The sequence below is a fragment of the Carcharhinus amblyrhynchos genome, chromosome 26 (assembly GCF_965287045.1).
Source record: "Carcharhinus amblyrhynchos chromosome 26, sCarAmb.v2.hapA, whole genome shotgun sequence".
Lineage (NCBI taxonomy): Eukaryota > Metazoa > Chordata > Chondrichthyes > Carcharhiniformes > Carcharhinidae > Carcharhinus > Carcharhinus amblyrhynchos.
The window spans coordinates 10,801,418-10,931,968 of record NC_137349.1 but is presented as its reverse complement, the minus strand read 5'-3'; the positions used below and the strand labels follow the sequence as shown (position 1 = coordinate 10,931,968).

The 130,551-nt window shown below is 43.7% G+C and overlaps 1 protein-coding gene across 1 annotated transcript; it reads right to left on the bottom strand.

Moving 5' to 3' along the window:
* Positions 1-17,635: 17,635 nt before the first annotated feature.
* tmem161a (transmembrane protein 161A) lies at positions 17,636-60,553 on the bottom strand. The gene is made up of 12 exons (XM_080212791.1): positions 60,463-60,553; positions 58,069-58,172; positions 54,377-54,457; positions 47,007-47,104; positions 45,708-45,864; positions 41,406-41,557; positions 39,713-39,776; positions 38,433-38,576; positions 37,770-37,883; positions 26,373-26,547; positions 22,574-22,670; positions 17,636-21,860 (listed from the first exon to the last, which is right to left on the bottom strand). The coding sequence occupies exons 1-12, from the start codon at positions 60,463-60,465 to the stop codon at positions 21,589-21,591; spliced, it is 1,461 nt and encodes a 486-aa protein (XP_080068917.1). The 5' UTR covers positions 60,466-60,553; the 3' UTR covers positions 17,636-21,588.
* Positions 60,554-130,551: the final 69,998 nt, after the last annotated feature.

Sequence of the window (130,551 nt, the reverse complement as noted above, 5' to 3'; positions counted from 1 at the left end):
GTAGTGGATAGTGAAGAAAGTTATCTCCAATTGCAATGGGATCTCGATCCATTGGGCCAATGGGCTGACAAATGGCAGATGGAGTTTAATTTAGATAAATGCGAATTGAAACATTTTGGTAGATTGAACCAGGGCAGGACTTACTCAGTTAATGGTAGGGCACTGGGGAGAGTTACAGAACAGAGATCTAGGGGTACATGTGCATAGCTCCTTGAAAGTGGGATCACAGGTGGATAGCATGCTGAAGAAGGCATTCAGCATGCTTGGGTTTCATTGGTCTGAACATTGAATACAGGAGTTGGGACGTCTTGTTGAAGTTGTACAAGACATTGGTAAGGCCACACTTCGAGTACTGTGTACAGTTCTGGTCACCCTATTACACAAAGGATATTAAACTAGAAAGAGTGCAGAAAAGATTTACTAGGATGCTATTGGGACCTGATGATTTGAGTTATAAGGAGAGGCTGGATAGACTGGGACTCCTTTCTCGACAGCATAGAAGGCTGAGGGGGATCTTATAGAGGTCTATAAAATAATGAGGTGTATGGACCAGCTAGATAGTCAATATCTTTTCCCAAATGTAGGGGAGTCTAAAACTAGAGGGCATAGGTTTAAGGTGAGAGGAGAGAGATACAAAATTATCCAGACAAGCAATGTTTTCATAGAGGGTGGTGAGTGTCTGGAACAAGCTGTCAGAGGTAGTAATGGAGGCAGGTACAATTTTGTCTTTTAAAAAGTGTTTTGACAGTTACATGGATAAGATGGGTTTAGAGGGATATGGGCCAAATGCGCGCAATTGGGATTAGCTTAGGGTTTTTAAAGAAAAAGGGTGGCATGGACGGAAGGGCCTGTTTCCACGCTGTAAACCTCTGTGACTCTAAATACTTGATCATCTTTCCTGGAACTCCATATTGGAATCCTTCCAGCCAGATTCCTTCCCCTGCCATGGACTGGAAATGGATCTCATCAACGTCACAAATTGAAATCTATTCCATGGTGACATAAGTAAACTAACTTTCCTCATTCTTCTTGACCTGTCTACAGCCTTATACACAGTTGACCAAACCATCCTCCTCCAATGTATCTCAACTGTTATCTAATGTGTTGGGCTTATCTTACCACATTTCATTTAATATCTATCTAATTATAGCCAGAGTATCACTTGTAATGGCTTCTCTTCCCATTTTGATGTCTCAATAATTTCTCATCTATGCTTTCAACAACATCCAAAAGCACAGCCTTTGTTTTCGAATGTACATGACAATACTCAGCTCTATCTCATCACCATGCACCTCTCTCAACACTTTGACAGAGCCCTGTCCCTCACTATCTGTGTAATTCTGACCTCTTGAGCATGATTTTAAGTTTATTTATTAGTGTCACAAGTAAGGCTTGTATCAACACTGCAATAAAGTTACTGTGAAAATCCCCCAGTCGCCTCACCCCGGCACCTGTTCGCATGTACTGAGGGAGAATCTAGCACGGTCGATGCATCTAACCATGTATCAGATTGTGGGAGGAAACCAGTGCACATATGGGGAGAATGTGCAGACTCATACAGACCATGACCCAAGTGGGAATTGAACCCAGTCCTTTGTCTAAGCACTGTTGCCCTAAACACTCCTTCATTGACAGCCGTGCCTTCAGCTGCCTAGGCCTTAAGCTTTGGAATACCCTCTCTAAACAACCCCACCTTGCGGCACCCCTCTCCTCTCTGATGCTCCTTCCAACATTCAGCTTTGACTAAGCTTTGGTTCATCTGATCCTATGTGGCATGTTGTCATACTTTGTTTTATATATTAAAGGTACAAGATAAATGGAAGTTGTTGAGTGACCTTGCCATTGGTTTGTTGCTAACCAGGTGATAAAACTGCTGCTCATTGGTGACTTATTCATATGACTGACAAACTGTCTCATTTACCATTGCTCCGCTTGGTGTATGAGGGAAGTTTAAACAGACTGGGCCTTTTGTTCTCTGGAGTTTAGAAGAATGAGAGATGATCTAATTCAAAAGTGGAGAGTTTTTGCAGGGCGTTTCCCTGAACTGGGGAGATCTAGAACCTGGGAACAGCCATCCAAGACTGAGGTGGGGAGGAAATTCTTCACTTCGAGGGTGGTGAATCTTTGGAGTTCTCTCCCTCTGTGGGCTGCAGAAGCTCAATTGTTGAGTATGTTTGAAACTGAGATTGATAAATTCCTACATATTAAAAACTTTGAGAGAAAAGCATGCATGAAGATGGTTCAGGAGAACAGAATTGTGAGTGGCTTGATGGGCTGAATGGCCTACTCCCATTTCTTATGATTAAAATAAGGAATGAGAAGTGATACCTTCTAGATTACTAAAACAAAATTGCCTCCCAAAATTAATGGCCCCATTGGCTCCCCTCTCAGTTTAGAACAATTTTTTTCAACTTCTTACACCTAGATTATACAGACAAATTGTAGATAAGCAGGATATAAACATTGCGTATCGTTAATGATTGTAGCATTTTACATCTCTGTGCACTTCCTGCTGTCAAGTTTTTGTATCAACTTTTATTTCCATTATGAATTACAACATCTACGCTACAACAGACACTTACATAAATATGTCATACCAAGGTGGTGCTCTACCACTTCAGTATTCCTCAGGAGACTTATGTTGTCTCACCAGCCTGTGTTACTTCAACAATGCAAGTTCACAGTATCTGTATAATTGGAAACTGAGGACAGAATTACACTTGTATGCAATGACCCAAATATCTCCCACCCACAACATGTAAACTAGATTAATTATACCAGAAATATATTTTGGGGGAAGTATTGTTTTTGAATTATGTTACAAGCTTGGGTTTTAAATAAAACCCAAAGACCTGCCTAACTCACTTATTGCAAAGAATTTTGGTCAGTTCTCAGAAGAGCCACTGAGTGGCACCATTTTCACTCAAATAGAGCATACATTACAGAATTAGACTGGTCAGCCAATTAGTCTGTGGAGCATATAGACTGGCGCACAAAACTCCTTAAATCTCACCATACACCTCTACTTTTATTCCCTCCTGTATTTATCTAACTTGCCCCTAAATGTATTTACTGGACACTGTTCACTTCAACCACTCCCAATGATAGTGAGTTCCTCGGCCTTACCAGTCTCTTGGTAAAGAAGTTTCTCCTTAATTTCCTACTAGGGGGCGGTAGCCTTCTGTCTCAATGGTTGACGCTATGATGGTCAACTGTGTTACGTATCACCAGGTATAGTGTGGGAGCCCTGCACTGGCAGTCTCTGCCGCTTTTTCTGCAGAGGAGGCTAGTGTGCTGAGAAGGTGCCTGAATTGCTGGCCTCTGTTATCTCTGTTATTCCCAAACAACTGAGCTTTCCATTTCTGCTTGCCTCTTCCAAAACCCCTCTAGACAATCAGCCTCCAGAGGTCAAGGCCATCAACGACTGCCTCCCAATTCTCTATCAATGTCTGCCATCTTGACATCTCATTTTCAGGTGTTTTGTAGCGATGGTATGAACATCCAGCACAAAAGGCTTACATTAACACCTCAGTGAAGTTACTGTGAAAATCCTCTAGTCGCCACACTCTGATGCCTGTTCGGGTACACTGAGGGAGAATTTAGCATAACTAATGCGCCCTAACCAGCACGTCTTTCAGACTGTGGGAGTAAACCGGAGCACCCAGAGGAAACCCATGCAGACGTGGGGGGGAATGTGCTAACTCCACATAGACAGTGACCCAAGCTGGGAATTGAACCCGGGTCCTTGGTGCTGTGAGGCAGCAGTGCTAACCACTGTGCCACCAATGGAAGGGTATAACTGAGTGGTCAGTACAGAAAGCCTTTAGGTGTTTGCTGCCATCCATCTGGTAAACATAGCTGAACCAATGCAGACAGTGTTGGCTTAGCAGTGAGTATACACTGATGAAGTTAGCATGTCCACGACTGATATATTAGTGACTATTTTGTATTTGTGTCTCATTGTCCTGATCTCCACACGCATAAAAAATTCCTTCCATATATCCAACCAAAAGGCTTTTGGAATTTGATAGACGTCAATCAATCTTCTCTAGTCTGATAGGTATAACTTCTCAGACCTAGCATCATCCTAGTAAATCTCTATAGTAAGAGACTCTGGGTGTCCGCCATTGAATAAGTCAACTATTATTTCCAAGCAGAAAACTAAACAGAAACTAAGCACAGACAGCAGTGAAAATGCTCATACTCCTCCCATCTACCTCAGGTCAAGAAAGAACTGTAGGTTTAAAGCCCGTGCTCTCTGTTAAGTTGCGCATGCTCTTATCCTGTTGGATGAAAAGTACATGGTCTCCGAACTTGTCCCATCAAACGGGGTTCCCCACAGCAATCTCAATATGCTCTAACTGATGAGAGACAGAATCGGAAGGCGTAAGAGTCATTGAGGTTTACAGCAGAAATTTAAGTGGGACATGGTGGCACAGTGGTTAGCACTGCTGACTCACAGCACCAGGGACCCAGGTTCAATTCCAGCCTTGGGTCGCTGTCTCTGTGGAGTTTGCATATTCTCCCCGAGTCTGCGTGGGTTTCCTCCGGGTGTTCCAGATTCCTCCCACAGTCCAAAGATGTGTGGCTTAGCTGGATTGGCCATGCTAAATTGTCCCTTAGTGTCAGGGGGACTAGCTAGGGTAAATGCATGGGATTATGGGGAGAGGGCTTGGATGGGATTGTGATCCGTGCAGACTCGATGGCCTGAATGGCCTCCTTCTGCACTGTAGGATTCTATGATAACAGCATAGAAACAGGCCCTTCAGGGATAGGACATGCTATCAGACATGTGTGGCATCTGCAGTTCAGCTGTGGAATTGTCAGTGAGTGAGCTGCACCCACCAGATCGGTACCAGAAGGAGTCTTGCAGATTTCATGTGGCCAAAAGTACGCCCCTCACAGTGCTCTGAGGCTTCAAGAGAGACAAAAGCAGATAAATGACTGCAAACCAAATGCGTCAAATGATCAGAAAGCAGATGAACAACTTGGTTTTCCCTGCTTTACAAACACAACCTAGTTAGTGACTTAATGTGATTTGGCCAGTTAGCGGGGAACTTAACTACTGGGGCTCTCCTTTCCAACTGGCATTTAAACGTCTCCTCATTTAATCAGATTTGCTGGATTATGATGGTTTCTGCTGAGGGGAAACATCAGAGCGATCATGCTCCACACGCTTTTAGTGAGAAGCACAAATTGCCGTGGCAAATGTCACTCTTCAGTGGAGAATTTTTCTACTTTGGGTTGAGGTGTTTTGGGTTCATGTGCTGAGTTGTAATTAGGCTTTGGTGAGAATATCTGGAATCAGAACGTAACTCTTTTTTTCAGTTTTCCAGACAGTGTATATAATTCATTGTGTTATACCCCAAGGGATACTGTCTGGGATGTCTGTTAAACACGTCTGCTGCCACTACCCTCAGCCTACACCCTAGCAACCGTCGCTATGATGAAGGCCTAACTAGGCCCAAAAACAGATGTACCATTTAACCTTGGTATTGCAGGAAAGGCCTGGTATCCCAGCATTTCATTACAATGATGTTTTTAATGTGGAGGCCAGACAGAGACAACATATTCTTTAACCCTTTGAGTGCTGAATAGAGCATGTCTAGGGTTGCCAACCCTCCAGGGTTAACCTGGAGTCTATAGGAGTTAAAAATTAATCTCGTGGACACAGCTGTGAGCAAGCCCAAGGGAAAAATATTCTTTGAATATTTTTTGTTGACGAGCCATCAAAATATTGGAGATGAATAAAATGCCGTCTGATTGGGCTGGTAAGTTCAAGACACTTATCAAAATTTCCAGGAATACATCTGACCTGAGCTGGCACCCCTAAACGGGTTAATTACCAGCAACACAATGAAGGGGCAAGATCTTGATAGTATCAATCCAAAAAGTTGGCACAGATACACAAGGCTATTGAAAAGTGTTATGAGTGAATTTTATGGCTGGTAGAAACAACATCGATCTCTCAAGGTTTTAAAACTCTTTAATTCTGAGGAATGTATGTTAAAATGAACAATTTTAAACACAAAGCGGTCCATGTCAATTCCTTTTCTAAAAGATTGGATTTTAACAATATCAACAAAAGCCTCTATTTAAAAAGCACCTTTGAGTCAATAAAATGTCCCACAATTCATCACAGGAACTTAACAATTGAAATTTAACACTAAGCCACGCAAGGAGCTATTGGGTCAGATGACCAAAGCTTGATTGAAGAGGCTGGTTTTAAGAAGCATCTTGCAGGAAGAGAGAAGGTGGACACATTTAAGGGCCCAGGTAGGTAAAAACATGGTCACCTGCAGTGGTGATAAAAATCAGGAATGAGCAAGAGGACAGAATCAGAGGGTTGTTGAGTTGAAGGAGGTTACAGAGATAGGGAGGGAAGTTACGGAGATAGGGAATGAGGTTCAGAGATAGGGAGGTTACAGAGATAGGGAGGGAGATGACACAGATAGGGAAGGAGGTTATAGAGTCAGTGAGGAGGTGAGGCCATGGAGGGATTTGAAAGCAACAATGAGAATTTCAGAATTGAGGAGTTGCAGGATAGGAGCCAATATTTGCCAACAAGTGAGACTCTGGTTTGAGCTAGGACCATGGTCCTGTGAACACTTTAGGACAATTGGCTCCATGAAGGCACTACATAAATGCAAGTGAATATTGTCTTAAAGGGCTCCTGGTAAAAATTGTGGACGTTTTTTATATATTTGTTCATAGAATGTCGGTGTCTCAGGCGGGGCCAGCATTTATTGCCCATCCCTGAGGGCATTTTAAGAGCCAACCACATTGCTGTGCTCTGGAGTCATACGTAGGCCAGACCGGGTAAAGATGTTAGATTTCTTTCCCGAAAGGGCATTAGTGAACCAGATGGGTTTTTATGACAATCAACAATGGTTTCATGATCATCATTAGATACTTAGATTTTTATTGAATTCAAATTTCACCTTCTGCCATGGTGGAAATTTGAACCCAGGTACCCAGAATGTTACCTTGGGTTTCTGAATTACTAGTCCAGTGGCAATACCACTATGCCACTGCCTCCCCAATAACTGGCTGCATACAGGGACAAAAATGTTTTCAATCTTACTAAATGCAAAATGTAAATGTTGAAATATTGGTCAACATTGCTCATGGCTGTGAGAATGTAGTGGCAGCAGAAAAGTGAGCCCACGTTGAGGCATGAAATGTTGTCCTGTTAGGCACGCATCCATTATCTTCCAGCAAGACAGCTATTACCCATCTCTAGCTGCTTTTGAGAAGACAGTGGCAGACCTTTGTCTCGAACTGGGGCAGTCTGTGTGGTGAAGGTGCTTCCATAGTGTGAGGGAGAGAATTATACTAATGACAGACAAATGGCTGATGCATCTTGAAGTTGGGATGGTTCATGACTTGGAGGGGTGCTTGGACTGTTCCCATGCCCTTGTTCTAACTGGTGGAGGTTGTGAGGAGAGAGAAGTGGACATACTTAGGGAGGAATTTACGAGCTTCGGATCCAGGTAGGTAATGCCATGGCTGCCAATGCTGGGTCAAGAGGTCAGAATCAGAGGGTTGTTGGTTTGGAGGAGGTTGTAGAGGTAGGGAGGAGGGTAAGGCTGTTCAGCTGCTGCAGGAGATGGTAGCATTTGCTAAGGAACCTAACACAGTAGGTCTTGGCAACCCTGCCATAAAAACAGAAAATGCTTCAAATATTCTGCAGATTTGTAGAGAGAGATAGAGATTTTAAGTTAAAGTTATTTATTAATGTCATGAGTTAGGCTTACATTGACACTGCAATGAAGTTACTGTGAAAATCCCTTGTCGCTACACTCCAGTGCCTGTTTGGGTACACTGAGGGGGTATTTAGCACAGCCAATGCACCTAACCAGCACGTCTTTCGGACCGTGGGAGGAAACTGGAGTACCCAGAGAAAACCCCTGTGGACATGGGGAGGACGTGCAGACTCCACACAGACAGTGACCCAAGCCGGGAATTAAACCCAGGTGCTGTGAGGCAGCAGTGCTAACCAGCGAGCCGTGATAGGTAATGGGCTGGATTTTTGCTGCAAGAGGCAGCTAAGCAGAGCTTTAAAAATGGTGATTGTGATTCCGGGATTTCTGATTCCATTCCAGGATTCCCCATTTTTATAGGGATCTTTTAGGTGTTCAGGCTGTGAGCCCACACCCTTCCTAACCTGGCCAGCTCTATTGCAGGGATAAGCATGTCTCAATCCTCCACAATACTCATAGTGTTGGGCCAACTTTTCTACGAGTCATTGCTCACACCAGCTCAGAGGTGTCATGAACCACAGTCTGCATGAAGGAACCTTTTGAAAGGTAGGTTCAATTCCCTGTGCCTGGTGATGCTCCTCTTTCCACCCCTACAGGGCCCCTCACCCTCCCAACTGCTGTATTCCCCTATCCACCCCCATTGCTCCACATGCCCAACTATGGCATTTCCATGCCTTTTCACCCATTATAGAACCAATGAACACTATAGCGAAAATAGAATGTATAAAAAAAGTTTTAAAATAAGTTTTTTTAAGTTCATTCAAGGGATTTGGGCTTCATTGTCAAGGACAGCATTTATTGCCCATCCATAATTGAGAAGGTGATGAATTTCTTTCTTGAACTGCTGAAGTGGTGAAGGTACATCCACAGTGCTGTTAGGGAAGGAATTCCAGGATTTTGACCCAGCCACAGCGAAGGAACAGTGATATATTTCCAATTGAGTATGGCGAGTGACTTGGAGGAGAACTTCCAGGTGGTGGTTTTCCCTGAACACTTACTGCCCTTGTCCTTCTAGATGTTAAAGTTCACCAGTTTGGAAGGTGCTGTCGAAGGAGCCTTGGTAAGTTCCTGCAGTGCAGCTTGTAGATGGTACACACTGCTGCCACTGTGTGTTGACAGTGAAGGCTGTGAATGTTTGTGGATAGAGTGCTAATAAAGTGGGCTGCTTTGCCCTGGATGTTGTCAAATAATTTATTTATTAATGACATGGATTTGGGGTAGCACAGTGGCAGCGGTTAGCATTACTGCCTCACAGTGCCAGGGACCCGGGTTTGATTCTGGCCTCAGATGACTGTGTGTGTGGATTCTGCTTGTTTTCCCCTTGTCTGCATGGGTTTCCTTTGGGTGCTCCGGTTTCCTCCCATGATCCAAAGATGTCCAGTTTAGATGGATTGGCCATACTAAGTTGCCCCTTAGTGACCAAAGATGTGTAGAACATAGAACATAGAACACTACAGCACAAACAGGCCCTTCGGCCCACGAGTTGCGCCGATCACATCAACTCCTATCTATAACCCCCAATCCCATAAAACCCCATATACTCATCCAGAAGTCTTTTAAAAGACCCCAGCGAGTTCGCCTCCACCACCACTGACGGCAGCCGATTCCATTCACTCACCACCCTCTGAGTGAAAAACTTACCCCTAACATCACTTCTGTACTTTCCTCCCCGCACCTTAAACCTGTGTCCTCTCGTAGCGACCATTTCAACCCGGGGAAATAGCCTCTGAGAATCCACCCTATCTATTCCTCTCAACATTTTATAAACCTCTATCAGGTCGCCTCTCAACCTACGTCTCTCCAGGGAAAAGAGACCCAGTTCCCTCAACCTAACTTCATAAGGCATGCCTCCCAGTCCAGGCAACATCCTTGTAAATCTCCTCTGTACCCTTTCAATAGCTTCTACGTCTTTCCTATAGTGAGGCGACCAGAACTGCGCACAGTACTCCAAATGAGGCCTGACAAGGGTCTTATAAAGGTTCGAATAATTTTGGTAAGTGCACAGGGTTACAGGGATAGGGTCGGGGAGGTGGCCTGGGTAAGATACTCTGTCAGAGAGTTGGTGCAGCAGTGATGGGCTGAATGGCCTCCAGCTGCACTGTAAAGATTCTATGATTCTCAAGGGCAGTTAGACATGGGCAATAAATGCTGTTCTAGTTAGCAACATCACTGCCCATGAATTAAATTTTTAAAAATGATTTCTTACAGCTGTGTACAATGACACAGTCCACTATCGGAGTTAGTGAACTTGAGCTGAATTCGAGTGTTTCTGGCTACAAGCAACCAGAACAAGAGTGCTAAAAGGGTTAAATTATGAACAGTTGATGAACGCAGTTGAAGACAGTTGTTGATATATTCCCTTGCCTATCGATGACTGAAGGGTGGTATAATCGAAGTGTTTAAGGTGACTTAAGCAGCTCATAGGATAGAAATAGAGAAATTACTTCCAAGGGTGGGAGAGTCCAAAACAAAGGGGTGAAGGTCAAAATTAGAGATAGATGGTTTAGGTGTGATATCAGAAAGTACATCTCCAAATAAAGGGTAGAGGAATTCTGGACTGCCTCCCCAAGAAGTAATTGAGGTTAGGCGTCAATAGAAAATTTCAAAACTAAGGTTTTTGTTGGACAAGGGATAGGAAGGGATATTAAACCAAGGCAGGTTGATGATGTTAAGAGATAAAATTTGCAATGATCTAACTGAAAGGCAGAATAGACTCAAGGGGTTGAATGGCCTCCTCCTGTTTATATAAAATTGAAAAACTACAGCATTGTAAACACTGTAAAATAAATTAGCTCCTGCCCCTCTAATAACCTTCTCTTTCTCCCAATCAAATATGCAATAACAACACCAGTAATAATTTTATTATTTATTGTGAAAATCCTCTAGTCGCCACACTCTGGCGCCTGTTCGGGTACATTGAGGGAGAATTTAGCATGACTAATGCACCCAACCAACACGTCTTTCGGACTGTGGGTGGAAACCAGAGCATCCGGAGGAAACCAACGCAGACACGTGGAGAACATGTAGATTCCACACAGACAGTGACCCAGGCCAGGAATCAAATCCAGGTTCCTGGCACAGTGAGGTAGCAGTGCTAACCACTGTGCCACCATAATTTGAAAGCATTTGTCTGAAATTTGAGGCTGGCTTTAATGTTCTCAATGATCAATTAGATGAAGGAGTGTATCTCTACTATGGGTCCAAATTTCTGCTATGCTAAAATTCTTAAACCCATGGAAGAAGAAAGGAGCCACTGGGATAAATGTTCCTATTGGGAATCATCATGGGCAGGATGGACAATTTGATGGACCTTTGAGAGGTCCATTTACCTCAGGTGGGAATTTCTGGTCTCAGGGTGGGCACTACAGGAAAAGCCCGTCCAATGTCTTTCACAACCTTGGGACACCCTAAAGCACTTTACAAACAACAAATTATTTTGAAATGGAAATAACACGGCAGCACAGTAGTTAGCACTGCTGCCTCACACCGCCAGGGACCTGGATTCGATTCCCAGCTTGGATCACTGTCTGTGTGGAGTTTACACATTCTGTCCTTGTCTGTGTGGTTTCCTCTAGGTGCTCCAGTTCCCTCCCACACGCCAATGACATGCGGGTTAGGTGGATTTGCTATGCTAAATTGTCCCTTAGTAGCAGGGTCCCTTAGTACGGTAAATAAATAGGTTTATAGGGATGGGGTCTGGGTGGAATTGTAATTGGTGCAGACTTAGTTAACTGAATGGCCTCCTTCTGCACTGTAGGAATCTATGATTCTATGAACTGCAAGGGAAAGCTGAAGGCATGCTGTGCATGGCAAAATCTCACTGACTGCCCAAGTGATGATAATTGAATCATCTGTATTATGTTGATCGAGGGATAAATATTGGCCTGGTCAAGAAGAAACTCCAAATCCTTCTTTTAGTAATACCTGTGAGACCTCTGATACCCACCTGAGAGGGATGAAAACTCAATTAAACATCTCCTGCAAAGGAAAGGGACATTCAGGGAAAGCAGAATTTGTAGACCACTAGGGTTACTATTGGCCAAGGACCTCTCACCTTCCTTCATCAGTTCAATCCCATTCAATATGTAGTGATATACATGTTATAATATATGCATCATATACTTAATTATAAACAGGAATGAAGAAAGAATTTGAGGAAGTCATGAGTGAGCAGGGTTTATAGTCCATTGTTGACGCAAAGCTTTCTGCAAAACTACTTTGCACATTTGCCATCTGCCACTTCCTGAGTTCAGGAGACAAAATCCGTTCACAAAATCTGTGCAAATCACAAGTATTTGAGACCTCGGCCTAGTCTCACATTTACCAAAGAGCCTATCTTTCTCAGGCTTGGTGCTGCAGTGAAACTTTGAGATTCTAAGTTTCTCAGTTCAAAAATAAATAATGAATATTAAAACCTTGCCGACAGCCATTCGTTTGTGCCTGAGGAGAGTTTGCTCGTGACTGAAAGAGTTAAAATTGTCTGAAAATGTTGCCAGTAATCTAATTAATTTGCAAGAATAGTCGTCCCTCTGAGTGTGTGTGTGCAGCTAGACTATTGTGCAGCTCTAAATCAACATCTTGCGTTGAACAACACTCCTTTATAAATCATCACTGCACCCAGACACTCTCACGGTCCTCAGTCTCTAGACTGGCCATCACCACTCAATATTCTACACCACTTTCTTACGTCACAACCTGTTCATCATCCTGTCAACGCCAGCACCCAGCTGCTCAATGAAGGCAATGGGTGAGTTGGCAATCAAATCATAATGGGGAGATTTTTTTTATGTGGCTTTTTATTCTCCAATTTATCTAAGCTTAACCACTTCATGGCTACAGTTCCCCTTCACCCTGACATTGCCCCCCTCCAAAACAATTGTTTTACTGCTGCATTAATGCCAGTCAACACCACTTCATGTGTTCCTTACCACAAATGCCTGTCATCTCACAATTTTCTACCATTACCTCCTGATGGCCATAATCAAAACGGTCATCAAGAATGACATGTAACCTAAACAGCTTTAGTCACCACCACAGTTGGCATCATAGTCAATGTCCTCTCCCACTAGCCCCCACATCCTTCACCAATCCAATCAAGAATGGGGAGCGTTTGGGGTTAGAACAAAGAACAACACAGCACGGGAAACAGGCCCTTTGGCCCAACGAGCCCGCGCCGCCGTCCCACTGTCTCAGTGTTATTGGAGAGTTTACCTTATTTTAAGGAGGTCAGCTGAAGGCAACTTGTAAATACTGGAAGATAATTTAGCCAAACGTCATTCATTGAATCCCTACGGTGCAGAAGGAGGCTATTTGGTCTGTCGCGTCTACTCCCCGGCATCCCTATCCTCACCCCCATCCCTGTAACCCCACACATTTACCATAACTAATCCATCTAGCTTACACATCTTGGGACATTAAGGGGCAATTTACCCTTCCCAATCCACCTAACTTGCACATCGTTAGACTGTGGGAGGAAACTGGAGCACATGAAGGAAACCCATGCAGACATGGGGAGAATGTACAAACTTCACACAGTCGTTCAAGGCTGGAATTGAACCTGGATTCCTGGTGCTGTGAGGCAGCAGTGCTAACCATTGTGCCATCATGCCATCCATGCCCTTGAAGCAGAATCAATTTTTTTGGTTTTGAGATGTGGTAAGGCTCTGTGGCAAATACGGGACTGGAATCATATATGGTCAAAATAAAGGGGCTGATCTCTTTCCTTGAGAGTTGTCAGTGGATTATTAAGAACAATCCTTGTGTTCGGTTTGTAAATTCAACTTGCGGTGATTGAATTTGAATGTGATCCCTGTATCATTGATGAAGACGAACATCTCGCCAGGGCTATCCCCACACCCCCACTTCTTGCCTTCAGACAACCACACAACCTCAAACAGACCATTGTTCGCAGCAAACTACCCAGCCTTCAGGAGAACAGTGACCACAATTCCACACAACCCTGCCACAGCAACCTCTGCAAGACATGCTGGATCATCGACATGGATACCATCATCACACGTGAGAATACCATCCACCAGGTACATGGTAAATACTCTTGCAACTCGGCCAACATTGTCTACCTGATATGTTGCAAGAAAGGATGTCCCGAAGCATGGTACATTGGGGAGACCATGCAGACGCTACGACAACGGATGAATGAACATCGCTCGACAATCACCAGGCAAGACTGTTCCCTTCCTGTTGGCGAACACTTCAGTGGTCATGGGCATTCAGCCTCTGACCTTCGGGTAAGCATTCTCCAAGGCGGCCTTCACGACACACGACAGCGCAGAGTCGCTGAACAGAGACTGAGAGCCAAGTTCCGCACACATGAGGACGGTCTCAACAGGGATCTTGGGTTCATGTCGCACTATCTGTAACTTGCCTGGGTTTGCAAAACCTCACTTACTGTACTGTCTGGAGACAATACACATCTCTTTAACCTGTGATCAGTGCTCCTTCCACTCACATTGTCAGCCACTTCAGGTCTTGAACAGCAGGTTAGGTGTGAGGATTCGCATTCTAATCAGTAATCTCTAAACTGTCTGTGCTTTATATGCTCTGTCTGAGGCCAGAACTCTCCATTCACCTGACGAAGAGGGAAACCTCAAAAGCTTGTGAGTCTATTATCAAATAAATCGGTTGGACTAAAACCTGGTGTTGTCAGACTTTTTACTGAGTTCAGTACAACACCACTATACTGGCATCTGAGGGCAGGGATTTTGGGATTAAGGAGACAGCTTCCATTTTTCACCCCGTCAATTGCTAAACAAGCTCAGATCAACAAATATCAACCAGCATAATCTGCCTGTAGGTCTCTTTGGCTCAGTTCCACTGGACGCTTTGTCAATACATAGCAAACAACAGTAAGAGCGCATTGAATAGTGTGATGGGATGGGGAATATCTCAAAGATAGTCATAGGAAAATCATTTAAAAAATGCGCTTGCAATCTTGCTGCTGAGCAAAAATGTCATGGGTGCAGTAATACCTGTGTTTTGGATGAGATGCTAGCCACTTATTGAGGGGTGAACTTTCAGCTAGGATCCTGTGATTGGCTGCATCCTTTAGCCTACCACACTACCTCTTCAACTTTAACATATTAAAATGCACTCACCTGATGAAAGCTTGTGCTACCAAATAAATCTGTTGGACTTTAACCTGGTGGTGTGAGACTACTTACCATATTAAAATGTTCTGAGGTGCTCCACAGTCACTATCAAATAACGTCTGAAATCAAGGCGCCAATGTTATTAAAACAGATGACCAAAAACTTGGTTGAAGGAATTTTTAAGGAGCATCTTGAAGAAGAGAAGTACGGTACCAGAGAAGTCGAGGGAGAAAACATAGCATGGGGCCAAGGCAGCTGAAGGCACAACCACCAACAGTGGATTGCTAAAAATCTGAGATCTGAAATGCTGGGATTGGATGAGACCAGAGATTTCAGAGGGTTGGGAGATGGCAAGTAGCTGAGGAGGTGGAGAGACAAGACTTACGTTAGTGGTTATGGTCACAATTAATAATGTAGGCATTCCAATGCTAAGACTCAATGAACCTAAGTGATGAAATAATTATAGTTTTGCATAAATTACATGAAAATGTAATGGTTAAATTAAAAATCAGGAAATGAGCACCAAATGAAAGTATCCATCACTGTGCTAATGGCATAAGACCCTCAATATTTTGGTCAGATGACCCCAACATTTGAGTGTGTTGAAAAAGCAGCATATTGACTGTGAGGCAAAACTCTGAAGACACAGCACCAAGCTCAAGTAAATAGCTGGTGAGCAGATGAGTCCTTGAGGTGAGATTGCAGTGCAAAGCCCATCAGTTCCACGAGTGGTATAGTGTGTTGAAAAGACCAACACTGCGTTAGCTCAGCTAGAGTGACCAGAGCGTGGGCCGGATTGGTACCGAGCAAGGGAGAGTCAAATATAGAGAAAAAAATGTCATAAATATTGGGCCACAGAAGGTTGCACTTATAATGGGTAGCTTCAGGAACTGCTGAACAATAAACTGAATAGAAAGCAAAGACACCATTACTCAGTCGTGGGCTGCCACCATAATTTGTTCTCCCAAGCACAGCTTCAGAAAATTGCCCAAAAGTGGCTACAGCTACACACATCCCAGAAGCCATGGTCAGAATGTCCACAAAATTCCCAGGTTTGAATTGGGATGGGGCTGATCTACTATATGAATTCAGAATATTTATACAGCTCTGCCTAATAATTGGGAATGAAGGTGTACACAGGATGTTAACAAGATGAAAATAATCAGCATGGTCTCCTCACTTGGATTTTTAAAAATTAATTTGTAGGATATTTGCATCGCTATCCAAGCAAGCATTCATTTCCCATTCCTAATTACCTTTGAGAAGGTAGTGGTGAGCCACCTTCTTGAACTGCTGCAGTTTGTGTAGTACAGATACATGATATGGAGATGCTGGTGTTGGACTGGGGTAAACTCAGTATGAAGTCTCACAACACTAGGTTAAAGTCCAACAGCTTTATTTGGTAGCAAAAGCCATTGCAACTTGGCCAATGTTGTCTACCTGATACGCTGCAGCAAAGGATGTCCTGAGGCATGGTACACTGGGGAGACCTTACAGATGCTATGACAATGGATGAATGAACTCTGCTCAACAATCACCAAGCAAGATTATCCTCTTCCTGTTAGGGAATACTTCAGCAGTCACGGGCATTTGGCCTCTGATCTTTGGGTAAGCATTCTCCAAGGCGGCCTTCATGACACACCACAATGCAGAGTCACTGAGCAGAGACTTAATAGCCCAATTCCTCGCATGAGGATGGCCTCAACTGGGTCTTGGGTTCATGTCACACTATCTGTAACCCCCACGACTTGCCTGGGCTTGCAAAATCTAACTGTCCTGTCTAGAGACAATATACATCTCTTTAACCTGCGCTTAATGCTCTCTCCACTCACATTGTCTGTATCTTTAAGACTTGATTATCTGTAAACACTTGTATTCCAATCATTATTTTGTAAATTGAGTTTGTGTCTTTACATGCCCTCTTTGTGAACAGAACTCCCATTTACCTAACGAAGGAGCAGTGCTCCGAAAGCTAGTGGCTTTTGCTACCAAATACATCTGTTGGATTTTAACCTGCCGTTGTGACACTTCTTACTGTGTAGTACAGGTATTCCCTAGTGCTGTTGGGAAGTCCACTATTTTTACCCAGTGACAGTGAAAGAACAGTGATATAGCTCCAAGTCAGTATGGTTTGTGGTTGGTGGGGGAGCCTGCAGATGGTTGGTGCTCCCATGTATTTGCTTGTTGCTCTCACTGATACAGGTCATGTATTTGGAAACAGCCATTGATGGAGCATTGGTGAGTTGCTGCAATGCATCTTGTAGATGATACACATTGGTCCATTGTGCGTAATGGTGGAGCAAATAAATGTTGAAAGTGGTGGATAGGATCCCAATCAAGCAGGCTGATTTGTCCTGGATGGTGTCAAACATCTTGAGTGTTGTTGGAGCTGCATCCATTCAGGCAAATACTGAAGGAGGCTGCACTGTAAGAGGTGCTATCTTTTAACTGAGGCATCAAACCAAGACTCTCGCAAGTAGATGCAAAGGATCCAAGGATCCACTGTTTGAAGAATAACAGAGCAGTTCTCCCCAGAGTCCCGGGCAATACTTATCCCTCAACCCACATCACCAAAAATAGAATACTTAGCTATTATTACATTGCTATTTTTGAGTTGTTGCTGTTGGCTGTCATGCATCCTATAACAATGACTACACTTCAAGTTCTTCATTGGCTGTTCTGATGATGTGAAAGGCACTATAAAAATGCAAGTTCTTTTGTTACCTGCAAAACGTTTGTGTGCAAAAACAGAAGCCCAATAAGGACTTTAAAATATACTTTTTAATTCATCTCTGAAAATCTACACATATCATTCCACACCGTGCATGATTTCACTCCTGCATTAGCACAGACACAAAATCTGCTCTATATAATTTTTTAAATAATTAAAATGTGATCTCATTTTGTCATCCCACATCACTGGACGATACTGACTTATTTTAAGAGTTCTTCAGGCACGATTTTGATCTCTGGTAAGGCCTTGAACATGTCACATGTAGAGTACAGCCAGTAGTTGTTATTTTACAGTGAACGCATCACAGCACAAGCCCAATCTAATCCAGACCTGATATTGGCACACGTGAATTTTCTAACAGCCAACAGCAGATGGCAATCAGAAGCAGGAACTCTTATTTGGTCCCTCTCACGTCTTCCCTCTCCCATCAGAGTCAACAGCAATACTCTCACTGACCATCCTAGCTCAAATCAGTGCATAATAACACTTATTTTTAATGACAAAGATTTTAAAGATGAAATTTGATTTTAGGAAATAGAAAACAGGAGGGTTTCATATGTTTAATTCATAGCTGGTCAGGATGGACTGGCCCTTTAACGCGTACAGCTTTATAATTAAGTCATTTGAGTGAAATCAGACAGATCAGTGAATTGGGTGTCTCCTGGGAGTCTGCAGAGGCCTGTATCCCTAAAGCAGCATGTGCCCCAGACACAAATTAAAGGCTGGAGTCAGAGTCTTTTGCGCACAGGCTGGGAGAAACAAAAAAAAAGTGTCGTCAAGGGACTTAGATCAGATGGTTTACTGGGTTCTAACTGAAAGCAATTTACAGTTAGCTTCAATAAAAAGGGGCGTGAGAGGTGTGTGTTTTTACAATTACGGCAATTGCGTCTACTGTGCCCTTTAATTAGGGAGATGGGGTCATAGAGGGAAAGGGGATGGTAGTAAATAGGGGCTGACAGGGCAAAGAAATGGAGGGTGTGAAAAAGGATTGTGAGAGAGAGAGATGAGGAATGGGGAAGATGAGTGAAAGACACAGAGGAAGTGTCAAATTTAAATGGTCACTATTCCATTTTAATAAAGAAGCTTCGGTGCTAATGCAACAGAGCTCCCTTTTCTAAGGGTCTTATGCAAAATTAGTTTAGGTCATCTCAATTCAGATACAACATTGGAACAGTGTAAACTGACCTTTATCTAAACTCATGCTGTACCTGCCCTGGGTGTATTTGATGGGGAGAGTGTAGTGGGAGCTTTACTCTATCTAACCCCATGCTGTAACTGTTCTGGGAGTGTCTCATGGGGACTGTGTAGAGGGAGTTTTACTCTGTATCTAACCCCATGCTGTACCTGTCTTGGGAGCGTTTGATGGGGACAGAGTAGAGGAAGCTTTATTCTGTATCTAATCCCGTGCTGTACTTGCCCTGGACACTTAGGTTCCTGAAATAGGTCATTAATTGGTCTATCTTGCAGCATCATCATCCTTCACAACAGAGAATATATTAACCAATATGTAGTGAAGGAACTTACAAATTACACATTAATTTTCAACACAGGCCATTGTTCTGTAACATCTTGTGTAAACATTCATTAAATATTTTTGTCTTGTACTGTAAGATATTTCTTCCTCGTAGCTTAATTACATACAAACAGGTTCCCATACACATGGATTCATTTTTACAACATTAAAATCAGTCACTTGATCAGTATCTTGCACTGGCTTTGCCATGGCTATTATTTGCACTTGTTGAGGTCACCAGGAAGATGGCAGCTTCTGGCCTTGATCCTTGGATATGCAGGAGGTAACAACCCTATTCCTCACCCATTCCTGTGCCACACACAGTGAGAACCATTCTCTATCTCACTCATCATTCTTTGTAACATTCTGTATTAGGAAACCTCTGAATCATAAGGTAGTAGGTTCAAGTCCCATTCCATGAACTGGAGTACAAAATCTAGGCTGCCTCCTGTTTCAGTACTGAAGGAGTGCTGCCCTGTTGAAGGTACTGTTTTTCAGTTGAGACATTAAAAGTGAGGCTCCAATATCCTCTCAGGTGGACATTAAAGATCTCGTGGCATCATTTAGAGAGGAGCAATATTTATCCCTCAACCGACTTAGATTTTCTGGTCATTATCACATTGGGATCTTACTGTGTGCAAATTGGCTGCAGAAGTACTTCACTGATTGTAAAGCACTTTGGGATGCTCTGACCTTGTGGAGGGGGTTATAGAAATTATTGAAGCAGATACCCAGATCTTCTGCTAGCACTTACAGCTACATTTTCATCTGTTTTGGAAACAACTTGCTCACATTTAATGTCAAAGAGGTGATGGCTCAGTGGTATCATCACTGGACTAGTCCAGAGACCTAAGATAATGCCCTCAGGACTTGGTGGTGTTGCTGGTGGAATTTGAATTCAATATTGAAAAAATCTGGAATTATCAGTCTATCATGAAAGTATGGTTGATTGTTGTAAGAACCCATTTGGTTCACAGCTGTTTAAAATCTGATCTGGTCTACATGCGACTCCAGACATTGTGGTTGATTTTTAACTGCTCTCCTCTGAAATTGCCTAACAAGCCACTCAAGAGCAATTAGGGATGGACAATAAATGTTGGCCCTGCCAGCAACACCCTCATCCCATAAATTCATTTAAAAAAACAAAAGGGTTGCAATCTTTCCCATCCAGCCTCTACCACTTTCCATCTAGCCTGTGTTTCCCCAAATATCTTCACCAATGGAATAACTTTCTTGCAATCTCTGAGTGATGATAGAATTCCAATCATTTTTGATCCCCAAAAACTGAATGGGGCCTGAATTCAGCAGGGCTGCATGCCGTCAAGGAACTGTGGGATGGGGAGGACAAGAAGCCGCTGACCCTCAAGGGTACTGACCCCCTCCCAATCCCAAAATTATTTCAATCGGTTTGGATCACTGGTTCCTGTCAAAGCTCTGAAGTAGAGCCAAACATAGGAGCATAGTCTGGGGGGGAGTGAAGGAATTTCTTAAACTCGCAACTGATGATTTTAAAAAGACCAGATGGTGATGGACAAAATGTGGACAACCTCTGTTGCTGTTCAAGATTGGGTAGAATTCCATGGGTTCACCCCAAAAAGTACCTTTTCAAAGATGTGGAGTGAGGAGGGGTGGAAGGGTTTAAATACCTATGGCCCATTTGCAATTTAGATCATAGATAAATCTTAATTGGTTTGGAAACCTGGAAGATTTTGATCCTACCGTGAGCTGCTTCCCACCCTTCCCAGGAATTTCAGCCACTGTGTTAGTTCCCTTTTTTTATTAAATGTTTAAATATCATCTTTGACTTTCTACTCTGCAATAACACTACATGCAAGAAATTTGGGTACCAATCCTTTGAGGGTGAAAGGGTGAGGGGTGTATGGAAAGGGGTGTAGGGAAAGTCTACCAATTAAAGTGACTATCATTAGTGTTAAAATTAAAAACTCTACTGCCACTGAGAAAGAGAGCAAAGTCACAATGATTCAAGAACAAAGGATGCCAACAGTCTACCTCCTCCAGCTTTCCGTGTACGGTTTTACAGTAGGCTTTCTGATACTTCGCCACAAGCGCCGAGGCAGCAAATGTGTGGCAGGCTGTGGAGGCATCACACTCCAGCTTCGTCTTGTCCTATGGTGTCCGACTGGATAGAGATCAGGAGCAGCAAAGCCTGCCTGATATGTATTTGCTCCCTAGGCAAATAAAAGAGCAGCCAAGTTGGTTTGAGATGCAGAAGAGCCAGCCAGCAGTTGTGGAGTTAGTCCTGTGGGACAGAGCACCTTTAGGCAAAAAGTGGTGGCGATATTTTGGGGCGGGAATAGGGGCGGGACAGGGGATGGTGTGTGGAAGGAGTGGATTGAGAAAACGTACAAGGAAATTCTTTCTGACTCGTAATTATCTGCTGGTTCTCCAAGAGGCAGAAGAGAAGGCACTCCCCAGCTTGCTTTGTTCTCATGTCTGAGCCCCCCTTTCCTATGAGGCCATCAAGTACTGATGGAAGTAAAGGCCAAACAGGTTTGCTACCACTTGACAGGCAGCTAGCCACCAGGTCAGGAAGGAGAAGAGGCCCCGGTAAAAGAGAGGTGTGAAAGCACAACGGAGAGTGCTCAGGGTTGCTGTGATCTCAGAGACGGCTGCTTGATAATCGTCCTCTTCATTGGCAGCTGGATGGACGGAATGCTGATCAACATCTAGAGCTGGTGAAACTAGTGGCGGCTCTGGGTAAAAGCCCCAGGAGTAGTCACCTAAATACAATAAACACACAATGAGTTATAATTGACCCTACAGCATTTGGAGCAGGCCATTCGGCCCACCTGCCCATGCTGCCGTTTTGGCATTTAAGGAAGCTAGATAAATATACAAGGGAGAAAGCAATACAAAGATACACTGATGGGTTCAGATTATATAGAATGGGAGAAGGAAAATGACCCCCTTATTCCAATCCTGTCCTCTATCAGTTAGCCAATCCTCTATCCATACTAATATACAACTGCCAACACCGTGGGTTCTTATTTTATAAATAGCCTTCTAAACACTCTTTCCTACCCATATTATTTAGTCTCTAATAGGTATCCCCCAAGCGAGAGTGCCTGTGGAGAACTGTAAAACTCAGCAAACTTTTGAGGTCTCCAGAAGAAAAGGGACATCCTAAAATTAAAGTGAGAGGCTGCTTGAAGGTAAAGCATGTTTCCACAGAAGCCCAAGAGCAGTGAGAATCTGTAAACCCCCACCCCCCCAAAAATTGCTATTGAAGCTGGGAGTCAAACAAAACTGAGATTGACAAACATTTGTTAGGCAAGGATATCAAGGATATGGAACAATGATGGGTAAATGGAGTTGAAGTTACAGATCAATCAGAATCTAATTAAAACAGGGGAATGGAACTTGTTCTGAATGTAAAATAAATGACGGATAGAAACAGTTTCATAACTTATTCACTATTCATTCAATTGCTTACCTAACATTTTCAGCAGCAGAGTAGAGTGCAGGATAAGGATAACAGGGCCCAGGTACTGTACAGTGACCACACACAGATAGCAGAACACTCGAGAAACCTGCAGCAGGTGGCAAAAACATCCCATCAGTCACTAACAACTGAGCATCAACTCTTGCCTAAGATCAAGCATCAGATCAAACTCAAGATCAGGTGCAATGCCTTTTCGTGTCAGCTTGGGTCTTGTACCTTGCTCTTGTGGGGGCCGTAATTTGGATTCAATGTGAATCCAATCTGCTCTATGGATTGGCTTTGTAACTTTAAGAAAGGAATAAAACATTTAAAAAAAAAACAAGCTTCAATCTACTGATAGAAATGCCACTGTTTATAAATTACAAATCCCCTAAAAGCCATGCAGCATGACTTTAGACAGGAATCTCTCATTATGCGCATTGCAGACAACATGAGTAAAAATGTTTGGCAAAAGACTGCGACTAAAGTGCAACAGCAGGAAGTAAGATATCAACAGCAATTGTTGGAGATGGAAGATTCTAGTTTGTGTGGTATCTGGTCTGTTATTTGTAGGCAACAATTGCTGTGTCTTCCTGCATAAATTTGAGGCTAATTGTTTTTAAGCAGTTCCTGAGATCAGACTGATTTTCCTTTCTTCATACTCTTCAAAATTTAAAAGAAATTCTGACATCAAGTGTCGATTAGAAAGAATTTGAAATTTGAAATGAATGTTTTCTTCCAAAAATATATGACCATTGACAGCGGATGCAAATTCCATAATGGTCGCTAAATCTCACAAGAGGTGTGATTTGTGCCAGTGAGATTTCAGTTTGGCAACTTTTCCATTCCTCCTCCGATGACGCAATCATGTTCAAGCCCAGGAAGGGTGTGAGCCTGATTAGAATATTTTTTAAGATAGCATATTTTAAAATAAATTTGAATATAATTATAGGGCCAAATGCTCTCATCATATCTTCCCACCCAGCATGCCGGCACAAATCACTAAATATAACTCTCAGGTGGTGAGGACATGGCTGGGCAATACTCTGCCACTGCAATTCTTTAAAGATGGCAATCTCTTTAGAGCTGGCTTTGCCATCTCTATCAGGCCCTGAATGGTGCAAACTATGCCCCCAGATTTTCAGTGCACTAAGTGCCAGAAAATCTGGTCTGAAACTTGGCTGTGATTTTTTTCTTATTCGTTGTCGGGCATGGGCATCGCTGGCTGCCCTTGTTCAGAGGGCAGTTGAGAGTCAGCCACATTGCTGTTGCTCTGGAGTCACATGTAGGCCAGACCAGGTAAGGATGGCGGATTTCCTTTCCTAAAGAACATTAGTGAACCAGATGGGGTTTTATTCGACAACTGACAATGATTTCATGGTCATCAGTAGATTCTTCATTCCAGATTTTTTTAAAATTGAATTCAAATTCTACCATCTACCGTGGCGCGATTCGAACCCAGGTCCCCAGAACATTAGCTGAGTTTCTGGATTAATAGTCTAGATAATACTACTAGGCCATCGCCTCTCCTCATTGATTCTGCACTCATACGCGCTGGTGTTCAGTCACAGTTTGATGCTAACAAATTTTGGGAGAATTCCACCCATACATTTTCACCAGTTATATTAGTATCCAAACATATTTACAGGGGCGTACAGGACTAATTAGACCTCTTAATTAGGCGTTCTTAGGGAAAAGTACCGAAGGAAGGTGGCAGATATTCAAGGAATGTGTGTCTGGAGCTCTGAATGACAACGTTCCGATGAGACAAGGGGGTTTTGGTAGGTCGCGGGAACCGTGGTGCACAAAGGCTGTGTTGAACCTAGTCAGGAGGAAAGGGAAGGTGTATAAGAGGTTCAGGGAATTAGGAGCGGTTAAAGATCTTGAGGAGTATAAGGACTGTAGGAAGGAACTTAAAAGGGAAATTAGGAGAGCCAGAAGGGGTCATGAGAAGACCTTGGCGGGTAAGATTAAGGAGAATCCCAAGGCCTTCTATAAATATGTGAAAGGTAAAAGGATAAGAGAAGGGATAGGACCTATAAAAGGTGAGGGGGGAAAGGTTTGTGTGGAACCAGAAGAAATGGCAGAGGTGCTTAACGAGTACTTCGCCTCAGTATTCACAGTGGAAGCTGATCTGGGAGATTTTGTTATGGATTTGCAGCAGATGGAAAAGATTGAGTACGTGAATATTAAGGAGGAGGATGTGTTGGAACTTTTGAATTCTATCAAGGTAGATAAGTCGCCTGGACCAGATGGGATGTACCCCAGGATACTGTGGGCGGCGAGGGAAGAGATTGCAGAGCCCCTGGCGATGATCTTTGCGTCGTCAATGGAGACGGGAGAGGTTCCGGAGGATTGGAGGATTGCGGATGTAGTTCCTATTTTCAAGAAAGGGAACAGAGATAGCCCGGGAAATTACCGACCGGTGAGTCTGACCTCAGTAGTTGGCAAGCTGATGGAGAGGCTTCTGAGGGACAAGATTTACGAACATTTGGAGAGGTTTGACATGATCAGGAATAGTCAGCATGGATTTGTCAAGGGCAGGTCGTGCCTTACAAGCCTAGTTGAGTTCTTCGATAATGTGACTGAACACATTGACGAAGGAAGTGCCGTGGACGTAGTGTACATGGACTTCAGCAAGGCGTTTGATAAGGTCCCCCATGCAAGACTTCTTGAGAAGGTGAGAGGGCATGGGATCCAAGGGCCTTTGGCCTTGTGGATCCAGAATTGGCTTGCCTGCAGAAGGCAGAGAGTGGTTGTGGATGGGGCTTTTTCTGAATGGAGGTCAGTCACCAGCGGAGTGCCTCAAGGATCTGTTCTGGGACCCTTGTTGTTTGTCATTTTCATAAATGACCTGGATGAGGAAGTGGAGGGATGGGTAAGTAAGTTCGCTGATGACACTAAGGTCGGTGGTGTTGTGGATGGTCTGGAAGGATGGCAAAAGTTGCAGCAGGACATAGATAGGATGCAGGACTGGGCGGAGAAGTGGCAGATGGACTTCAACGCGGATAAATGTGTAGTCGTCCATTTTGGCAGAACCAACGGGATGAACGAGTACACTATTAAGGGCAGAAGTCTGAGTAGTGTTGAAGAGCAGAAGGATCTAGAGGTCCGGGTCCACAGGACTCTTAAATCGGCCTCGCAGGTGGAGGAGGTGGTCAAGAAGGCATATGGTGTACTGGCCTTCATTAATCGAGGGATTGAGTTTAGGAGTCGGGACGTAATGCTGCAACTTTATAAGACCCTTGTCAGGCCTCATTTAGAGTATTGTGCGCAGTTCTGGTCGCCTCACTATAGGAAAGATGTAGAAGTTATTGAGAGGGTACAGAGGAGATTTACAAGGATGTTGCCTGGACTGGGAGGCATGCCTTATGAAGTTAGGTTGAGGGAGCTGGGACTCTTTTCCCTGGAGAGACGAAGGTTGAGAGGCGACCTGATAGAAGTTTACAAAATGTTGAGAGGAATAGATAGGGTGGACTCTCAGAGGCTATTTCCCCGGGTTGAAATGGTTGCTACGAGAGGACACAGATTTAAGGTGCAAGGAGGGAAGTTCAGAAGTGATGTTAGGGGTAAGTTTTTCACTCAGAGGGTGGTGAGTGAATGGAATCGGCTGCCGTCAGTGGTGGTGGAGGCGAACTCGATGGGGTCTTTTAAAAGACTTCTGGATGAGTATATGGGGTTTAATGAGATTGAGGGTTATAGATAGGTCTGTAGGTTGGTAGGTGTTGATGTGATCGGCGCAACTCGTGGGCCGAAGGGCCTGTTTGTGCTGTAGTGTTCTATGTTCTTTCCCATAATGCCTCTGACATACCTTCCGCTGAATGTCAATCATCGGGATGCTTCCAGCCTGCTTCTTCATTTGCTCCACCCACTTTTCTGCCAGGTTCAGGTAGGCCTGCAGGTGGTAACGGGTCATGGCCAGGCGGAGCATGCAGAGGGCGATGATTATCCATAGGCGGACTGTGTTGTACATCGTGTCAGACATCCTTCAGAATCAAAGCAGCAAGGAAGTCCAAAAGTCAGAACTTTATATCAGTACTACATTATTAAGAGATTGATAGGTAGATAGAGAGACTATTTCCCGGGAAAAGAACATAAGAACATAAGAAATAGAAGCAGGAGTAGGCCATCTAGCCCTTCGAGCCTGCCCCGCCATTCAATAAGATCCTGGCTGATATGAAGTGGCTCAGTTCCACTTTCCCACTTTCTCCCCATAACCGTTAATTCCCTTGCCTACCAAAAACCTATCCACCTATGTCTTAAATATATTTAGCAAGGTAGCCTCTACCACATCAACGGGCAGAGAATTCCAGAGATTCACCATCCTTTGAGTGAAGAGGTTCCTCCTCAACTCCGTTCTAAACTGCCCCCCCCCTTATCTTGAGGCTGTGTCCTCCTGTCCCGCTGTCAGAACAAAGAACAAAGAACAACCCAGCACGGGAAACAGACCCTTCGGCCCAACAAGCCCGTGCCGCCATCTTAACAAAGCATTTTCCTACACCTACCTTGCCCTGTGTGTATGCTAATGGTACCCCTATTGTAACCAGATTCAGGGGAGAATAGTGTAGGGTCAATTTGGTACACCAATCAGCCTAAAAGCACATCTTTGGGGTGTGGGAGGAAACCAGAGCACTCGGAGGAAACCCATGCAACCACAGGGAGAATGCGCAAACTCCCGCAGACACCGGCCCAAATCCATGTATCTGCACAGCTGGCAGTGATAGTCACTGAGCTGTTGTGGTGCCCATCTGCTGGTCCAGGTTTAAGCACAACACGATGCGAAGTACTAGGCCACTCTCGAAACATCCAAGAGCAGCCCACGCACGACCCACCGTGTGCATGCCCCTCGTTTGACAACAAGGTGGACCGACACACCTGCGGATTAAAAGAGACAAAACATTAGCATGTAGTATTACATTTCCAGTATCGTCCCGAGGCTCTGACCCTTTCTAAAACTGTCGCCTATAACCCTCCATCCCTGTGTCACTCATGTGCCTATCTAAGTAAATCTTAAACAAGTCCAGTGTGCCTGCCTCCACCACCTTACTTGATAGCGCATTCCATACCCCCACGACCCTCTGTGTGAAAAACCTCCCTCTAGGATCCATATTATACTTCTCCCCCCTCACCCTTAGCTCGTGACCCCTTGTGATATTTGTTTCCAATCTAGGAAAAAGCCTGCCACTGTTGACTCTACCTATACCTTTCATTATTTTATACACCTCTATCAGATCTCCCCTTAATCTCCGTCTTTCTAGGGAGAAAAGCCCCAGTTTACTCAATCTTTCCTCATATCCCAGTCCTTCCATACCAGGCAGCATCCTGGTAAACCTCCTCTGCACTCTCTCCAGGGTCTCCACGTCCTTCTGGTAGTAAGGTGACCAGAACTGGACACAGTACTCCAAATGCGGCCTAACCAATGTTCTGTACAACTGAAGCATTAGACACCAGCTCTTATACTCTATACCTCTTCCTATAAAGGCTAGCATTCCATAAGCTTTCTTCGCAACCTTCTCCACTTGGGTTGCCACCTTCAGAGACTTGTGCACTTGCACTCCCAAGTCCCTCTGCATTTCTATACTCTTAATTGGTCTGCCTTTTATCATGTAACTCCTCCCTGCATTATTCCTTCCAAAATGCATCACCTCGCATTTGTCAGGATTAAATGCCATCTGCCATCTATCCGCCCAGCATACTAGCCTATCTATATCCTGCTGTGTCACCTGACAATCTTCCTCACTGTCCACCAATCCTGCCACCTTGGTGTCATCTGCAAATTTGCTGATCACACTACGTACACCCTCTTCCAAGTCGTTTATATATATTATGAAGAGAAGAGGTCCCAGTACTGAGCCCTGCGGCACACCACTGGTGACAGACTTCCAGCTTGAAAAGGACCCTTCCACTACTACTCTCTGTCTCCTGTTGCCTAGCTAGTTTGCAATCCCTCTAGATACCTGTCCCTGTACGCCATGTGCCTTAACCTTTTCTACCAGCCTACCGTGAGGGACTTTGTCAAACGCCTTACTGAAATCCATATAGATGGCATCAACGGCTCGCCCATCGTCAACCGTTTTTGTCACCTCCTCAAAAAATTCTACCAGATTGGTAAGGCAAGACCTCCCCTGAACAAAGCCATGTTGCGTATCCCTAATCAGATCGCAACGCTCCAAATACTTATATATCCTATCCCTAACCATTTTCTCCAACAATTTTCCTACCACCGATTTCAAACTCACCGGCCTATAATTACCAGGGTTATCCCTATTGCCCTTTTTAAACAGCGGTACCACATTAGCTATCCTCCAGTCCTCTGGGACCTCACCTGTGTCCAAAGAAGAGACAAAGATTTGCGTCAGAGGCCCAGCAATTTCATCTTTCACCTCCCTAAGCAGCCTGGGATAAATGCCATCAGGCCCCAGAGCTTTATCAGTTTTTATGCTACCTAAAAACCCTAACACTCCCTCCCTCGTAATGGATATCTCCTTCAACTGATCTACAGCTCCCTCCAAGACATCACAAGACACCAAGCCCCTCTCCTTCGTGAATATCGACACAAAGTATTCATTCAGGATCTCCCCCCTTCCCTCAGACTCAATGCACAGTTCCCCTCCTTTGTCCCTAAGAGGACCTATTTTCCCTCTAACCACCCTCTTGTTCCTAATGTGAGAGTAAAATGCGTTTGGATTTTCCTTAATCCTATCAGCCAAAGCCATTTCATGCCCCCTTTTCGCCCTTCTAACTCCCCTTTTGAGCTCCCTCCTGCTCTCTCTATATTCTTCCAGCGCTCTCTCCGTTCCCAGTTGTTTAGACCTAACATATGCCACTCTTTTCTTCCTGACCAAGTCCTCAATATCCCGTGTAATCCACGGCTCTCTAATCCTGCCTTTCCCATCCTTCCTCTTTACCGGCACACGTCTTTCCTGCAACATTATCAGTTTGCCCTTGAAAGCCTCCCACTTGCCAACCGTGGACTTGCCCGCTAACAACCCCTCCCAATCAGTGTCCTTCAGCTCCTTCCTAATCCGGCTATAGCTCGCCTTCCCCCAGTTCAGCACCCTCCCCTTCGGACGGCACTCATCCTTTTCCATTTTTATCCTAAAGTAGACAGACTTGTGGTCACTGTTAGCCACATGTTCGCCTACTTCAACCTCAACCACCTGCTCCTGCTCATTACCCAAAACTAAATCCAGTATAGCCCCCTCCCTAGTCGGGCTAGTTACGTACTGCTCCAAGGACCCTTCCAGCACACATTTTACAAATTCCTCCCCATCCCTATCCCCAGCTCTAGGCACCTTCCAATCCACTCCAGGAAGATTAAAGTCACCCACTACAACCACCCTATTCTTTCTGCACCTATCTAAAATGTCTCTACAAATGCCTTCCTCCACTGCCCCTGGGCTGTTGGGTGGCCTATAGTACACCCCCAGCATAGTAATCTCTCCCTTCCTATTCCTCAACTCCACCCACAGCGACTCAATCCCTAACTCCTCCATTTTGTCCTCCCTCTGCACTGCTGTGACGTGCTCCTTAACTAGCAACACCACTCCACCACCTCTCTTCAACCCTCCTCTGTCACACCTAAAACACTTATACCCAGGAATATTTAGCTGCCAGTCCTGCCCTCCCTTTAACCACGTCTCCGTCACTGCCACCACATCTAAATTCCTCACGAACATCAAGGCCCTAAGCTCATCCGTTTTACCCGTTACACTCCTCGCATTGAAACAGACGCAATCCAACCCTCCAGGCCCACTCGGATCCTCCTTTCCGGATAATTTTCCTTTCAACCAAATCTACCCTGTCACCCAACTTGCTCCCGATCCCAGTGCCTAATGAGCTATCAGTCTCATCCCCACCCCCCCTCCATATTAGTTTAAACCCTGCTGAAACACTCAAGGTAACCTCCCAGCTAAGATATTTGTCCCCCTCCCATTCAAATGTTCCCCATCCCTCCTATACAGGTGCCCTTCTCTCACAAATACCTCCCAGTGATTGACAAAAATAAAGCCCTCTACCTTGCACCAATCCCTCAGCCATGCATTCAGCTGCATGGTCTCATTACTCCTAGCCCTGCTGTTACTAGGCAGTAGTCCAGAGAATGCCACCCTGGAGGCCCTGCTCTTCAGCTTGGCCCCCAACTCCCTAAATTGCCTACGTACATCCTCCCTACTCTGCCTTCCTACGTCCTTTTCTCCTATGTGCGTAATTACTTCAGAGTGGGTCCCCTCACCCTTCAAAATTCCCTCTCTTCTTTCCGATACGTCCTGTACCCCTGCTTCAGGGAGGCAGACTACCATCCTGGAGTCATGCTTTTGCCCACAGAACCGCCTATCAATTCCTTTGACCCTCCCATCCCCCACCACAATCTCATTGCCAGCCCCCTTCCTTCCCTCTGAGTCATTCTGGCCCTCCTGACATACCTTCTGTACCCCTGTCGATGCCTTTTGGGGGGCCACTGGGGTAGTCTTTGGACCAGGACTATTCTTCTTCTTCTCCCTCCTAACAGTTACCCACCCGTCCTGTCCCCCAGGCCCTGGGACCTCCACTTGTCCATGGTTCATAGCCATTAACTCCTCATTCTCCCTAACCAGAAATGCATCCTCTAAACGCAGCTCTAGTTGTCTGACCCGGGCCCTCAAACGCTGCAGCTCTAAACACTTGACGCAGATGTGGGCCTTCGGGAGATGTGATGCCTCCAAGAACTCCCACATGTGGCACCTAACACAGCTAAAGCATCTCCCCATAGCCCCTGCCATGTCCTGACCTCCCTTGGAATTATATATACCGAAATGCAACACAGGAAAGATGAAACCAGCAACTCACCTTGCCTAAGCCTGCTCTCGCCTAAGCCCAGCGAGCCAAAGCCCTTATTGCTCTCACTCTGCTCCCACTCACTCCGCTGCCCGCTCCTGACGCTGCCCACTGTCTATTACTGCCTTCTTTTTATACCCCCCGCTCTCCCTTCCCCACTAGCCGCTCGCCTGACTTCCGCTACAGAAATAAAAAGTACTCACAGAAACCCCGCGAACTGGAAATGCAGTCAAAAGCTTTTAAAGTAAATCAAACACTCACCACAGCCACCAGGTACACTGTTCCAGAGAACAATATCCTTTCTGAGCGGGAAGAATCTCTCTACCCTATCCATCCCCTTCATCATCTTATACGTCTCTATAAGATCCTTCTAAACTTCAACGAGTACAAACCCAGTCTATTCAGCCTCTCCTCATAGTTCAACCCCCTCATCTCCGCTATCAGCCTAGTGAACTTCCTCTGCACTCCCTCCAAGGCCAAAATATCCTTGCGCAAGTGCGGCGACCAAAACTGCACACAGTACTCCAGCTGCGGCCTCACCAGTGCCCTGTACAGTTGCAGCAAGACCTCCCTGCTTTTATATTCAATCCCCCTCGCTATAAAGGCCAGCATCCCATTTGCCTTCCTGATCACCTGCTGCACCTGCAGGCTGGGTTTTTGCGACTCATGCACAAGGACCCTCAGGTCCCTCTGCGCCGTAGCATGCTGCAGCTTTTTGCCCTTTAAATAGTAGTCCCTCCTACTATTATTCGTGCCAAAGTGGATAACCTCACACTTGCTAACATTACTCCATCTGCCAGGTCCTCGCCCACTCGCTTAGCCTATCTAGATCCCCCTGCAGACTTTCCACACCCTCCGCACAATTTGATTTTCCACTTATCTTTGTGTCATCAGCAAATTTCGACACCCTACACTCAGCCCCCTCCTCCAAATCATCTATATAAATGGTAAATAGCTGAGGCCCCAGCACCGGTCCCTGGGGCACTCCACTAGTCACCAACCGCCAATCCGAATAGCACCCACTGATACCAACTCTCTGCCTCCTATTAGACAGCCAATCCTCTATCCACGCTAACACCTTACCCCCAACTCCATGACCCCTAACCTTCTGAAGCAACCTTTTGTGCGGCACCTTATCAAATACCTTCTGAAAATCGAGAAACACCACATCCACCGGTTTCCCTCTGTCTACCGCACTAGTCACATCCTCATAGAACTCCAATAAATTCGTCAGACACGACTTCCCCTTAACAAATCCATGCTGCGTCTGCTCTATCAAACAATTTTTCTCAAGGTGCCTCGCTATTTCTTCTTTGATGACGGATTCAAGCATTTTTCCCACAACAGACGTTAAACTAACCGGCCTATAATTCCCTGCCTTTTGCCTGTTACCCTTTTTAAACAGCAGCGTAACATTAGCCATTTTCCAATCTTCCGGCACTTCCCTGGAATCCAGTGAGGTTTGGAAAATAATCACCAAGCCATCTACTATCACCTCTGCCATTTCCTTCAGAACCCTGGGATGCATTCCATCTGGTCCTGGGGACTTGTCCACCATCAGTCCCGCTAGCCGATCAAGCACTACCTCTCTAGTGACTGTGATTGCATTCAGGCCCTCAACTCCTACCATCCTCCTATCTTTAATACACGGCAAACTATTTGCGTCCTCCTCCGTGAAGACCAAGGCAAAAAACTTATTTAAGGTCTCAGCCATTTCCTCATCCCCCGCCACTACATAAGAACATAAGAAATAGGAGCAGGAGTAGGCCATCTAGCCCTTCGAGCCTGCCCCGCCATTCAATAAGATCATGGCTGATCTGTCGTGGCTCAGTTCCACTTTCCCGCCCTCTCCCCATAACCCTTAATCCCCTCTCTTATCAAAAACCCATCAACCCGCATCTTAAAAATATTTAGCGAGGCAGCCTCCACCACTTCAACGGGCAGAGAATTCCACAGATTCACCACCCTTTGAGTGAAGAAGTTCCTCCTCAACTCCGTTCTAAACCGCCCCCCTTTTATCTTGAGGCTGTGCCCCCTAGTCCTACTGTCTTTTTTGAGCGGGAAGAGTCTCTCCACCTCTATCCTATCCATCCCATTCATCATCTTATACGTCTCAATGAGATCTCCCCTCATTCTTCTAAACTCTAACGAGTACAAGCCTAATCTATTCAGCCTCTCCTCATAGCTCAACCCCCTCAACTCCGGTATCAGCCTAGTAAACCTCCTCTGCACTCCCTCCAAGGCCAAAATATCTTTGCGCAGGTGCGGCGCCCAAAACTGCACACAGTACTCCAGCTGCGGCCTCACCAATGCCCTATACAGCTGCAGCAAGACCTCCCTACTTTTATATTCAATCCCCCTCGCTAGGAAGGCCAGCATCCCATTTGCCTTCCTGACCACCTGCTGCACCTGCAAGCTGGGTTTTTGCAACTCATGCACAAGGACCCCGAGGTCCCTCTGCACCGTCGCCTGCTGCAGTTTTTCGCCCCGTAAGTAATAGTCCTTCCTACCATTCTTCCTACCAAAGTGGACCACCTCACACTTGCCAACATTAAATTCCATTTGCCATTTCCTGGCCCATTCGCCCAGCCTATCTAGATCCTTCTGCAGACTCTCCACACCCTCTAAATCCCCCCTCTCATTCTCTAAGGGTCCAACATTCACCCTAGCCTGCCTCCTCCTCTTTATATATTTATAAAAACTCTTACTATCCTTTTTTATATTTAGTGCTAGTTTAGCTTCAGTATATCCTTCCTTTATCATCTTCTTCGTCAGTCTTCGTTGATTTTTAAACCTCTCCCAATCTTCTACTCGCCCACTACTTTTAGCCACTCTAAGCGCATCAGCTTTTAATATTCTCCTTTATCTCCTTCATTAACCATGGCTGATTATCCCTTCTCCTATGGTCCTTCTTTACCATCGGAATAAATTTCTGCTGAGCACCGAAAAGATCTCCTTAAAGATCCTCCACTGTTCCCCAGCAGTCCTACCGGCCAATCTACGCCCCCAATCTACATTTGCCAATTCCTCTCTCATCCTATCGTACTCCCCTCTGTTCAAACAGAGGACACAGGTCCGGGACCCTACTTTCTCGTCCTCCATCCGCATCAAAAACTCAACCATACAATGATCGCTCTTCCCAAGAGGATCCCTCACAACAAGGTCCCTAATTCTACCTGCTTCGTTACACAACACCAGATCTAAGATAGCTCGCTCCTTCATCGGTTCCATCACACACTGTTCAAGGAAACTATCCCGGCAGCATTCCAAGAATTCTTCCTCAAGCCCACCGCGTCCGACGTGGGTCAGCCAATCACTATGTAGACTGAAATCCCCCATAATTATCGCCGTTCCGTTTCTGCACGCCTCATTTATTTGCGTGTTTACAGCCCGCCCCACCTCCAAGTTATTATTTGGGGGCCTATAGACCACACCCACCAGTGTCTTCCTCCCCTTGCTGTTCCTTATCTCCACCCACAAGGATTCCACGTTCTGCTCTTTGGAGCCTATATCTTCCCTTACAACCACCCTGATACTATCCTTAATCAGCAGAGCTACCCCTCCCCCCTTTTCCTCCTGTCTATCCTTCCTAAACACTTGATACCCCTGGACATTCAGCTCACAGTCCCTGTCACCCTGCAACCATATTTCTGTAATGGCCACCAGATCATATCCATTTGTGCTGATCTGCGCCACCAGCTCATTCACTTTGTTCCGAATGCTTCGTGCATTCAGATAAAGTGTCTTTATTCCAGCCTTTATCTGGATCCTATTTAAAGGAACGCTGCCAACCTTTCTCATGCCCCCTACTCCCTTTATTATTGGGCCATCCTCGACCTCTTCCCGTACCTGTACCCTCTCTTTTACTTTAGACATTGTAATTTCTCCTACCCTCGCACCCTCCCCCCCCCCTAATTAGTTTAAAGCCCTATCTACATCCTAGTTATACGATTTGCCAGGACTCTGGTCCCAGCACGGTTCAGACCAAGACCATCCCATCTGAACAGGTCCCACCTGCCCCAATACTGGTGCCAATGCCCCATAAATTCAAACCCATTCTTCCCACACCAATCCCTGAGCCACCCATTCATCTCTTTAATCCTATCTACCCTACGCCCATCTGCACGCGGTTCAGGTAGTAATCCAGAGATAACCACCTTGTCAGTTCTGCTTTTTAACTTCATTCCCAGCTTCTCATACTCCCTCTGCAGATCCTTAGTCCCCAATTTGCCAATGTCATTGGCACCCACATGCACTAAAACCAGCGGATTCTCACCCTCCCACTCCAGGTTCCTCTGCAGCCCAGATGATGCATCCTGGACCCGAGCACCAGGCAGACAACACACCCTTCTGTGTTCTTTATCATTGTGACAAAGGACAGTGTCTATGCGCCTAACTACATTGAACCCAGTTACCACTACATTCCTCTTTACTTCTTCCTCTTTGTCCTGTGTCTGCATCACTGTACTGTGTGCAGTTTGCTCACCAACCTTACAGCCCTCGTCCTTGTCCACATTGGGAGCAAGAACCTCAAACCTGTTGTGCAGATTGAGAGGCTGAGGCCTTTGGGTACCCCCCTCCTTCCTCCCCACTCCCCCCTCCTTCCTTCCACCCTTCCTCCCCCCAGCAGCACCCTCTTGTTCCTGACCCTTAGAGTGAGCCAGTCTAGGGGGTGTAGATGTCTCTTGCACCCCATTATCTACAGGACACTCCCTCTCCCTGATGAGCCTCAGTGTCTGAAGCTCAGAGGCCAGCTCATCTACTTTGAGCTGGAGCTCCTCCAGCAACCAGCACTTACTGCAGACATGGTCACTGGGAAGGACCTCGGGGTCCACCAGCTCCCACATCATACAGAAACAGCACATCACATACCCCTCCATCACAGTCTCCCTCTGAACACAGTTAAGCAGTCAAACTTACCTGGCCCTTTTCTCCCAAGCCCTTTGATCCTAAGCCCTTACAGCTCACTCTGCTTCCCTCTCACTCCGCTGCCCGCTCTGACGCTGCCCTCTGTCTACAGCAGGCCTCCTTTTAAACTTTGCACGGTTAAAAAAATCCCTTCCCACAAAGCCCCGCGGCCCACTTCCACCGTAGTTTTTAAATCAGAAAAGGAGTCCAGAACGAGGGGGCAGAACCTTAAAATTAGAGTCAGTCCTTCTGGGGTAATGTCAGGAAGAACTTTGTCACACAATGAGTAGTGGAAACATGGAGCTCTCATTGAAACAATGAGGGATCAATTGAAAATTTCAAAGCTGGGATTGGTAGTGTTGGATAAGGGTAAAGTTTATTCATTAGTCACAAGTAGGCTTACATTAACACTGCAATGAAGCTACTGTGAAATTCCCTTAGTCGCCACAGTCTGACACCTGTTCAGGTCAATACACCTAACCAGCACGTCTTTCAGAATGTGGGAGGGAACCACAGTAACCAGAGGAAACCCAGGTAAACACAGGAGAACGTGCAAACTCCACACAGACAGTGACCCAGTGACGGGAATTGAACCCAGGGCTCTGGCGCTGTGAAGCCGCAGTGCTAATCACTGTGCTATTGTAAAGGTCATGGAACCAAAGTGTACAGATGGAGTTAAGAACAAATCAACTGTGATCTAATCGAACAGACTCAAGCGGCTGAATGGCCTCTGCTTGCTCCATAAATAAGACGGCAACAAAAAGTACAATTAACTTGGCGATTTTGCAGAAACAGTGAATAAGAAAATCTTAAATATTAAAATGAACTGAGTAAATCTTTGCAAACAGGATTCCAAGAGTGCAACATAATTCGAGAGAGACCCCATATACCTTGAGATTACTGTCCTTGAACATTTGTGATTTATCTAATACAAAAGGACACACTACAGATCATGTTCAGCGATGCTTCTCTGCCAACAAAGAACCTTGTTAAACGTATCAGAGAAAAAGCTCCAACATGGGACATCCACTCAGTTGCCAAAATGGCAGGAATGCCCTCAAATCTCCAGATATTGAAGATTAACTTTCAGGACATTAAGGTGAACGACACAGGAGAAAAACTGTAGGATACTAACACTCTTTAATTTTTTTTACTAGGGGAAAATAAGGTTGTATGATGGACAGACAGGATCAATCCTATTGGCAAAGCAGCATGTGGGGGAAGGGTGGCCCAAAGCAGAAGGTCATGTGCTGAAACCTCCAGAAATAAACCCAGCCAGAGTTGGAAACTCTGCATCACCTAGGTCAGCACTTCTACCTGGTGAAGCTTGTACCTCAGCTGAATTTACTCTCTTATTCCTTCCCCCGAGTCTAATGTCCCTGATCGGGAGCTCGTGCTGTTGTTCCATGAAGAAGTGGATACTTGTCAAAGGACAGAAAAACCCAAGATGGTACAATGAAGGTTGGAGGCATTGCTGGCTACTCACAGCTCCATCTTTTCTTTTCCAAGTGGAGTGTTCATCACAAAGTCTCTGGTAATTGGTTTCACCCACAGCAATAATATGATGACAGGTGACAAAAAGTTGGCGTACAATAGGATCCTGAGACAGAGGCAGGAAACAAAGAGCATAAGAGGAATATATTACTGCAACTATAACAGTATTGCATACAAATAAACCTGCCACCAGATGCATCACAAAGGCATCAAGGACTGACAAATGCCAAGCCAGAGGGAGATGATTTGGGAAGAGGCAGCCAAAACGTATGGATAAAGAATTAGGTCAATCGACAACAGCTTGTATTTATAAAGCACCTTTAATGTAGCAAAATATCCCACTGAGCTTCACAGCAGCATTATCAGCCAAAGTCTTTCCCATCCCCCTGAACAAGCTGACAGTGATCCCAACTTAACATTTTGTCGTATTAGGATGGGTTCAGTCAGCGACATCCATATCTCGTGAAAGAATTAAATAGAAGGTTATGAGTGTTGCCACAAAGTTGGTTTAGATTGAGAAAGATTGGAATAGAGCAGTAAAAAAAATGGACTTGATGGGCCCATTTCTTGCCCGCTCCTGTTCTCTCAGTGCCATGCCACAGCATTTGTTCTTTAAAGCACCATACCATTATTCAGCTCCAGTTGCATTACTTACTGTATCAGAGGTTTGTCTGCAGTCAGCATGAGAGCATCTAAGTGAGTCTGTGCCAATCGGAGACCCGGGAATGTTAAACATGCACCAATAAATGCAGAAAGTCCAACCAATGAGAGCTTGAAGATTAGTCTGGAGACCGAGTAGCTGAAACAGAAAGAAATGCACATCATCCTGTGTGGATACGTTACCAACACAAACAAATCTGATACGAGTTGGAATAGGGCGGGACAGAGACAACAGACTCCAAATGAATGCTTTTAATATGCAATTTCAGGCTCCAGGTCAACAACAAGCAAATGAGCCATCACAAACACCATAGGTCAAATGACCTCATTCCGTGCAGTACTGTTCTACGATTAAGCGACTGACATTCTTTTACTTAACAGGTTTTTTTTGTTCAGGGTGGAATGCTACCTGCTTTTCTCTGAGTAATGCCCTGGGATTACATCTACAGACAAACAGGGCCTGTCCTTTCAATCAAAGGACAGCAGTTTGGACAATGTGGTAATCCACTGGCACTGCATGGGAGTACCAACTAAACAGTTAGTTGCAAAAAAAAATTTAAAAATTTGCATTTATATAGCACCTTTCAGGATGTCCCAAAGTGCTTTACAGCCAATGAAGGTGTTTTAAAATGTAATCACTGCTGTTGTTTAGGAAATGTGATTGCCGGTTTTCATAGTGAGGTCCCACAATTCTCTTTCTTCCTGTAGCATCCATTTTATCTGAAAGTTGCTAATCATGGTTCAATAACGCCATGATATCACAATGGAAATCAAACAGAAGTAGTCTTATCAGAAGAACAGCATCTCCCCAGTGCAGCCCCAAGAACCAGATCAGCCTATACAGGGATTGAACCCCTACCATCGGCATTATCAAACACTACAACTTACCATCTGAGCTAACCCACCCTATCTTTCACAACTGACAATCTGATAATGACCAGATAATCTGCTTTAGTGATACGCAGAGTGATAAACATTGATCAGAATACCAGGTGAACTCCCCATCTCTTCTTCAATGTAGGGCCATGCAATCTTTCAAGTTCACTTGAGGGGCAGATGGGGCATCAGCTTGACGTCTCATCAGAAGAACAGCATCTCCACAGTGCAGCATTCCTCCAGAATTGCACTGGGACTCGCAGCTCAAGTCTCTGGAGGGTGACCTGAACCCACAACTTCATGACTGAGAGATGAACGCGCTACCCACTGAACGGAAAAGCTGCGTAGAAAGATCTGCAATGGCACAGTTCAATATTAAATAAAGGAAATAATACTCACGGCCAGATATCCATCCCATGTTGCTTTAAAAAGACTCTCACATTTTCATACAAGCTGGCAAAGCCTACAGAGGGGATGAAAGTTAGATAGAAATTGACAGTCTTTACAGAAACTTATTCATTGAGTCAGTCCTACTTTCCCAGTCTGTTGCCTCATCAGAGGCTTGATTTGATAAGTGCACTGTCCAGTGTGTTCGGATCAGGTCCCGGAGGCTGGGCTGACTTAGTTATTCCAGTCAAGGTGACAATACAGTGTCACTGGTGTTGAAAAAAGTGGTTAAAAAAAAAAGCCAGAGATTCTGTTCCTCACCTATCAAGTGTCAGATGGATGCAGGCACAAAGAGCATGGAGGATGACAGGGTTGGGTAGTGAGGTAGCTGACACAAAGTCTAGACTGGCCAAGTAGAGAAGAGTAACTGGCATCAATGGAACCACTGGATCAATGGTGTGATATTCTCCACGAGGTTCTTTGTGGGAGAAGGGGTGGACAACCTCAGTCAGTTTCTAGTGGAAACAAATGTTCAGCAGAAAACTGGCACAAGTTTCCAAACAGCAACAATATGGTGTAGGGCAATGGATTGCTTGTACAGGAAACAGCTCACAGAGACATACAGAAGAAAGATGGCGGGTTTCGCTCTTCAATGAGCTTTACTTAATTGTTGTTTAGCATTTTGGATGTGGGCAATGCTGGCAAAGTACCAACTATTGCCCCATCATCATTTCCTCAGCAGAACTGGCAAAGGCCTTCTAATTCATCGTGACTGCTTATGCAGGCTTGCTAGACCACTTCAGATGGCAATAAAAAATCATCCATAAGTATTAGCCTGGGTCACCAGCAGACCAAACTGGATTCCATTTGTCATAGAACATGAATGTCAACATAACTTGGCAGCTTTCACGATCATTTTTTCTGGTGCCAGATTTATTAAATCCTTCTTCATAATTTATCATAATAAGTTGTCTGACAACACCAGGTTAAAATCAACAGGTTTATTTGGCAGCATGACCTTTTGGAGCGCCGGTCCTTCATCAGGTGAGGCTCATGCTACCAAATAAACCTGTTGGACTTTAACCTGGTGTCGTGAGACTACTTATTGTGCCCACCTAGTCCAACACCGGCAACTCCACATCATAATTTATCATGGTCACATTTTAATTACAATCTTTAGAACAGCACCAAAACAAACGCTGGGAATTCTGCACAGAAGAACTCACCTCCTAACATCCATCATCTATGTTGCACAAATCAGGAGTGTGATGAAATACTTTCCACTTTTACGGAAGTTCTTTTAAAAGAAAAAAAATCTCAATGTGGGCATTGCAGGCCAGACTGGCATTTATTGCACATCCCAAATTGGCCCTCAAGAAGGTATTAGTGAACCATCTTCTTGAATTGCTGCAGTTTGTGTGGTGTTATTGCACCTACAGTATTGTTAGGAAGGGAATTTCAGGACATTAACGATGAAGGAACGACCAATATATGACCAAGCCACGCAACTTGGAGGGGAAACCACTGGATGATGCTGTTCCCATATGTTTGCTGGCCCTGCCCCTCAAGGTGGTGGGTTTGGGAGATGCTGTTTTGTGTTTGTTTTTGGAATTCGATGAGAAACTAACCACATGCCAATTTGGCTATCTAGTCATTACATTCTTTAGCTTGTGAAATATAAATGGAAAATTTTCAAGGAACTCACCTGGCTCAAGGCCAAACTCCAGATAATCCTCCCGCACGACCAGGACTAACATAGCGATGAGGACAAAGAGGAATGTGAAGGTCAGGCAGACAGAGCGCTCACCTCCTTCCTCTGTCTTGAAGTAATGAGTCATCAGAGAGAAGAGAACTTTACTGTGCAGATAGTGTCAAGGTGAATAAGTAGGGTTTGCTGAAGAATTGAATCAAAACAAAGGTCTATTTGTGGGTCACAGTGCCAGTTTAATACTGTGCTACTCATGACCATTTGTCATAGGCTTTGGCCCCAAGTTGGGAATGATTCCCATATCTTGCAATGGGAAGGCACCTGACCTGGGTCAGAATCCAAAATTCACACTCCAAGCTTCTTTTTTTAAATAAACATCAGGAATAGGAGAAAATCTTTCAGTCCCTCCAGCTTTATCAATTAGATCATAGCTAATCTGCACCTTAATTCACTTATCCTCCTTTGCTCCAAAGCATTACCCAACAAAAATTGATTGACGCCCATTTTGAAAATTTGAATTGGCCCACATCAGCTTTTATGGGATTAAAGTTTGAGATTTCCATTGAGCTGTGTGAGAAACAATCCTTCCTGATATTACCCCTGAATGGCCTGGCTCTAAATGACCCTCTTGTTCTGGACCCCTGCCATGAGAGAAAATAGCTTCTCTTTATCTACCCCTTAATCATACCTCAATTAAGTTCATCCTCCAACCTTCTAAACTTAAGGTGAACAAGCTAATATGCCCTCAAAATTTGATGCTCTATGCCCTGATAGAATCTGGTGAATCAGGTGAATTGTATTCTCTGATTAAAATCATTTACACAAGCAGAGGCTGCAACTTTGGAGACAATACTGATGCATTTGGATAGAATCCTAATTCCCGCAACATGCAGACCACTCACTTCTGGAGGTCGAATAAAAAAGAGGAAATTGACAGCCATGGATTGTTTGGGAGGACTCAGGGATGGTGGATAAGGCAAGGAAGTGAGCATCAAAATAGCTTTAGGCTTCAATAAGAGCATTGCAGAGCAATAGTACCAAGTACGGGGGTTATTCAAGATTCCATTTTATAGCATCTTCAGATGGCAAAACAGAAAGGGAGCATCACTTGGCTGGGTTTAGGACTTGCATGCCACCAACTGCTGCCCTTGCAAAATCAGAATGTTTACCTTATTCCCAATCAATCCCAGTTGCAACCTGCCAGCAGCAGGAATGCAGTGCAATTTGTCACAACCACCCAACAGCTGGGTATGCTGTTCCAACATGCGAATGAAGGGTGATAGTGGTTGGGAAGGGGACTGACAACACCAGGTTTAAGTCCAACCGATTTATTTGATAGTAAACTCACAAGCTTTCGAGGTTAAACTCTTTGTCAGGTGAACTCTTCTTCACCTGACGAAGAGTTTAACCTTGAAAGCTTGTGAGTTTACTATCAAATAAATCGGTTGGACTTAAACCTGGTGTTGGTCAGACTTCTTACAGTTTTACCCCAGTCCAACGCCGGCATCTCCACATCATGGGAAGGGAATGACAGGGGCTGACCCAGTAGGCTGTCCTTGTTGACTGCTCTTTTTACATAACAGCGGTCAGTTTGTTTATTCCCTACTGATTACTTGAGGAGGAAGATTAGCAGGGCTGTAAACACTTCAATTCATTACACAGACAGCTCCCTGCAGGGGACAATGTCATTAACTACTTTTACAGCTTGTCAGAGTCAATGGTTAACCAATAAAGTAAAACATTTCAACTGACTGAAAGGGCGGATAGTGACAGTCTCTCTCCTTGATGGAAAATGCAAATAAATTTTACAGACTTATCGGAAACCCACTGAAGGTATCTCTTCTATATAAAGAAAAACGAATCTTTTCACCTGCTCATCAATAACTTGCAACAATAACAAGACTAATGTTATGGTATTGTAAAGCAATAAACAGGCCTCTAAAGTGGAGAAATTGAGAGCCTAGTTTTTCTTTTAAATAAGTATCATAAAATCCCTGCAGTGCAGGAGGTCAATCAGCCCATCAAGTCTGCACGGACAACAATCACACCCAGGCCCTATTCCCGCACATCTATCCTGTTAATCCCTTTGACACTAGGGTCAATTTAGCATGGCCAATTAACCTAACCCGCACATCTCTGGATTGCGGGAGGAAAGTGGAGCATCTGGAGAAAACACACACGGTCATGGGGAGAATGTGCAAACTCCACACTGACAGTGACCCAAGGCCGGAATTGAACCTGGATCCCTGGCGTTGCAAGGCAACAGTGCCAACCACTGTGCCACCCGCTTGACATATTTATAGTATTTGTGCCACTGAAGTCAGGTTATGGTGGTCAAGGTTCACTCCACATCACATAATCTAAACTGACTTTCATTGCATGTCTAAGGATTGCTGGAAAGTCAGGTTTTTCCATTCATGGGATGTGGGCATTGGTGGCTAGGCCAGCATTTATTACCCATCCTTAATTACCCCTGAGAAAGTGGTGATGAGCTGACTTATTTAAATGCTGCTTTGTCATGGATGGTGTCAAGCTCAAGTGTTGTTGTAAAGTTATGCTCATCTAAGCAAATGTAGAACATTCCATCATAATCCTGACTTATGCCTTGTAGATGGTGGTGGAAAGGTTTTGGGGAGTCAGTTACTCACCACAAGATTCCCTGCCTCTAACCTATCTTTTAACCACAGTATGACTAGTCCAGTCTGCTTTTGGTAAATGCCAACCCCCAGAATGTTATAATGGTAATACCACTGGATGTCAAAGAGAGATAGTTTTTCTCTTGTTGGAAGCTTGGCATTTAAGTGGTGCGAATGTTACTCGCCACTTACCAGCCTGAGTCTGAATATTGCCCAGGTCTTGCTGCATATAGACATGGACTGCTTAACTATGGTGGAACCGAGAATGGTGCTCAACGTTGTGCACTCACCAGCAAACATCCCCACATCTGATGACGGAGGGAAAGTATCCAAAAAAGCATCCACCTCAAACCCTCCCCTCCATCCTATTCCTGTAACCCTGCACATTTATCATGGTTAATGCACCTAATTCACACATCATTTGGACTATTGGAGGAAACTGGAGCACCTGGAGGAAACCCACGCAGACACGAGGACAAACAAAGAACAGTACTGCACAGGAACAGGCCCTTTGGCCCTCCAAGCCTGCGCCGCTCATGCGCCCAACTAGACCATTTGTTTGTATCCCTCTATTCACAGTCTGTTCATGTGGCTATCTAGATAAGTCTTAAACGATCCCAGCGTGTCGGCCTCAACCACCTTGCCTGGCAGCGCATTCCAGGCCCCCACCACTCTCTGTGTAAAATATATCCCTTGACATCTGTGTTGAACCTTGCCCCCTTAACCTTGAACTTGTGACCCCTTGTGTTCATCACCTCCGAACTGGGAAAAAGCTTCCCACTGTTCACCCTATCTATGCCCTTCGCAATTTTGTACACCTCTACTAGGTCATCCCTCATCCTCCGTCTTTCCAGGGAGAACAACCCCAGTTTGCCCAATCTCTCCTCATAGCTAAGACCCTCTATACTAGGCAACATTCTGGTAAACCTTTTCTGTACTCTCTCCAAAACCTCCACGTCCTTCTGGTTGTGTGGCGACCAGAACTGGACGCAGTATTCCAAATGTAGCCTAACCAACGTTCTATATAGCTGCAACATCATATGCCAACTTTTATACTCCACGCCCCATCCAATAAGTACAAGCATGCCATATGCCTTCTTCACCACCCTCTCTGCCTGTGCTGCCATCTTTAGGGATCTGAGGACTTGCACACCCAGGACAACTACAAACTTCCATCTGTTCATCTTTATGGAATTTTGCTGTGCAATTGTCCCATATTTGTCTTTAAACTGTGAATAATTTCATTTAGGATTATCATTGGTTGCAAAGCAGTCTGATGTCCTGAGGTTATCACAGATGCTATATTATCATAAAATACACAAACAGATCATCTGTTTTAGTGATATTGGATGAGGGATAAAAATAGGCCAAGGACATCAGGGATAACTCCCCTGCTCTTCCTTGAAACAGTGTCACAGGTTTACAACCACCTGAGGCACAAGAGGCCTCAGTTTAATACCTCATCTGAAAGACAACAGTGCAACACTCCCTCAGTACTGTACTGGGAATGTCAGCTTGGATTCTGGGCCCTAGTCTGAGTTGGGGCTTAAATCCACGTCCTTCTGAATCATAACTGTGTGTGCAACCCCCTGTTCATGTTAATTTGTTTAATGCAAAGGGTTTTTGGTATACTGCAAGATCAGAGGAAGGGGCACAAGGATACATTCCAAAGGCTAACGTGAGCAGGCACCACAGCATGCCAACGTTCACTTCCCCACGTATGCTGAGCAGGCTGTAGTAGGCCTCTGTGAACATGTAAACCAGTGTCGCATACAAGACAAAATCCACCAGCCACTGATAGTCCAAGAAGTAGCGCAGGGCTAAACAAAGAGAAAAATAAAGGAAACAAGGTTAACTTGGGTACTATTTCATAAAGGCACCAAAATAATGCCATGTTTGGCCTGACCAGTCCATGTTGGCGTTTATTGCCCAGATGAGCTGTAACCCTAATTTCATGAGCTTATCATATTTCCGTAACCCTCTATCAAGCTTTTATTGCACCCATTTACCTCCAACTTATTTTTTCAATGTTACCTTCGGTTGTATTTGCTGGAGGTCAGAAGAATGAGGGTTGGAGGACGGGGGGGGGAGGTCTCACAGCAACCCATAAAATTCTAACAGGACTAGACAGGGTAGATGCAAGAAGGATGTTCCTGATGGTGGAGGTGCCCAGAACCAGGGGTCAGTCTGAAATTATAGAATAGACTGCTCAGGACAGAGATGAGGAGAAATTTCTTCACCAAGAGATTAGTCAGCCTATAGAATTCGCCCCCACAGGAAGTATTGAGGCTAAAGAAGCAGTTAGATATAGCACTTGGGGCAAAGGGGGTCAAAGGATATGAGGGAGAAAAGGCGAGATCAGACTGTTGAGTTGGATGATCAGCCATGATCATAAGCATTAGTTAAACAGGTTCTGGGGACCGAATGGCCTCCTCCTGCTCCTATTTTCTATGTTCCTATGTTTACATCCCCGGGTGATTATTAGACACTATTTAAGAGTGAGCCACATAAGGTGTAGTGAGGCGGAGAGGTTTAGGCAGAAAATTCCAGCGCTAGGACCCAGACGGAATGAAGAAAACGGGATTTTCAAGAGGCCAGAACTGAATGAGCACCAAGATCCTGGAGGATTGTAGGACTGGAGGAAGTTACAGAGATACAGGGAGGCAAGGCCACGGAGGGATTTGATATCAAGGATGAGATATCAAGGCATTGCTTGATCAGAAACTAATCTAGGTCAGCAAGCATATGGGCTTTAACCGGATTTGGTGTGAGCTAGGATACGAGCAACAGAGCATCAGCGGATATGGTATTAAAGGACAATCAATGTCTAAGGAACAACCATCAGCACCTTGAAGAGAGAAGTGCAGATGAACTATCACCTGTTTCACAATTAGTCCAATCTAAATCTCACAGCCAGGCTGAGCATCAACTGTTATAATGACTATCATCACATGTTCCTTACCAAAAGCATCAAGAGGAGTGATCGGCTTTGCTTCCAAGTGCAGGTTGATGTCCTTGGGCACCATCTCTGGTTTGGTCTCTGTGATACCATTTTGCTTCCTGCCAGCAAAAGACAAGAAAGTGAGCAGCAAAAATAATTACAATTAGCAACTGTCTCCGCACTTGGTCTCCAGCAACTTTGCAGGTACAACTACAGTTCGTAGCTCTGCTGATTCCATACTTCTTGATCTTTGTCTCAAATGGAAACTCTCACATTTCCTGTACCATAAAGCTGTCTCAAGAAATTTGGTGTCCTGTGTTTTATCCAAATATCCCACCATCTACTAACTCTCAGTCCAAATATGTCTGCTTTTACTTGTTCATGGGATCTGGGGTCACTAGCTAAGCCAGCATTTATTGCCAATGCCTAAATGCCTTTGAGAAAGTGGTGATGAGATGTCATTTTGAATTGCTGCAGTCTTTGTGTTGTGAGTACACTCACAGTGTTGTTAGGAAGGGTGTTCCAGGATTTTGACCCAGTACCAGTAAAGTGACAGTGATATAGTTCCAAGTCAGCATGGTGTGTGACTTGGAGGACAACTTGCAGATGGTGGTGTTCCCATGCAACTACTGCCCTTGTTCTTCTTGGTGGTAAAGTCATGGGTTTGGGAGGTGCTGCCTAAGGAGCCTTGGTGAGTTCCTGCAGTACATCTTGTAGATAGTATACACTGCCATGGTGCATCAGTGATGGAGTGGGTGAATGTCGGAGATGGTGGATGGGGTGCCAATCAAGTTGAGCTTCTTAAGTGTTGTTGGACCCACACTCGTCCAGGCAAGTGGAGAATATTTCATCACACTCCTGACTTGTACCTTGTGGACAGGCTTTGAAGGAGTCAGGATGCTAGTTACTTGCCGCAGAATTCCCAGCCTTTGACCTGCTCGCGCAGCCACAGACTTTCTATAAGAACATAATAGGAGCAGGAGTAGGCCAACTAGCCCTTCGAGCCTGCCCCGCCATTCAATAAGATCATGGCTGATCTGTCGTGGCTCAGTTCCACATTCCCGCCCTCTCCCCATAACCCTTAATCCCCCCTCTCATCAAAAACCCATCAACCCACGTCTTAAAAGTATTTAGCGAGGCAGCCTCCACCACTTCAACGGGCAGAGAATTCCAGAGATTCACCACCCTTTGAGTGAAGAAGTTCCTCTTCAACTCTGTTCTAAACCGCCCCCCCTTTATCTTGAGGCTATGCCCCCTAGTCCTACTATCCTTTCTCAGCAGGAAGAGTCTCTCCACCTCTATCCTATCCATCCCATTCATCATCTTATACGTCTCAATGAGATCTCCCCTCATTCTTCTAAACTCTAATGAGTACAAGCCTAATCTATTCAGCCTCTCCTCATAGCTCAACCCCCTCAACTCCGGAATCAGCCTAGTAAACCTCCTCTGCACTCCCTCCAAGGCTAAAATATCCTTGCGTAAGTACGGCGCCCAAAACTGCACACAGTACTCCAGCTGCGGCCTCACCAATGCCCTATACAGACTCAGCAAGACCTCCCTACTTTTATATTCAATCCCCCTCGCGATGAAAGCCAGCATCCCATTCGCCTTCCTGACCACCTGCTGCACCTGCAAGCTGGGTTTTTGCGACTCATGCACAAGGACCCCGAGGTCCCTCTGCACCGTCGCCTGCTGCAGTTTTTCTCCACGTAAGTAATAATCCTTCCTACCATTATTCCTACCAAAGTGGACCACCTCGCACTTACCAACATTAAATTCCATTTGCCATTTCCTGGCCCATTCGCCCAGCCTATCTAGATCCTTCTGTAGACTCTCCCCACCCTCCGCACAATTTGCCTTTCCACCAATTTTGGTGTCATCAGCAAATTTCGACACTCTACACTCGGTTCCCTCCTCCAGATCATCTATATAAATGGTAAATAGCTGAGGCCCCAGCATCGACCCCTGGGGCACTCCACTAGTCACCATCCGCCAATCCGAATAGCACCCATTGACCCCCACTCTCTGCCTCCTATTTGACAACCAGTCCTCTATCCACGCTAACACCCTACCCCCAACTCCATGCCCCCTGACCTTCTGTAATAACCTCTTGTGAGGTACCTTGTCAAACGCCTTCTGAAAATCCAGGAAGACCACATCCACCGGCTCTCCTCTATCCACCGCCCTAGACACATCCTCATAGAACTCCAGTAAATTTGTCAGACACAACTTCCCTTTAAGGAAACTGTGCTGCGTCTGCTCTATCAAGCAGTTCCCCTCAAGATGCCTCGCTATTTCCTCCTTGATGACGGATTCTAACATTTTACCTACAACAGACGTTAAACTAACAGGCCTATAATTCCCCGCCTTTTGCCTGGCACCCTTCTTAAACAACGGCGTAACATTAGCCGTTTTCCAATCTTCCGGCACTTCCCCGGAATCCAGCGACGTCTGGAAAATAACCACCAAGGCATCCACTATCACCTCCGCCATTTCTTTCAGGACCCTCGGATGCATTCCATCCGGTCCTGGGGACTTGTCCACAATCAGCCCCCTCCAGTCTGTCGAGCACCACCTCTCTAGTAACAGTAATGTCATCGAGACCCTCCAGTCCTACCACCTTTCCATCTCTAACATCCAGCAAATTATTCACGTCCTCCTCCGTGAAGACCGAAACAAAAAAGTTATTCAAGACCTCCGCCATATCCCCATCCCCTACCACTAAGTCCCCCTTCTCATCCTCTAAGGGACCAACGTTCACCCTAGCCAGCCTCTTCCTTTTTATATATAAAAACTCTTGCTGTCCTTTTTTATATTAAGCGCTAGCCCAGCTTCATAGTTTCTCCTACCCTCCTTTATCAACTTCTTTGTCAATCTTTGTTGACATTTATACCTCTCCCAATCCTCTTCTCGCCCACTACTCTTAGCTACTCTAAACGCCTCCGCTTTTAATTTAACACTTTCCTTCACCTCCTTCGTTATCCACGGCTTGTTACCTCTCCTCCTACGGTCCTTTTTGACCATCGGAATAAATTTCCGCTGAGCACCAATAAAGATCTCCTTAAAGATCCTCCACTGCTCCTCAGCAGACCTACCTTCCAACGCGCTCCCCCAGTCCACATTCGCCAATTCTTCTCTCATCCTACCGTACTCCCCTCTGTTCAAACAAAGGACGTGTGTCCGGGAACCCACTTTCTCCTCCTCCATCTGCACCAGAAACTCCACCATACAATGATCACTCTCCCCAAGAGGATCCTTCACCGCAAGTTCCCTAATTCTACCCGCCTCATTACATAGCACCAGATCCAAGATAGCTCGATCCCTCGTCGGCTCCAACACACACTGTTCGAGGAAACTATCCCGGCAGCATTCCAAGAACTCCTCCTCGAGCCCACCGCTTCCAACATGGGTCGACCAATCAATATGCAGATTGAAATCCCCCATAACTACGGCCGTCCCATTCCTGCACGCCGCACTTATTTGCGCGTTAACAGCCTGCCCCACCTCCAGATCATTATTGGGGGGCCTATAGACGACACCCACCAGCGTCTTCCTCCCTTTGCTGTTCCTAATCTCTACCCACGATTCCACCTTCTGCTCCTTGGCTCCAACATCATCCCTCGCTACCACCCTGATGCTATCCTTAATCAGCAGAGCTATGCCCCCCCCTTTTTCCCTCCTGCCTATCCTTCCTAAACACTTGATAGCCCTGTACATTCAGCTCCCAGTCCCTGTCATCTTGCAGCCATGTCTCTGTAATGGCCACCAGATCATATCCATTTGTTTCGATCTGCGCCACCAACTCATCCACTTTATTCCTAATGCTTCGCCCATTCAGATAAAGCAGCTTCATCCCAGCCTTCACCTGGACCTTATTTGCCGGAACGCCACCAACCATACTCACGCCCCTTACTCCCTCTATTATTGGGACATCCTCAGTCTCTATCCTTACCTGTACCGTCTCCTTAACTTTAGACCCCGTAATGTCACCTACCCTCACACCCTCCCCCCCCCAAATTAGTTTAAAGCCCTGTCTACAGTCCTCTTTACACGATTAGCCAGCACTCTGATCCCAGCACGGTTCAGACCAACCCCATCCCACCTGAACAGGTCCCACCTACCCCAATACTGGTGCCAATGCCCCATAAATTCAAACCCATTCCTCCCACACCAATCCCTGAGCCACCCATTCACTTCCTTAATCCTATCAACCCTACGCCTGTCTGCACTCGGTTCAGGCAGTAGCCCAGAGATGTCGGTTCTACTTTCTAATTCCATTCCCAGCTTTTCATACTCCCTCCCCAGATCCTCAGTTTGCATTTTGCCTACGTCGTCGGCACCCACATGAACCACAATGACCGGATTCTCACCCTCCCACTCCAGGTTCCTCTGCAGCCCAGATGCGACATCCCGGACCCGAGCACCAGGCAGACAACACACCCTTCTGTGCACTTTGTCATTGTGACAAAGGACAGTGTCAATACCCTTCACCCCACTATCCCCAATTACAACTACGTTCCTTTTCCCCTTCTCTTTGCCTATGGCCTGCTGCATCACTGTACCATGTGCAGTCTGCTCACCGACCTCACCTCCCTCGTTCTCGTCCAGACTGGAAGCAAGAACCTCAAACCTGTTATGCAGCTTGAGAGGCTGAGGCCTCCTCTCCCCACCCTCCTTCCTCCTCTCAGCAGCCCCCTCTTGTTCCTGACCCTTAGAGTTAGCCAGTCTAGGGGGGGGTGGATGTCTCTTGCACCCCATTGACAATGGCACCCTCTCTCCTCCTGATGAGCCTCAGCGTCCGTAGCTCAGAGGCCAGCTCATCTACCTTGAGCTGGAGCTCCTCCAGCAACCTGCACTTACTGCAGACATGGTCACTGGGGAGGACCCTGGGGTCCACCAGTTCCCACATCATACAGAAACCACACACCACATGCCCCTCCATTATTCACTGCAGTAGTTTTGAAAATTTCCACACGAACTCACCTGGCCCTTTTTCTCCCTAGCCCTTTTGATATTAAGCCCTAATTGCTCACTCTGCTTCCCTCTCACTGGTTCAGTTCAGTTTTTGATCAATGGTAATGACCAGAATGTTAATGCTGCCAGATTTAGCAATGGCAATGCCATTGAATGTCAAGGCTGATGATTAGATCCTCTCTTGGAGATCATCACTACCTGGCACTTGTGAAGTGAGAATGTTACTTGCCAATTATCAGCGCAATATTGTCCCAGTATACTGCATTTGGACATAGACTGCTTCAGCATCTGAGGAGTCACTACAATCAGTAAACTTCTGACTTTATGATGGAGGTAAGGTCACTAATGAAACAGCTAAAGATGGTTAGGTCCAGGATGGTGGATGGCAGCCCATCCACCATCTTTGACATTCACACTGACTTCAGTTTTGCTGGATTTCCTCAATTCTAAGGCTGTAATGAAGTCAAGACCTGAGTGGCCTGACAGAACGAAACTGAGTGATGGTGAGTAGGTTATTGATGACTAACTGCTGCTTGATACGACTGTCAATGACATTTTGAGAGTAGACTGATATAGGGGTAAGTGGTTGGTTTGGATCTGTCCTGACTTTATGGGCGGGACATAGCTGGGCAATTTTCCACATTGCCAGGTAGACCAATGTTGTATTGGAAAAGCTTGACTAGAGGCACAGTTAGTTCTGGAGGACAAGTCTTTAGTACAATTTAGCACAATTGTCAGAAAGTTGAGAGAGTCCAATAGCCTTTGCTGAACCAGTATCTTCAGCCATGTCTACATATCACGTAGAATGAATCGTATGCGCCGAAGACTGAGATCTGTGATGATCTCAGGAGCTAGTCTAGATGGATCATTAATTCAGCACACCTGGTTAAAGGTGATTCCAAACGCGTTAGTCTTGTCCTTTGCACTGATAAGCTGAGCTTCCCCATCATTGAGGATAGGGATATTTGTGGTGCCTCCTACTCCAGTTAGTTGTTCAATTGTCCATCATCATTCATGATTGAGTGTGGCAAAAGTTTAGACCTAATTTATTGCATGTGGGATTGCTTAGCTCTGTCCATCACATGCTGCTTCCATTGTTTGGCATCCAGACGTTTCTTTGTTGTAGCTTCACGTCACTTCACATCACCCCACCCAACTGGCTTCAATCTACCATGTCAACATTGGGCATTCCTCAACTATTTCCTCACTGTCCAGCAAATTGGCACAAGTGGGGCCTTGCAGGCTGTGGTGCACCCCAAACAATGACTCATCATTGAAGACTGCCCATGACAAAATTCAGCAGAGGGCTCGGAAATCCATTTAGCTACTGCAGAAGGCATTGCCTGGCTTAGTAATTACTGTACATACTAAAACCAAACCTGATTTTTAGGTATGTCGGGGTGCCAATCTTGGCATGTCCTCCTGCACTCTTCAGTGGATCAGGGCTGATCTTCTAGCTTAATAGTAAAGTTATAATGTCGGTATACCAGACGTTGAGGTTACAGATTGTGGTTGCATACAATTCTGCAGCTACTTATGGTCATAGTGCCTCTTGGATGTCCAGTTTTGAGTTGCTAGATCTGTTCAAAATTTCTCATTTAGAACAATGGTAGTGCCAGCCAACAAAAAGGAGGGTATCCTCAAGGGGGTAATGGAGCTTTGTCTCCAAAAAGTGGGTGGTGGTCACTCCTATAACAGATGCATTTGTAATAGGTTGTTATTATGGACAAGGACCAATAGATTTTCCCCTCTTGTTGATTTCCTCACCATCTGCTGCAGTCCCTGTCTAGCAGCCCTGTCTTTCCAGCTTGGTTAGTGATGGAACAAAAACAGAAAATGCTGGAAAATCTCAGTGAGTCTGACAGCATCTGTTGGGGAGAGAAGAGGCAATGTTTCGAGTCTAGATGACCCTTTGTCGTAATGCTACTACTGAGCCATTGATGGACAATGAAGCCCTACTGCCCAGAAGATATTCTTGTGCCCTTGCCTTCAAAATAGTGGCTCTGAGATCCTTTATTTCAGCAGAGGTAAACAGATGGAACCTCGATATCACACGTCATCTGAAGGAAAATACGTCCAACAGGCGGCAATCCCTCATCATTGTACTGGGAGTGTCAGCATAGATGCTTTATTTAGGTCCCGTGGTGAAAAAGTAACCCACAACCCTCTGACTCAGAGGTGCAGATCCTACCGCTAAGCCCAGCTGACATTTGCCAAATTTTATATTTTCATGTCTCTTTGAGGAAACAGTCAGTCTGAACTCCATGCATTCTTATTCACTACTCAGTGACATGCCAGCAACTGTGGAAAAAGCAAAGACAGCTCTCACTTGTGAAAGAAAATGCACAGATTCAGCAGGATAATTTTGCGCAGGAATATTTCCTCCATTAAGGCGGATGCCAGAATGCTTGACCAACCTGTCTCTCTTCACTTTGGGTTTTGATTTTCCAGCCAGGGTCCTGAGTTCTTCATCTGATGGATGTCTGTATCGGAATAGGCTGCCAAGAAAGTTGCATACATAGAGAAATCTCTAATTCCTACTGGCTCAAAGAAGGCACAAAAGTGTTGTATTTGTGAATGAAATAATCAACAGTTTCCAGAAAAGAACCATTTTAATGTCTTACTCATTAAATATCAATGGAAGATCAGGTTGCTCTGAAGAATCATTTTATGATATTTGACCTGTTGACATTTAATACAACTAAGTGGTCACTTCAGAAGTCAGTTAAGAGTCATAAAGTCATATAAATAGTACAGCACAGGAGATCATTCAGCCCATTGAGTCTGATCTGGCTCTTTTGAAGGGCAATTTAGTTAGTCCCACATACCTGCTCTTGCCCCATACCCTTGCAATTTTTCCTCTTTTCAATACTTATCCAATTCCTTTTTCTAGACTACTACTGAATCTATATTCACTAAGTTATCAGACAAATCCTAAGTACATACCACGTAAAACATCTTCATTTGTCTCTGGTTCTTTTGCCAGTCACAAATAGAAACATAGAACCCTTCAGTGCAGAAAGAGGCCATTTAGCCCATCGAGTCTGCAGCGACCACAATCCCACCTAGGCCCAACTCCCATATCCCTATATATTTTACCCACTAATCCCTCTAACCTATGCATCTCAGGACACTAAGGGGCAATTTTAGCATGGCCAATCAACCTAACCCACATATCTTTGGACTGTGGAAGGAAGCGTTTCAGTAAGGCGTTTGACAAAGTCCCTCATGGTAGGCTGGTAGAAAAGGTTAAGGCGCATGGGGATACGAGGTCAGGTAGCTAGGTGGATTGAGAACTGGCTGGGTAATAGGAGACAGAGGGTAGTTGTGGAGGGGACTTTGTCCGGCTGGAGGCCAGTGACCAGTGGTGTGCCGCAGGGCTCAGTACTGGGACCTCTCCTCTTTGTAGTCTACATAAATGACTTGGAAGAGAGCGTAGGTGGTGTGATCAGCAAGTTTGCTGATGACACCAAGATGGCAGGGTTGGCGGGTACCGAAGTGGATTGTGAGGTGATACAACAGGATATAGATAGGTTGGTGCATTGGGCAGATAGGTGGCAGATGGAATTTAATCCTGACAAATGCAAGGTGATGCATTTTGGAAGGAATAATGTAGAGAGGAGCTATGTGATTAAAGGTAGACAAATTAGGAGTATAGAAACACAGAGGGACCTGGGAGTGCAGGTTCACAAATCCATGAAGGTTGCGACACAAGTGGAGAATGTTGTCAGGAAGGCTTATGGAATGCTAGCCTTTATAGGAAGGGGTATAGAGTTTAAAAGCTGCCGTCTAATGCTTCAGTTGTATAGAACGTTGGTTAGACCGCATTTGGAGTACTGCGTCCAGTTCTGGTCACCTTACTACCGGAAGGACGTGGAGGCTCCGGAAAGGGTGCAGAGGAGGTTTACCAGGATGTTGCCTGGCATGGAGGGGCTGGGTTACAAGGAAAGGTTGGAGAAACTGGGACTGTTCTCCTTGGAAAGACGGAGATTGAGGGGGGACATGATAGAGGTATATAAGATACTGAAGGGAATAGACAGAGTCAATAGTGAGAGACTGCTCCCTAGATTGGTTACAAATACAAGAGGACATGATTTAAGGGTGAGGGGGGAGAGGTATAACTTGGATATGAGAGGAAGGTTCTTTACGCAGAGAGTTGTGGGGGTATGGAACGCGCTACCGAGTACGGTGGTGGAGGAGGGAACGTTGGACTCGTTTAAGGTTCAGTTAGATAGGCACATGAGTGAAACGAGGATGGAGGGTTATGGTAGGGGTTATTAAATAAGGGTTAGAACCTTGGGAGACACCGGAAAGGCAGGCTTGTGATTAACGTTTTTGTCTTTTTATTCCGCAGGTGGAGGTCCACCTCGTTGTCAAACGAGGGGCATACACACGGTGGGTCGTGCGTGGGCTGCTCTTGGAGGTTCTGGGAGTGGCCTAGTACTTCGTGTCGGTGTGTGTGCTTGATCCTGGACCGGTAGACGGGCGCCGCAACAGCTCGGTGACTAGCACTGCTAGCTGTGCAGATACATGGATTTGGGCCTGTGTCTGTGGGAGTTTGTGCATTCTCCCTGTGGATGCGTGGGTTTCCTCCGGGCGCTCCGGTTTCCTCCCACACCCCAAAGATGTGCTCTTAGGCTGATTGGTTTTACCAAATTGACACTATTCTCCCCTGAATCTGGCTAAGTCAGGGGTTCTATTTGTAGATACGCAGGGTAGAATAGGTGTAGGGTGATGCGGCGGCGCGGGCTTGTTGGGCTGAAGGGCCTGTTTCCCGTGCTGGGTTGTTCTTTGTTCTTTAAAACCGGAGCACCTGGAGGAAACCCGCACAGACACGAGGAAAATGTGCAAACTCCACACAGACAGTGACCTGAGCTGGGAATTGAACCCAGGTCCCTGGAGCTCTGAAGCCGCAGTGCTAACCACTGTGCTACCTTGCTGCCCCTTTGAGTATTAACCCTTCAGCAAATGGAAAGTTTCCCTTTATTTACTCTGTCCAAATGCCGCATAACTTTAAATATCTCTATCAAATATGCCCCCAGCCTCCTTTGCTTTCAGGAAAATAACAACTTCTCCAGTCTATCCATTCACTCATCCCTGAATCATTTAAGTAAATCTTTTCTTGAGAATTGTAGAATCATTGGAATGCAGAAGAGGGCCATTGGCCTATTGAGTCTGGACTGAATCTCTGACAAGGTATCTTACCAAGGCACCCACCCTACCCTGTGACCTCACACATTTTCCATGGCTAATCCATCTAACTTACACATCTTGGGATACTAAGGGGCAATTTAGCATAGCCACTCCACCTAACCCACACATTGTTGGACCGTGGAAGGAAACCAGAGTACCTGGAAGAAACTCACGTAGACAGAGGGAGAACATGCAACCTTATATGGACATCACCAAGCCTGAATTGAACTCAGGTCCCTTGAGCCATGAGGCAGCAGTGCTAATCACTGTGTCACCATCTTCAAAGTCTTCACGTCCTTCTAAAATGTAATGCATAAAATTGGATACAATACTCCAGCTAAGACTGAACTAGTGTTTGATATACATTTACACTTTAGTCATTCAAATTAATGTGGGACTGAAGTCACATGCAAATCCAGAGTGCGTGAGGGCAATGGCACTATGGGGATATTAGTGAAACAACTGGATTTCATGACAGTATCATTGCATTTTGCTGGGAGTCCAATAGTATAATCTTTATACTGTTATACCCATTAATTCTTAGAACTGGCAGAAAGAGGAGACTTTAATTCCATGACATTGGGCTGAATTTATTGCCAGAGAACAAGACAGAAGGAAAACATAGCTAATTTATCAACTCCTGATCAGTACCGAGTGATCTTCCCATTCACATACCATAGTGCAAAGTGCACATATTTGGTTAGCTATGGGACAGAACTAGGCTTAGCAGTGCAACATGGTACAGTTGAATAAACTGCCGACACTTAGCTCCTATGATTCAGGAAGGATGGTAGTTTGATTGAGGCATCAGGGAGCTGACGGTTTCTGTGACACCTATACCCCAGTGACAACCAGCAGTTTCAGGAGAGGTTTTAAAATTGACCAACAACAGAATTAACCAAGTCAGATTTTTTACCTGCCATTGCAGAGTAGCCAGCGACCTATGGAATAATGAGGTGCCAATCTCTGCATGAGGGTCGCCATCAGCAGACTCACAACCAGCTGAACTCCTATAACCCCCTGATAAAAAACAAAAAATGAACTTCATAAATACTAAATAATGAGGAGAACAGCAGAATTACCCATCAAATAGCATCCTTTACTCTTTTTTTTTCTATTTCATTAACTGTTCTTGTGAACCTTTTGTTCCTTGCATAGCCTCAGAATAAAGGGACAACTCTTTAGAACCAAGATGACGAGGAATTTCGTTAGCCAGAGGATGTGAATCTGTGGAATTCATTGCCACTGAAGGCTGTGGAGGCCAGTTCATTGAGTGTATTTAAGACAGAGATGGATAGGTTCTTGACCGGTAAGGGGATCAAAGGTTACAGGGAAAAGGCAGGAGAATGGGGTTGAAAAACGTATCAGCCATAATCGAATGGCAGAGCAGACTTGATGGGGTGAATGGCCTAATTCTGCTCCTCTGTCTCATGGTTATATCTCCTCTCCATGCTAAAGTCTCAGGACTCACTGCACCACTCTATGTTGATTTCTTTCTCAGAAACACAAAGGTGTGGAACTTACTTCGTTTGTGTCTCCTTTTTTCCAGAATCTACTGGGTTTTTAAATAGATGTTAGTCATGGCTCAATGCAGCTCTTATAATGAGCGCAAAGGTTGTGGTTGGAGACTCAGTGCACAGACTTCAGCATAAAATCTACTCTGATACCCCTGTGCAATACTGGAGGTGCTGTCCTTCAGATGTGATGCCAGACCAAGGTTCTGTCAACTCTCTCAGGTGGATGTAAAAGATCCTGTGGCACTACCCTTGTTCTTCCAGGTAGTAAAGTTCATGTGTTGGAAGCACTTTCAACAGAGGCTGGATAGGTTGCTGCCAACTCATACAAGATGCACACAAAGCTGCCACTATGTGTCTGTGGTGGAGTGAATGGATGTTTAAAATGGTGGATGGGCTGTTAATCAAGCAGTCTGCTTTATCCTGGATGATGCTAAATTTGATTGCTGTTGGGGTGTACTCATCTAGGCAGGTGGAGAGTATCCTATCACACTCCTGACTTGTGCCTTGTCGAAGCTTTGGGGAATCAAAAGGCAAGTTACCTCCCACAGAAATCCAAGTCTGAGCTACTCTTGTAGCCAGTGTTGATACGTCTGGTCCAGTTAAAGCTGTGCTCTATGGTAAATCCAGAACATTGATAGTGAGGATTTCAGTAGTGTTATTGGATGTCAAAGACAGATTATTAAGATTCTCATGTTGGAGACAGTTAATGCCTGGCACTTGTGTAGCACAAATGTTACTTGCCACTTATCAGCCTAAGCCTGAATGTTGTCCAGTCTTGCTGCCTAATTACTTCAGTGGATGTGGCAAGGATGTTTCATCATTTGTGTAAATCCAGAACGAGGGAGCAGTTTTAAAATTAGGTGTCAACCTTTTAATACAGAGATGATGAGAATTTTTTTTTCCTTTCTCAGAGGGTTGAGGTTTTGGAACTCAGAAGATGAAGGCAGGGTCATAGGGCATTTTTAAGGCATAGATAGATAGATTTCTGTTAGGAATGGGGATCAAAGTTACCAGCAGTAGATGGGAATGTGGAATTCAAAACACAAATGGGTCAGCCATGATCTTATTGAATGCAGGACCAGGTTTGAGGGGCCAAATGACATACTTCTGTTGTTAATCCATATGTTTGTACTTGAGGGTTGCAGATAGTGCGCACAAATTAGCTGTCATGATTTCCTTCCTTACAACAGTGACAACATTTCAAAAAGTATTTAATTGGCTGTGAAACAGTTTTGGGACATTTGGAGGTTGTGAAAGGTGCCATATAAAAGCAAACTCAAGCTTGGCATCAGAGTAAATTGACACCATGACAACAGGCTGCACGCCTGGGAGAGAAAGTGATGAACATCGGTCAGCTGCCATAGCCAAACAACAGCTCACCAATATTCAAGTAAAAGCCAGTGAGTGCACAGAACAGTGCCAACTGTCACACTGCTGACATACCACAATCATTATGACAAACTATGACCTACCCATACACAAACATTCTGGGATAGTGCTGCAGCCCAATGTTAACAACCACCCCCTCCCCTGCCCCCTAAAGAATCTAGATATACCCCTTTAAGAGAGCTGCTGCAAATTAAAATTGAAAGCTTGCGATAACCACTTATGCAACCAGCCAACTTTATTTACAATGACGCCCAAGCGGAGCTGACATTTCCAGCTATCCATTGGGCCCCTCAAAACAATTTTTAGTTGCAGCAACGATAATTCCAGATTGAAAGCATGCTATTCTTTTTCTGGGTTGGCGAGGGTCGAACTACCATTCGTTGTCTCAGAAATTCTAGCCTTACCATGTCTCCCCGCTCGGTTCACACTTTAAACTCAATTAATTCGCCTTTTCCCCCCCTTCAGTCACTCACGCGGCCTCGCCGCCATCACTAGCATTTTAAGCTCAAACTAGCTCTGGGCAGTGATTGACAGCCAGGGCAACCAATGGCGTGGTCGGTTCTATTGATTGACGTGTGTACCGACTACTCAGCAGTTGGGTTTATTTGATTGGCTGACAGTCAAGACAAATTAGCCAATCACAATCTGGTCTGTGGCTGGGCGGGACGGCAGGCTGGAGACCAACTGTCATCAGGGAACGGTTGACTGACGGGCGGGTGAGCAGCACTTGGATCTCTGGGAATTGTAGTTCTCCACGTGATGCACCCTGTGACGTCCTGTCCAGAAAGAACAACATCTCCCAGAAACCTTTGGGCCACGGCATATGCGCAGTGGCTGAACGGTCTTGACGACCAGCTGCTCCTAACAGTCAGATGATATTTGAATAAAACTTTTGCGAACTTTTAACAAATTCAATCTGTGTTATAGGAACGCAAGTAATTCCAATGTGATAGCCATTTCTCAGTGAGTACAACTATTCATGTTTCAAATCTCCATAAAAGGTAAAGTTAAAGGAGCATTTAAGGCTGCACTGTCTGATTTATTTTTAGCAAAGTGACAGTTCCTTTTTTAAAAAAGCCATTGCTTAAATGAAAACTTGTAGAAGTGCGAAATGAGAAGGGCACCGGGACTTGTTTCAGCACATCAAGGAGATGCTTCTAAGGTTGCCAGCTGTGATCAGATATATCTCTGGAGGTTTCCTCAGATGACTCGCCTCCGCGCTCTAGTCAGTCGACCCACACTTCCATCCTTGTGATGCACTGCCTTCCCAAGATGTGAAGAGTAGGTATATTAGCTATGGTAAATGAGTACGGTTACAGGGACGGGGTAGGGAAGAGGGCCTGGGAAAGGTGCTCTGTCAGAGGGTTGGTGCAGACTCAGTGGGCTGAATAGTTTTCTTCTGCATCGTCGGGATTCTATGCCAAATGGAAAGCAAAAAGACTTCTTACCTAACTGGACCTTGCTCGACTGTCAGCCAAACAGTCTTTTTTCCCCAACTTTCAATATTTTTATGTCTGATAACAAGAAATGTTCAAAAAAACAAAAAAAATTATTTGACGTCCCAAAGATTTTTATAGAGGGTTAAACACAACAGTGTCCTGAAGATTTGCCTTCAATTCTTGGAGACACCAATTGCAGCTTCAAACCTGGAGGGTTAGGCAATCCTGGACGCATCTCCAAAGGTTTTGACCATCAAAGCATGATCACCCTTATTACCTGCATTACAAATGGCTTCCTTTCCTGAAGTACTACTGCCATTCCTTTCAAAACCATTGTCATTTTCTGTTGCCTCAAAAATACACCCTAATTGGTGAAATCGGGCCTAAATGTGCAATTAGTTCAGCTCACATTCTGTAAACTGAACAAATTGCACACTTAATCCTGATTTCACCAATTAGGGTGCAAGACCCTCCTTTTGGTGCCCCAGCACATGATCACATTAGAACCCACCACAAAATTTTCAGTGTGCTTCATGGACATTGCCTTTGAGACACTATACAAACAATGCTTTGGTGACAGCACAGACTACCACTAAAGTCATGCCACTCCATAAATATTAGGCTAATACAGTTCATCCTCACTCTATATGGAGTCAGTTAATACAGTTCATCCTAACTCTCTGCAATTGTCTTCTATTTAGATTACCCTCTGACCTCACCTCCCAAAAATGTTCCTGTTGCAAGAACAAAATTAAATCGCGAGGCAGCAAGAAGTTTAGAGAGCAACAATTGATCTCAGTACTCTGGCATAGTGTGGGAAGGGGAAGAGGGAGCATTCAGACAAGACTCTCCTGCTGATTGCAGTCCAGTGATACCGAGAAAGTGCTCATGCCTGGGTGACAAGTGATTAAAATTAAAATGGGGGTGTAGAGGGTATATAATAAGAAAATACCGAAAATTTGAAGTGTCTTTCTCAGTGTTGCGACATCCCAAGGCACTTTAGAAGAGCAAATGAAATTATAAAGCGCCTTTCTTTTTGTAAAATGTCCAATGTCCTTTGCATGAGTGCTATGAAATAAACTATGAAACAAACTTTGAAACCAAGTCACAGGGTAGGTGGCCAAAAGCTTGGTAAAAGATGTAGATTTTAAGGAGTGTCTTAATGGAGGAATGAGATGTGCTGAGGCAGGAAAGTTTATGTAGGAATTCCAGAGCTTAGGGCCTAAGACATGGCCATCAATGGTGGAGTGTTTAAAATTGAGGATGTGCAAGACACCAGAACTGGAGGACCGCAGAGATCATGAAGGGTTTTGGGACTGGGGAAAGTTACAGAAATAGGGATGAAGCAATGGAGGGTTTTGAAAAATAGGATGATGATGTAGAGAATGAAAGGTGGGAGTGATATTCGAAGAAAACTGGATGAATAAAATGAAAATAAAAACACGAAAGCAGCTGAGGTAACCATGATATAATGTGACACTTTCAGCAGAAAGGAGCACAGAGCAAGATGTGATCAGCATTTTTGCCTGATCCTGCATTTTTATACAAACATATGTAGATTAGTTTCACTCAGCCCATCCCTCAGTCCATTTACAGAAAATGGAACAATAAACACACACAAACACAAGTGGGGGAAAAAGCACATTCATCTGAAATTTTAGTGACAGGTACAGCCCTATAGGTAAGTGTTAGGATGTCGTCCTTACATCCCCTCGACATGAAAAGGAATCAGCACCCACACCGCTGGGAAGAGAGCTGGCATGCCTGTCTGTAATTGCTCGCCTCTTCAAACATATTCATGCTTTTTCTCGCTCCCTTTCTGCGTATGCAAAGGAGTGTCAAATCCCTGGCTGCTTCTTAGATGTTCCCACACTACTGTAGATGACTGAACAACCAGTAAATGAAATAATATTTGACAGGAACCCTTTTTTCTCTTATCTCTCACTTTTTATTCCTCTCTGTGACTTACCTCCCTCTTTGCTACACTCCTCCCCTCCACCTTCCTCTCTCAAAATTGAGTCCACTTCCCTCCACTCTGTCTCTCTCACCACTATTTCTTCCACACTCTCTTCTTCCCAATATCCCACATGGTGTCTTTTGCTTTTCCTTTGTCACCCATCCTTAATTTACATCTCTATCCATTTGCTTCTCATTTTCATTCTTAAACAGCATGTGGACATGGCAGACAAGGCTGGCTTTGCCCATCTCTACTTGTCGTGATCGAGTAGCTTGCTTGGCAAATTCAGAGGGCAGTTATGCATCAACCATGTTGGTTTGGTACAGGCCAGGACAAGTTGCTAGAGCCTATTATCAAGGATTTCATAACTTGGCATTTGGAAGGCAGTGGTATAAGCAGACAAAGTCAGCATGGATTTACAAAAGGGAAATCATGCTTGACAAATCTATTGGAATTCTTTGAAGATATAACCAGTAGAGTTGATTGAGAAGAACCAATGTGGTTTATTTCGACTTTCAGAACGCTTTCAACAAGGTCTCACATAACAGGCTGCTGTGTAAATTTAAAACACGTGGGATTGCAGGTAATGTCTTGAGATGGATAGAAAACTGGTTAGCAGATTAGAAGCAAAGAGTTGACATAAATGGGTCTTTTTCTGACTGGTAATTAGGGACCAGTGAGGTTCCGCAGGGATCTGTGCTAGGACCCCAACTGTTTACATTATATATTAATGATTTGGAAGACGGAACTGAATGTATTATCTCCAAATTTGCAGATCATACAAAGTTGGGTGAGCGGGTGAACTCTGAGGAGGATGCAGAGATGCTTCAGTGTGATTTGGACAGGCTGAGTGTATGGGCATATGCATGGCAGATGCAGTGAGGTTATCCACTTTGCTACCAATAAGAGGAAGACAGATTATTACTTGAATGGGTGCCAATTGAGAGAGATGAATACTTAATGAGACCTTGAAGTCCTTGTGTATCAGTGGCTGAAAGTAAGTGGGCAGGTACAGCAGGCAGTAAAGAAGGCAAGTGGTATGTTGGCCTTCATAGCAAAAGGATTTGAGTGTAGGGATAGGGATGTTTTGCTACAAACAAAACCCACAGACTGCAATTAGTAAGGATAGATAACAACACCTCCTCCATGATCATTCTCAACACCAGTGCCCCACAAGGTTGTGTCCTGAGTCCCTCACTATACTTGTTATACACCTATGACTGTGTGGACAAATTCCCCTCCAACTTGATTTTCAAGTTTCCTGATGACACCGTCATAGTGGGTCAGATCTCAAACAATGACGAGATGGAATACAGGAAAGAGATAGAGAATTTGGTGAACTGGTACGATGACAATAATCTCCCCCTCAATGTCAACAAAACAAAAGAGATAGTCATTTACTTCTCGGAGCATAGTGGAAAACATGCCCCTGTCAACATCAATGGGGATGAAGTAAAATGGTTGAAAACTTCATGTTTTTAGGTGTCCCGATCACCAACAACCTGCCCTGGTACCTCCCCATGCTAACACTGTAGTTAAAAAAGCCTATCAACGCCTCTACTTCCTCAGAAGACTAAGGAAATATAGCATGTCCGCTATGATTCTCACCAATTTTTACAGATGCACCATAGAAGGCATTCTTTCTAGTCGTATCACTGCTTGGTATGGCTCCTGCTCTGTCCAAGGCCGCAAGAAACTACAAAAACTCGTGAATGAAGATCAGTCCATCACCCAAACCAGCCTCTCACCTATTGACACTGCCTACACTTCCCACTGCGTTGGAAAAGCAGCCAGCATAATTAAGGACACCACACACCTCGAACATACTCTCTTCCATCTGGAAAAAGATAAAAAGTCTGAGGAAGTGTACCAACCGACTGAAGAACAGATTCTTCCCTGCCACTATCAGTCTTTTGAATGGACCTACCTCACACAAAGTTGATCTTTCCCTACATCCTAGCTACAACTGTAAAACTATATTCTGCTTTCCTTCTCTATATATGGTATGCTTTGTCTGTACAGTACGCAAGAAACAAATACTTTTCACTGTATACTAATACTTGTGACAATAAATCAAATCAATTTTTTAGGGCATTGGTGAGGGCACACCTGGAGAATTGTGTGCAATTTTGGTGTCCTTATCTGAGGAAGGATGTCCTTGCTATGGAGGGAGTACAGCAAAGGATTACCAGGCTGATTCTTGGGATGGCAGCTCTGTCATATGAGGAGAGACTAAGTCAGTTAGGATTATATTCACTGGAGTTTTGAAGAGGGAGAGGCGATCTTATAGAAATTTATAAAATTCTAACAGCGTTAGACAAGGTAGATTCAGAAAGAATGTTCCCAATGCTGGGGGAGTCTAAAGCTCGGGGTTCTAGTTTCAGGCAAGGCTTTTAGAACTGAGGTGAGGAGAAATTTCTTCACCCAGAGAATGGTGAATGTGTCGAATTCACTACCAAATAATGCAGTTGAGGCCAAAACACTGTCTGATTTCAAGAAGAAATTAGATATAGCTCTTGAGGCTATATGGATCAAGGGATATGGGGGGAAGGGGAGATCAGGATATTGAATGTGATGATCAGCTGTGATCAAGATGAATGGTGGAGCAGGATCGAAGGGCCAAATGGTCTACTCCTGCTAGTTTCTGTGTTTCTATGAAACGATACCCAGTTTCCTTCCCTTAGAAATATTAGAAATAAATTGGGTCTTTATGATATTCATGTTCCCTTTCACTGAGACTGGCTTTTAATTTCCAGATTCTTTTAGAAATTAAACTTCAATTTGTTTCTAATTTCTTATGACCCTTTATTCTCAGATCATGACCTGTAGTTCTATAATCTCCAACCAGGGAAATAGCGTTTCAGCATCTGTGTTGCCAAAACCTCTATGAACTTGATATGTTCCAACGAGATCAGCTTTCATTCAATGCTGCCCTGGGACCTTTGAGCCCAGCTTTCTCAGAAATGAGGAGCACTGTATCCCTCAGAGAGCATTACAGTGGAGGGGAAAGACTGGACACAGGCCTTTTGATAGCACAAGCTGCCAATATGGTAAGTTCAAAGGTCTAGTTTGAATGTCACCAAATGGGTGAATGAATAAATGTGCAGGATGGTAAGGTGGGTGAGGTTAAGTGGGTAAAGGGGAGGTGGTTGGGGGTAGGGGTGATGAGGTTGTAGGTGGGTAAGGAAGTATGTGGATAAGGTGATAGGCTGGTGAGGTGGTCAGTGGATGAGGAGGTTGATGGGTGAGGGTCTGGGGATAGTCTGGTAATGGAGGTAGTCAGGTCGGGCCGAGATGGTTTGGTCGGATTAGGAGTTTAGGTGGTCAGGGGCCAATCAGGTTGGGTCGGCAATGTATTTGGGTTGGGGTGTAGAGTAATTGGTTAGTCAGAGTTTAGCAGAGGTAGTTGGGTTGTTAAAGGGGTTAGTCAAATGATTGGGATTTGCCAGGGGGACATTGTGAGTGATTGGGGATTCAGTTCTATAGTCACCCAGGAATTAAATAGGTTTAATCCATTTAACATTTCCTGGTAACTATTCAGGTCAGTACATTGGAATTTTCCAAAGTCTCCGATTCCAGCTCAGATCTTCATGGAGATTCCTGGTGAGCAGTGAATTGCTTATCAGAAGTTCAATCTTTCTGAACAATTTCCACACAGGGCCACTTGTCAGATCTTCCACCGGGTTCTGATGAACATCTCAATCGTACATCCAATCTCTGATGATCCAGGTACTAGAAGATGTAGGCCAACGTTTCTTACAATTTAGGGCAGTTTAATTACCTCCCATGAAAATAAGAAAAAAAACACATCTTGGGTTTGAGGGCTGATTTGTCATGGTTTGGACACCTATGCTGGAATCAACAAGATAGGTCAAGAATGAGAATATTTTGTCCTAATCCAGTTTATCCTTCTCATAATCCAAATCTCCCAGTCTGGATGTTTTGAATGGCCCTAAAGCCCAGACCCTACCAATCTGGCCAGGACATTATCCAATATTTAACATCTTTTGCATTCTTGATACTCCACCTAGGATGCAGTGACATCTTATTATCCATCACTTATATCACTGGCCTAATCACAAGTATGTGAGGTGACCCATTAAGAACCAGTACAGACCATTTAACAAATCTCAGCACTCCACGTGCGTCCGGTTTAGAATGAAAAAACGTGAAGTGTAAGGGTTTGTATTTTGAAATCGGATAGCATAAATAATTTGTGACATTGGCATGCATTGGGTGGAAAGAACAGGTAACTTTGAACCTATGATTCCCAACATTTTCCATCACTGGAAATTTTCCTTGTGTCATGCCTGTGTCTGTTGTCAACTCATTGATAGCAATCGATTGATACATTTAGTCAACATCTACACTGTTGTTGTATCATGTGTCTACCAAGGTGGTGAAAGGCAAGTTAGATGAATCTTGGTCTTTTTTTTGTCTAGCAGTTCCCGAATTCCTATAATCGGGAAACTGAGGGAGCCAATGATTTTTTTAAGACCTTGAAAATTGGGCTAGGAGATAATGTGATGTCCCTTGCTTTCAACTTTTGCATCAGAAGGATTGGCACGTACGATGGGATTTTGTGAGAGAAAGAAAAGGAGAGCACAGTGGCAGAAATTGGAAAAGACTTGCAGTAGAAAGAGATGGATTTAGGCTGGAGGATAAGAGGCACTTCCAAACAGAGAGTTCTTCATCATTTCTGATCCAGGATTACAGAATTGCTTGATGAGATTCTCCAGAGACAGGCATGAGAGATCAACTCTTGGGGCTTTATTGAGAGTTTAAAGTTAAGAGCCTAAGGCCTGCTTTGAAACCTTGGAAATGCTGCATCGCTATTTGCCTTTAAAAGCTGTTCCTATTTTTAGAAGCAGATTACAGTGCCAACTACAGACAGACATTGCAGCTGTCTCTAGAGTGGCTGTCTCAAATATCTATCAATGGCATCTGTACCATAAGTTAAGGAGTCTTCAACTGGGTGCAGTTGTGTCGTATGTTATGTTGCTGGACTAATAATCCAGAGAATCATAGAATCCCTACAGTGCAGAAGGAGGCCATTTGGCCCATTGAGTCTGCACCATCACTTAGACAGAGTATCCCACTCAGGCCCTATCCCTGTAATCCCACATATTTACCGTGCTAATTCCCCCTAAACTACACATCTTGGGACACCAAGGGACAATTTAGCATGGCCAATCCACTTAACCTGTACATCTTTGGACTGTGGGAGGAAACTGGAACACCCAGAGGAAACCCACCCAGACACGGGGAGAATATGCAAACTCTACACAGACAGTCATTAGAGGCCAGAATTGAACTGGGTCCCTGGTGCTGTGAAGGACCAGTGCTAACCACTGTACCACCATGCTGCCCAATGAGAATGAGAGTGCAAGTCCTATCATGACAGTTTGAAAATTTGAATTCAATCTTAAAATGCTTTAACATTAAAAAGCCACTCCCAGTATAAGTGACTATAAAGCAATTAGGTTTTGTATAAAAACCCAACTAATTCACCAATGTCCTTTAGGGAAGCAGATCTGCAATCCTTACCTAGTCTAGCCTGATATGTGACTCCACATGCCAATGTGCAGGGTGGTTAACTCTCCTCTGAAGTGCCTGAGCAAGGCATTCAGTTGTATCAAATTATTAGCAATTCAAGAGGAAAGCCAATCGCTACATTCTCAGAGCAACTGGAGATGGGCCTAGTCAGCACTACCTATATTCAGAGAATGGAATTGTAAGAAAAAGACTAAAGGAATTGAATTGTAAAAGTAGAATTCTCTTTTATCACATTCATTCAGTTGTTATATTTTAAAGTTTAAAAAAGATTACTTTGATTTCATTTCATTTCCACACCCAAGATTGAGATTCTTACATCTCCTTCATCATAAATGTCCAAAACTGTTTAGTGTTGACAAGGATCCGGAGCCTTGTTGCATTCCATTACCATCTGGCACAGCTCTTTTAAAAAATTATTTCAGCATTTAGTGCCAGGTAATGGTTTAATTGTTGTGCATTGAAGATAGTAGAACATTCATAGCACAACATTCCCTTTCCTTCAAAAGAAAAATTGGAGCAGAAACAAAATGGACTCAGTAGGGGGTGTGACTGTAGTGTAACACCTAGTTCATGCAACTCATGGATGCTAATTTATGAATTGTACTTGATGTAAAATAGATTCTGGAGGCTCTTTGTGTGCACATGCCCATGGTCCATCCATCTTCTCTTTGTTCTTGGTACAAAATTAAATGCTAGACTGTCTGGAGATCCTTAAATTCTCAAGGCCCAGCATTAGTTCCAGTGATTATAATAGCCTCCTTTGTGTAACTTGTATACACAGTGCAGCATGTCTTTAATATGCACCTCCAAACGCTGTTTAGCCAAAAGCACTGAAAGCACATTCTCCCCTCTCTTCGAGTGCACTTTTTTCTCTACTCAAAAATTGAACTGCTTTTCTACTTTTAATTTTTAAAATTCATTTTATTTTTCACTGCTCCTTCTTGTTGCATATTGTTGACTTTATAATGGACGTTCCCTCAGAAATCATTTGTATTTCACGGTCCATTGAACAGAAGTCTGTGTGTTTTTTTTAATTCTGGGACCATTAGCATGACAAAGGAGAGGGCCTGTGAACTCCATGCACCTTTAGACCCCGACGTCAACCTCCTGAATAGCAAGTTCCCCATTCCGCACTCTGTTAGCATAACAAGCTCAAACTTAGCCCAGTCTTGTTTAAACTCTTTATTGAGCTAATTTAATATCCCAGCTCAATATTTCTCATATGCTGTGTGGAAAACGCACACACACACACACACACACACACACACACACACACACACACACACACACACAGGCTTTTAGTTGGGCCATCTGTGGATGTCTGTGAGCAGCTGGCATTGTAGTTCAGCTACAATTTGTGGACTTATAGCTTCATTTTTTTTTGCTGTACATTTTCCTGAGAAATAACATTTCCTCCACTCCCATTTCTACCCCCCCCCCGAAAGTGATTCAGTAGTCTGTTAGTAACCTTACTCCGTCCTGCCCCAGGATTGGCCACTCTCATGTGACATCCCAGATAGTGAGTGTCATCACATACCATTTGACCTTGCGAGGCACCATAGTGGAATGCCCCATTTTATCCTCACTTTTTTTAATTACTCATTCCCTGGATGCGTGCATCCCCAGGAAGGCTGACACTTGTTGCCCATCCTTAGTTGCATTGACTGAGTGTCTTCTGAGACCACTTCTGAGGGTAGTTCAGAGTTAACTACATAGGTGTGGGACAGGAGTCACATATAAGCCAGACCAGATAAAAACAGCAGGTTTCCTTCCCTGAGGCACATTAAGGAATACGGCTGCAGAGCGCCATTGCGCAGAGTGTCCCAATCTCTGGAATGGGAGATTTCCTCCTACTCTCTCCACGGACATTGGAATCCCCTCCAACTATCCCAAACTGTTTTACAGCCAATTAAGCACTTTTGAAGCACTGTTGTAACTCCAGTTTATCATCTCAATTGAAAGATCACAGGTGTGATTTTCCACCATCCAGGCTGTATGTTTACCGGTGGTGGAAGGCGGTGTGCTGTTCTGTAACGGCAGTATTCTCTGGTCTTGCTGCTGTCAATGGGATTTCCTGTTGATGTCACCCACGCGCTGCGAAACCGATGGATGGGGGTGCGCTGCTGGCGAGACCGAGAATCCCATGGAATTCTGGCCAATGCCTCTGACAATGCAGCACTCTTTCAGTACTATTCCTGTAGCCTCACATGTTCCACTATCAGAAATTATACTTGAATCCATAACATCCTGACTCAGAAGGAGTGTGCCACCCACACAACCATGGTTATAAAAGCTGCATATTGTTGCCTTCTCTTGTATAAGCTATGGATTGTGTTAATATTGTGTTTATTGATACTCATTGTATTTACGTCAGGATAATGACAAAATCAGATATTTCTTGTCTTTTCCATATGGCGTTAAAAGAATGTTAGGGAAAGGTGGGAGGCCAACCAAGAAAGCATTGGATACAATTTTTTGGCCATCACACAAGGCCAGCAATATTGCTTATCCTAAATGCCCTTGCGAAGTTGGTCATGGCCCTTCTTCTTGAACCACTGGAGACAGCTTCACCACACAGTTTGCATAGTGCTGTGAGGGAGGGAATCCTAGGATTTTAACCCAGCAATGAGGAATTAAATCAATGGAATAGCAAATTGGGAAGAGTGTAGAGAGTTCTGTGGATGAAATATTAACTCTATTTTTTTCCCAGACCTGCTGAGTTTTTCCAGCATTTCCTGTTTTTATTTCAGATTTCCAGCATCCGCAGTATTTTGCTTTTATATGGGCAGAGGATAGTAAGGGTTGAGTCATTCTTATCCATTTAGCACTCCTGCCTAAGCCCAATTTTGGCTACATAAACACTATACAGGAAACCTACTTACGGGTTTCAGAATACGGTTTTAGAATTCTATCTTGATCTGTTAAGAATGTAAGAAGTTGAAGCAGGAGAACACTGGCTCATTTAATATGATCATGGCTGGTCCCCCTCTCTGAGTTCCATTTTCCTGCCCACTCCCTATATTCCTTGATTCCTCGAGGGATCAAAAATCTATCACTTTCAGTCTTGAATATATTCAATAATGGAATTTGTATAACTCTGTGGGATAAATAATTCCAAGGGTGCATAGACCTTTGAGTGAATAAATCTCCCTTTGTCAGGGCCTAAATAATCAACTACTTATCCTGAAACTGTGCCTCCATGTTCTAAATTCCTCAGAGAGGGGAAATGTCCTCTCACAGTTTATCTTGTCCACTCCTATAGGATCTTGTATCTTCCAACAAGATCACCTCTTATTCTTTTAAACATCAGCTAGTATGGGCCCAGTTTATTCAGATCATTATCATACAACAACTCTCTCATCCCAGAAACCAATGCAGTGAACCTCCAAGGCACATGCATTCTTCTTGAGAAATGGAGACCAGAACTGTATGCATTGCTCCAGGTGTGGCTTCGTCAAAATCAACAATTGGAGGAAGATTTATTTATTGTTGCTCTCCAATCCCCTTGGAATAAAGGTCAGCATGCCATTTACTTTCCTGGTTGCTTACTGTATCTGCATGCTAACTTTCTGTGTTCCTTATATGGGTAATATACAATGTTGATAATGGCTGAAGGCTTATTACTTGTCATAGGTGACAGGTTCATTTGCATCAAACTGAAGGCTACCAATTCTTGGAAATAGCAACTTCTTCCTACAGTCACGAATAAGACCTGTCAGTTTTTTTTCAAATAGACATACAGGTCAAAGATGGCTGAGAATGTAAAATCAGTCGTAGGCTGAATTGCTACAAGATGATTCTCCAAGAGACAATGAAACCCCTTTCTGTTACTAGACAGTGTAGTCACTGTTTAAATGTAGAAAACCACTAATCAGGTCACAGCAAAAGCATTCAGAAACTAATTTTTACCACCTCCAATAGAGACAAAGGGACATAATGGCTATCTTGTGAGTATTTCTAGAGAAAGAAGTTTTAGTGAGGAGATGTACCCTTTCTGGCTATTGAAAGGGTACAGAGGAGATTTACAAGGATGTTGCCTGGACTGGGAGGCATGCCTTATGAAGTTAGGTTGAGGGAGCTGGGACTCTTTTCCCTGGAGAGACGAAGGTTGAGAGGCGACCTGATAGAAGTTTATAAAATGTTGAGAGGAATAGATAGGGTGGATTCTCAGAGGCTATTTCCCCGGGTTGAAATGGTTGCTACGAGAGGACACAGATTTAAGGTGCGGGGAGGAAAGTACAGAAGTGATGTTAGGGGTAACTTTTTCACTCAGAGGGTGGTGAGTGAATGGAATCGGCTGCCGTCAGTGGTGGTGGAAGCGAACTCGCTGGGGTCTTTTAAAAGACTTCTGGATGAGTATATGGGGTTTAATGGGATTGGGGGTTATAGATAGGTCTATAGATTGGTAGGTGTTGATGTGTTCGGCGCAACTCGTGGGCCGAAGGGCCTGTTTATGCTGTAGTGTTCCATGTTCTATGAGGGAAATCAGCGTTAGTAGAGAAATTACTTTGGGGAAATTGATGGGATTGAAGGTGGATAAATCTTCAGGGCCTGATAATCTTCATCCCAGAGTACTTAATGAAGAGTCCTGGAAGTAGTCAATCCAATGGCGGTAATTTTTCAAAATTCTTTGGACTCTATTGGCTCCTACAGTTTGGTGGGTAACTAATGTAAGCCCACTATTGAAAAAGGGAGGTAGAGAGAAAATAGGGAACTATAGACCAGTGAGCCTAATATCAGTCCTGGGGAAGTTGCTGGAGTTCATTATCAAGGATTTCATAACTCAGCAGTAGAAAAGCAATGGTATAATCAAACAAAGTCAGCATGGATTTACAAAAGTGAAATCATGATTGATGAATCTATTGGAATTTTTTGAGGATGTAACTAGTAGAGTTGACCAAGGAGAACAAGTGGATGTGGTATATTTAGACTTTCAGAAGGCTTTTGACAAGGTCTCACATAACAGTCTACTATGTACAGTTAAAGCACATAGGATTGCAGGTAATATCTTGAGATGGATAGAAAGCAGACAGGATGCAAAGAGTTGGTATAAATGGGTCTTTTTCTGATTGGCAGGCAGTAACTAGTGGGGTACTGCAATGATCTGTTGCTAGGGTCCCAACTGTTCACATTATATATTAATGATTTACAAAAGGTAACTAAATGTATCATCTCCAAATTTGCAGATAATACAAAGTTGAATAGGAAGGTGAGCCGTGGGGAAGATGCAAAGATACTTCAACACGATTTGGACAGGCTGAGTGTTTGGGCATATGCATGGCAGATACAGTATAATGTGGATAAATGTGAGGTAGCAAAAATCAGAAGACAGATTATTACTTGAATGGGTGTAAATTGAGAAAAGTGAAGACCTTGGTGCCCTTGTGCATCCAGTCACTGAAAATAAGCGTACAGGTGAAGGAGGCAAATGGTATGTTGGCCTTAAAAAGAAAAAGGAGGCTTATGTCCGGATGAGACTTGAGGGCTCAGATAGTGCACTAGAGAGCTTTAGATTGGCTAGGAGGGAGTTAAAGAGAGAGTTAAGAAGGGCTAAAAGAGGACATGAGAAGACTTTGGCTGATAGGATTAAGGAGAATCCTAAGGCGTTCTATAGATATGTTAAGAATAAAAGGTTGGTTAGGGCAAGATTAGGGCCAGTTAGAGACAGCAGTGGGAATTTATGTGTGGAACCGGAAGAGATTGGAGAGGCATTGAACAAATATTTCTCTTCGGTGTTCACGCAGGGGGACATAAATGTAGCTGTGGAGAACACTGGGTTACAGGGTTGTAAACTGGACAGTATTGCAGTTGACAAGGAGGATGTGCTAGTTATTCTTGAGGGTTTGAAAATAGATAAGTCCCCTGGGCCGGACGGGATTTATCCTAGGATTCTCTGGGAGGCAAGGGAGGAGATTGCAGAGCCTCTGGCTCTCATCTTCAGGTCGTCGTTGGTCACCGGTATAGTGCCAGAAGATTGGAGGTTAGCGAATGTTGTCCCATTGTTTAAGAAGGGGAACAGAGACTTCCCTGGGAACTATAGACTGGTGAGTCTTACTTCTGTTGTGGGTAAGGTTTTAGAAAAAATTATTAGGGATAGGATTTATAGTTATTTGGAGAGTAATGAAATGATTAGAGATAGTCAGCATGGTTTTGTGGAGGGTAGGTCGTGCCTTACTAACCTTACTAACCTTATTGAGTTTTTTGAGAAAGTGACCAAAGACGTGGATGGGGGTAAGGCAGTTGACGTGGTGTATTTGGACTTTAGTAAGGCGTTTGATAAGGTTCACCATGGAAGCCTTCTGCAGAAATTGCAGATGTATGGGATTGAGGGTGATTTAGGAAATTGGATTAGGAATTGGCTGGCGGATAGGAGACAGAGGGTAGTGGTTGATGGTAAGTATTTGACATGGAGTTCAGTTACGAGTGGTATGCCTCAGGGATCTGTTTTGGGGCCACTGCTGTTTGTAATTTTTGTAAATGATCTGGTTGAGGGTATAGCTGGGTGGATTAGTAAATTTGCTGATGACACCAAAGTCGGAGGTGTGGTAGATAGTGAGGAAGGGTGTCTTAGTCTACAGGGAGACTTGGTCAAGTTGCAGAGCTGGGCCGAGAGGTGGAGGATGGAGTTTAATGCGGAAAAGTGTGAGGTAATTCACTTTGGTAGGAATAATGGATGTGTAGAGTATAGGGCTAACGGTAGGACTCTGAATAGTGTGGATGAACAGAGGGATCTAGGTGTATGTGTACATAGATCCCTGAAAGTTGGGATCAAGTAGATAGGGTTGTTAGGAAGGCATACGGTGTCTTGGCATTTATTGGTAGAGGGATTGAATTTAAGAGCCGCAGCGTCATGTTGCAACTGTACAAAACTCTGGTGCGGCCGCACTTGGAGTATTGTGTCTTGGCATTTATTGGTAGGGGAATTGAATTTAAGAGCCGCAGCGTCGTGTTGCAACTGTACAAAACTCTGGTGCGGCCGCACTTGGAGTATTGTGTCTTGGCATTTATTGGTAGGGGGATTGAATTTAAGAGCCGCAGCGTCGTGTTGCAACTGTACAAAACTCTGGTGCGGCCGCACTTGGAGTATTGTGTGCAGTTCTGGTCCCCACATTATAGGAAGGATGTGGAGGCTTTGGAGAGGGTGCAGAGGAGGTTTACCAGGATGTTGCCTGGTATGGAGGGGAGGTCCTATGAGGAGAGACTGAGGGATTTGAGGTTGTTTTCATTAGAAAGAAGGCGGCTGCGAGGGAACCTTATTGAAACATATAAGATGATCAGTGGTTTGGATAGGGTGGACAGTGATAGCCTTTTTCCTCGGATGGAGAAAGCTAGCACGAGGGGGCATAGCTTTAAATTAAGGGGTGATAGTTATAGGACGGATGTCAGGGGTAGGTTCTTTACCCAGAGGGTGGTGAGGTATTGGAATGCCCTGCCTGCTGCAGTTGTGGATGCGCCTAGTTTGGGGGCGTTTAAGAGATCCGTGGATAGGTTTATGGATGGAAAGGGTTTGGTTTAGGTTTAGGTTTAGGTCATTGTTTTTTAACTGGTCGGCGCAACATCGTGGGCCGAAGGGCCTGTTCTGCGCTGTAATGTTCTATGTTCTATTAATAGTGAGAGGATTTAAGTATAAGAATAGAGATGTTTTACTGCAATTGTGTATGATTTGGAGATGCCAGTGTTGGACTGGGAGGGAATAAGATGAGAGGTCACATGCCACCAGGTTATAGTCCCAACAGATTTACCTGAATTCATAAGCTTTCGGAGTGCTGCTCTTTGTCAGGTGGGTCTTCAATTGACTATAACCTGGTGTTGTGTGACCTGTCACCTTGCATTGTACAGGACATTGGTCAGCTCACACTTGGAGTATTATGCACAGTTTTGGTGTCCTTACTTGAGGAAGGATGACCTTGCTAAAGAGGGAGTACCAGGATGATTCCTGGGATGGCAGGTCCGTCATATGAGGAGAGACTAAATTGGTTAGGATTGTATTCATTGGAGTTAAGAGTGAGAGTGGCTCTCATAAAAAGTTATAAAAGATTCAGAAAAAATGCTCCCAATAGTGAGGGAGCCCACAACTAGGGGCCATACTTTGAGGATAAGGGGTAAACCTTTTAGAACTGAGGCAAGGAGAAATTTTTTCACCCAGAGAGTCATGAATGTATGGAATTCATGACCACGGAAATTAGCTGAGGCCAAAACGTCATGTGATGAGGAGATCAGAATCTTGAATTTAATGATCCACCATGATCATAATGAATGCAGAGCAGGCCCAAAGGGCTGAATGGCTTACTCTTCCTTCTAGTTTCTGTGTATTCACGGAATCACACAATGCAGAAGAGGGCCTTCGGTCCATCGACTCTGCACTGATACCTGAGAAGCACCTTATCTACTCCCATTTATCAGCACTTGGCCCATAACCTTGAATGTTATGACCTGCCAAGTGCTCATCTAGATACTTTTTAAAGAATGTGAGGAAACCTATCTCCATCATTCTCTCAGGCGAAGCTTCCAGACCATTACCACCCTCTGGGTAAAAATATTTTTCCTCTCATGCCCCTTAAACTTCCTGTCCCTCATCTTGAACTTGTGTCCCCTTGTGACTGACCCTTTAACTAAGGGAAACAGCTGCTCCCTATTCACCCGGTTCATGCCCCTCATTATCTTGTACTCTTTGATCAGTTCACCACTCAGTCTTCTCTGCTCCAACAAAACCAATCCAAGTCTATCCAACCTTGCTTCATAATTTAAATGCTCCATTGCAGGCAACATCCTGGTGAATTGCCTCTGCATCGTCTCCAATGCAATCACATCCTTTCTGTAATGTGGGAACTACACACAATAGCCTCACCGAAGTTCTATACAATGCCACCACGCCCTCCTTGATTTTGTAATCTATGCCTCAGTTGATAAAGGCAAGTGTCCCTTATGCCTTTTTCACCATCCCATTAACATGCCTGTTGCCTTCAGAGATGAATGGACAAACACGTCAAGGTCCCTTTGTTCCTCAGAACTTCCTAGTGTCATTGAATACTTCCTTGTCAAATTACTCCTTCCAAAATGTATCTCCTCACAATTTTCTGGATTAAATTCCACCTGCCGCTTACCTGCCCATTTGCCCATCCCATCTATATTTTCCTGTAGTCCAAGACATTCAACCTCACTGTTGACCACCCAGCCAATGTTTCTGTCATCAACAAACTTACTAATCCTACCTCACACATAGCCATCTACATAATTTATATAAATGACATATAATGGGAGACCCAGCATAGATTCCTGTGGCACACTACAGGGCACTGACTTCCAGTCACAAGCAGCCTTCTGTCATTATCCTTTGTCTCCTACAACTGAGCTAATTTTGAATCCACTTTATCAAATTACCCTGTAACCCCTGTGCATTTGCCTTCTTTATAAATCTCCAATGCGGGGCCTTGTTAAAAACTTTGCTGAAATTTATATTGACTGTATCAACTGCACTACCCTCAACTACACACCTGATCATTGCCTCAAAGGATTCAATTAAAATTGTTAGGCATGACCTCCCCCTGACAAAACTATGCTGACTATTGCTGATCAAACATTGCCTCTCCAGGTGGAGATAGATTCCCTCCTACAGAATTTTCTCCAATAGTTTCCCTACCACCTATGTGAGGCCCACTGGTCTTTTTAAATAGCAGAACAACATTAGCTGTTCTCCAGTCCTCTGGCACCTCCCCTGTGGCTAGAGAGGAATTAAAATTTTGGGTCAGAACTCCTACAATCGCACCCTTGCCTTCCACTACAACCTGGAATACAATTCATCTGGTCCTGGAGATGAGTCCATTTTGAAGCCTCCCAACACCCTCAATACCTTGTCGCTCCTTACGTCAATTTGCTCAAAAACATCACAGTCTCTCTCTCTCTCCAAGTTCCATACTTTCATCCTCATTGTCTTGGTTGAAGATGGATGTGAAGTGATGGGCTAAGTGGCCTCCTTCTGCACTGTAGGGATTATACCTTTTCACAGGAGACGTGGTGGCACAGCGGTTAGCACTGCTGCCTCACAGCCATGGACCCAGGTTCAATTCAAGCCTCAGGTGACTGCCTGTGTGGAGTTTGCACGTTTTCCCTGTGTCTGCGTGGACTTCCTCCAGGTTCTCCGGTTTCCTCCCGCAGTCCACAGATTTGTGGGTTAGATTGATTGACGATGATAAATTGCCCCTTAGTGTCAGGGGGATTAGCAGGGTAAGTACATGGGGGTTACAGGTATAGCGCCTGGGCTGGATTGTTGTTGGTGCAGTCTCATTGGGCCAGATGGAGAAACCCATGCAGAGAGAATGTGCAACCTCCACACAAACAGTGACCCAAGCCAGGAATCGAACCCGGGTGTCCCTGGCACTGTGAGGTAGCCAGTGCTAACCACAATGCCACCCCAAATGTTGGGAAAGTTGAATTTACCTGATATAATTACCCTATTGTTTTTGCCTTTACACACCTCCACAAATTGTGCACATGTTTGCTCCTCAGTTTTCTGCTGACTATCTGGGGGTCTGTGATAAACACCAAGCAATGTAGCTGCCCCTCTTTTATTCCTAAATTCTACCCACAAAACTTCATTCGATGCCCCCTCCAAGATATCATCCCTCCTGACTGCAGTAACGCACCCCTTAACTAATAATACAATGCCTCCTCCTCTTTTATCCCCTCCCCTGACTCGCCTGAAGATTCTACATCCCGGAATGTTGATCTGACAATTCTGCCCCTCCCTCAACCACATGGCACTGGGAGTAATCCAGAGATTACAACCTGAATGGTCCTGCTTTTTAGTCTGCTGCCTAACTCCCTGAATTCTTGATGCAAGACCTCATTCTTCTTTCTATGTATATCATTGAAAGCAACATGTACCATGACCTCTGCCTTATCACCCTCCCCCTTTAGGATGCCCTGCTGTGACATCCTGGATTTTTGCACCAGTGAGACAGCACACCATCTTGGAGTCACATTGATGGCCACAGTAATGCTCATCTGCTCCCCTAACTATAGGATCCCCTATTAGTATTGCTCTTTCTTTCTTCCTCCCCTCCTATACAGACAGGTTGCTTGTGGTGCCAGAGGCTTGGCTCTGCCTGCACTCCCTGGAAGAAGAAGAAAAAGAAGAATCACCCTTATGAGCCTCCAAAATGGAATGCCAATTTGTGAGCAGGACCCCTGGGAATTTCTGAAGCAACTGCCTGTTTCTTTTGGACTGCCTGGTGGTCATCCATTCCCCTCCTTCCTTATGTCCCTTCAGCTGCAGTGTGACCACCTCTTTAAACATGCCATCCACAGTGCTGTCAGACTCACGGATTCTCCACAGTATATCTGCTGTTCCAGCTCTGAAACTCGGGCTTCCAAGTTTTGCAGCTGGACACATTTCTTGTACGCATGCTGGCCTGGGCAGTAAGCTCTTGCTTAAAAAATGACTAAAAATTTAATATAGAGTCATAAAGGTTTACAGCAAACAAACAGGCCCGTCTACCCAACTTGCCCATGCGCCCTTTTTTTCTAAAACCCGTAAACTAATCCCAATTGCCCACATTTGGCCCATATCACTCTGTACCCATCTTACCCATGTAACTATCTAAATGCTTTTTAAAAGACAAAATTGTACCTGCCTCTACTACTACCTCTGTCAGCTTGTTCCAGACAATCACCACCCTTTGTGTGAAAAAATTGCCCCTCTGGACACTTTTGTATCTCTCCCCTCTCACCTTAAACCTATGCCGTCTAGTTTTAGACTCCCCTACCTTTGGGAAAAGGTATTGACTAGCTAGCTGCCCCTCATTATTTTATAGGCCTCTATACTCAGCCTCCTACATTCCAGAGAAAAAAGTCCCAGTTTATCCAGCATCTCCTTATAACTTAATCCATCAAGTCCTGGTAGTATCCTAGTAAATCTTTTCGGCACTCTTTCTAGTTTAATAATATCCTTTCTGTAATAGGATGACCAGAATTGCACACAGTATTCCAAGTGTGGCCTTACCAATGTCTTGTATAACTTCAACAAGACATTCCAACTCCTGTAATCAGTATTCTGACCGATGAAACCAAGCATGCCGAATGCCTTCTTCACCATTCTGTCCACCTGTGACTCCACTTTGAAGGTGCTATGAACATGTACCCCAAACCTCTTTGCTCTGTAACTTCCCCAACGCCCTATCATTAACTGAGTAAGTCCTCCCCTGGTTCAGTCTACCAAAATGCATCATCTTGTATTTGTCTAAATTAAACTCCATTTGCCATTTGTCAGCCCACTGGCCCAATTGATCAAGATCCCGTTGCAATTGGAGATAACTTTCTTCATTCACTGTCCACTATGCCACCAATCTTGGTGTCATCTGCCAACTTACTAACCATGCCCCCTATATTCTCATCCAAATCATTAATATAAATGACAAATAATAGTAGACCCAGAACTGATCCCCGAGGCACACCGCTGGTCACAGGCCCCCTGTTTGAAAAACAACTCTGTACAACCACCCTCATGTCCATTTAGATACCTCACCCTGAATCCCGTGAGATTTAACCTTATGCAACTGAATACCGTGCGGTACCTTGTCAAAGGTCTTACTAAAGTCCATGTAGGCAACATCAACTGCACTGCCCTCATCTACCTTCTTGGTTACCCCTCCAAAAAACTCAGTCAAATTTGTGAGACATGATTTTCCACTCACGAAGCCGTGCTGACTGTCTCTAATCAGTCCTTGTATCTCTAAATGCCTGTAGATCCTGTCTCTCAAAATACCTTCCAACAATTTATCCACCACACATGTGAGGCTTACTGGCCTGCAGTTCCCAGGCTTTTCCCTACAACCCTTTTTAAACAAAGGCACAACATTTGCCACTCTCCAGCCTTTGGGCACCTCACCCCTGACTATCAATGATTCACATATCTCGGCTAGGGGACCCTCTTATAGAGGTCTATAAAATAGTGAGGGGCACAGATCAGCTAGATAGTCAATATCTTTTCCCAAAGGTAGGGGAGTCTATCGTTCGAAAATAACCACAAGGATTTACTCACCAATCAGATGCTTCCATTAGTCCCACATCACTTTCTGAACTATGACATCACCTCAGAATGCTGCTGACTGTGCCCAAATTACCACTGATTTACCCTGCTGCCGCCTAGATGGAATTGCGAATTCACATTCCAAGATTAAATATTCAAAGAATGTGTTAAAAGCTAGCTGGAAAGCTGCCCTTGTGTCTGTGTGTGTACTTTGAGAGGCCAAATGCTGAAATATTTTTATGCTGAGTGACACAGTAACAGAAGCAGAATGCAGTCCCCATGCATATTAGCCATTTTACAGGTATCTCTCATATCACATCATCGATGTACCAAAGAAAAGCCAGACAGCATGTCTTAATGACTATCGCCCAGTGGCTCTGACATTCATCATTATGAAGTGCTTTGAAAGCTTAGTCATGGCATGCATCAACTCTGCTCTCCCAGATTGCCTGGATCCACTACAGTTCATCTGGCAAACACCATGTACTGGCCCTACACTCAACCCTGGAACACCTGGATAACAAAGATACTAATGTTAGATTCCTTTTTATACACTACAGCTCAGCCTTCAACACCATTATCCTGACAAAACTCATCTCCAAACTCCATGGCCGAGGGCTCAGCTCCTCCCTCTGTGATTGGATCCTCGACTTCATTTAAATGCTGATTTATATGTGCTTCTGGGCTTGCTTACCTTTATGGCCTTGCTTGGAGAGATTCCCTCCGGCGAGGAAAACATCTGCTCATCATGAACGAGGTAGAACCAGAGGCCGTAGAGGCCCCCTGGGGAGGCCAAGGGCAAGGTGGGTGACCCTTGGGCAATGCCAGCCTGATAGTGCCCACCGGGCACCTTGGCACTGCCCACCTGGCAATACCAGGGGTGGGGGTCTATGGGTGACAGGGTCTGAATGCAGTGGGGTCGCTGCCACCGCATTGGTGGGGGAAAGGGGGTGCAATCAATCTGGGCAGTGGTGGGGAGCAGCAGGGGCTATATTTTCAGACAATGTGGGGCTCACAATAGGGCCCTTGTGATTGCAGTGGTGGGGAGTTTATTGAGGCTGGCTGCAAAGCAGAGGCCTGACAGCTCTCCTTCTCTTTTGTTACTATTGTGCATGTGCAGCATCAGAAGTCTACACAAGCGCAGTAGCTCATTCTGCAAGCTGGCTGGTGAATTAAGTCCTGCCCACTGACTGCAGCAGCTAGAAGCGGTCTAGTTGATTTTTTCATGAACTATGTGCACAAGATTGGGTGTGAAAACTTACCCAAAAAAAATCTCCAATTCTTGTATTTCATGCTGGCTGGACACTTAGAATCATTCTTGTAAAATTCCGCTCATTATGTCTGGGAGAAAAAACTGCAAAATGGGATTATTTGTAGATTAAATCTTGTTCCTACCAAAAGAGGGCTATTGGACAAAGACAGAACTAGTTCATCCTTCCTCACCCAGGTTTGTAATACTTTAGGGGTGACCCAACCAGACAGTGACAATTTAAGGGGTCCCACCCTGATCGATAACATCGGCGAACCTTACCTGTTGGTTGCTGCAACACTACTTTTTGACACTCATGTTACTATCCAATACATTTGGGACAGCTTCAGGGGCTAATTGCCTTGTTTAATCCCTGTAAATGTATCAAGTAAGTTATTGTCCAACGTGGCTATGTGGCACACTGTTGCCTCCGATTGTGAAGTTTGTGCATTCCTAGACTTGAACACAAAATGCAGTATTGACCAGTGACTGTGAGGGAACGGTGATATATTTCCAAGTGAGGATGGTGAGTGGCTTGGAGGGGAACTTGCGGGCGGTGGTGTTTCCATATATCTGCTGTCTTTGTCCTTCTTGATGGAAGTGCGTTTGGAAGGCGCTGTCTAAGGATCTTTGGTGAATTGCTCCAGTGCAATATATGCAGTGAAATATGAGTGTAAGTTAGCTGGTAATATAAAAAAGGAAGAGTTTTTTTCAATATTTAAAAGGTGAGAGAGAGGCAAAAATAGCCGTTGGACCACTGGAAAATGCAGCTGGAGAAGTAATAATAGGAAACAAAACAATGGCAGAGGAACTGAATAGTTACTTTGCATCAGTCTTTCTAGTGGAAGACACCAGTGAGATGCCAGAGCTCCCAGAGAGTCAGGAGGCACAAGTGAGTGTAGTGGCCATCGCTAAGGAGAAGGTTCTGGGGAAACTGAAAGGTCTGAAGGTGAATAACTCACCCGGACTGGATGGACTACACCCCAGAGGTCTAAAAGAGATAGCTGAGGAAATTGTGGAGGCATTGGTGGCAATCTTACTGAAATCACTGGAGGCAGGAGGAGTACCAGAGGACTGAAAAGTAGCTAATGTAGCACTGCTGTTTAAGAAGGGAGGGAGGCAGCAGATGGGAAATTATAGACTGGTTAGCCTAACTTTGGTCATTGGCAAGATTTTAGAGTCCATTATTAAAGATGAGATCGCAGATTACTTGGAAGTGCATGATAAAGTACGACCGAGTCAGCATGACTTTGTCAAGGGGAGGTCATGTCTCATAAATCTGTTAGAGTTCTTTGAGGAGGTAACAAAGAAGTTAGATAAAGTAGAAGCAGTGGACATGATTTATTTAGATTTCCAGAAGGTCTTTGACAAGTTGCTTCATAGGAGACTGTTAAATAAGTCAAGCGCCATTGTGTTAAGGGTAAGATCCTGGCATGGATAGAGGATTGGCTGACTGGCAGAAGGCAGAGAGTGGGGACAAAGGGGTCTTTTTCAGGGTGGCAACCGGTGACTAGTGGTGTGCATCAGGGGTCAGTGCTGGACCACAACTTTTCACAATATACATTAACGATTTGGAAGGAGGAACTGAAGGCCCTGTTGGTAAGTTTGCAGATCATACAAAGATATGTAGAGGGACAAGTAGTATTGAGGAAAGAGGGGGGCTGCAGAAGGACTTGGACAAGTTGGAGAGTGGGCAAGGAAGTGGTAGATGGAATATTACGTGGAAAAGTGTGAAGTTATGCATTTTGGAAGGAGGAATGGAGGCATACACTATTTTCTAAATGGAGAAATGTTTAGGAAATCAGAAACGCCAAGGGACTTGGGAGTTAAGATTCTCTTAAGGTTAACGTGCAGGTTCAGGCAGTTAAGATGGCAAATGCAATGTTAGCATTCATGTCAAAAGGGCTAGAACACAAGAGCAAGGATGTACTTCTAAGACTGTATAAGGCTGTGGTCAGATGCCATTTGGAGTATTGTGAGCAGTTTTGGGCCCCACATCTAAGGAAGGATGTACTGGCCTTGGAAAGGGTCCGAGGAGGTTCATAAGAATGATCCCTGGAATTAAGAGATCCCTGGAATGAAGAGCTTGTCATATGAGGGATGGTTGAGGACTCTGGGTCTGTACTTGTTGGAGTTTAGAAGGATAAAGGGGGATCTTTTGAAACTTACAGGATACTACAAGGCCTGGGTAGAGTGGACATAGAAAGGATGTTTCCGCTAGTATGGAAAACTAGAATCAGAGAGCATAACCTCAGGCTAAAGGGACAATCCTTTAAAACAGAGATGAGGAGGAATTTCATCAGCTAGAGAGTGGTGAGTCTGTGGAACTCTTTTCCGCAGAAGGCTGTGGAGGCCAGGTCATTTAGTGTCTTTTAGACAGGGATAGATAGGTTCTTGATTAATGAGGGGGTCAGGAGTTATGGGGAAAAGGCAGGAAAATGAGGATGAGAAAAATATCAGCCATGATTGACTGGCGGAGCAGACTTGAATAGGCTCATACTGCTCCTACGTCTTATGGTCCACGTTTGAACAAAGGCTGCAAAGAGGTCAGGAGCTGAGTGACTCTGGTGAAACCCAAACTGGGCATCACTAAGCAGGTTATTGCTGACCAGATGCTGCTTGATAGCACTGTTGATGACCCCTTCCGTCATTTTACAGATGATCGAAAGCAGACTGGGCAGTAATTGGCTGGGTTGGATTTGTCCTGCTTTTTGTGTACAGGACAAATCTGGGCAATTTTCCACATTGTCAGGTAGATGCCAGTGTTGTAACCGTACTGGAAAAGCTTGGTTAGGGGAGAAGCAAGTTCTGGAGCACAAGTTTTCAGTACTATTGCCAGGATGTTATCAGAGCCTTTGCAGTATCCAGTGCCTTAATCTGTTTCTTGATATTACGTGGAATTAATTGAATTGGCTGGAGACTGGCACCTGAGATGCTGAGGACCACTAGAGGAGGCCGAGATGAATCATCCACTTGACACTTCTGGCTCAAGATTGCTGCAAAATCTTCAGCTTGAACTTTTGCACTAATGTGCTGGGCTCTTCCATTATTGTGCATGGAGATATTTGTGGAGCTCCCTCCTCCAGTGACTTGTTTAATTGCCCACCACCATTCATGATTTGGTGTGGCAAGGCTGCAGAGCTTGAATCTGATCTATTTGTTGTGAGATCGCTTAGCTCTGTCTATCACTTGCTGTTTACACTGTTTGGCATGCAAGTAGTCCTGTTTGGTAGCTTTGCAACCATTTTTAGGTATGCCTGGTGCTGCTGGCATGCCCTCCTGCACACTCTACTGAATCAGGGTCAATTCCCTGGGTCGAGTAGAATGCTTGAGTAGGGGATATGCCAGGCTATGAGGTTGCAGATTGTGCTGGAATACTGTTATGCTGCTGTTGATGGTCCACAGTGCCTCATTGATGCCCAATCTTGAGTTGCTCGATCTGTTTGAAGTCTGTCCCATTTAGCACAATGATAATGCCATACAACATGATGGAGATTATTCTCAATGTGAAGGCAGGACTTCGCCTCCACAAGGACTGTGCAGTGGTCATTCTTACTGATACTGTCGTGGACAGATACAGCTGCAGCCGGCAGAATGGTAAGGTTGAGGTCAGGTATGTTTTTCCCTTTTGTTGGCTCCCTCACCCCCTGTTGCAGACCCAGTCTAGCAGTTATATCCTTTAGGATCTGACCAGCTCAATCAGTTGTGCTGTTGCTGAATCACTCTTGGTGGTGGACATTGAAATTCCCCAACCAGAATACATTTGCCACTTTTGCTCTTGCCGCCCTCAGTGCTTCCTCCAAGTATTGTTCAATATGCAGAAATATTGATTCATTAGCCGACCGAGAGTAGTATATGGTAATCAGTAAGATGTTCCCTTGCCCATGTTTAATCTGAAGCCATGAGACTTCATGGGGTCTCGAGTCAGTGTTGAGGACTCCCAGGGCAACTCTCTCCTGAGTATATACCACTATGCCACCCTGCCACCTCTTCTGGGTATGTCCTGCCGATGATGCAGGACACATCCAGGGATGGTAATGAGGGAATCTGGATGAAAGTTTGAAATCTGAGCTGCTGGTGAACGCAGAGCCAATGTAGGTTAGTGAGAACAGTGAACAGGTTTTCATGTGAGTTGGAGTATGGGCAGAGGAATTTTAAATAAACTTGTGATCGTGGATGGTGGAAGATGGCAAGCTGGCCAGGAGAGTGTTAGAATACATGTGTCAGGTCTGCTGGGGCTGATTTTGAGCCTGCATTAGCTGTCGGTGTAAATGGCAATGTGGACCCAAAATCTCGCGACAGTCGGGAAACAAGATTCTTGCTGATGAGATTTTCCTAAAAAGAGTAGAAACCACATTTCAATAAATTCATATTCATGACAGGGCTTCCCCACAATATGTTTTCCCCCCCCACTGAATATTTATGCCTGAATATTCACAACTAGTTTTGAAAAACTGGAATCAGTTAAGGGGAATCCACAGGGGCACTAAGGTAACTAGACTCCCAGAGGGAGAGAGAAATACGAGGATGACAGTTACAAAAGCGGACCCTTTGGGGAGCCCCATTGGGGAGCTTCCCCTTATGTGTGGTAGAGGTGTTGATGCTTGTGGGCTTGGGGGCGGGTGGGGAAATGAGGACATCTAATGCTTGTGGGGGAAGGCCCAAACCTGTGTGGGGATGCCCAAGTCTGTGTGATTGGGAGAAGCAGAAGCATGCCCCAATACTTGTGGGTCCCCTGTTGGGGGATGCAGAGTAGTTTATTTATATCGCAAATTGGGCTGCTCTTTAAAGATGGCACTCTGATCTCAATGGAACTTGGCATTGTTAACTCTACCAGTGCTCGCCTGCTACAGTGATGGCAAAAACCATGTCCGCAGATTTTTTTTGGATTTTGATTTGATTTGATTTATTATTGTCACATGTATTAACATACAGTGAAAAGTATTGTTTCTTGCACGCTGTAGAGACAAAGCATACCATTCATAAAGAAGGAAATGAGAGAGTGTAGAATGTAGTGTTATAGTCATAGCTAGGGTATAGAGAAAGATCAACTTAATGCAAGGTAGGTCCAGTCAAAAGTCTGAGAACAGCAGGGAAGAAACTGTTCTTGAATCGGATGTTACATGACCTCAAACTTTTGTATCTTTTTCCCGACGGAAGAAGATGGAAGAGAGAATGTCCAGGGTGCGTGGGGTCCTTAATTATGCTAGCTTCTTTGCCGAAGAGGCGGGAAGTGTAGACAGAGTCAGTGGATGGGAGATTGCTTTGTGTAATGGATTGGGCTACATTCATGATCTTTTGTAGTTCTTTGCGGTCTTGGGCAGAGTAGGAGCCATACCAAGCTTTTGTGCAGAGCACACTAAAAACTGGAGAGCAAACTTGGCTGTGCAGCTGAAGAGCTACACACAGATTTTCATGCCTAAGCCAGCACTCTGCACTGTGGGGGAGATATGCGAATTGTGACCTTAGGAGGAAAGATTAGCTCAATAAAATACCTTCGACCTTCAGCATACTGTTGCCAGTGACTTGTCAAATGTACCTGTTCTGCCACACTCAATGAGGTGCCTCCAAGCTACAGTAACTGAAGATTGCCAGGCATCTGCATTAAGGAACTATGATAATCATCTGACATCTTCCCAGTCTATTCACCATGAGTAGACTGCAATTTCAATATACATCATTAAGGCAGGAATTGGAGAACAATATATAGACTAACAGATTCACCCCGCCATTACTTAGGGTAAGTTGGACATGCTTTTTTATAACAATGATATATTATAACATGATGTGGGTATGCCGGCGTTGGACTGGCGTAAACACAGTAAAAAGTCTGACAACACCAGGTTTTAGTCCAACCTATTTATTTGATAATATACTCACAAGCTTTCGGGGTTAGTCCCTTCGTCAGGTGAATGGAGAGTTCTGGCCTCAGACAGAGCATATAAAGACAGATAGTGCGACATGAACCCAAGATCCCTGTTGAGACCGTCCTCATGTGTGCGGAACTTGGCTATCAGTCTCTGTTCAGCGACTCTGCGCTGTCGTGTGTCGTGAAGGCCGCCTTGGAGAATGCTTGGAGATCCTCTCCACTTGGATCCGGCAGTTTGTGGTGTCGATAGTAGTCATGATGTGGGTATGCCGGCGTTGGACTGGCGTAAACACAGTAAAAAGTCTGACAACACCAGGTTTTAGTCCAACCTATTTATTTGATAATATACTCACAAGCTTTCGGGGTTAGTCCCTTCGTCAGGTGAATGGAGAGTTCTGGCCTCAGACAGAGCATATAAAGACAGATAGTGCGACATGAACCCAAGATCCCTGTTGAGACCGTCCTCATGTGTGTGGAACTTGGCTATCAGTCTCTGTTCAGCGACTCTGCGCTGTCGTGTGTCGTGAAGGCCGCCTTGGAGAATGCTTGGAGATCCACTCCACTTGGATCCGGCAGTTTGTGGTGTCGATAGTAGTCATGATGTGGGTATGCCGGCGTTGGACTGGCGTAAACACAGTAAAAAGTCTGACAACACCAGGTTTTAGTCCAACCTATTTATTTGATAATATACTCACAAGCTTTCGGGGTTAGTCCCTTCGTCAGGTGAATGGCGGCCTTCACGACACACGACAGCGCAGAGTCGCTGAACAGAGACTGATAGCCAAGTTCCGCACACATGAGGACGGTCTCAACAGGGATCTTGGGTTCATGTCGCACTATCTGTAACCCCCGTGACTTGCCTGGGTTTGCAAAACCTCACTTACTGTACTGTCTGGAGACAATACACATCTCTTTAAACTGTGATCAGTGCTCCTTCCACTCACATTATCAATCACTTCAGGTCTTGAACAGCAGGTTAGGTGTAAGGATTCGCATTCTAATCAGTAATCTCTAAACTGTCTGTGCTTTATATGCTCTGTCTGAGGCCAGAACTCTCCATTCACCTGACGAAGGGACTAACCCCGAAAGCTTGTGAGTATATTATCAAATAAATAGGTTGGACTAAAACCTGGTGTTGTCAGACTTTTTACCATATTATAACATGTCATGGGAAACATATGACAGAGTGTATAAAGCTGTTGATTTCACATTAGACTGAATTTTTTGGAGTGTAATGACTTCCATCTCTCAAAGAAATGTTGGTCCAAGCTGACAGTATTAAACAAGCTGCCCACAACAATAATTTGCTCTAGGTAGCCTCAATGAGCTGAGGGTGGGATATCTGCCTCTCAGTGAGAGAATGTCCCTCCTGCTCTTGAGAACTGCCAGCCAATTTGGTACTCCTAATAGCACCAGGACCCAGTAATGGATACTGCTGGGATTGCAAGTAAATCCCAGTATAAAGACAACTTGCATCCCAGAGAGTAGTAAGTCAGGGGTACTGGATGAGATGGGATTGCGAAACCTGGTGAGAAGATGGGGAAAGTGAGTGGGCAGGTTTTGTGGACCTGTGGGAAGCAATTATGGAGGCATAGGTTGGAACTTTACTGGCCTGCCCACCTCAGGAATCAGAGTGGGCAAGGGATGGACCATGGAAAGGTCTGTTGACTTCTGGTGGAATTTTATGGTTTTGGAACAAGTGGGGCTGCAAGGTTCCACCCAAAACATCTAGGGTGCCCCTGATTCACACCGATCACTCTACTACAGGACCCTAACCCTAACCACCCTCCTTCCCACCTTTTAACTGGTTGGGTCAGTAAAATAGCCTTCTGTAACAATGCTCACTCACAGGCTTGTCAGGAACACAAAGGGTATTTATCAATAAGGAAGAACTGTACAGAGGCCAGCAGCCCAGCTGTCTTGAAGCAGTCCACAGCCTGCCCCAGCCCTACATGTCTTCTACATGCCTTCTAGATGCCTTCTACTTAACAGAGAGCTTCACTCCCTTGGGCGATTACCCACTCTTGTCCTAATTGGTTCCCCCAATCTAGGTGACTTTTTTCTCCATATTGTCCTTAAAGGGGCAATTACTACAATCATGATACCTTCCCACTCCCACCAGCATGCCTGCACCAACTGTTATGGTGCAATTTAATATTCAGGTCGATTGGCTTGTTAACCTGCTCAATTTCCAGTTAATTTTTTTTAAGCAAGGTGGACAGGCTACTGATTTCAGTACACATCCACCTACTGATGTATGGGGAATGGCATGAGGGGTTGAGTGGGAAGGTGGTGGGAAAGCCACCTGTGATATTCTACCTGACTCTCTGCCAGACTGGGGGAAAGCATCAAATCCAGACTGACCTCCTTTCGCATTCTCACACATTGTTAATGTAGTTCTTGAATAATTTCTATGAGTCAGCAAACTATAGGCTTTATTTTGAAATGTTCCTTAAAATTCTTAAAAATTTGCATTTGTGATAAATACTTGCACATGTTACAGTGAACAAACAAATGAATTGGATGCTTTTCCACTCTGCATCAAGTACAACACGAGGTTAGATACAGAGTAAAGCTCCTGCTACACTGCCCCCATCGAACACTCCCAGGACAGGTGCAGCACGAGGTTAGATACAGAGCAAAGCTCCCTTTATACTTTCTATCAATTTACTGCTTATTGGTGGGCAGATTTATGCTGTGGACCTCCATATGATGGCTTATATAACTGAATGGATGTGAATTTGCCAGTCACTTCAATAAAATTGCAAATCAATAATAAGCACACTGACAAATGCTTTCCTTTTCATATAGTTTATTTTGAAGAAATAAGAGATAAAAACACAAGAAGTAAATTGACAGCTGTTGTTAACGTGTTTTCTCTGGCAGATTTTTCACCACTGTGGTTCCTGTTCAGTGTGAATAACTCAGTCCTTCAATTACTTACAGGACATTTCGTAACATCCTCAGCATTCAAATTCTCACTGTCTTTGTGTGTCTCATCAAAACATCATCAATTTGTCTCAATTTTTGCTTCCAAGTCAGTATTACATATAATTTGCAGCACAGGTCATTTGGCCCAACTGATCTTTGATGGCACTTATGCTCCACGACAAACTCCATCTGCACCCATTCGTCACAGCTGATCAACATAGCCTTCTATTCCTTTCCATCTCATGTTTTTCTAGCTTTCTCTTAAAGGTGTCCATACCATTCACCTTAACCACTTCATGCCATAGAAAACTCTATTTTCTTTGGAAAAGAAATTTTTCCTGAATTTTGTTTTTCAGATTTATCAGAGTGTCTTATATATAGTTTTGTACTCTGCTACAACAAAGTTGAGTTTAAGCCCCACTCTAGAAATGTGAGCACAAAACAAGTCTGGCATTCCAATTGAGTACTGAATGGCACTGCACCATCAAAGGTGGCATCGTGAACCAGAGATTCCAAGTGCCTGTTTGGTTAGGTTAAAAAGATCCCATTCCACTATTGGAATGAGAGCAAAACTTTGTCTGTCCCTGGGAATGGTACAGTACAACTAAATACAGAGAAAAGTTCCCTCCAAAAAATATGACTTATTGAGCCAACATTAGAAAAACACCCTCGACTGCATTCCATTCTCTGCACCATCAGTTGCTAGGAATAAGGTTTTAAGTTGGCGCCAAAGCTGGGGAGTATTTGCTTCAGTCCAAGCACAGATCTCAGTGTCTCACTTCCGACATCCAGCAGACATTACAAGAACTCTTATCCAATTAGTCTGATCTGTATTTGAATCGAGGCTTTTGAGGTGAAAGGATTAGTTTCTCATCCGTTGCATCACCCAGTTTCCTGAATGTAGAACAAAGATGGGAATAAAATATACGATAAAATTGGCAGACTGGCAGACAAAATGCAACAAACTATTCTATTTCACCATCTACCAATACTAACTTTGTCTGGAACTGGTCTGACTTTCTGGGTAAATAGTTAAACCTAGACACTGTTCATTCCTTCCTCTTAAGTTAGAGGTCCTGAGCCTTTTTATTGAATTTGTAATTAAGCCAAATGATCAAAACTCGAATGATCAAAATTTTCTATGCTTTAATATTGTCACTCAATTTTAACCCAAACCTCAACTATTCCCGATGAAATCCAAACCTCAAATGTGTCTAATAAAACTTATTATCAACTGTGCTCAACTTAAGCCAAACATAAGTGGGCTCGTTGGGCCGAAGGGCCTGTTTCCTGTGCTGTGTTGTTCTTTGTTCTAAGTAGATGTATAATAGATGTTCCCTGGTATTCCAGGATGTGTGGTAATTTGAAACAAGTCTGTGGAAAGCACTAAACAGGGACTCCCAATGCTGCTCAATTCTCAACTTGGAAAATGGACTGGTGAAGATAACTGATATGCTATGATGTGCAGCTTGAATGGATTGGTGTAGATTTTGAGAAAGATGTGGTCAAGACAGTGGGTTAACAGAGGTCAGCAAGAGAGGGATGACAGGTGAGTAGGGCTTTGGGGTGACTTGGGGGGGGTCACGATTTTGGATGATATGGAAATTGAGGTGTGAGCTTCCAGAAGTGAAACTAGACAGTCGCAGTGATGGGCTTGAAGAAGAACTTGAAACTTAGTTCAGGGTTGAACAGGCCATGGAGGTTGATCAGCATTGCAGTAGTTTAAAATGGATGATTATAAAGAAGAATATGAATGTAGGAGTAAACAGCATGGAATCTCACACAGGAATCAAACAGTTGATCTTATTTATTGCATTTCTTCAAAATAAAATAGAATATCCTTTGACTTTACTGTGAATAATGGCATGGAAAATGCTAGCACTGTGTAATACATAACTTTCTGACCTCTGATGGTGATGCTCATGCAAAGTTGTAGAGTAAGCTGCTTAATCTAAGACAGCCTATGCGTATTATTCTGCTGCCAAGGCAATGCACTCTGAAATGTGGTAGGTCTCTCTAAGACCTCACAATTTAATTGCTGTGCTCATCTGAGGACAACTAAAGGTTACTCGCTCATAGACATATCCTATACTGAGGCCAACCTGACGTCAGAAGAAATTGGTGGGGAACCGCTGCCTTTCCTTATTATCACAACAGCAGAAAAGTTTACATGTGAAAAGATGCAAGAAATATGCAGTGTGTCAATTGAGTCTTGAAACAGTGACATAATAAGTTATAAGATTACATTAAGATGTATATTTCATAGATTGAATTGAAAACTCTTGTTCCATAACACACCCTGACTGTCATTTCTCACTCAAGAAATGTGGAGGAGTTGGGTCACAGCTGATGGTTCTTCAGCAGTGATACTGTTGTGCAGTTAACGAAGAGAGGATGCGAGCTCTCTGTCAGATCTGGGAAGATCCAGGACTGCAAAAGTAAAAGGGAAACAGAATAAGAGTTAAATACACAGTAAAACTGGCAAAAGAAAATCAATGGATATTTTCTTGGAATGTTTAAAAATAACTATTTCTTAATATGAAGGTGCCACCACCAAGCCCAATACTTATTGCACATACCACTTCAGAGGGCAGTTAAAAATCAAAGACAATCACATCCAGAACAGTCTTGAGTGTGCTTGGCAGGTTTTTTGTGAACCACTTGGGTCTGTGTGACGATCCAACAGCTTTGTAGTCACTTTTACTTGTTCCAGTGGAAATACTTTTTATTTCAAGATTGATGAACTGAAATTCAAACTCTCAAACTACGATGGAAGGACTTGAACTTAACGTCTATGAAACATGATTAGTCTCAGCCTTGGAACAACAGCCCTGTAACATTACTACTAAGCAACAAATTTCACCTGGGAGATTCTGAGGTCAAATCCACAGACATTGACGTGGGTTCAAAGCAGATTGTATATATTTCACCATAACCAATCTCTGAGCTTCAAGCGATTTTGCGTCAATGAGACCATTGTCACTCAAGGTATATATGTTAATGTGTTTTTAGCAAGGGTGGAGGGAATGAAGGAGTATTATATCATCCAATTTTTTCATGTTCAGTATATTTTTTCTTGTTAAAACTAGTTAGTGGTCCTGTTCCTCCATGTTTTGTGAATAAAGTACGGTCTTGGTGTTTTGAGCCAGGGTTCCACTCTGGAATCTTCCATCCAGTGGTAAAATCAAGTGGGATCATAACAGCCACTGGATAAAAGCAAATTACAATGGACAATGGAATGTGAAACCAAAAAAGAGAATGCTGGGAAAGTTCTGCTGGTCTGGCAGCATCTGTAAAGAGAGAAAAGAGCTAATGTTTTGAGTGCAGATAACCCTTTGTCAAAGCTAAAAGGCATAGAAAGTAGGAGATATTTATACTGTAGGGTGAGAGAATGAAAGATAGTCATAACCACAAAGGGGAAAGGCTGCCAGTGGCAGTTCATAGAGAGAACAGTAAGTGTTAAAGGTGGGGGGAGATGCGTGGGAAGAGTGGCAAAAATGAGAGAAAGGGGGAAAAGGGAAGCATTGGCGGATAAAATAAGTGTTGTCTTTATTTCTCTTTCCCCTATTTTATCCAACCCCCACCCACCCCTCTGAGCATAGCTGTAGTTTTGCTTGATTAATTTGCAATCTTTTCATTCAGAAAATCTATAATGCAAAATTATCTACTGGGTTTTATAAATCTAAAAACTAATATTCAAATCGTCCTGTGTAAAAGTAGGGAGGTCTTGCTGCGGCTGTGTACGGCATTGGTGAGGCCACAGCTGGAGTACTGTGTGCAGTTTTGGGCGCCGTACTTACGCAAGGATATTTTGGCCTTGGAGGGAGTGCAGAGGAGGTTTACTAGGCTGATGCCGGAGTTGAGGGGGTTGAGCTATGAGGAGAGGCTGAATAAACTAGGCTTGTACTCGTTAGAGTTTAGAAGAATGAGGGGAGATCTCATTGAGACGTATAAGATGATGAATGGGATGGATAGGATAGAGGTGAAGAGACTCTTCCCGCTCAGAAAGGATAATAGGACTAGGGGACACAGCCTCAAGATAAAGGGGGGGCAGTTTAGAACGGAGTTGAGGAGGAACTTCTTCACTCAAAGGGTGGTGAATCTCTGGAATTCTCTGCCCGTTGAAGTGGTGGAGGCTACCTCGCTAAATATTTTTAAGACACGGGTTGATGGGTTTTTGATAAGAGAGGGGATTAAGGGTTATGGGGAGAGGGCGGGAATGTGGAACTGAGCCACGACAGATCAGCCATGATCTTATTGAATGGTGGGGCAGGCTCGAAGGGCTAGATGGCCTACTCCTGCTCCTATTTCTTATGTTCTTATAAGCATGGACCCAGCTTTGATATTTACAAAGCTTTGCAAAGCATCTTATACAGCTGAAAAAAATGCCTAAGAGCTTTGCACAAATAATTACTGAAATGTATTGTTGTGACAGCAGAATTTCACCAACAGAGATTTTTTTGTTAATAACAATGGGTGAGTGAAGAACATTAGCCTGAAAATTGGGGAAAGTCCTTGCTTTTGGGACGGTTTTCATTTCCATCTGCTGCAACAAGCAGATGGGACTTTTGGTTTTACAGATTCTGAGGAAAAGATAGCACCTTTGACAGTGAGGCACTTGCTCGGTACTGCATTGAAGTCCCAGCCTTGCTTCTAGTCTTTGGAGTGGGGTTTAAATCCTCAGCATCCTGACTCAAATGCCAGAGTCTTACTTGCTGAGCCAAGCTGCCACTGTTAGAATGTTATTGGTGTGTGATACCCCAAAGAAATTTCACCTCTGCTGCCTGAGGTGAAAAAATGTTTCTCCAGTTAGGGAGTGCTGAGCCTGTGAAATTCACTACCACATAAAGCAGCTGAGGCCAACCATTGTATATTTTCAAGGAGTTAGAGATAGATCTTGGGGCAAAGGGGATCAAAGGATACTGGGGGGTGGTGGGGAAGCAGAAACAGATTACTGAGTTGGATGATCAGTCATGAACATAATGAATGATGGAGCATGCTTGAAGGGCTGAATGGCGCACTCCTGCCGTTATTTTCTATGTTTCTATGTCCCTGTGAAAGATTGAGATGCAGAGATCAGATCCTTCACATTTTGACGGAGAACAAGTACAGGTCTAAAAGTTCTATTAAATTATTTTAAATTTGACTGAAGAAAAAATAAAAGATTTGCATTTATATCAGGACATGTAAAAGTACTTTACAGCTGAGGAAGTACTTTTTGAAGTATAGTCATTATTGTAATGTAGAAAACATGCAGCCAAAACAGCAAATACCAGATAATCTGTTATAGTGCTGTTGTTTGAGGAACAAATGTTGATCAGGGAAGCACAATAAACTTGCCTGATGTCTTTGAAATAATGCTGCAGGAAGGAAGCAATTCCTCTTCATGTGTGCAAGCTGAGGTAGCTTTACTATCATCTGATGTAAGACAACAAAAAAGAGCAAAGACAACAGCACTGTCTCCTCGCTTGACCAACTAATAGCTGGATTGGACATAAAAAGAGCTCAGGAACACATTGAATGCCAAGACTGCTGAGGGCCACACTGGTTTGGAAATGACCTAAGTGACGATATGAGCATCATACTGCTCATCATTATTATCTGTAAGATTAACAGCTATACAGGGTTTTCCATTGAGGGACCTTTAACACCCTACCTGTAACTGCAACACTAAATTCTGCACCCTGTCCATTTCCTTTCTCCCTATGTACTTACTGAATGGAATGTTTTGCTTGTATAGCACACAAAAAACAATTATTTTCACTGCATCCCAGTACATGTGACAATAATAAATCAAATCAAACTTCTTCAGTATTGCACTGGGACTGCCAGTCTATGCCTTGTGTTCCAGTGTGATTCAGTGGGACTTGAACCTACAACCTTTTGATTGTATTAAGAGGGATACCACTGACCCATATCTTTAGAACTCTTACATGCTGCACTGCAATAATACCCAACTGCTGGCAAACATGTTATTGCAGTGAGATGTCCAGATGAGTGAGGTCAACTTTGTTGGCAAAGCCCTCTTGGTTGACTAGCACACTGATATTCTCTGTGAAGGTTGAGGTGCTTGAGGCTGACAGTGGAACCTGCACCTCAACAAGATGTCATGTCAGTGACCTTCAAGTGATGAAATGATTTTAAGTATTTTCAAGCCTAAGAAAAAGACATGACTAATTAAGTAAAACTCAATGCATGAACTGCACAAGGTGACCACAAGTTTATTTTGAGTGACTGAAATGGCAACTGCAGAGAAAAGAAAAACCTTTTTTATTAATTTAGCCAAACTAATTGGCTAAATTGCTAAATCTTGGGCTTAGAATTTTGTGCTTTTGGCCTTCAAGAAACAATTAAACGACTCAAAATTAAAAAAAGAAAGGCAGTTAACCTGGTTATGATGTAATAGACAAGTGCTTTACTGGAGTTGAACTGACTCAGCATGGATGGACAAGGGCTGTCAGCAGGAAATCTGCAAATCTCTGAATGGCTCTTTGTGTCTTTGCTGGGACAAGGAGTCGGGCTTTTTCAAATGAAAAAGTGTTGCACAGATTGCGCCTAATATGAATCATTTTGCCTTGGGAGTGATTGCAAGTGAGAAAATGAATAAACATCACAGGCAGATAGACTTGGGGTTGCCAGCCATTAACAATTTATGGGAACTGGGAGACACACAATGGAGAGAGGCTGGGCCATTGTCTACCAACAATCTAGTTCCAAACCACCCACCACCCTCACACTTTCCTCCCATCACCCAAGCTCATTCTCCCAATGCCTCTCCAAAAATTAAAAAGAAAAAATGCTTCTTGTTGTTAAAGCTGGAGATTGGCATCACATCTTAAAATTGTTTACAATTTATTGGTGTGTAGGAGAGACGAAAAAGAATCTTATCCAAGTCCATAATTCAGAAAATAACTGGACACTTTCCTAGGCAGTCAAAGGTGTCTCCATTCTGCTGTAACATTCCAGTTTGGTTCTTAGAAGCTTTTTAGGACTTGTTTGCAAAATGCGCATAGGTCTAAAATATTCCCTCTAAAGATTGAAAGTTGATGAGATAAATTTTGTACAATGGGTTATGTTCATCCACCCCAATGCAGAGTTCATTCAAAGAGAGAATGCCAAAATCCAGACTCAACACATTAGTCCTGTTCTCTCTTCACTGTCTGACCTACTGAGATTTTCTAGCATCCTTTTGTGCAAGAAAATGACTTGCATTTCTATTACACTACAACCTCTGGACATCCCAAACACTTCACAGACAGTGAAATATCTTTGAAATATTGTTGCAGTTGTAATCACCAGGACAAAGTCTGTCCCACCAATACTGCCATCAACCCCAGTGCCATCACACAGCCTCTTCCTCTTTCAGATACCAACATCGCCATCAACATCCCCCTTCCCCGTATACAGCCTGCTGCACTCTCAGATTTTAGCTTCTCCATTACCAGCACAACATGATGGAATTTCCTCAGTTGTTTTGCCAAAACTCACAACTCACCAGCAGAATGAGATCAGAAAATGATCAGATTAATTTACATCAGGTCCCAACTTTAGTAGCAAAATCTCATTTGGCATGCTTCTGGAGTCATTAGGTTGAGTGAGAAGGACTGCAATGATCGCCAGAAAAACAAGATAGGCACTGTAGGGGAAGGTGTTGGGGAATGAGCATTTAGCATAAACAGAATCCCTAAAAATCAGTATTTTTCAGAAATTGATACATCTATCAGCTTCATCGTACAGGGGTTGAAAGGTGACATAATATAGTCTTGGGGAGTATTTTACTGGAATGTATTGGGTTCAATATTGGATATCTTCATGGAAGACCATGATGACCAGTGAAACTGCTGTAATTGAGAATCAGGGCTAATTTGTCCTACATTCAGACAATACTTCCTCCACTACCCAACACCTATCTTACAGCCAGTTCACCAAGAGTGGTTTAAGTGGTCAACTACTAAAGTTCAGTTACAATTAACCCAGGGGAAATTAGCTCGAGGATCAGTCAGTCCATCATAGGCTAGAAGATCCTGACAGACAACTTTACTTAACCACAGTCTTTGAATAAAGTAGCTTTTTCTTTGTTTATGGGAACTAAAACACCATACTGTTGATTTTATCTTAGATTTCTAACGTGCAGCCTCAGAATCCATGCATGTAGTTTGAATTCCTGTTCCTATTAATTTGTGGATAAACCTACTTAATGATACTAACAGGCTAACATTCGCCTTAAACTAATAAGGCAATGGTATTACAATTGGTACTCCTCACCAAAGTCCCAAAATTCATAGCAATCAATGAGCAAGAAAAATAAACGCAAACAGGTTTGAGCTACCCAACTTTTAAGTATGAATTCTTGCCCCATGGACAACAGGCTGGATGCTCCTTTTTGCAAGACGTTAAATCTTAAACAAAATGAAAATGAATCCTCGACTTGCCAACTCGTTTATAATTTGTGTTGTGCCCTTGTGGATGAATCAGGATGAAATTATGTGGGAGCCATGGCTCAGTAAGTAACACTTGCACCTCCTCAGAAGGCTCTGGATTCAAACCCCACAGTAAGAAGTCTGACAACACCAGGTTTAAGTCCAACCGATTTATTTGATAGTAAACTCACAAGCTTTCGAGGTTTCCCTCTTCGTCAGGTGAATGGAGAGTATTAGCCTCAGACAGAGTGTATAACAGCACAGACAGTTTACAGATTACTGATTAGAATGCGAATCTTTACACCTAACCTGCTATTCAAGTCTTAAAGTGGCCAACAATGTGAGTGGAAGGAGCATTGAGCACAGGTTAAAGAGATGTGTATTGTCTCCAGACAGTACAGTAAGTGAGGTTTTGCAAACCCAGGCAAGTCATGGGGGTTACAGATAGTGCGACATGAGCCCAAGATCCCTGTTGAGACTGTCCTCATGTGTGCGGTACTTGGCTACCAGTCTCTGCTCAGCGACTCTGCGCTTCTGACCTTTGGGTAAGCATTCTCCAAGGCGGCCTTCACGACACACGACAGCGCAGAGTCGCTAAGCGGAGACTGATAGCCAAGTTCCACACACATGAGGACAGTCTCAACAGGGATCTTGGGCTCATGTCGCACTATCTGTAACCCCCATGACTTGCCTGGGTTTGCAAAACCTCACTTACTGTACTGTCTGGAGACAATACACATCTCTTTAACCTGTGCTCAATGCTCCTTCCACTCACATTGTTAGCCACTTTAAGACTTGAATAGCAGGTTAGGTGTAAAGATTCGCATTCTAATCAGTAATCTGTAAACTGTCTGTGCTGTTATATGCTCTGTCTGAGGCTAATACTCTCCATTCACCTGACAAAGAGGGAAACCTCGAAAGCTTGTGAGTTTACTATCAAATAAATCAGTTGGACTTAAACCTGGTGTTGTCATACTTCTTACTGTGTTTACCCTATGCCCAATGCCGGCATCTCCACATCATTCAAACCCCACTCCAGAGATTTGACTGCATGATTCAGGCTGACACTGCCAACGCAGTCCTGAGGCAATGCTGCATTCCCAGTTTCCTGGCCAATAATCTTCAATGCCACCAAGAAACACGTTTATCTCATTGTTCATCTCAGTTGCTGGTGGTCAGATTTTGTTGTCACAACAAAGCTACTGCATTTCAATAATAATTATGTCAAACTCTTTGATGTGTTACCTCAGAATAAGTGTTTTGAAGGTTCACAATTTTGGAGAGTCCCTGAGGTCTTTTATAAAGGTAAGTTTTTCTGTAATGAACATACAAATGAATTGTTTGATGGATGAGTCACTCTTTATTTGATCAATCCATTATGTAGAATACTGGAATTGCTCTCTGTTGAAATGAGATATTTTGGAGAAGTATTTCCTTCCTCATTTATTCCTTCTACCCTTCTGTCCTAAATGGGTTAACATTCACTGAGATTTGCTTTCAAATGTTTGGCTCAGTTGGTAGGACCTCTGAGGCAGAAGACTGTGGGTAGTAAAAACTTGAGCACTGAATCCTGAATATGATTCTTTCAATGTCTGTCGGCTCAGTTCTTAGAATCATATGATGATATAACACAGAAGGAAGCCATTTGAACAATTGTTCCTGCGCTGGTTCTTTGAAAGAACTACTCAATTAATCTTACTGCTCTCTTTCCCTGTAACAACTTCTTCGTTTTTAAGTATTCATCCAACTTTTTTGCTTACTTGTTCATGGGATTTTTGTGTCACTGGCTGGGCCAGCATTTGTTGCCCATTCATATTTGCCTTTGAACTGAGTAGCTTGCTGGGCCATCTCAGAGGGCATTTAAAAGTCAACCACATTGCTGTGGATCCGAAGTCACATTTGGATCAGACCAGGTAAGGATGGCAGATTTCTTTCCCGGAAGGACATTAGTGAACCAGATAGGTTGTTAGATGGTCATCATTAGACTTTTTACTTCTAGATTTTTAGTGAATTCAAATTTCACCATCTGCCGTGGTGGGATTTGATCCCGGGTTTCCAGAACATTACCCTTGGATTGTGACAATAGCACTATACCATCACTTCCTTTGAAAGTTACTACTGAATCTGGTTCCTCCACTCTTTCAGGCAGCACAACCCAAGATCATAATAGCTTGCTGTGTAAAAATATTTTTCCTCATGTAACGTCTGATTCTTTGACCACATAAGGAGGTATTTTAAATCTGTGCCCTTTGGTGAATGACCCTTCAGCCACTGGAAACATCTTCATCTTATTTACTCTATTAAAACCCTTCAAGATTTTGAATACCTCTATCAAATCTCCCCCTATCCCTCTCTGGTGCAAAGAGAAGTTCTCGACTGAAGAATGTTTTTAAGTCTCATGTCACCATCAATCATGATGTCAGTCAGATTTCCCATCTGTCTGTTCTGGCAAGAGACAAAAGTTGACTCCATTTTCTCCTTCTATTGATGTTGCCAAACCTGCTGAGTATTTGCAGTATTCTCTGTTACTCTCATGTATAGACATCAGTCTTGGCTCAGAGGATAATAGCCTTGCCTGTTTGAGCCTGGAGATTGTTTGTTTATGCCAGAGACTTGAGCGCATCATTGAGACAGAAATTGCTGTTGAAGCACTGACAGAATGTTGCATTGTCAGAGGTGCTTTCACTTAAATTAGATGTTAAACTAGTGCCTTGTTTGCTTCTTCTGGGGTAAAAGATCCTACAGCACTATTCAATAGAAAAGCAAGGAGTTCACCTTAAATTGTGGCCAAAACATACCCCTTAATCAGTGTCAGCACTCTCTAAGTTCCATGTTCAAGTCCCACTGCAGGACCTCTGCACAAAAATCAAGGCTGACACACCGGTGCAGTACTGAGGGAGTGCTGCATTGTTCAAGGTGCTGTCTTTCAGATGGAATGTTAAATCAAATCTCTACCCATTTTCTTAGGTGGACATAAGAGATCTTATGGCACTATTTGAAGAAGATTAGAGGAGTTATTTCTGTGTTCTGGCTAACTCTTTCCCTCAGTCAACATCACCAAAAAAGAAATTATCTTGTCATTATCACATGACTGTTTGTGGGAACTTATTCTGCAAATTTGTTCTGTAGTTCCTACATTACCACAGAGACTACACATCAGAGTACTTCACTGGCTGTAAAATGTTCAGAGACGTCTTGGGTTCATGGAATATGTGTGAGTTACATGTATGTTTTTCTTTTTAATCTTTCACCACCTGATTTGTTGTGTATTTCCAACATGTTCAGCTTTCCCCTGAAACAGATGATCTGGTCATTGTTTGTAGGAGTTTACTATGCATAAATTGAGTGCCAGCAATCCTCCATTGCAACACTGACTAAGCTTCAAACATCCTCCGTTAGGTGTGAAGTACTTGAGATGCCCTCAGGTGATAAAAGGCAGGTTTTTCCTTTTTACAGGTGTGTTTGATATCAGAACAGTACAGGTTAACCTAGAATGGCCTTGCGGGTTAAACTCAGGCATGAAGAATGGCCCCTTTGTGATGCAATAGCAAAAGTTCCATCAACCCATCTTCCATTGGAACCCTCATCTGTGACTTTGTTACCTTCAGATTTGACTATTCTAATGCTCTCTTGACTGGTTTCCCAATTTCACCCTTCCTGCTGTTAGGATACAGCAAGATACAGTTAGAAAAGCAAGAATAGGGAGTGATGAGTGAACAGAACCTAACTCTGCTGTATCCTAACTTATACTAGGTTCTGTTCACTCATCACTCCCTATGCTTGCTTTCCTAATACCTCGGCTTTAAAATCTTTCCATGGTCTTACTTCTCCCTAGTCACCTCCTCCAGCTTTTACAACAAAGATATCTACACTTTTCTACTTTTGACAGCTGTGCATCCCTGATTTTAATTGCTCCACCATTGGTGGCGATATCATCAGCTGCCAAGTTCTGGAATTCCCTCCCTAAACTTCTTTGTCTCTCTACTTCTCTTCACCTTAAAACATACTTCACTTGTCCTTCTGCACCTTGCTATCAAATTATTGACAATGCTTCTGTGAAGTACCTTGGGATGTCTTACAATGTTAATGGTGGTGTATAAGTTGTTGTTATTACCCATGCAACACCTACCCCTGCAAGAACTGGCGTCTTCAGGAGGAGATGGAAGAAACTGTGTTAACTAAGTGAACTGTGAAATATAGATGGCAGTGCAAGAGTTAAAAATAAAGGAGTTTAGCTGTTAGCTCACTATGAAGACTCTTGTTGTATTTTCAAGAGGTGGACCTCAGCTAACTCATTATTTCAGCTTTCTCCATATGAAAGGACTCGGTGGGAAAGTTTGGACAAGGGGAGCTTGTGATCCCGCAGTTGCAGAATTAATTTGCATAGATTTACATAAGGTTTCCTTTTCTTGAGTCTGAACTTGAATAACAAATGGCCATTTGTGTCTCGAAAGAATTAACGTCTGTAAACTATTTTCACATAGCTATAGGAGCAGGCAGGAGAGGGGGGAAGAAAACTAATGGGCAAGTACAATATTAGTAGACAGATTAATTGTGTAACTCAGAAAGAGAGGCTTTTCTGATCTCTGGATTCAGCCTTGATCAAGCTCTATCCATTCCTTCCTACTTCAGCTTGAACACTTGGGTTACTTTGGGATTTGAATTTTCCCACAATCATTGCCAAATAATCACCCTTGCCAACAACAACCTACATCTATATAGTGCATTTAATGTGATAAAATGTCCCAACGTGCTTCACAGGAGTATTGTAAAGCAAAGTTTGAGCTACATGAGATATTGGGCTGAATTTAGGGCCATGTCATGGAGGGGGTAGGCCTGGAAAATATGGTGAGCCATTCAAAAGTCCATTGGCTTCAGCAAGAGCAGAAAATCCTGCCAGCAGAAAATTCCACCCATTAAGTCAGATGACCAAAAGCCTGGTCAAAGAGATAGGTTTTAAATGAGGATAGCGAGGCAGAGAGGTTCAAGGAGAAGATCCCAGTGCAACGGCTGAAGATACAGCCATCAGTGATGAAGAACTTAAAATCAGGATCCAAAGTAGAGTCATATAGACCTGGAAATGTTTCTCTCTCCATAGATGCTATTGGTCCTGCTGAGTTTTTCCAGCATTATCTGTTTTTATTTCACTTAAAATCAGGGATACACAGGAGATAAGGACAGAAAGTTGCTCCGAGTAAGAGCAGAAGGCTTATTTTTAGCTTAGTTATGGCATTATGATTGGTATGGGCTTGGAGGGTCAAAGGGCCTGTTCCTGTGCTGTACTTTTCTTTGTTCTTTGTTCTCTTTGTTCTTTAAGATCATAGTTAGAAGACCATTAAAATCTCGGAGAGTTATAGGTCTGAAGGAGATTACACAGATCAGTAAGGCTGAGGGGGTAAAAGGAATTTGAAAACGATGAGAATTTTAAAATCAAGGGAGTTTTTAAACTGATGAAATTCAGTGAAACAGGGGTGATGGGTGCCTGGGACTTGTGCAAGTTGAGACACAGGTGGTAGAGTTTTGGATGACAAGCTTTCAGAGGGTAGAATGACCAATGGGAGGCAAGTCATACAAGCCAAGCCAAGTCATTGCCATTAGTGGCTCAGTGGGTAACACTCCTGTAGATTCAAGTACTACTCCTGAGTTGTGATCCAATAATTCAATCAAACACTCCCAGTGGAATACTGAAGGATAGCTGCTTTGTCAGAGGTGGCATCATTCAAACAGGACATTAAATTGAGGCCACACTCTCTGAAGTATGTAAAAGAACCCATGGCCACAATTTGAAGAAGAGTAGGCAAACTCTTCCCAGTACTCTGGACCAACGTTTATCCCTCAATCAATGTTACTAAACAGACTAACATATTAGTTCTGAAGAACAGTCACATTCAACTCAAAACATAAACTCTTTCATTCTCCAAAGATGCTGATAGACTTTCTGAGCATTTCCAGAACTTTGTTTTTATTTCAGATTTCTAGCATCCACACTATTATGCTTTTATTAAACAGATTAAGTGGTCATTATCTCGATGTTGTTTCCGGAATCTTGCTGTGTACAAGTTGGTTGCCATGTTTCCTATATCACAACCATGATGGCACTTTATTTTAAAAGCTCTTTCATAATATGAACATCACTGGCCACTTCAGCATTTATGTCCCATCCCTTGAGAAGGTGATGATGAGCAGCATTCTTGAACTGCTGCAGTCCATGCGATGTACGTACACTCACAGTGCGGTTAGGGAGAGAGTTCCAGGATTTTGACCCAGTGACAGTAAAGGAACGGTGATACATTTCCAAGTCAGGATGGTGTATGACTTGGAGGGGGCGGTGGAACTTGCAGGTGGTAGTGTTCCCATGTATCTGCTGCTGTTGTCATTCTCGGTGGTAGAGGTCATATATTTGGAAGGTGCTGCAGTGCAACTTGTAGGTGGTATACGCTGCTGTCACAGTGAGGTATTGGTGGAGTGAGTGAATGTTTTAAGTGGTCAATGGGGTCCCAATTAAGCAGGCTACTTTTTTGTAGATGCTGTCCAGCTTCTTGAGTGTTGTTGGAGCTTTAGAGTGCTTTTGGTTGTTCTGAGGTTGTGAAAGGTGCTACATTAATGCAAGTTTCTTTCTATCAGGCATTGACCAAATTAGTGGCCAAAATCTGACCATGAATTTCTAGGAGGAAATTCAAATCTGAAACCTTTAGTACATGTAATTTGGTTTGATTTTAATTTTAGTGTGAAATGAGCATGGGGCCGCTATACCTACAATTGAAAGCGACTCAATTTCCAGTGGCTCTGTCAGTCACCCACTTCCCTGAGAGTCGAGAGGCTAGAATCATGGAATCATAGAAACCGGTAAAAAGTCTGACAACACCAGGTTTTAGTCCAACCTATTTATTTGATAATATACTCGCAAGCTTTCGGGTTAGCCCCTTCGTCAGGTGAATGGAGAGTTCTGGCCTCAGACAGAGCATATAAAGCACAGACAGTTTAGAGATTACTGATTAGAATGCGAATCCTTACACCTAACCTGCTGTTCAAGACCTGAAGTGGCTGATAATGTGAGTGGAAGGAGCACTGATCACAGTTTAAAGAGATGTGTATTGTCTCCAGACAGTACAGTAAGTGAGGTTTTGCAAACCCAGGCAAGTCACGGGGGTTACAGATAGTGCGACATGAACCCAAGATCCCTGTTGAGACTGTCCTCATGTGTGCGGAACTTGGCTATCAGTCTCTGTTCAGCGACTCTGCGCTGTCGTGTGTCGTGAAGGCCGCCTTGGAGAATGCTTTACCCGAAGGTCAGAGGCTGAATGCCCGTGACCACTGAAGTGTTCGCCAACAGGAAGGGAACAGTCTTGCCTGGTGACTGTCGAGCGATGTTCATTCATCCGTTGTCGTAGCGTCTGCATGGTCTCCCCAATGTACCATGCTTCGGGACAGTGGTCACGGGCATTCAGCCTCTGACCTTCGGGTAAGCATTCTCCAAGGCGGCCTTCACGACACACGACAGCGCAGAGTCGCTGAACAGAGACTGATAGCCAAGTTCCGCACACATGAGGACGGTCTCAACAGGGATCTTGAGTTCATGTCGCACTATCTGTAACCCCTGTGACTTGCCTGGGTTTGCAAAACCTCACTTACTGTACTGTCTGGAGACAATACACATCTCTTTAAACTGTGATCAGTGCTCCTTCCACTCACATTATCAGCCACTTCAGGTCTTGAACAGCAGGTTAGGTGTAAGGATTCGCATTCTAATCAGTAATCTCTAAACTGTCTGTGCTTTATATGCTCTGTCTGTGGCCAGAACTCTCCATTCACCTGACGAAGGGGCTAACCCGAAAGCTTGCGAGTATATTATCAAATAAATAGGTTGGACTAAAACCTGGTGTTGTCAGACTTTTTACTGTGTTTACGCCAGTCCAACGCCGGCATACCCACATCATCATAGAAACCTACAGCATAGAAGGTGGTTATTCAGCCCATTGTTTTGGCTGCTTGACAAAGCAGTTGTACTTCGTCCCATGTCACCTTTCTTTTACAAATACCTCAGCCATAAACACCTGTCAAACTCCCTTTAAAAATATTATGGATTCAGCTGCCATCAGCTTTTGAAGTAAAGCATTCCAGATCGCGACAACTCTCTGAGTGAACAGATTTCCCCTCAAATTCTGTCTAGATCTCTTGATAGTGATTTGAAATCTATCAACTTTGCTTATTGGCCCATTTGCCAGAGGAAATAGTTTCTCTTTATTAAAACCTCTCATCATCCCGAAAACCTCTATCGGGTCGTCTCTCACCTTTATCTGTTCCAAGGACAACATTCCAAATATTTCCAATCTCCCCTCATAATTGAACTCCCTCATCCCTGGTTACATCCTGATAGGCTTTTACATCTTTTCTGAAGTGAGCTGTCCTGAATTGTCCACCATATTCCAGCTGAGACCTGATTCATAAAGTTTTAGTCTGAGGTTAGGCAGATTGGCCATGCTAAATTGTCCCTTAGTGTCCCAAGATGTCTAAGTTAGATGGATTAGCCATGATAAATGTGTGGGGTTACGGGGATAGGGCAGGGCTGAGGGCCTGGCTGAGATATTTTTTTCAGAGAATCAGTGCAGACTCGATGGACCAAATTACCTCATCTGCACACTAGGGATTCTATGTTATCTTTGTTTTTATATTGTATGCCTCTATTTATGAAGTTAAATGACCTATAAACTGACTTTTTTAAACTAGCTTATCAACCAGACCTACCGAAAAGGATTTATTTATGTGGACATTAAGATTTCCGTGCTCAGCTACACTCTCCAGAATTGTATCATTTATAGTAGACAGTCTTTTTGTATTAGTTCTCTCAACGTGCACTACTTCGCCCTTTTCCATTTTAAACTGAACCTTCCATGTGTTTGCTCATTTATTCACTGCGCCTATGCCAACTTAAAATCTACAGTTACTCTTGTTACAAAACTGTACAGTGTAGCAGATGGTATTATCTGCAACTTTACAACACTGCTCCCTACACCTAAGTTCAGATCTTCATAGAGAAAAAGGTTGTCATCTCAATTGCTTGCTCCTGGAATTGTGCAGTGTGTTGCATTCTTATTACAAATATACTAATCATAAGACAAACATTGGTGAAACAATAATATGGGTACTATATTTGCAGATAAGATATTACATAGGCAAGTATAACTGGGAGGCTCCATAGATACATGGAATCATAGAATCCCTGTAGTGCAGGAGGAAACCATTCAGTCTATTGAGCCTGCACCTACAACAATCCCACCTGGATCTTATCCCCTCTACCCCCACATATTTACCCTGCGAATCTCCCTTACACTAAGGGGCAATCTACCATGGTCAATGCACCTAACCCACACATCTTTGGCGTGTGGGGGTGCAGAGTGGGGGAGGGAGGGGGTCCAGAGCACCCAGAGGAAACCCACACATACACAGGGAGAACATGCAAATGCCACACAGTCACCCGGGTCCCTGGCACTGTGCCACCGTGCTGCCCTTCCGTCTTTCACATCTGACCTGTCGGACTGCTGTTGTATTCTGCCAGCAAAAAAATGGCACTATACATTACATCCTGCCTTGTAATGGATAGTGATGGACAGCATCATTACAATATGGCCCCTAAAGGTACATAGATATCACATCATAACACAAGGCAGCATTAAGGCAATGCTATACAGTTTAATGCAATAACCATCAGCTGAGGCGTTAAACCAATTTGTTTGTGTTAAAGATCACATAGAGGAGGTATTGCAAAGAGAGCAGAGGTTTCCTTGTTTGTCCTGAAAAGCATTCTCCTCTCATCTGGTATCAACATTCCCTCATCCAAAACTTACCAAAGTACAAACAGGTCACACACAAGGGGCGATTCCTTGAAGATGTGTGCATATACCGTTATGCAACAATCTTGAGGCAATTGTGCAGTGAAGGGAAATTAACATTCACCACCGGCAGCAAGAGTCTTACACCTTGTTGTTAATTGCAGGATCTTGCTGTGCAGAAAATGGTTGCAATATTGCCTGCTAACAGTCGCAGCAATTCAAAATAATTTGTTGTATGCAGAATACTTCTGAGAGGTAAGACTGTTTAAGCTTCTTGTAAAACTTATCAGAATAGATTGTCATTTTAATATTAAGTGTCACTTGGGTCATTGTTGAACGACTTGTCAGACCACATCAGTGAGAAACCATGTTGATTAGGACTGGAGTCATATTTATAGAGTTAGGTCACAGATCAACTATAAACTTACCGAATGTCAGAAGAGGCACAGGGGATAAATGACCTTTCCCTATTCTTATTAGCTGTAGACTGAATAAGATAGCAGACTTATTCCCTACAAAGGACATCAGTTTTTATGATGATCCATAGTTTCTGATCACTTTAGCAGTAACGGTGCCTTATTCTGATCAATGCTTTTAACAGTGGAGTAAAGAAAATAAGAACCCGAGAGCTGAGCATGACTTTAGGACATCCCGTGATTGACAAAGTACTTTTGGACTGCAGCAATGTAAGAAAACAAATGTCATTTTGCTGATATTGTTTAAACAAAAATCCAAATTTCCATGGAGTGATTTAACATTTGTTTACAGGAGTATTTTAGCCAGGCCTTAGAACTGGTGCTCAGGAACATAACCATAAACTGCTGTACCCAGTAAAAGGAAATGTTGAACTGTTAGTGGAACTTCACCTCTTTTAGTTGAGTTTTTGATCAATTGGAATCAATCATTATCTCATTCCAGTACAGTTCAGATCCTGCAGGAGGATTCAATGATACCATTCTCATTTGCTTTCATTATAAGGAAATATTTGCTTGAGTATTCCTTCTAAAAAAAGCAAAACTATTCTTGGCAAACTAAAACACAAAAGCAAGAGAGATCCCTTTTCTCCTGCTTCATCCACTTCCATAATCAGAAAATACATAATTTGATACTGGCACTGAAGTCCACAGAGCAAGCAATCCCTAATCTGTGCAAAGAAAATCGGAATAGTCTAACTATCCTCTATGTCCATGAGGCATGGCAGGGGACAATATCAGCAAAGATTCCCTTTCCAATCACTATTCAATAAGTCAGTGGAAATGTGAGTGGATAAATAGAGAGAAGAAGCAGATTGTGTTCTATGCTCTCTGTGATCAAACAGGAATAGGAGAAGATCATTATTGGTCTTGGAGCCCATTCAGTCATTTCATTACACCATGGCTGCATTCGTATTGGCTCCATCCATTCACATTGGTTGCGTAATCCCTGATACCATTGCTTAACAAAAGTGTACCAATTTCAGTTTTGATACTTTCAATTGCCCTCCAATCTCAACTACTTTTTGGCTAAGAAGGTTTCAATTTCCAATACCCTTTGTGTGAAGGAGAACTTCCTGACATCGCTTCTGAACATCCTGGCGCTATTTTAAAATTCTGTCTCCCTTACTTTGGATCCTGGCCTCTCCCAACAGAGAAACTAGCTTCTCTTTCTCTCTATCAATTCCCTTAAACATGTTAAACATTTCAATTAGGTCACCTCTTAATGTTTTAGATATGCAGGGCAACCCTAATCTATGCAACTGTCCTCACAGTGTAACATGTTTAGCCTATCTGCTGCTGATAGTCCTGGGTCAGATGTGAAAACTGGGAGCTGTTAAAGGATGATATTGCCTATGTAATCAACACTTCAGCACAAGGTAGCACTATCAAGAGAGGAGTGGAGTAAATTGAAAAAGAAATTTCTTTCTGGTACCTCTTTCCCCTGGTGATTTCCCGACTTTATATAAATTCTCACCAGACTTGGCATGGTAGATGGTGTGGATGGCTGTCCTGTGACAAAGAGGTCCAAAAGAAGAAGTGCCCACTCTATTATCACAGAAGATTTAGTCAGGAGACTCAATCTAGCATGTCTGGAGAAATGTTATCAACAGAACTACAGGCTGCAGGAAAGAAACAAACAATGAAGGAAAAGATGTCCAAATGAACCACTTGACTATTAGTAAATTAAAACTATCTTACTTCTGTGGTGCTTCCTCTCAATTTTATTTCCTGTCTATAAATTTGTACACCTCCCACTTACAATGGAGACCACTATGTAAATGTGTCATATAAGGACAAATATGTCCCTGAAAAATGAAGGATAAAAATGGCAAAATTCAGGAAATCTGGATGACAAGACAGACTGTGAGCTTAGTGAAAAAGAAGGAGGTGTACATAAATTTCAGGAAATTGAAAACAGATGAGGCTCTTGAGGAATATGAAAATAGTAGGAAAGAGCTTAAACAGGGACTTAGGAGAGGAAAACGGGGCCATGAAATGTCCTTAAGAAGAATCCCAAGCCTCTTTTCACGCATATAAGGAGGGAGAGGGTAGCTAAAGAAAGGGTAGGTCCACTCAAGGACAGTGGAGAGAATTTGTGTGTGGAGCCAGATGAGGTTTGTGAGGTCCTTAACAGGTATTTTGCATTGGTATTCACAAAGGGGAGGATGTGGTGGATGGTGAGTGCAGAAAGGAGGATGTTGACATTCTAGGTTATGTTGAGATAAAAAAGGTTTTGAAAAATATTAAGATGGACAAGATTCAGCGGCCAGATACAGTCTATCACAGAACACTAAAAGAAGTGAGGGAAGAAATTGCTGAGGCCTTGGCCAAAAATCTTTGTATTCTCTTTAGTCAAGGATGAGGTACCAGAGGATTGGAGAGTAGCTAACATTGTTCCTCTGTTTAAGAAGGGCAGAAAAGACAATCTGGGAAATTACAAGCCTGTGAACCTTACGTCAGTTGTGGGGAAATTGTTGAGAAGATTCTTCTGGACAGGATGTACTCAAATCCTGAAGAAAATAGGTTTAGTAGCGATTGGCAGCATGGTTTTGTCAAGGGGAGGTTGTGTCTCACAAACGTGATTGAGTTCTTTGAGGAAGTGACGAAAAAAATTGACCAGCTCAGGGCAGTGGATGTTGTTGAATACATGAACTTTAGTAAAGCCAGAGACAGAGGTCCAAATGTGGGGGTCTGTTTTTGAGTTGGGTGGGTGTAGTTGTTATAATCAGTTTTGCGGTTTACTCTGCCCTGTGGGGAACTGGAATGGATTCATCTTGTTCCTCATGGGTTTCTCATGGTGAAGTCATGGGATCCAACTATATAAATGATTTGGAAGAAAATGAAGGTAGTCTGATCAGTAAATTTGTTGATGATGCAAAAATTAGGGCAGTAGCTGATAGTGAGGAGGATTGTCAGAGGATGCAGCAGGATATAAACCGACTGGAGACCTGGGCCAAAAGATGGCTGATGGAATTTAATCTGTGAGAATGTGAGGTAATGCAATTTGGAAGGTCTTCTGCAGAAGGAAAGGATACAATAAATGGTACAGCCCTTAGAAATATTAGCATACAGAGGGATTTGTTGTGCAGATCCACAGTTCCCTGAAGGTGCCAATTCAGGTGGACAAGGTGGTCAAGAAGGCATATGGCATGCTGGCTTCATTGGTCAGGGTGTTGAGTATAGAAATTGGAAAATCATTTGCAGCTGTATAAGATTTTGGATTGGCTACATTTGGAATATTGTATACAATTGTGGTTGTCACGCTACCAGGAAGATGTTGATGCATTGGAAAGGCTGCAGAAGAGATTTACCAGGATGTTTGGAGGATATGGACTATGAAGCAAGGCTGAACAAACTCGGATTGTTTTCACCGGAGTGTCTGGTGGTGAGGGTGATGAATGCCTGGAATGTGCTGCCAGAGGAGGCGGTGGAAGCAGATTCTATAGCAACGTTCAAGAGGTGTCTGGACAGGTACATGAATAGGCCGGGAATAGAGGAATATGGACCATGTAGAGGCAAGAAAATATTAGAGAGGCATCTGTCGGCACAGACTTGGTGAACTGAAAGGTCTGTTCCTGTGCTGTACTGTTCTTTGTTGTAATTACATCCTCTTGCCTGCATAGCTGCTGCAGTGACTTTGTATATTTACAATGTTATACTGGAAGTTACAGATACATAGACATAGGGATTGACATTAGAAGTATAAAAGCGTTGGACAGAGTGTGTTGCAGAAAAATATGGTTCTGACTGATAGGGCATTAGCAAGGAGTAGCAAGGCATGTTTCAGAAGCTGGCAAATGGGCCAGTTGTATGACTTGCCAAGATCCTGGGAGAACTTGATAGAGTGGATATGGAAAGGATGTTTCCTGTTGTGAGAGAAACTAGAACTAGGGGTCGCCCATTTAAGACAGAGATAAGGAAATGTTTGTTCTCTCAGAGGGTTATGAGACTTTGAAATTTTCTTCCTCAAAGATGGTTGAAGTAGAGTCTTTGAATATCTTTAAGACAGAAATAGGTTCTTGATAAGTAAGGGAGTGAAAAGTTACCAGGGGTCAGTGGGAATGTGAGGTTGAAGTTACAATCAGATCAGCCATGATCTTCCTGAATGCTGATCAGGCTCAGTGGGCCAAGTGGTCTATTCCTGCTCCTAATTCATACATCCATATGCCAGTCAGCCACTTAACTTTTTGATACATGTTCTACTAATGGTTTTTTATTGTTTGGACCACACAGGTCAAGCTAACAGACTCTCTTATTTACTCATAGCTGACCATTAACATTATTTAAAGGGCTAGCTATCCAATTTGCTATGATATGCTTTTGATTTATTTTAGCTTTTACAGAGTTTGTGGAAGTCCTTGGTGTTCCTGCCTCCTGTCTGGGAGTGTGGGAGTGAGGGGGAAAGAAGATGGTAGTCAGATGAGATCTCTGCCCTGACAACAGAAAGCTGCTAGAGTTATAGGGCAAAGATCATCATCCATCTTGGGTTGATCACGGCGGGGAAATGGAGCAGAGGCAGCATAGAGGGTCAGAATCTGTGCACAGGTGTAGAAAGAGGAGAGCCTCAACAAAGTGTATATTTGGTGTTCGACCAAGCACAGAACACGATTTCAGCAAATGCCTGTTTCCCAGATAGCAGCCATGATGCCTTTGTCCTGAGGGAGGCAACCATTCCTGCTGTCTTAGATTCCCAAGAGGGCTCACCTGATGGTAGGTGTGATTGTCTGCCTCTGATTCTGTTCTGCTCCCTCCTATTATGGTCCACCTTGTCCTACAAAAGAGAGAGCAAAAATGTCAATGATTGTGTTGAAAATTGTTTGGATGATGTGCCTGCCATAACTGAATAGCTGGAGATATGTGGAAGCAATGAGAAATGGATGTGAGGCTGATGGTGTTGATGAGGTAAAGTCTTTGAATAGTAGGCCTTAAGTCTTCAGTCCTGAGCTGAAGGGTGAGTGATGGGCATGTAGTGCACTGCACAACACAAGAAGTTGGTGTTGTGACGAGTGGCGAATATCCTGTCAATATGCATTGACTGACCTTGACTACATGTATAAAGGTCACTGAAGTCCTTGTAGCACTGCTGCCAGGTTCTTGGACCACATTCTGGGAATTCACCTCCCTGGTGAACTGCTCCCATTCTCTTTTCAGGATTTGCCTTGAAGATCCCCTGGCCCTCTTTGGAAACATTGTTTCTCCCCTCCTTTGCACCTGGTAAAAGCACCTGGTTTTTATGGACAGCATTTCTTCTGGCTTAAGATGAACAAGGCCTCATGAGATGCTTTACTGTTAGATACAAAGACTCATTTAACTGCTAATCCAAGTGGCATGGGTGCTCATAGTTTTCCAAATTTTTCGATCAAAGCAACACTAAATGACTTGGTTATTGGCGTTCTGGTGAAGCCTGTCTTTAATATAGTCCAGCTGTTTTCTTCACTGTTAGTCTTTTCCTCATCTTCCTTAACCTTCTGGTGGTGACTCTAAGTCTTCTGCATGGACATGTCTGAAGAACTCAAATTGTCTTCTTTTAATATTGTTTAAGAGTTCTCTTGTGCTTCAGGCCTCATCCAGTACATTTTTGTTCTTTTCTTAAAAACTTAGCAACTCAAGGGTTCCATCAAGCATGAATTGTATATTATTGTATATCTGTACCTCAGTCAGGGCCTAGGGGTTAGTGCACTGGATGCACGGATCTCCCAATTTTCCAACAAAGTGTGAAAGTCATGAATCAGATGCACTGACCCATTTGTCCAGGAATATAAGGCTCCAGACTAGGAATGTCAACTACATCCCCATCACCCCATTCCTCCCGCTGTGTTTGCTGACCTCCACTGCTTCCCACTTCATCAATATTTAAAATTCTAATTTTCATGTATAAATCTTTCCAGGGCAGTGGCTGCCCTACCTCTGGCCCTACAAAACCCCAAAATCTCTGTATTCTTCCACTTCCTTTGCTCTATAATTGGTGGCTACAATTTAAAGCTCTCAAATTCTTTCATTTACCTCCCTTCCTCCCTACCCCACCCCTCTCTAGTTTTTTCTTTAAAATGTGTGCAATTTTGGTGACCTTACCTGAGGAAGGATGTACTTGCTGTAGAGGGAGTGCAGTGAAGGTTTCCCAGACTGTTTTCTGGGATGGCAGGTCTGTCATACGAGCAGAGAATGAGGATTATATTCATTGGCGTTTAGAAGAGTGAGAGGGAATCTCATGGAAACTTATAATATCCTGATAGGGTTAGGTAGGGTAGATTCAGAAAGAATGTTCCTGATGGTGGGGGAGTCCAGAACTCAAGGTCATAGTTTGAGGATAAGGATAAACCTTTTAGGATTGAGATGAGGAGAAATTTCTTCACTCAGAGATTGGTGAATTTATGAAATTCATGATCACAGAAAGTAGTTGAGACCAAAATGTTGTGTGATTTCAAGAAATTAGATATAGCTCTTGGGACTAAAGACATCAAGAGATCTAGAGGAAGGTGGGAACAGGATATTGAATTTGATGATCAGCCGTGATTAAAATGAATGATAGAACAGGCTCAAAGGGCTGAATGGTCTACTCCTGCTTCTATTTTCTTATTTAATTTGATTCATTATTGTCACAATATTAGGATGCAGTGAAAATTATTCTTTCTTGCACACTATATAGACAAAACATACCATTCATAGAGTAATACTGCCTTCTATATGTTTCTATTTATGCACCTTAAAGCCTAATTTGTTGACCACATCATCGTCCCATATCCCTTTTGGACTGGCATCAATTCCTTGTTTTATAATCACCCCTGTGAAGAACCTCAAGATATTTCACTATGTTATATAAATGCATATGTTGATGTTTTTGGAAAGGATTTTCCCATTTTTAATGGAAGTTATGTAAAGTTGATTCTTTGGATTTTCATCAAAACTAAATGAAAAAATAGTTGATTTTGTTTTTGGAGATCCCTGTTGAAATGCTTGGTCTTTTGTCTTGCTGGTGGAGTTTAGATTGACCGTAACACAATAGAAACCTGATCTGGAATTTTCAGAGGCACAGAGTGGATATCTGGTACAGGCGGGCTTTGAAAATCATGGAGAGTCCCCGGGATTCCAATACCTCCAAGACAGTTTTGAAATTTCAAAGAGTGAGTGGGAGTGGTTAGAAAGGAGGGTTGTTGATGCTCACATGGCCAACTAATGGCCCCTTAAAGAGCTCAGTAGAACCTGTCTTCCCCTGAATACTACATCCATTTTTGTCCCGGTAAGCCCAAACTTGAGGATGTCAGTCTGCAGATATTGAGTTTGCTATGAATTTATTTGCAGATGTCTTTGGAACAAATCTGTGGGGCCAAGATTTGGTAGCAGGAATGCTGGTTCATATCTTGTCATGCAAGTCCACTGTCTGCCTTGTTCCACCTCCACGGTCTTCCCAGGAGCTGTCTCCTCTGAATGGCAAGGCTGTGGCTTCCACCGACATGGTTGCTGTCTGGCTTTGCTGCTGGCACCAGGCAGGCAGCTCCTGCCTTCTGGAAGCTGGTGCCACCTCTTGTAGGATGTTGAGCTTGTCTCATGGCCAATTAAGCTTTTCACATTTTAAAAAAATGCATTTCAAGTTGGATACAGCTCAGGTGCAGGGTTGGGACCCAAAATTCACCTGAATGTCAGATTCTCCACTCCATGTGGTAAATCCAGCCCCTGATGCTTGCAGAAGTTATTGGTTGAGAATAAACTAGACCCTCAGCAAATGTGCATGAAACTTGGTCCTTGTACCAAGTACCAATGGGTCAGCTCCTGAGACAGTGTGACATGCTGCTGATTTATTCTTATCCTGACTCAAACACCTAGCATAGAGTTCCCTCACTGCCACTGGGTCAAAATCATGAAACATCCATTGTGGGAGAAATGTCATCGCATGGACTGTGGAATTTTGTGAAGGTGGCTCACCACCATCTTCTGAAGGAAATAAGTGTCATTGCCAGTGATGCCCACAACCATGGCCAAGTATCAAAAAAAAAGTTTTTGCAAGATCCCATGAACTGCAATGAGATCCGTGATCAGATTATTTGTTGTGGTGATATTAATTGAGGGATTAATGTTGACCATGATACCTGGGAGAACTCCCCTACTCTTATATATTCATCTGAGAGGGTAGCAGGAGTCTAATTTCAAAGATAGCACCACTAGCTGTGTGGCACTCCCTCAGGACTACACTGGGAGTGTTAGTCTGGATTTTGTGCTCAAGTATTGGGAGTTGGATTTGAACCTATAACTTGCTGGCTCAGAGGCAGGCTGCCCATTGAGCCATGTAAGTATTTAAGAGCTGACTGCAAGCTCCACTTGAGGCCTCTGCTGGTAAACACCAAGCCCCACTGAACAGCCTCCAACACTGATCTGTGTCAAGTTAGCTGACTCCAATGGGCATGATTGTATGGCTGTTCAGGTTGTCCATTGGGTCCCTGGCCTAAGATGAATTAACTGGCCAATTATCCCTGAAAGAAAGTGTATATTTAAGAATGTTTGACAAGACCAAGCTTGGGCCCAGGATGATATCATACTAGAATAGCTCGTCACCTTTTCCCGTCAAGAATGGCTTCCTTTACAAGTTACTGTACATTGATTAGAAGCTGTGGGACCACATTGCAACACACATTAATGCAGTCAACTGAAATGGGGAACAAATAGGGATTGCTTCATGCAGAATAGAAATAATGGTTTTCCTTTATTTTGATGCTTATTGATTGACCATGGATAGATAATGGAAAACGTATAAATAGAGAATTCTTGATTTCTGTGTTTGTCACGTTCAGGCACCTGGTATTGTGTTTTCCACTTATTCTCTAGAGTTTCCTGACTTTACCATTTTCACCACTGCAAGAATCTACAATCAATGTAACTCTTGCTCTTAGCACTATCATCCAGACAAACTAAACAGTACTCTGTGATCGAGGATGAATCTGTTCCTCTCTATTGCCCGTCATTGTCAGCTGTGACTAAGTGGGTAGCCCTCTCACCATTCCATTGAAGGATTGTCACTTCTTACTCCAGAGACTTAAACAAACAAATTCCAGGATGGCAGTCCTAATACAATATGGAAGGAGCGCTACACTGTTGGAGGTGCCACCTTTCTGATGAGATATTAGACCAAGGTCCTGTCTACTCTCTCAGGTAGACATATTAAATGATCCCTGTGGCGCAGGTTTGAAGGGCCAAATGGCCTATTCCTGCTCCTAGTTTCTGTGACACTGTTTTGAAGAAGAACAGGGGAGTTCACCCAGAAATCTTGGTCAATATTTATCCCTCATGCAACATAATTAAAAACCTCATATTGTAAAGTCACTGTCACATTGTTTGTGGGGAGCTTGCTGTTTTCAAATTGGCTACCATGTTTTTAGATTAAAACTGTGACTTACTTCATTGTTTGTAAAGCACTTTGGGATGTTCTGAAAAGCACTATATAAATACATATATTACTTTTGATGGGCAGTGAAAAATGGTTTCCTTCAATTCTTCAAAGAGCCCAACTTCCTCATGTCCATCACAAATCCAATCGATATCAGCAACATCTTGGATGGATCCTCATTTAATACTTCTTCAATCACATTGCACCCTGGACTTACTATCTCAACTGATCACACTGAACCTTTCTCAATTTCCTCCATTATCAATATTACATCAATGTTACATCAACAATCTCAATTTCTTTAGTGGTGGGGAGAGTGACTTTCACCCCTCCACCTTAACTCTCAGTGGCAGCTGTGTGTACCATCTACGCAATGCATTACAGAAACTCGCCAAGGCTTCTTAGACAGCATCTCCCAAACACATGACAACTGCCATCTGGAAGGACAAGAGCAGCAGATACATGGGAACACCATCACCTGAAAGTTCCTCTCCAAGTCACTCACCATCCTAGTTAGAAATATATCACTGTTCTTTCACTGTTGCTGGGTCAAAATCCTGGAACAACCTAACAACACAGTGGTCGTATCTACACCACATGGATTGTTCAACAAGGCAGCTTACCACCACCTTCTCAAGGGCAATTAGGGATGGACAATAAATGCTGGTCTAGCCAGCAATGCCTACATTCCATAAATAATTTTAAAAATCTTCTCTAAAATGATAAAAACTCCCCAAAGCTGGAATACTGCACCAAAATTAGTTTCTGGTTCCACAGCAAATTTTACAGACTGAATCATAAGATTGTGGATTTAGGTTCCACTCCAGAGGCTTGAGCACATGCTCACTTGCCAGGATTCCCTGGCCTCTCGGAGCGAGTTTCACAGTGGCGGTAGGTCGTGTATCGCTGGCCGGTGACAGGATCTGACATTGTCAATGGGTTTTCCCATTGATTTCACTCCACATCGCCAGAAAACATGTGGCGGGGGAGGGGGAGTATGTGCCATCGACAGGTCCAGACGATTCCATCAATGTGAAGAACCAGACAATCCAGCCTATTGCCTTTCAGGATGCGACATTAAACTAAAGTCCTGTTTGTTCTCTCAGGTGGATGTAAAAGATTTGATTGCCTTTATTTCCAAAGAAGAGAATTTCTCCTAGGTATCCTGACCAACATTCATCCCCCAACCAATATCACTAAAACATTTGAAAATATCTGACTATTATGACATGGCAGTCTGTGGGACCTTGCTGTGAATAAAATGTTGATCCTTTCCTCATTTAACATTGGGATACTTTACATCCATCTGAGAGGGTACATGATCTCAGTAAAGTCTCACCCAAAAACAGCTCCTCCTACAGTGCAGCACTCTCTCAGTACTGCACTGAGAGTGTCAGCTTTGATTTTGTGCTTAAGTATTTAGAGTTGGACTTGAACACATAGGGTTCTGCCTCAGTGATGAGGACACTACTCAAGGCAGACACCTAAGTGAGCATTGCTGGCAATCTTTGATGTCTTTCACTATGAAAACCATTAATTTTTAAATTGGTCTTAACCGACCCAGGGAAGCATTCTTGGAAATTATCACAATAAACTTATACCCACATCCTCTGAAAACTGCAGTGTGCCAAAGTCCTTTTCTAAGATCAAATAAGCATACAAAGATTCCACTGAGAACTCGACCAAGAGACTACAGGATTCTTAGAAATGCACAAATTGCCCACAGGCAGTTTAATTTTAGTTATTTATCCTGAGCCATAATGCTCCAAAGACAATGAATAGGTAAAACTATAAAAGAACATGATGGCACAGTGGTTAGTACTGCTGCCTCACAGCTCCAGGGATCAGGTTACAATTCCAGCCTTGGGTGACTATGTGGAGTTTGCGCATTCTCCCCGTGTCTGTGTGGGTTTCCTTTGGGTGCTCTTTTACACTCCATACTGCTAAATTGCCCCTTCGTGTCCCAAAATGTGCAGGTTAGGGGGATTAGCAGGGTATTTATTTGGGGTTATGGGAAACGTGCCTGCTTGGGATCCTCTGTTGGAGAGTTGATGCAGATGCTATGGGTTGAATGGCCTTCTTCTGCACTGTAGTGATTCTATGACAGAAGTAACCTGATGTGGAGATGCCGGCATTGGTCTGGGGTAAACACAGTAAGAAGTCTGACAACACCAGGTTTAAGTCCAACTGATTTATTTGATAGTAAACTCACAAGCTTTCGAGGTTTCCCTCTTCGTCAGGTGGATGGAGAGTTCTGGCCTCAGACAGAGCATATAACAGCACAGACAGTTTACAGATTACTGATTAGAATGCAAATCTTTACACCTAACCTGCTTTTTGAATAGCAAATCTTTACACCTAACCTGCTATTCAAAAAGCAGGTTAGGTGTAAAGATTTGCATTCTAATCAATAATCTGTAAACTGTCTGTGCTGTTATATGCTCTGTCTGAGGCCAGAACTCTCCATCCACCTGACGAAGAGGGAAACCTCGAAAGCTTGTGAGTTTACTATCAAATAAATCGGTTGGACTTAAACCTGGTGTTGTCACATTTCTTACAGAAGTAACCTGAAGCAGGATGCTCCCTCACCCTTGTCCCTTCTTTATCCAACCCCATGCTCCCTACAGCTGACAATTCTGCACTCCCTCAATAGAGATATTGGGAGCTTCAGCTGAGATTACATGCACCAGTCTTTAGAATGGGATTTAATCTCTTTACTGCGCGGTGAGAGCGTTAACAACTGAGCCACAACTGACATCTGAATATGACCACAGCCAACGAACTCTCCAGCCCTAGCGCAAATTGTCCCAGAGAAATTTATTTTTGGAAAAAAATCAACTATTTTGGGAAGAAAAAATTTTTTAAAGCAGAGTTTTCAATAGGCAGAAAGTAGATTCTTCACAGTTTCTCGCTGAGAAAGAGAGTCGACACTTGCATCGTTTCTATTCTAGAAATTTCTCTGGTGCACTGTAAATGGGAAACATTCCTGGGTACACGGACTTCATTTCAATGTCTCTTCCTCCGCATCCCAGCCCACCAAAATGGGGTCAAATTTCTGTGCCCAAATTTTCTTTCCATCTCCTTTTCAATCTGACATTGACTGGAAAGCTGTAAATTCTCCTTGAGAGGGAGAGAGGCAGACAGAAGAATCCAGCTGAGGAGAGTCTGGTTAACAAAGAGGGGGCTCTGTTAAGAAGGGGGATGGGGTGAATTTGAGATGTTATTTGGGACATTAAATAATTCAACGAGTGTAAATTAACATGTAGAACAAAAGGCGGGACAGCAACGTAGACCGTTCTGACAGCTGAATGTCAACTCTGACCTTGAACTTCAACCATTTTTCCTCGCTGCATAGGCATCTGATGGTTCTTGAGCTCTGCTGCCTCTTTCTCACCAACATGCTGCCCCTGTGTCTGAATTTGTAACCCGCCCCCCATGAAATATTAACAATCCAGTCTCTTTTGGACCTCCTTGTGTCTCAGCAGGCTAATTCCCAAGTGCGAAAAGTCTCCCTAAGGATGGACTTGTATATGAATGAATGTCATTTCACTCCCGCCCCTGTTTTATCCACATCGACCCTCCCAATACTCGCATGTCCTCCTGCCCGCTGCAACTTCCACCTGCTTGTTTCTTCATGTCTTTACATTGCTTCGCTCTCAAATCCGCTTCTCTCTCTAACACCCCCCTCCTCCTGCCAAACCCTTGGATAATTGCCATCTGCAAACACACACAGACAGAGAGAGAGAGAGAGAAAACCCACATTAAATAGATCATTGTGTCCGCAGAATGGAAGAAAGCGAGTTCATGAGCAATGTTCAGTGAGAATTCGGCACACCGTGGGAGTTATTGCGTTGAGAAGTCGGACATTGATGACTGAATTTTTTTTTGCACACCATATTCCCACTATTTGCATATCAGATAATAGGTGCCCAGCAGTGAGTTCAAAGGCAGCAATTCAATTGAGCCAGACTCTCCCAGATTTAAATACTGTCTTAAAACCAGTGCCAAAACATTACTTATTTCTTTAGAAAAGATAGAGAGAGAAAAAAATTGAAAGCGGGGAAGCTGCCGTTGGCGATAATTAGCGTCCAGACCTTATAATGCGTTGCTACACTGCCGCCCTGTGCGCTGCCTTAACACAAGAGAGTCGCCTGCTCATTTGGAACAGGTAATATCTCCATTAAAATAGCAAAACCGTGTGAACTTGGCAAAGCTTCGTTCTCCAACATCAACAGCTACAGCCTCCGGGTTTAAATTGCACCCCCCGCCCCCATTACGGGGTGGGCAAATTCAGAACGTTCAGAATGAGCATGTTGCAGACGGGAGGCGAATAAGCCTCACAATAAGAGAAGCTACATTTATCAAGTGGCAGATACACGATAATTTCCCTTTTAGCGGCTAGGATTGCTGGTAAACGCTTCAATCATAGGATCCCTACAGCGCAGAAGAGGTCGTTCAGCCCATCGAGTCTGCACCGACTCTCTGTCAGAGTATTTTACCCAGGACCTCTCCCTGTAACACTACACATTTACCATGGCTAATCCACCTAACCTACACATCTTTGGACACTAAGGAGCAATTTAGCACGACCAATCCACTTAACCTGCACATCTTTGGACTGGGAGGAAACCAGAGTTTCCAAAGGAAACCCACACAGACACGGGAAGAATATGCAAACTCCACACAGTCATCCAAGGCTAGAATAGAACCCAGGTCTCTGGCACAGTGAAGCATCAATGCTAACCACTGTGCCACCATGCCACTCCACAGTCCCACACGCCACAGTTTAATTATTTTTCATGTCAGTTTTTCCCTCTCTCAATGGGTGAGGTCCATTAGTGTTGACTGACAATTGTTCCAACACAGTTGGAACCACCTTTAACGTCCCAAGATGGTTGGCAGGCAGCGAGATCAAATAAAATTTGATACTGAGCCACATAAGGAGACTTAGTTCCGGCAATCAAAAGCTCAGTCAAAGATGTAAATTTTAAGGAGTTTCTTAAAGGAGGAGGGAGAAATGGAGAGGTCTTGGGAAGGGATTCCAGAACTTAGGACTGTGGCAGCAGAAGTTGAAAAACTAGGAACAGTGAAAGTCCAAAGAGTCTTAAAAATGAAAAAATCAAAAATTATGCAAACATTCGAAATAGGAGCAGGAGTAAGCCACTCAGCCTTTGGAGCCTGTTCTGTCATTCATGGCTGATCTGAAAGTAACCTCCTACCGCGATAACCCTTCACACCCTTGTTTATCAGGAATTGATCTAATTTGAAGACTCTGCTTCTGCTGCCTTTTGGGGAAGGGAGACTCATGCCCCTGTGAGAGAAAAAAATTCTTCTCATCTATGTCTTAATGGGTGACCCCTTATTTTTAAACAGTGGCTCCTAGTTCTAGTTCACAAGAGAAAGCATCCTCTCCACATTGACCCTGTCAAGATCCCTCAGAATCTTGTTTTTGAATCAAGTCACCTCGTACCACTGGGCTTTATATCTGGAGGACTAGAATATGAAAAAATAAAAGTTATGCTTCAGCTGAACAAAACCCTAGTCAGACAACATTCGGTGTATTGTGAATAGATCTGGGCATGTCACGTTTGGAAGGATATATTGGCCTTGAAGGGAGTGCAGTTTAGATTTACTAAAATCTACACATTCCAGACCTATAACTGTTACCACCTAGAAGGAGAAGGGCACTACCTGCAAGTTCCCCTCCAAGTCACACACCATCCTGACTTGGAACTATATCACTGTTCCTTCACTGTCACTGGGTCAAAATCCTGGAACTCTCTCCTTAACACCACGTGGACTATAGTGGTTCAAGAAGGTGACTCACTATCACATTCTTGAGAAAAATTAAAGATGGGCAATAAATGCAGGCTTAGTCAGTGATACCCACATCCCGTGAATGATTAAGAAAAGACTCAAGGATTAAATTACAAGAAGCGATAATACCAATTAGGATAATATTCCCTTGCAATTTAGAAGATTTAAGTGGTGATTTAATAGAAGATTTCAAGATACTGAGTGAAACAGAAAGGGTAGAATGAATTTTGCTTCCTGGCTTGGTGTCCTACGAATGGGGGAAAATAGTTTAAAAATTAGAATTAGAATTTCCGGAGTAGTTATAGATGTCATAGAATCATAGAGGTTTGCAGCATGGAAATAGGCCCTTCAGAGAACTTGTCCACGCTGCCCAGTTTTTACCATTAATTGAGTCCCAATTGCCCATTTGGCCCATATCTCTCTGTACAAATCTTACCTATGTAACTGTCTAAATTCTTTTTAAAAGACAAAATTGTACCCACTTCCACTACTACCTCTGACAGCTTGTTCTAGAATTCACCACCCTCTGTGTGAAATAATTGCCTCTCTGGACCCTTTTGTATCTCTTCTCTCTCACCTTAAATCTATGCCCTCTAGTTTTAGACTCCCCTACCCTTGGGAAAAGATGTTGACTATCTACCTTATCTATGCTCTTCATTATTTTAGTAATTAAGAGTAAAATGAGGAAATTGAGAGTAAGATTAGGAAACACTTATTCTTGTGAAAGATGATAGAATTTTGGAACTCTTCTGAAAATGGCATTGATACCACATCAATTTTTAATCTAGATTAATGGAATTTTGTTAACCAAAGCTATTAAAAAATATGGAGCAAAGGTGGAGTTAGGTCATTGATGAGCCATGATTCTTTGAATTACAGTGGAAGAGGGGTGAGTGGCTGTTCCGTGTCCTCATAATGGGATTTCCTCCTCACTAACAGTGAACTGATTACAACACTTAGAATCATAGAATCCCTATGAGTGCAGAAAGAGGCCACTGGGCCCATTGAGCCTGTACCAACAACAATCCCATCCAGTTACCTGTAATATTTACCCTGCTAATCCCCTGGCACTAAGGGGCAATTTATCATTGCCTATCAACCTAACCTGCACATCGTTGGACTGTGGGAGGAAATTGGAGCACCTGGAAGAAACCCACACAGACACAGAGACAACATGTAAACTCCACACAGACAATCATCCGGGCTGGAATTGAACCCGAGGTCCTAGGCACTGTGTGGTAGCAGTGCTAACCGCTGTGCCACCATGCCACCATCTACCTTTAAGATTGGCTAACTCAGCACAGAGTGGGCATCACAATGGGGACTGTTTGCCTCAGTATTTCCATTCCAGCACAGAAGCAGGATTGGATTTTAAATGATTCAATGATCTCTTTAGCTTGTCCCATTCAATCTCAATGGGCTTTAGGATACAGACATAGAACATAGAACACTACAGCACAAACAGGCCATTCGGCCCACGAGTTGCGCCGATCACGTCAACACCTACCAATCCATAGACCTATCTATAACCCCCAATCCCATTAAATCCCATATACTCATCCAGAAGTCTTTTAAAAGACCCCAGCGAGTTCGCCTCCACTACCACTGATGGCAGCCGATTCCATTCACTCACCACCCTCTGAGTGAAAAACTTACCCCCAATATCACTTCTGTACTTGCCTCCCCGCACCTTAAATCTGTGTCCTCTCGTAGCGACCATTTCAACCCGGGGAAATAGCCTCTGAGAATCCACCCTATCTATTCCTCTCAACATTTTATAAACTTCCATCAGGTCGCCTCTCAACCTTCGTCTCTCCAGGGAAAAGAGTCCCAGCTCCCTCAACCTAACTTCATAAGGCATGCCTCCCAATCCAGGCAACATCCTTGTAAATCTCCTCTGTACCCTTTGAATAGCTTCTACGTCCTTCCTATAGTGAGGCAACCAGAACTGTGCACAATACTCCAAATGAGGCCTGACAAGGGTCTCATAAAGTTGCAGCATTACCTCCCGATTCCTAAACTCAATCCCTTGATTAATGAAGGCCAGTACACCATACGCCTTTTAGAAATTTCTTATCCTGCCCACTTCCACTCAAACTCCTTGGGATGGTAAAAGGAAATGGGCACAAAAGCAGGCCAGTTAGGGATAAATAAATCTGTGAAATTCCCCTTGAAGCAATCTAATCAGTTTCAATCTCCTGGGTGCTAATGAGAGCAAGGATGGTCCAAATAGAGTTGAAAGCCCTGGTACAGAGATACCCACCCTCCAGCTTGTCATTACAGCACAGCAATGAGCTACAGTTGGGTGCAGGAATTGATCCATGCTACACAGCCTTCACTGTATAGTACACACTCACTGTCCTCAATATAGATAATTCTATCAGCTCGGTATTCAAAGAAGAGCAAAGAATTCTACTAATATCCTACTTTTTAAAATTTTTTTGTAGGATATGAATGTTGCTAGCAATGGCAGCATTTGTCGCCCATCCCTAATTGCCCTTGAACTGAACATTTCAGAGTGCAATTAAGAATCAATGATATTGCCAGACTGGGTAAAGATGGTAGATTTCTTTACCTAAAGGGCACTAGTGAACCAATCAATGAATGTTGTCATTGTCACCATTACTGAAATTAACTTACAATCCAGATTTATTAACTGAATTTAAATTTTACCAACTGTCATGGTGGGATTTGAACCAATGTCCTCAGTGCATTAGTCTGGGCTTCTGGGTTACTAATCCTGTGATATTACCATTATGCCATAATCTCCCCAAATTTACCTCTCAACCAACATCATTATAAAAGTTATCCAGTCATTTCTCTTATTCACATTTAAGGAACCTTGCTGTGCTTTTTCAATTATCATAAAAACTACAATTCAAAAATATCTCCTTGGCTACGAAGATTTTTGGATGCCTAGACATTTGGGATGGCACTGTATAAATGCAAGTTCTTTCTTTACAATTTCAATCCTTGTTTTGTAATAATCTGGCTAATACATAAACAAATAAACTTAAGGAGGCCATTCAGCTCCTCAACATTGTTCTGTCATTCAACCAGTTCATGTATGTTAACTCTTTTTAACCTGTCTTTACTCCATGTGCTTTGCTACCCTTCCCCTACAAAAAATCTTTATCACTTTCAGTATTGAAAATTTCAGTTGACCCCAGGCAACCACAGTCTTCTGGGGGAGTAAATTCCAGATTTCCTCAACACTTGCTATGGACAGAAGGGTTTCCTGATTTCACTGTTAAATGGCTGAACTCTAATTTTAAGATTATTCCCTCTTGTTCTGATTCCCCCACCAGAGGAACAAATTTCTTTGCATCTACTCTATTGAATAACTTCATAATTTTAAATATCTCAGTTACACATCCCCTTTGTTGTTCAAACTGCAGGGAATACAAGCCAGGTTAATATAATTGGTCCTCATAATTTAATCCATGTACCATCCTGGTTAATTAGCGTTGCACCTCCCCAAGGTCAATCTAACTTTTCTGGACTGAGGCATACAGAACTGAACTCTGCGCTCCAGATAGGGTTTGGACAACTGTACAATTCAAACATCACTACCTCCCCTTTATATCCTAACCTCTTGAAATAAAGGCCAAAATTCCATTAGCCTTTTCTGATTACTTTTTTTTACATGTACATTAACGTTTAGTGATTTATGTAGATGGACATCCTTTGCTCTTTCACTGCTCCTAACCTTTACTCATTTCCTGACTTGTCTTTTCTGGATCTGAAGTGGATGGCCTCACATTTCTCCACATTGAACTATATCTACCATAGTTTTGCCCACTCGCTTATTCAGTGTTGGTCCCTTTGTGGCTTCCTATTCCCAACTGCACAACTCATCGTGCCTCCTAAGCTAGTGTCATCTGTAAGTTTGGACACACAACTCTCCATTCCTTTATCCGAACTACTCCCTGGGGAATAATCTCTTGTTACATCCTGCCAATCAATGAGTAAACTCTTTCTCTATTCACTGTTTTCTGCCCACAATTCCCTTTCATCACTTAGCACCCAAAATTCCCTGTGACTAATGAAGACTTGGATTAGTACCAGAGGGCATCAAAATGTTCCACAGGGAAGGGGAAGATACTTATGAGGAAACAAATAGGATTTTAAGAAAATTATCCTGAGAAATCTTTTTCAGTTGTAGGAGGTAATTTTTTCATTCTTGACAACAGATTACATATAAGTTCCCTGTGAATGAGCTGCTCTGAATTGGAACAACTCTGGTTTTTCTTAACGGGCAATCTTACTTTTCTTCCGCAATAAATGTAAGTCCAAAATCACATATTTTCTCCCCAAAACACCAATGTAGTTGGAGCCCAATCTTCATTTTAAAACTGAGACTGATAACACTTTGTTATATCAGGGAATTAAGGGCTGTCAGAGCAGGCATGGCTCACAGAGTGCCACTTTTGCCACTAAGTCAGAAGGTTGTAGGTTCAAATCCCATTCCAGAGGGCACTGGCAACACTCCTGTCAAGCATTTTGTTTTACTACGTTATTGGTGCAATATAAATCCAAGTTGTTG

What these genes read in the sequence shown, in the direction of transcription:
- tmem161a (XM_080212791.1), bottom strand. An exon ending in TGGCTACTCTGCAATGGCAG is followed by an intron (nt 54,458 to 58,068) that starts GTAAAAAATCTG and finishes CTTTCTTGGCAG; the next exon opens with CCTATTCCGATACAGACATC. An exon ending in GGAGTTTGGCCTTGAGCCAG is followed by an intron (nt 39,777 to 41,405) that starts GTGAGTTCCTTG and finishes TCCCCTCTGTAG; the next exon opens with GCTTTGCCAGCTTGTATGAA.